The sequence below is a fragment of the Hordeum vulgare genome, chromosome 1H (assembly GCF_904849725.1).
Source record: "Hordeum vulgare subsp. vulgare chromosome 1H, MorexV3_pseudomolecules_assembly, whole genome shotgun sequence".
NCBI lineage: Eukaryota > Viridiplantae > Streptophyta > Magnoliopsida > Poales > Poaceae > Hordeum > Hordeum vulgare.
The window spans coordinates 10,350,644-10,494,822 of record NC_058518.1 but is presented as its reverse complement, the minus strand read 5'-3'; the positions used below and the strand labels follow the sequence as shown (position 1 = coordinate 10,494,822).

General features: G+C 46.2%; 10 protein-coding genes across 10 annotated transcripts; all 10 read right to left on the bottom strand.

Annotated features, from left to right (window-relative positions):
- Nucleotides 1-45,375: 45,375 nt before the first annotated feature.
- On the bottom strand, nt 45,376-46,632 carry LOC123443044 (chalcone synthase 2-like). The gene has a single exon (XM_045119313.1). The coding sequence runs from the start codon at nt 46,630-46,632 to the stop codon at nt 45,442-45,444; it is 1,191 nt and encodes a 396-aa protein (XP_044975248.1). The 3' UTR covers nt 45,376-45,441.
- A 4,577-nt stretch (nt 46,633-51,209) lies between these two features.
- Nucleotides 51,210-52,466, bottom strand: LOC123442962 (chalcone synthase 2-like). The gene has a single exon (XM_045119194.1). The coding sequence runs from the start codon at nt 52,464-52,466 to the stop codon at nt 51,276-51,278; it is 1,191 nt and encodes a 396-aa protein (XP_044975129.1). The 3' UTR covers nt 51,210-51,275.
- Nucleotides 52,467-57,041: 4,575 nt separating this feature from the next.
- Nucleotides 57,042-58,298, bottom strand: LOC123442876 (chalcone synthase 2-like). Its single transcript, XM_045119085.1, has one exon. The coding sequence runs from the start codon at nt 58,296-58,298 to the stop codon at nt 57,108-57,110; it is 1,191 nt and encodes a 396-aa protein (XP_044975020.1). The 3' UTR covers nt 57,042-57,107.
- A 4,574-nt stretch (nt 58,299-62,872) lies between these two features.
- LOC123442790 (chalcone synthase 2-like) lies at nt 62,873-64,129 on the bottom strand. Its single transcript, XM_045118967.1, has one exon. It carries the CDS (start codon nt 64,127-64,129, stop codon nt 62,939-62,941), a length of 1,191 nt encoding a protein of 396 aa, XP_044974902.1. The 3' UTR covers nt 62,873-62,938.
- A 4,581-nt stretch (nt 64,130-68,710) lies between these two features.
- LOC123442699 (chalcone synthase 2-like) lies at nt 68,711-69,960 on the bottom strand. Its single transcript, XM_045118855.1, has one exon. The coding sequence runs from the start codon at nt 69,958-69,960 to the stop codon at nt 68,770-68,772; it is 1,191 nt and encodes a 396-aa protein (XP_044974790.1). The 3' UTR covers nt 68,711-68,769.
- Nucleotides 69,961-74,507: 4,547 nt separating this feature from the next.
- On the bottom strand, nt 74,508-75,821 carry LOC123442618 (chalcone synthase 2-like). Its single transcript, XM_045118748.1, has one exon. The coding sequence runs from the start codon at nt 75,819-75,821 to the stop codon at nt 74,631-74,633; it is 1,191 nt and encodes a 396-aa protein (XP_044974683.1). The 3' UTR covers nt 74,508-74,630.
- Nucleotides 75,822-80,399: 4,578 nt separating this feature from the next.
- LOC123442530 (chalcone synthase 2-like) lies at nt 80,400-81,656 on the bottom strand. Its single transcript, XM_045118637.1, has one exon. It carries the CDS (start codon nt 81,654-81,656, stop codon nt 80,466-80,468), a length of 1,191 nt encoding a protein of 396 aa, XP_044974572.1. The 3' UTR covers nt 80,400-80,465.
- Nucleotides 81,657-86,323: 4,667 nt separating this feature from the next.
- Nucleotides 86,324-87,514, bottom strand: LOC123442440 (chalcone synthase 2-like). Its single transcript, XM_045118523.1, has one exon. The coding sequence runs from the start codon at nt 87,512-87,514 to the stop codon at nt 86,324-86,326; it is 1,191 nt and encodes a 396-aa protein (XP_044974458.1).
- Nucleotides 87,515-94,669: 7,155 nt separating this feature from the next.
- On the bottom strand, nt 94,670-100,302 carry LOC123404448 (probable inactive methyltransferase Os04g0175900). The gene is made up of 4 exons (XM_045098384.1): nt 99,875-100,302; nt 96,883-97,193; nt 95,726-95,790; nt 94,670-94,969 (listed from the first exon to the last, which is right to left on the bottom strand). The coding sequence occupies exons 1-4, from the start codon at nt 100,300-100,302 to the stop codon at nt 94,670-94,672; spliced, it is 1,104 nt and encodes a 367-aa protein (XP_044954319.1).
- Nucleotides 100,303-105,279: 4,977 nt separating this feature from the next.
- Nucleotides 105,280-106,470, bottom strand: LOC123395230 (chalcone synthase 2-like). Its single transcript, XM_045090189.1, has one exon. It carries the CDS (start codon nt 106,468-106,470, stop codon nt 105,280-105,282), a length of 1,191 nt encoding a protein of 396 aa, XP_044946124.1.
- Between the last annotated feature and the right edge of the window lie 37,709 nt (nt 106,471-144,179).

The following is a 144,179-nucleotide window of genomic DNA, read 5'->3' as shown; positions in this document are numbered from 1 at the left end:
TCCGTCCGTCTGCTTCGTCTACGTCCGCGTCGCCCTCGTCATCGCCATGTCTTCACCAAGCGAAGCTGACCGTCTCCGCGAGAAGGCCGAAGCCGATAAGAAGGCGGCAGAGGATACTGCCGCCGCCGCCGCTGCTGCTACGGCCAACTGGCCGATTGGAGGGTATGACTCGTTTATCCTCATGTTTGTATTTATCCTAGCAGTACTACTTGTTTGCATAGATGTATCCACTGTATGCGTAGTATGTGCTAGGTTAGCTCAAGATCAGTATGTCATTAGTCTAGTCAATGCCATGCTAGTTATTATTACGTGGATTAATATACTCGGAAAATTGCCTATTTACTCAACAATCCAAAAACCTAATGTCTGTAGGAATTTTTCGAGTAATGGTTTTGCTGCTGCACTGAAACCGGATAAGTTTACCGGTACTTTTTTCAAGCGTTGGCAAACGAGAACCACCTTATGGCTCACGGCTATGAACGTGTTCTGGGTAGCCGGTGTCACTCCTACAGAAACTATCACTCCTGAACAGGAGAAGATGTTTAAGGAGGCCACCGTCCTATTCCTTGGAGCAGTCATTAGCGTGATCGGAGATAAGCTGGTTGATGCATATTTACATATGCATGTTGCCAAGGACTTGTGGGAGGCGCTCGAATCTAAATTCGGGGCCACCGATGCTGGGAGTGAGATGTATGTTATGGAGCAGTTCCACGATTACAAGATGGTTGAAAACCGTTCTGTATTGGAACAAGCTCATGAGATAATATGCATAGCTAAGGAACTTGAGGTTCTTAAGTGCAATTTGCCGGGCAAGTTTGTCGTGGGCTGTATAATTGCCAAGCTCCCTAATTCCTGGAGGAACTTTGCTATTACTCTGAAACATCAGAGGCGTGAGTTCTCAGTAGAGGACATCATCGGCCATCTGAGTGTTGAGCAGAACTCGAGAGCAAAGGACTCCAATGGAAAAGCGGTGGAAAGCTCTTCTGCTGCCAATATGGTACATGAGAGGAACTTCAATTCTCATAAGCCCAAGGGAAAGAATTCTGTCCAACAGAATACCGACTTCAAGAAGAAGGGAAAGAAGCCCTTCAAGAAGAATAAGAAGGGAGATGGCTGCTATACTTGTGGTTCAGAGGAACATTGGGCGAACAAATGCCCAAACAAGTACAAGAAGCCGGCGCAGGACTCCAAGTCTGCCAACATGATTGTGGGCAACAATGAAAGTGGTGCATCTGGGTACGGTAATTTACTTACTGTATTTACAGTTTGTCAGTCCACCGATTGGTGGGTGGACACGGGTGCAAATATTCATGTGTGTGCTGACTTATCATTGTTCTCTTCTTATCAGGCCACCGGTCGCGGGTCCGTATTGATGGGGAATGGCGCGAGTGCTTCTGTTCTTGGTGTTGGCACGGTCGATCTGAATTTTACTTCGGGAAGGATCGTGCAGCTGAAGAACGTGTAGCATGTCCCCGCCATCAAGAAGAATCTCGTTAGTGGCTCCCTTCTGTGTAGAGAAGGGTTTAAGTTAGTATTCGAGTCTAATAAAGTAGTAGTTACGAAATATGGACTTTTCGTTGGAAAAGGTTATGAATGCGGAGGTCTGTTCCGCCTTTCTCTTGCAGATTTTTGTAATAAAGTCGTGAACAATATTCATTCGAGTGTTAATGAATCTGAAGTTTGGCATTCACGTCTTTGTCACATAAGTTTCGGTGTTATGTCGCGGCTAGCAAAACTGAATTTAATCCCAACTTTCACTTTAGCCAAAGGTTCTAAGTGCCATTCGTGTGTGCAAGCAAAGCAACCTCGCAAGCCTCATAAGGCTGCAGAGGAGAGACACTTGGCACCATTAGAACTCATACATTCTGATCTTTGTGAGATGAATGGTGTGTTGACTAAAGGTGAAAAGAAATACTTCATGACATTGATAGATGATTCCACTAGATTTTGCTATGTGTATCTGTTAAATACTAAAGATGAGGCTCTACACTACTTTAAAATCTATAAGGCAGAAGTTGAGAATCAACTTGAAAAGAAAATTAAACGAGTCCGGTCTGATCGTGGTGGAGAGTACTTCTCAAACGAATTTGATTCATTTTGTGCGGAACACGACATTATTCATGAGAGGACGCCTCCCTATTCACCCCGGTCAAACGGGGTTGCCGAGCGGAAAAACCGTACTCTAACTGATTTGGTTAACGCCATGTTAGATACATCGGGTTTATCCAAGGCATGGTGGGGGGAGGCTATATTGACCGCGTGTCATGTCCTGAATAAAGTTCCTACAAAAGATAATGAGGTCACTCCCTATGAGGAGTGGTCAAAGAGAAGGACGACGCTCTCGTACTTACGTACTTGGGGCTGCTTGGCGAAAGTCAATGTACCGATCCCCAAGAAGCGTAAGCTTGGACCAAAGACCGTGGATTGCGTTAATTTGGGATACGCTAAGAACAGCGTAGGCTATAGATTTCTAGTAGTGAAATCTGAGGTACCTGACGTGAAGGTCGGTACAATAATGGAGTCGAGGGATGCTACATTCTTTGAGGATATATTTCCCATGAGAGATATGCAAAGCACTTCTAGACAGGAATCTGAGATAACTCCTGAGCCTGCCATTCCTATGGAATACTATGAACAAACACATGATGAAAATCCTGAGGAGGATGACGAGGAAGCCCGTGGTAGGGGCAAGAGACAAAGGACTGCAAAGACCTTTGGTGATGATTTCTTCGCATACCTCGTGGATGATAATCCCTCTTCTATTTCAGAAGCGTATGCTTCTCCAGATGCTGATTACTGGAAAGCTGCGGTCCGTAGCGAGATGGATTCCATCATGGCTAACGGGACATGGGAAATCACTGATCGTCCCTATGGTTGCAAACCATTGGGATGCAAGTGGGTGTTCAAAAAGAAGCTTAGGCCCGATGGTACGATTGAAAAGTACAAGGCTAGGCTTGTGGCCAAGGGCTATGCCCAGAAAGAAGAGGAAGATTTCTTCGATACTTATTCACCTGTGGCTAGACTGACCACCATTCGAGTACTACTCTCATTGGCGGCCTCTCATGGTCTTCTCGTTCATCAAATGGACGTTAAGACGGCTTTCCTGAATGGAGAGCTAAATGAGGAAATCTATATGCAACAGCCAGATGGCTTTGTGATAGAAGGTCAGGAAGGAAAGGTGTGTAAGTTGCTGAAATCTTTATATGGTCTGAGACAAGCACCTAAGCAATGGCATGAGAAGTTTAATACAACTCTGACATCTGTTGGCTTTGTTGCTAATGAAGCTGACAAATGTGTATACTATCGCCATGGTGGGGGCGAAGGAGTTATATTGTGCTTGTATGTTGATGACATACTGATATTTGGAACCAACCTCAAAGTAATTGAGGAGGTTAAGTCTTTTCTGTCTCAAAACTTTGAGATGAAGGACCTTGGGGTGGCTGATGTTATCTTGAACATCAAGCTGTTGAGAGATGATGAGGGTGGGATTACACTTCTGCAATCCCACTATGTTGAGAAGATTTTGAGTCGCTTTGGATATTCAGACTGCAAAATTTCTCAAACACCATATGATCCTAGTGTGCTTATTAGAAAGTTTAAGGGCACGGCTATAGATCAATTGAGATTCTCTCAAATTATCGGTTCACTTATGTACCTAGCTAGCGCAACGAGGCCTGACATCGCGTTTGCTGTGAGCAAACTTAGCCGGTTTGTTGCAAACCCGGGCGATGTTCATTGGCGTGCTGTTGAAAGAATTATGCGCTACTTGAAAGGTACTGTCAACCACGGGCTTCACTATACGGGATTCCCATCGGTACTTGAAGGGTATAGTGATGCGAATTGGATCTCTGATGCTGATGAGATGAAGGCCACTACTGGGTATATGTTTACTCTTGGGGGTGGTGCTGTTTCCTGGAAGTCTTGCAAGCAAACGATCTTAACAAGATCGACAATGGAAGCAGAATTAACAGCATTAGACACATCTGGTGTCGAAGCAGAATTTCTTCGAGATCTTTTGATGGACTTACCTGTGGTTGAGAAGCCGGTTCCGGCTATCCTTATGAACTGCGATAATCAGACGGTTATTGTTAAAGTGAAGAGTTCAAAGGACAATATGAAGTCCAACAAACATATAAGAATGAGATTGAAGTCTGTCAGACGTTTGAGAAACTCCGGAGTGATAGCGTTGGATTATATCCAAACGGCTAAGAATCTGGCAGATCCCTTTACTAAAGGGCTATCACGTGTTGTGATAGATAGTGCATCAAGGGAGATGGGTATGAGACCCACATGAGTTGCCATGGTAGTAACCCAACCTATATGATCGGAGATCCCGTGAAGTAGGACCTGGGAAAACAAGCCAGTGGTGAACTGAGGAGAGTAACTTTACTAACCCACTCCGTTGGAGATGCAGTACTCTCGGATACTGTATGGTAGGATGACTACTGTCTTAATGTGTTCTAAAGTTTATATGTAAGCAAGATGCTGTCCTACAGAGCGATCTTTGGAGGAACACACCTATATGAGCTTGACTGCTGGTCACAGTCTATGAGATTTGGGTGATCTCTAGTAAACTCATGAATAGGCCAGGAGTGTGACTAATATGCTCCACCCGAGGGGTCACCTTCGGCAGTCTAGTACTAGTAAGACTTGTGGTGAAGCTCCTTTACGCCAAACTGACAATTCAAGGCATAGTCCATTGTTCAGTTGTAAAGGGGTGTAGCTACTTGTTCTAGGTGAAGCTCAACCTTAATAGGTCTTCACTGAAATGCTGGTATATTAAAACAGTGATTGGAACGAGGGAACATGATGTGCCCTTGAGATCTGGTGGGGGATTGTTGAAATTTGGAGGTGGGCTTTAGGCCCATTAGAGAATTTCAGAAAAATCTCCAAGGGCCCATGTAGGTGGTGGCATGAGAAGGTGGTGGGAGTTTAGTCCCACCCTGCTAGTGGAGGAGAGTTTGGACCCCTTTATAAGGGTCTCTCTTCCACATGCTATTGGAGAGTGAGAAGAGAAGGTGCCCTCGCGCACTCCTCCTCCGCCGCCCGCCTCGCCACGCCTCGACGCGGGTTGCGGGAATGAGCCGAGCTCATACCTACGCGCTTATTTTTGCCGGTCAGGAACGGAGAATACGTAACGGACAAGGCACGATCCGAGACATCGAATCGTGGCTGTTACCGACTCGTAAACGGTCGACGGGAGAGCAGGCCTCCGAAACCTCGCCACTCCGGTTCCTGTACGAGAGAGGGGCGATTAGGTTTTTGGGGAGCGATCACGCGACTGCTCGCCTCCGTCCGTCTGCTTCGTCTACGTCCGCGTCGCCCTCGTCATCGCCATGTCTTCACCAAGCGAAGCTGACCGTCTCCGCGAGAAGGCCGAAGCCGATAAGAAGGCGGCAGAGGATACTGCCGCCGCCGCCGCTGCTGCTACGGCCAACTGGCCGATTGGAGGGTATGACTCGTTTATCCTCATGTTTGTATTTATCCTAGCAGTACTACTTGTTTGCATAGATGTATCCACTGTATGCGTAGTATGTGCTAGGTTAGCTCAAGATCAGTATGTCATTAGTCTAGTCAATGCCATGCTAGTTATTATTACGTGGATTAATATACTCGGAAAATTGCCTATTTACTCAACAATCCAAAAACCTAATGTCTGTAGGAATTTTTCGAGTAATGGTTTTGCTGCTGCACTGAAACCGGATAAGTTTACCGGTACTTTTTTCAAGCGTTGGCAAACGAGAACCACCTTATGGCTCACGGCTATGAACGTGTTCTGGGTAGCCGGTGTCACTCCTACAGAAACTATCACTCCTGAACAGGAGAAGATGTTTAAGGAGGCCACCGTCCTATTCCTTGGAGCAGTCATTAGCGTGATCGGAGATAAGCTGGTTGATGCATATTTACATATGCATGTTGCCAAGGACTTGTGGGAGGCGCTCGAATCTAAATTCGGGGCCACCGATGCTGGGAGTGAGATGTATGTTATGGAGCAGTTCCACGATTACAAGATGGTTGAAAACCGTTCTGTATTGGAACAAGCTCATGAGATAATATGCATAGCTAAGGAACTTGAGGTTCTTAAGTGCAATTTGCCGGGCAAGTTTGTCGTGGGCTGTATAATTGCCAAGCTCCCTAATTCCTGGAGGAACTTTGCTATTACTCTGAAACATCAGAGGCGTGAGTTCTCAGTAGAGGACATCATCGGCCATCTGAGTGTTGAGCAGAACTCGAGAGCAAAGGACTCCAATGGAAAAGCGGTGGAAAGCTCTTCTGCTGCCAATATGGTACATGAGAGGAACTTCAATTCTCATAAGCCCAAGGGAAAGAATTCTGTCCAACAGAATACCGACTTCAAGAAGAAGGGAAAGAAGCCCTTCAAGAAGAATAAGAAGGGAGATGGCTGCTATACTTGTGGTTCAGAGGAACATTGGGCGAACAAATGCCCAAACAAGTACAAGAAGCCGGCGCAGGACTCCAAGTCTGCCAACATGATTGTGGGCAACAATGAAAGTGGTGCATCTGGGTACGGTAATTTACTTACTGTATTTACAGTTTGTCAGTCCACCGATTGGTGGGTGGACACGGGTGCAAATATTCATGTGTGTGCTGACTTATCATTGTTCTCTTCTTATCAGGCCACCGGTCGCGGGTCCGTATTGATGGGGAATGGCGCGAGTGCTTCTGTTCTTGGTGTTGGCACGGTCGATCTGAATTTTACTTCGGGAAGGATCGTGCAGCTGAAGAACGTGTAGCATGTCCCCGCCATCAAGAAGAATCTCGTTAGTGGCTCCCTTCTGTGTAGAGAAGGGTTTAAGTTAGTATTCGAGTCTAATAAAGTAGTAGTTACGAAATATGGACTTTTCGTTGGAAAAGGTTATGAATGCGGAGGTCTGTTCCGCCTTTCTCTTGCAGATTTTTGTAATAAAGTCGTGAACAATATTCATTCGAGTGTTAATGAATCTGAAGTTTGGCATTCACGTCTTTGTCACATAAGTTTCGGTGTTATGTCGCGGCTAGCAAAACTGAATTTAATCCCAACTTTCACTTTAGCCAAAGGTTCTAAGTGCCATTCGTGTGTGCAAGCAAAGCAACCTCGCAAGCCTCATAAGGCTGCAGAGGAGAGACACTTGGCACCATTAGAACTCATACATTCTGATCTTTGTGAGATGAATGGTGTGTTGACTAAAGGTGAAAAGAAATACTTCATGACATTGATAGATGATTCCACTAGATTTTGCTATGTGTATCTGTTAAATACTAAAGATGAGGCTCTACACTACTTTAAAATCTATAAGGCAGAAGTTGAGAATCAACTTGAAAAGAAAATTAAACGAGTCCGGTCTGATCGTGGTGGAGAGTACTTCTCAAACGAATTTGATTCATTTTGTGCGGAACACGACATTATTCATGAGAGGACGCCTCCCTATTCACCCCGGTCAAACGGGGTTGCCGAGCGGAAAAACCGTACTCTAACTGATTTGGTTAACGCCATGTTAGATACATCGGGTTTATCCAAGGCATGGTGGGGGGAGGCTATATTGACCGCGTGTCATGTCCTGAATAAAGTTCCTACAAAAGATAATGAGGTCACTCCCTATGAGGAGTGGTCAAAGAGAAGGACGATGCTCTCGTACTTACGTACTTGGGGCTGCTTGGCGAAAGTCAATGTACCGATCCCCAAGAAGCGTAAGCTTGGACCAAAGACCGTGGATTGCGTTAATTTGGGATACGCTAAGAACAGCGTAGGCTATAGATTTCTAGTAGTGAAATCTGAGGTACCTGACGTGAAGGTCGGTACAATAATGGAGTCGAGGGATGCTACATTCTTTGAGGATATATTTCCCATGAGAGATATGCAAAGCACTTCTAGACAGGAATCTGAGATAACTCCTGAGCCTGCCATTCCTATGGAATACTATGAACAAACACATGATGAAAATCCTGAGGAGGATGACGAGGAAGCCCGTGGTAGGGGCAAGAGACAAAGGACTGCAAAGACCTTTGGTGATGATTTCTTCGCATACCTCGTGGATGATAATCCCTCTTCTATTTCAGAAGCGTATGCTTCTCCAGATGCTGATTACTGGAAAGCTGCAGTCCGTAGCGAGATGGATTCCATCATGGCTAACGGGACATGGGAAATCACTGATCGTCCCTATGGTTGCAAACCATTGGGATGCAAGTGGGTGTTCAAAAAGAAGCTTAGGCCCGATGGTACGATTGAAAAGTACAAGGCTAGGCTTGTGGCCAAGGGCTATGCCCAGAAAGAAGAGGAAGATTTCTTCGATACTTATTCACCTGTGGCTAGACTGACCACCATTCGAGTACTACTCTCATTGGCGGCCTCTCATGGTCTTCTCGTTCATCAAATGGACGTTAAGACGGCTTTCCTGAATGGAGAGCTAAATGAGGAAATCTATATGCAACAGCCAGATGGCTTTGTGATAGAAGGTCAGGAAGGAAAGGTGTGTAAGTTGCTGAAATCTTTATATGGTCTGAGACAAGCACCTAAGCAATGGCATGAGAAGTTTAATACAACTCTGACATCTGTTGGCTTTGTTGCTAATGAAGCTGACAAATGTGTATACTATCGCCATGGTGGGGGCGAAGGAGTTATATTGTGCTTGTATGTTGATGACATACTGATATTTGGAACCAACCTCAAAGTAATTGAGGAGGTTAAGTCTTTTCTGTCTCAAAACTTTGAGATGAAGGACCTTGGGGTGGCTGATGTTATCTTGAACATCAAGCTGTTGAGAGATGATGAGGGTGGGATTACACTTCTGCAATCCCACTATGTTGAGAAGATTTTGAGTCGCTTTGGATATTCAGACTGCAAAATTTCTCAAACACCATATGATCCTAGTGTGCTTATTAGAAAGTTTAAGGGCACGGCTATAGATCAATTGAGATTCTCTCAAATTATCGGTTCACTTATGTACCTAGCTAGCGCAACGAGGCCTGACATCGCGTTTGCTGTGAGCAAACTTAGCCGGTTTGTTGCAAACCCGGGCGATGTTCATTGGCGTGCTGTTGAAAGAATTATGCGCTACTTGAAAGGTACTGTCAACCACGGGCTTCACTATACGGGATTCCCATCGGTACTTGAAGGGTATAGTGATGCGAATTGGATCTCTGATGCTGATGAGATGAAGGCCACTACTGGGTATATGTTTACTCTTGGGGGTGGTGCTGTTTCCTGGAAGTCTTGCAAGCAAACGATCTTAACAAGATCGACAATGGAAGCAGAATTAACAGCATTAGACACATCTGGTGTCGAAGCAGAATTTCTTCGAGATCTTTTGATGGACTTACCTGTGGTTGAGAAGCCGGTTCCGGCTATCCTTATGAACTGCGATAATCAGACGGTTATTGTTAAAGTGAAGAGTTCAAAGGACAATATGAAGTCCAACAAACATATAAGAATGAGATTGAAGTCTGTCAGACGTTTGAGAAACTCCGGAGTGATAGCGTTGGATTATATCCAAACGGCTAAGAATCTGGCAGATCCCTTTACTAAAGGGCTATCACGTGTTGTGATAGATAGTGCATCAAGGGAGATGGGTATGAGACCCACATGAGTTGCCATGGTAGTAACCCAACCTATATGATCGGAGATCCCGTGAAGTAGGACCTGGGAAAACAAGCCAGTGGTGAACTGAGGAGAGTAACTTTACTAACCCACTCCGTTGGAGATGCAGTACTCTCGGATACTGTATGGTAGGATGACTACTGTCTTAATGTGTTCTAAAGTTTATATGTAAGCAAGATGCTGTCCTACAGAGCGATCTTTGGAGGAACACACCTATATGAGCTTGACTGCTGGTCACAGTCTATGAGATTTGGGTGATCTCTAGTAAACTCATGAATAGGCCATGAGTGTGACTAATATGCTCCACCCGAGGGGTCACCTTCGGCAGTCTAGTACTAGTAAGACTTGTGGTGAAGCTCCTTTACGCCAAACTGACAATTCAAGGCATAGTCCATTGTTCAGTTGTAAAGGGGTGTAGCTACTTGTTCTAGGTGAAGCTCAACCTTAATAGGTCTTCACTGAAATGCTGGTATATTAAAACAGTGATTGGAACGAGGGAACATGATGTGCCCTTGAGATCTGGTGGGGGATTGTTGAAATTTGGAGGTGGGCTTTAGGCCCATTAGAGAATTTCAGAAAAATCTCCAAGGGCCCATGTAGGTGGTGGCATGAGAAGGTGGTGGGAGTTTAGTCCCACCCCGCTAGTGGAGGAGAGTTTGGACCCCTTTATAAGGGTTTCTCTTCCACATGCTATTGGAGAGTGAGAAGAGAAGGTGCCCTCGCGCACTCCTCCTCCGCCGCCCGCCTCGCCACGCCTCGTCACGACGCGCCTACCTACGCGCTTATTTTTGCCGGCCAGGAACGGAGAATACGTAACGGACAAGGCACGATCCGAGACGTTGGATCGTGGCTGTTACCGACTCGGACGTGGGCTTGGCCCACGTCTCTCCACGCAGCCGCCCTTATAAGCACGCGATCACCTACCCTAGCCGTCACGAGAATCAGATCACATCTGCCTCACGCGTTCGTTCCTTGAACTGCTGCTGCCGCCGGCGACTCCGTCCCGTTTACCGCGTACACGGTCGACGGGAGAGCAGGCCTCCGAAACCTCGCCTCTCCGGTTCCTGTACGGGAGAGGGGAGATTAGGTTTTTAGGGAGTGATCACGCGACTGCTCGCCTCCGTCCGTCTGCTTCGTCTACGTCCGCGTCGTCCTCGTCATCGCCATGTCTTCACCAAGCGAAGCTGGCCGTCTCCGCGAGAAGGCCGAAGCCGATAAGAAGGCGACAGAGGATACTGCGCCGCCGCCGCCGCTGCTACGGCCAACTGGCCGATTGGAGGGTATGACTCCTTTATCCTCATGTTCGTATTTATCCTAGCAGTACTACTTGTTTGCATAGATGTATTCACTGTATGCGTAGTATGTGATAGGTTAGCTCAAGATCAGTATGTCATTAGTCTAGTCAATGCCATGCTAATTATTATTTCGTGGATTAATATACTCAGAAAATTGCCTATTTACTCAACAGTTCTGTTCCAGGACGGGCATTGTTGTCCCCGAGATAGATCTGAAGCTCAGATTTTAGCCTTCCAGGATTGTCTCATGGATTGTGGTTTGATGGATTTGGGTTTCCGTGGGCCAAAGTTTACGTGGTGTAATTACCAAGACCCAGAGTGCCATGTGAAAGTCCGGCTTGATAGAGCCATTGCCAATTCGGATTTGTAAGGTGGCATGATGTTTGTGCTGTTGAACATGTGATCACCACCTCCTCTGATCATTATGCTATCTCGATTGAGCTTGCCGGGCAGCCCACCCAGAGGTCACAACGACCAGTGCAGCAAGGTTTTAAGTACGAGGCTATGTGGCTGCGGGCACCCGACTATCGAGAGCAGTTGGAACGTGCTTGGAATGAGGGATGTAGTGGTGATCCTTCTCTGCAGGCGACATAGGACAATCTTCAGCGTGTGGTTGGGGCCCTTAAGTCGAGGAGTCGTGACACGTTTGGTTATGTCCGATGTCAGATCAATAGACTGGAGCAACGACTAAAGTCCATCCGATCTGTGCCAGTCACAAACACATGTTTGGTTGAGGAAAGATCTATTGAGAGTCAATTATGTGAACTTTTTGAGAGAGAAAAAATCATGGCTCTTCGACGTTGGAGGGTGGACTGGTTGTGTGAGGGGGATCGCAACACCGATCAGTTCTTCCATGCTCGAGCTGCTGCCCGCAAGTCTGGTCCGTGATGATGGGTCCTTATGTGGTACTCAGAGGGATATTAAAGGTTTGGTGCAAAAGTTGTATGAGAAACTTTTCACACCCGAACCTAGTGATGCCGTTGAGTTTATTTGATTTAGATGCACAATTTAAGCTTAAATTAACCTTTTAGTCTGCACATGTGTAGGTGCCGTCCCGTTTCCGTGCCCGTCGTCCTTCCCCCTGTCGATCGCCCTGCCGATCTTGTCGCCGGCACCACCGTGGTGAGCCTCTTGTTATTAATTATCTTTTTTAGAGAAACAATTCTGACTTGTATGATTTGTATCGCTACTTGTATAATTTTCTTATTTTTATTATTGTTTAATTTTATATAGTGCCATGGTTTTGGTATCCGCCCCCGTCGGCTCTCGTCCGGTCTATGATTCAGATGTGGTATATTATCTTTTATAACTATTTGTTTCATTTAGTGTTTATGACAATTATGCCGACCAACTTGACATAGATGTCTTTATCTAGTAGGTATGTCAACCTGAAATTTCAACCGACCTTCTTGTCGAGAGGTCAAATCTAGTTAAAAAAGAAAACAATAATTTAAAAGAAAAATTGAAAAGAGTTGAAGAAGAGAAGTCCACTCTCTCTCTCTCTCTCTCGCATAAGCTCTGAGGGAGACGGGGGCAGGAGTAATATAGCTGAGTATGTTTTTTGATAAATCGTGAGCACGAGGAAAAAAATGTTGACAAAAAAGACCGTACTTTGTGCAAATTTATGGGATTAAAAACATATTTTTTGTTGAACCAAAATCTTGCTTAGTGCTGACTTGAGATGGTTTGTTGCTTCTTTGAGCCAATGCCCATCACTTTAAAAGCTAGGTAAACAGAAAATACTACGTTATACTTTTATTAAATAAAACACCATGCTTTATGTAATCTTTTTACTTCGACATATTTGGCTCGATTGGGCACGTTTATGAAATGTGTGTCCTGCCACCTAGGCTGATCGATGTAGCACCAATACCTCACACCGTCATGTTAAACCGTTCTGTAGGACATGCAGCCCGCTTATTAGCATTTTCACCATACCTTCTCTCTAGTTCTTCTCTGCTTCCTAATTTCTCTCACTCTCCCCGACCTAGTAGCATGGAGGAGCGCCGTCGCCGCCCATCGCCTTGGCACCCGAGCTCCAAAAAATGCCGTCTTAAACCCGCCCTCGCCCGGATCTGGCAAGAACTGAGCCGGTGCCGCCTTCCACACCTCATATCCGTGTTCCCCGCTCCAATCCGAGCCTAGATCCGGCAAACACCTGGATGGGCGGCGCCCTTGCCACAAGCTCCGCCCCGACCCTCTCAGCGGTGTAGTGCGCCTCAAAGTCGAGCTCTGCGGCATCGCCCCCACACAGCACGGCCACCACGACAACAAAGGGGGCTGGCTCGAGGACGATCTTCTCCGTTGCGTCGCACCCGTTATTTAGGACAGTAAAACTGAACCTAAAACGAGCCGTCTCAAGCTATCATTCTTTTGAGCCGTTTCATTTTGCGTCTGGGTGATTTCTGGTCGTCAGATCTTCCTCCATGCGCGTTCGCGGGCTGTCCTAAGTGGACGCTACTCCAGGGGCATAAACCGAGCCATGTGGTTGATTGGGCCTTCCTCATCCAGGAGCAGCAACTCCGCACCTCTGTTCACCCAACTCCATCCATTAACGCTCCATGCCTAACCTAACCGCACCGGTGACGATGGCGGATCACCATGTTCCAGACAATCTGGGTAAGTGAAGGCAAACCACCACCTTCCCGGCGATCTGGATAAGCACCATGGTACCTCCTCCGCTTCCCTTCACGATCTTGACCCACCTAGATAAGGCGAGGCGCTCCTGGCGGCGTGGGGAAATAGTTGAAGCTGGAGTCATCGATGGCGGGGCGGGGACAACGGTGCGGTAGGAAGGTTGGGGTTAATATCGTGCGAGCGCCGTCGTCGTGGCTGCAAGGAAATCGACACTGATGCAACCCACTACGACCACTGCTCCTCGGCATCATGGGAGTGCCCCTCGCGCACGTGCATGTGTGTGCTGCTTAGCCTCTCTTGCGCCTCAGCATTGAGGACAGTACTATCGTAATTGCTTCTCCTTCATGCTATTGGATTTTCCCCTTGTGCTCTAGGTTTTTTGAGTCTTGTGTTGGACGAGTCAAATCTCTTCTTTGATGTATATGTCTAAGTTCTCTTCTTCAATTCATGGCATGCATACTGCACAGACTTTATTTATCATGATTATAATAATGTCGGGGAATAAGAAATTAAAGGAGCTCGTTTGGGGAGGGCCATGGTCAGGCTAGCTGCAGCAGTGCCATGGCTTTCATTCGTGTTCATTATCTGATCTTCTTCGATGTATACGTCTAAGTTCTCTTCTTCAATTTTGGCATGCATACTGCATAAACTTTATTTATCATGATTATAATGCACTAGTGGGGACAGGGCCTATAGCCCCGCCCCGTAAGGGGCTTTAGTCCCGGTTCATCAACCGGGACTAAAGAGGCGGGACTAAAGGCCTAACCTTTAGTCCCGGCCCTGTTCCAAGCCGGGACCAAAGGTGCTCCACGTGAACGCCTCGGAGCGCCCTCAGGGGCAGGCCCTTTAGTCCCGGGTCTTAACACGGATCGGGACTAAAGAGTTTCTGCAGATTTTGTTTATTTTTGGGTTTTAGGGTTTTAAGGTTTAGGTGTTCGGGAGATTAACGTGATGCCTCGTTTGGTGTTCGGGGATTAGTTTTCATATAATTCTAAATAGAAATAATTATGCATATATATATAAGATTAACTTATCTTACAAGCGAGCATATATATACAATTATATGGAGATCTGAATTATCGGGACTAGAGCCCGTCTATTCGATTACATGGACCAACATCAGTAATGGTCCCTAGCTACACTAAATCGTCCTTTGTCATCTATAGCTTCCATCCTCAGAAAGGTCGCAAGCTCCTCTGCAACAGCAATCGCGCGTTGCTATGGTAGGGACTTCTCCCTCATGGCCGTGTACTATATAAGAAGAGGAGATGAATATGAATATCAATCATGATAACAAAGAATGACGGGTAAAAATAGAGGTGTGAATGTTCATTGCTTACGTCGTATCTGTGATCCTTGTGCTCAGAGGTAAACGTGCGAATGGTCTCGCAAACATAGTATCCGCATAGATGCGTCCCCGTGGCTGCTGGTCGCACTTTACGAGAATAGAATATATATAATCAAAATAATAATCTAGCATCATAAATGTATTGAAAATAGAAGTATATCATACTACTACTTACCTGAGCCGCTCTAAAGGTCAGCTTCTCAGGCTCGATACCGGGAGTCACACACTTGAACCGCTTCCAAACCCTACCCGACAAGGAAAATGATTTGCTAAGTTCTTCATTAATTGATATATCAGAAAATTATCGAAAGAGACTGATAGAGCGCAAGAATGATTGAAATTACCCTTGGAGCATGTCCTGCAGGCTTTGGAGCTGTTCCAAGGGTCTCGATAATGGGTCGAAGGCATCAACTCTTCCCTTATCAATTTGAATGTCCAACATAATCCAATGGAAGCTGCACATGTATATATATATGTGTGTGTGTCAGTAACTTATCAATTACACTTATAAGTGAATGGACATAACAGAGTAAAGACCCTCACCTGAAGTTGTATGGAAACAGTATGTGGTCACAGAAATTTTGATCTGTTAGAAACCTTAGAAGGTTTTCCTCCGTCTCCTTGGGTTTATCAGTTAGCGTCGCTATATGTATTTTATCTGGCTCAATGAACCCAATATTTAGGATGTTCCTATTTTTACAATCCAGAATCTTCATTCTGCATAATAGAGTACAAGTTATATGTAGACAATGAATTGAAATAACTAAACAAGTTATATGTAGACAACAAATTGAAAAACTTATAGACAATAGCAACTCATAAGCGATTTGTCGAGGGCGTCGGCATTGTACATCTGGAAGAGTTCATCAAAGTCGATATGGATTTCTTTGGGGCGGCCGTAGTACTCCCGTGGGACACTCACCACGATCATCGTTCTCCCATTCTTTGATTCACTTAAGTACCATGTATGCAAGTAACACATATTTGTTGGGAGATCATCTTTGCTGACCAAAGGCGCTCCCATGACAATCTGTGGCTTAGGGGCTACCACAGCCTTGGGTAACCTATCGTCTTGGGAAGCCAGAACGTCTTCAACCGGGATACCCCATTCATCCGCCCACTTCTTTGCTAATCCAAATCTTGCCCCTGCACCAGAGGGGGGACATTCTCAGGTAACACCCTGAAGGGTGGGATCGATTGTTTGGCCTGTTGTCCAAGCTGAGGAACGTCTGATCTTTTTTTGCTTGTAGTTGAACTTGATTTGCTCCCATTTGCACTTGCACGTGATCTGCTCTTTTTCACTTCCTTCTGCAATGTGCGTGTATAGTCATCAGGCTTATGGTGTAAGTCATACTGTGATGGAAGGTTCGTGAAGTATTTTGCAAATGCTATTTGCTTCTCGGTGTATTCCGGGCGGGGCTCGGGTTCCTTCTTTTTCATCTGCGCATCATGATGTTCCTTTGCTATCCTGGTGTTTTCCTCGGCGGTACGATCATAAGGTCTGATAGGAAGATTAGCATGAGGTACCTTTGGGAGGGGCGACAGTTTGCGCTTTGGGGAGCTCCGTCGCTTAGAAATCATTCGCGGAGCGTTCTTGCTGGCACGCTTCCGCTTAGTATCCGGAGCGGGCGGCGGCGGAGACGGACGACCCAAGTCCGACGGCGGTGATCGAGATGGACTCGTGTTGTGCTGGTCGTCGTCATGTGGAGGGCTTGGAGGTGATGGAGGTGTAGGTGACCTGCGACGACTCGGAGGTGGTGTTGTCCTTGGGGCCGAGCCTGGAAGCTTGATGTAGTTCTTGTCCCATAGGATGACTCCACCCAGTACTTCTCCGAGTGTCCTCTCATCTTCGGGTCCAGCTATTCGAGCTCCATATCATGAAACCCCGCCATGATTTCATCCACCCCGACTTTAGCAAAGCCAGCTGGAATCTCACGGCCATGCCAGCGTGCATCAGGGCCAGAAGGTAAAGCTTGTCCGACGGCCACCTTCATGGATATGTTCTTGAATTTCTGATGGAGTTCACATGATGTTGACTCCTTGATTCCATCCACGGGGTAGCCGGGACCGCCCTCTATCATTCTTCGTGCATCGTCGGGCGGGGCCTCAGATTCAGCCACGCCGCTTTTCCGCTTAGATGGGGCGCCGGTAATATCGAGTGCAGGATCTTCCTGGCGCGCTACTCCTCTAAGCTCATCAATCTGCTTCTGTTGCTCGTTAATCCTGGCAAGCAACTGGTTGAACCTGTCATTCTCCTCATCCTGTTGTCGCTTCTTTGCTCTCGCTCGGCTTCTGTAAGTGTCTTGGTCTCTGGCAAACCCAAGCCACCACGGATGACCGAAGCCTCGCGTTCGTCCTCCATGTTCGTCATTGCCGAGGACCAGTGTGAGCAAATCTTTCTCTCTATCTGCAGTGAACTGTCTTTTTCCCTCCTTAATTTCTTTCACTATCTTTTTCCAATTCTCCCTGGGTATCCTAAGTCCATCACTGCAGATGAGATCCCCTATTTCTTCGTCGTACGAACCACCATGCGCAAGGAACCAATTTCTTGCTCTCAATTCCCACTCATCACGGAGTGGTTCAGGTATGATGCCTTTAGCTAGCAGATCTTGCTCTTTCTTATCCCACTTTGGGATGGTAGTCTCATAGCCCCCTGGCCCCAGCTTGTGGTGATATTTCTTCCTGTCGGCATTTTTCTTGTTCTTTTCTGATAATGCCTGGGCATCTTCTGACTCCTTGTACTCTTGAAATGCCTTCCAGTGATTCGCCTGCTTGGCTAGATACCCCTCGAATACTGGCACTTTCTTTGTCTTCAGATAGTTTTTCCATAGCTTCTTCTTCCAGCTACGGAACAGTTCGGCCATCTTCTTTAGAGTCCACTGCTTGACTTTGGCCCTCAGTTTTTTTGCGGCGTCTTCATTCTCACATTCTGGCAGGTTGAAATGTGACATGAGATCATTCCAAAGATTATCTTTGTACCTTTCGGCGACATAGTCACTATTGGCTGCCCCTTTGCGCTTGTTCCACTCCCGAACGCTGATCCCTAACGAGAACTCCGCATTGCTTCTTGAATGTGTCAGCAGCATTCTTAGGAAGCTTGGGTTCTCCCGTAGGCAATATCACCTCAAAGGTGTAATGCGTCCGTGCATCCAACTTTCTAGTCGGGCCTCGTTTCGTAGCTTTGCTCGATGTGCAGGCCTAAGAGGGAGAAACATTCGTCAAATGAATGTATATGTATACAATATAGAGCTATCTCCAATATTTTTCACATATTACAAGTGATTGTCGAACTTCATATGTATACCTCGCCGGACTTTATTATTTCTCCACCGGCTTCTCCACCGGCTTCTCCATCAGTGGAGCTATCACCTTCTCCGTCATTGGACCTATCTCCTGCCCCATCGGCTTCATCTTCGTGTCGGTCGACCTCCATTCCATATCCGGAGGGGTTTAGATATGACGACGGAGATTCAGTTGGTTCAACGTCGGGGCCGTCTTTGATTATATCTTCGAGAAGTTCTTTCTCTTCGAGGTTCCTGATATGTGGATCCATAGTTCTGCAAAAAACGGACATTTGATTAACTAATAAACTAACAAACTATATAAGAGGGGTTGGAAACTTCGAAGTGTCGTTTTATATAGGAGGACCTTTAGTCCCGGGTCTTGGCTAGAACCTAAACTCTAAAATATGTCTAACGGATTCTCTTAACCTTTAAGGATTTAACAAAATGGCGACATTCTAGATGTGTAGAAAATTATCCTATTTTTCCTGATCTCATCTACCCTTCTATATGTCACATTGTCTAGTGTCAAAGGACTTTGTTGAACTTTGTACAAAAAAAGAATTATTCTATCAGGAACTCCGTTCCAAAACAACTTTAGTCCCGGGTCGTGGCTCCACCCGGGACTCCTAGATTTCTGCATAGTATTCAAAGTAGGAGTACTTTTCCAATTTGAGCATTCAATAAGCAAAACCAAATCGTAAAATAAAGTAGTATTCAAATTAGCATGCATTCAATTATAAGCAAAACTACATTATCTCTTTTGTCCGTACATCGTCGAATATTATCACTAATACTCCTCGAATACTATCATACATATAGCATCACTAATACAGCTAGAACCGTAGTGCCCGACGGGTATTGTCGTGGGTATAAGCCTGACAGTAGATGTGTAGGGTACGAATGAGATGGACAGAGTCCTAGCTACGACGAGGTTGTATGAGTTCAGGCCCCTCTACGGTGGAGATAATAGCCCTACGTCTCGGTGCTCTCGGAGCTTGTTACCGAGTGTAATATGGTGTACAATGTTTTTCTAACCCTCTTACCAGTGGGGGAGGGCGGCTTATATAGAGTGCGCTGCCCTCCACAACGGTTCTGATTCAAGGGTGGAGTAGTGCCGATTGAATGCGTACGTTACAGGTAATGTCTGCTCTAAATGCTAGTAAATGCACCCGGAAACGTACGACAGTTTCCCTCCAGAGAGGTTAGGGTGCACCGAGTGTATCCAGTCGGTAGGCCCGGTGTCCTCCGAATGTTAGTCTCCGACTGGATGATCCTGGGCCTGTTACCAACTGGATGATGGGGGCACCTTAATACAGTCGGGCATACTTAAGGTCCTGTCCCTTGCGTGGGGTAGTCCTTGGGTAGGACCTGTAGGACAGGCCTATGACCCTACCCTAGGACTATGACCCCATCATTAGTCCCCGAATGGATTGGGGTTGAAACGTCAAAGCAGTGCTCGAGGCTCAGATCCGACTGGACTAGGTTCGGCTTGGGCGTTGCTTGCCTCTATCCATTCTATCTCTCCTAACCAATGGTCCGAGTGGATGTGTTTTGGGAAACAGACTGTCGGGAACCGAGTGCTTTCGCGGCATCTTTTGACGCGACCGGTCAACTGACAGCGGTGGATTTTCCGGGATCTCAAATTTCGGGTTCCGCGCGCTTAGCGGGGGCGACGTCAGCGCGCTCGAGTAGCGCCTGACTCCTCGATCCTCGCGCCTTCAACTCCTCGCCGATATCGCCGCGGCTAGTTGGGCAGATAAGATTTCGGGCCCGCTCGCCAGCGACCCAGTCGGTGCTCTATTTAACTCTGGTCGACGAGACCCTTCGGTTACGCTCGCCGAATTCTCTGTTCTTGCTTGCTCCGTCTTCCTCGCCACCTCTTGCGCTCAAGCACCCTTCTCTTCCCCTCCTTCTCGAGAGCTCGCCATCGCCGCCATGACCAAGGGTCAGACCAGCAAGATGGAGGCAAGGAAGAAGAAGGGCAAGGCGGCGGCTGCTCAGCGGCGACAGCGGCCATTGCCGGCGGGATGGATCCAGGGAGACTTTCTCCCCTCCACAGTGACGGAGGGGGACCTGCTGGAGCTGGTAGAGCACGGCCAGCTCGTGCATAAGTCCTGGAGGCTGCCGGCGGACGACGAGGTCGAGCCGGCGCCACGGGAGGGGGAGCGCGTCTTGCTCCTCAGCCATATTCACCGAGGTTTCTCTCTGCCCCCGCATCCTTTCTTCAAGGGTATCATGAATCATTTTGGTGCTCAAATCCATCACTTTCCTCCGAATGCCATCGCCCACCTTTCTGCCTTCATTGTTCTGTGCGAGTGTTTTATTGGTTGTCCTCCCCATTGGGGTTTATTCAAACACATCTTCTCCGCCCGCTCCCAAACCATAAAACGTCTTAGTCAGTCGGATGACAAGATGCATCTCTTCCAGCTCTGTGGGGGTTTAGGGTTCCAAAAGAAGAGTCGGAGCAGCTACCCTGCTCTGCAGTTGAGCGAGTCGGTTAGGAACTGGCAGTCGACGTGGTTCTACTGCCAGGATATAGCCTGTCCGAATGCGTCGACTGGGCTGCCTCCATTTAGTCTAGACCGTCCTGCCCCGCCCAAGCAACTCGCCCTCTCGAAAACTGAGAAGAACGACATCCAGCCTTTGGTCGAGGCACTCGTGGATGTTGTCAGGAGGGGGGTCACCGGTATTGACCTGCTGGAAGTCTTCATCGGTCGGCGGATCCAGCCTATGCAAGCCCGCCACCACGCTATGTGGCTCTACACAGGGCCCGCGGATTCCACTCGGACCGTCGCGGTGGGCATACTCGAGGAGAAGGTGACCTCGATAGTGCTCCAAATCACGGGACCTTGCGAGAACCCCAAAGGAGCTCGCCGAGTGGCGCCTTACAACGCAGACAACCCGCCGCCGAATCAGGTGAGTAGCATTAGCCGAATGCATCGAACTGTCTTGATTTCAGTCGTTCATTTATATCCTCGTGTGATTCTTAATGTTTTCGACTGAATCTCATGCAGGAGTGGACCAACTGGTCCTCCCCCGTCTCGAACGGGGATCCGGAGGAGGAGGAGGAAGAAGGCAGCCAGGAGGGGAGCGTGGAGAGCGCTGAATACGTCTCCGACAGCGGGGAGTCGGAAGAGGAGGACATCGAGGAGGAGGAAGAAGACGAAGAGCGCGACTCGCCGCCTCCACAGCCAGAGCATCGGAGTAAGCGTCGACACGAGCCTGTCGTCCCTTCGGCTCCTCCTGCGTCGTCGAGTGCTCCACCTGCCGCTCCGGTGGTCCCGAGTGCTCGAGGCACGAAGAGGTCCAGGGACGCCCCCGCTGAGCCCGCAGGCCAGTCTTCCAGGGCGCCCAAACCGAGTGGGCCCAAACCTCGGAAGGCTCTACCGCGCATGAGGGTTGCCATCCCCGTCACATCCACATAAGTGAATCCAACTTTCGGCTTTTTATGTTACCCGAGTGAACTCCTGCTTTACAAGTCGAATGGGCTTCACTCGACAGGGTCGCCACTTCTGCAACCTCTCCGGTCCGTCAAGGGGATGACCCCATGGACACGGACAACGTCGTCTCGTCCCAGCCAGGTATGTTGTAGGAGAGTCGGGTGTTTTATTCCTGTAGACTGTACTATCCTTTTCTTTTTCTGAATCGTCGTGCCATTCGGCTTGTCAGGGGCGATTCACCTGGACGAGGACGGGCAAGGGAGAGCTGACCCGGCCGCGGAGCCTGTCGTGGAGCCTGTCGTTGAGGCTGCTCCTCCTGCCGTCGACGCTCCACCGACCGAAGTGCCTCCACCGACTGAACCGGTGCCGGTGGGTGACGAACCGACTGGGGCGAATCTTGAGATGCCTCAGGATCTTCCCACGATTCCCGGTTCATCGAATGTTGAATTCAGCATTCGGTGTGTCCTAGAGGAGCAGGTGGGAGCGGCCAAGGGGGCCATGGTCCAAGTGGAGCTGATGGCCGGAGAGGCCAAGAAGGCTTATGACTCCGTTGCGGCTTTGTACCAGCGGAGCTTGGAGCTGCGCGATGACATCCGAGTAAGTAGTCTGGTAAGTACTTACTTTTCTTCTGTAACCCACTGGGTGTTGTCTGTTGTTTGCAATGGGTTCACTCCGAGTGAACCCAGTGGGTGTAGTCCCTGAGACATCTGTCGAGTGCTTGCACCGACAGTTGTCTTTATACATTTGGTCTTTAGTTTGGTTGTGTCTGTAGACAAGATTTCCGAGTGCGAGTACCTACTGCAGTCGGAGCACTCTTGCGGTAAGAGTCTCCGAGAGTAAACTGCATGCAGGTCGAGTAGTATTGGCCTCAGAGGCGTAGGTAAAAATGTGCATCTCAATAGGGCGGGCCTGCTTGAGGAGCATGCCAGTGGGGTCACTCCTAGTGAACCCACTGGGTGTAGTCCCCGAGACCGCTGTCGACTGCTTGCGTCGGCAGGGGTCTGAAGAACTTAGTGTGTGAACTGATAAATGTGCTGACTACCCTTTGTTTCTTGGTGCAGAAAACTTGTGAAAAGGGAACTGCTTATGAAGCCCTAAGAGCGGAGAGGAACCAATATGCTGGTGAACTGGAAGCTGCAATGCTTGCCATGGCTGGTATGAAGGACGCTCTGGAAGTGCGAGAAAAGTCCTTGAAAGAGGCTCTGGAGACGAACAGGGTGTTGACGGCGGAGATGCAGAGGATGAAGAAACATAGGACCGAATTGCACAATCAGATGGGCGTCCTGAACAAAAGATGCATAGCTCAAGAGAAGTATGTCACCGACTGGGCTACGCAAATGATGACTCGTCTGGTTGGTAAGTCGTATGGTTTGGCAAGTGGCTGTATCGTATGCCATACACTTGGTTTTCATTGTCTGCTTGCTTGTTTGTGGCAGACTTTTGCGGAGACCCTGAAGCTGAAGCGGCGGCTGTGGAGCAGTCTATTAAGGACAAAGTTCCACTCGGCGAGGACGCCAATCGGGATCTGCTCTGGGCTCATATCCGCGTAGGCAAAGTGGGCCCGTTCATCAGCCGACTGAGAGAGGTCGTCGGCTGAATTAACAAGGAACTTTGGCCGGAAGACGAGTCGCGGGAGGGGATGGAGACCCTGACGGGCCGACTGGAGGAGGTTCCGAGCCGAGTGCAATCTTGGAAGAAATTGGCAGTGCGTTGTGGTGCTGATGTGGCGCTGTCCTTGGTCCGAGTCCATTGCAAGGAGGTGCGGGAAGATAAGTTGAAAGCCTTGAAGGTCGCGAACACGAAGAAGCTTCAATTCGAAGACTTCATGGAGACATTCCTGGAGACTGCCACCCGCATTGCTGATGGAATCGACCTGGATACTTTTGTGGAGCCCTCTAGTCCTGACGCGGGCCTAGCTGACGCGTGATCAAACTTTATCCTCGGTATGCCGAGTGTTTGCCTGTAAGATACTCTGGCCACTCCTGTTAGCCGTCATACTTTTAAATCGGTGCGGGTAAGCTTGATCCGCACCGAGTCAATTAGTGTTTCTAGACTGTTGGAATCGCAATGGAAACACTTAGTCTTTTGCTTGAATTCTGTTTGGAGTTCAACACTTAGTGTGTACTCGGAGAATATTAAGACTTAGGTGATTCGTGATCACAACTAAGTCCCCGAGTGCGACGTATAGTGCACACTCGGAGGAAGTTATTACTTAGGCGATTCGTGATCACAACTAAGTCCCCGAGTGCGACGTATAGTGCACACTCGGAGGAAGTTAATACTTAGGCGATGCAGGATCGCAGCTAAGTCCCCGAGTGCGACGTATGGTGCACACTCGAAGGAGATTATTACGTAGGTGATTCTTTATCACAGCTAAGTCTCCGAGTGCGACGTATAGTGCACACTCGAAGGAAGTTAATACTTAGGCGATGCAGGATCGCAGCTAAGTCCCCGAGTGTGACGTATAGTGCACACTCGAAGGAGATTATTACTTAGGTGATTCTTTATCACGGCTAAGTCTCCGAGTGCGACGTATAGTGCACACTCGAAGGAAGTTAATACTTAGGCGATTTAGGCTCGCAGCTAAGTCCCCGAGTGTGACGTATAGTGCACACTCGAAGGAGATTATTACTTAGGTGATTCTTTATCACAGCTAAGTCTCCGAGTGCGACGTATAGTGCACATTCGAAGGAAGTTAATACTTAGGCGATGCAGGATCGCAGCTAAGTCCCTGAGTGTGACGTATAGTGCACACTCGAAGGAATTTAATACTTAGGCGATGCAGGATCGTAGCTAAGTCCCCGAGTGCGACGTATAGTGCACACTCGAAGGAAGTTAATACTTAGGCGATGCAGGATCGCAGCTAAGTCCCCGAGTGTGACGTATAGTGCACACTCGAAGGAAGTTAATACTTAGGCGATGCACGATCGCAGCTAAGTCCCCGAGTGCGACGTATAGTGCACACTCGAAGGAAGTTAGTACTTAGGCGATGCGGGATCGCAGCTAAGTCCCCGAGTGTGACGTATAGTGCACACTCGAAGAAGATTATCACTTAGGCGATGCGGGATCGCAGCTAAGTCCCCGAGTGCGACGTGAAGTGCACACTCGGAGGAAGTTAGTACTTAGGCGATGCGGGATCGCAGCTAAGTCCCCGAGTGCGACGTATAGTGCACACTCGAAGGAAGTTAGTACTTAGGCGATGCGGGATCGAGCTAAGTCCCCGAGTGTGATGTATAGTGCACACTCGAAGGAAGTTAGTACTTAGGCGATGCGGGATCGCAGCTAAGTTTTTTTTTTGTGTGTGTGACCGTAGTCTGCAACCGCGGAAGAACTCTGAATCTGCAAAAGAAACTGAATCTGCTGTATATTATTTCGCCAAAACTTGTTCGTTACACTGCTTCAGTCGGCGATCACGTATAAAAACGCTTGAGGAGGTCTCCGTTCCACGCGCGTGGCTCGTCGGTCTCCTTCTGAATGTTGTAGAGTCTGTATGCCCCGTTGTTCAGCACCTTTGAAATGATGAAAGGCCCTTCCCAGGCCGGAGCCAACTTGTGTGGTCTTTGCTGATCCACTCGGAGCACCAAATCACCAGCTTGGAACGTGCGGCTCCTGACATGTCGTGCATGAAAACGTCGCAGATCTTGCTGATAAATTGTTGAGCGAGTAAGTGCCATCTCGCGCTCCTCCTCTAGAAGATCGACTCCATCTTGCCTTGCTTGTTCTGCTTCGGCTTCGGAGAAGAGTTCGACTCGCGGGGCATTGTGAAGCAGGTCACTCAGAAGGACCGCTTCTGCTCCATAGACGAGGAAGAACGGTGATCGCCCTGTTGATCTGTTCGGAGTGGTGCGGAGACCCCAAAGTACTGAAGGTAACTGGGTTACCCATGCACCAGCAGCATGTCCCGCCTCTCGCAAGAGTCGAGGCTTCAAACCTTGAAGGATAAGTCCATTCGCACGCTCAGCTTGTCCATTGGATTGCGGATGTGCTACGGAAGCAAAATCCACTCGGATACCTTGACTCGCACAGAAAACTTTGAATCTGTCCGAGTCGAAGTTTGTCCCATTGTCCGTGATTATGTTGTGAGGCACTCCAAATTTGGAAATGATGTCTCTGACAAACTTCACGGCTGTGGAGGCGTCGAGTTTCTTGATGGGCTTGGCTTCTATCCATTTTGTAAACTTGTCGACTGCCACTAACAGATGTGTGTAGCCTCCTTGGCCTGTCTTGAATGGTCCGACTGTGTCTAATCCCCAAACTGCAAATGGCCTGGGATTGTCTTTAGTGCAGATGTTGGCTTGTGGGACTTGTTGGAGTAGAACTGACAGCCTTCGCATCGATCGACCATAGCTTTGGCCATCTCGTTAGCCTGCAACCAGAAGAATCCAGCTCTGAACGCCTTGGCGACGATTGCTCTTGAAGAAGCATGATGGCCGCAGGTTCCCGAGTGGACATCCTCTAGGATCAACTGCCCTTCCTCTGGGAAAATGCAACGTTGGAGGACACCTGAAACACTCTCCTTGTACAATTGACCGTCGATGACAGTGAATGCCTTCGACCTACGAACTATTTGCCAGGCTTGGACTTCATCTTCTGGAAGTTCTTGTCTCAGGATATATGCCATAATCGGCACAGTCCAATCGGGAATGATTACCAGAATCTCTGAGACCAGATCAACCACAGCAGGCACATCGACTTCAGTCGGATCTGCTGCGCTCTTGGGCTGTACTGGTTCTTCTGTGAAGGGATCTTCTTTGACTGAAGGAAGATGGATGTGCTCGAGGCAGACATCACTCGGGACGGGTCTCCGAGTGGATCCGAGTTTCGCCAACTCGTCCGCTGCTTGGTTCTTCAGTCTTGGAACATGATGAAGTTCTAGACCTGCAAACTTCTTCTCCAGCTTCCTGACTGCATTGCAGTATGTCGTCATAGTGGGGTTCCTTACGTCCCACTCTTTCATCACTTGGTTGACCACCAAGTCTAAATCGCAGTAGACCATCAGGCGACGGACGCCGAGTGAGATGGCCATGCGCAATCCGTAGAGAAGTGCTTCGTACTTTGCCTCATTGTTAGAGGAATCAAAGTGTATCTGAAGCACATACTTGAGCTTGTCACCCTTTGGCGATATGATCACAACACCAGCGCCGGATCCATTCAACATCTTAGACCCGTCGAAGAACATTGTCCAATGAGCCGAGTAGATGTGAGTCGGTTGCTGTTGTTCTACCCATTCTGCTATAAAGTCAGCCAGGGCTTGAGATTAATAGCTTTCTTGGCCTCGAACTTGATGTCGCAGTACAGCATCTCCATCGCCCACTTCGCCACTCGGCCTGATGCGTCCCGATTGTGGAGAATTTCCGACAATGGAGCATCAGAAACGACAGATACCGAGTGGTCTTGGAAATAATGAGCCACCTTCTTTGCAGTCATATAGATCCCATAGATAAGCTTTTGATAATGGGGATACCTCTGCTTGGAAGGTGTCAGGACTTCGGAGACGTAGTACATTGGCCGCTGAACTTTGTATGCTTTGCCTTCTTCTTCTCGCTCGACTGTAAGAACAGTACTGACGACTTGATTTGTAGCCGCGATATATAGAAGAAGGGGCTCTTTACTGAGCGGAGCAGTAAGAACCGGCTGGGTGGAAAGTAGGACTTTGAGGTCGTCGAATGCGACTTGGGCTTCGTCTGTCCACTCGAAGGTATCTGATTTCTTCATGAGTCGGTACAGAGGAAGTGCCTTTTCGCCGAGTCGACTGATGAACCTGCTCAAAGCTGCTAGGCAACCTGTGAGTCGTTGAACATCGTGTATTCTGACCGGCCTCTCCATTCGGACGAGGGTCCCGATCTTTTCGGGGTTAACATCGATCCCTCGTTCGGAAACGAAGAAACCGAGTAACTTTCCGCTGGGAACACCGAATGAACATTTGGCTGTGTTTAGCTTGATATCGTACCTACGAAGGTTGGCGAATGTTTCTGCCAAGTCAGTCAGCAGGTCGGAACCTTTGCGTGACTTGACCACGATATCATCCATATATGCCTCCACATTGCGACCGATCTGGTCGAGGAGACATTTTTGGATCATGCGCATAAAGGTAGCTCCTGCATTCTTCAGACCGAAAGGCATAGTGATGTAGCAGAAGCACCCAAACAGGGTGATGAAAGCTGTTTTCAACTCATCGGGACCATACAGACGGATCTGATGATACCCCGAGTAGGCGTCAAGAAATGACAAATGCTCTCACCCCGCAGTCGAATCGACAATTTGATCTATGCGGGGAGCGGAAAATGGTCTTTCGGGCAGACCTTATTGAGGTGCTTGAAGTCAATGCACATTTGGAGTGACTTGTCCTTCTTGGGCACCATGACTACATTGACGAGCCACTCGGAGTGGTGAACCTCGCGAATGAATTTGGCAGCTAGCAGCTTAGCCACCTCTTCGCTGATTGCCTTCCTCTTGTGCGCAGCGGACCGGCGCAAGCGCTCTCGGACGGGCCGAGCAGCAGGATCCACATGCAGTCGGTGCTCAGCCAACTCCCTAGGTACACCCGGCATGTCAGATGGCTTCCATGCGAAGATGTCCCAGTTCTCACGGAGGAATTGGGTGAGCTCGGCTTCCTATTTAGGATCTAGGGTGGTGGAGATGTTCGTCGGGGCGGCAGACTCGTCCGTCGGGTGGATGCTGATCTTCTTAGTCTCTCCCGCCGACTGGAACGCGGACTCAGAAGCTGGCTTCTTTGAGCGCATTAAGTCGGCAGGGTCGACTGTCTTCTTGTACTCTTCGAGCTCGGGTACAGCCATCTGCTGGTCGGCGATCCTTGATCCCTCTTGCAGACACTCCTCGGCTCGCTGGCGATTGCCGGTGATGGTGATAACGCCTTTTGGACCGGGCATTTTCAACTTCAAGTACACATAGCACGGGCGTGCCATGAAACTCACGTATGCCGGGCGGCCCAGAATTGCATGGTAAGCGCTCTGGAAATCCACCACCTCAAACGTGAGCTTCTCCTTGCGAAAGTTCTTGTCAGAGCCAAAGATGACTTCCAATGCGATCTGGCCGAGTGATTTGGCCTTCCGTCCTGGGACGACTCCGTGGAACTGCATATTGCTCTCGCTGAGTCTGGACATCGGAATGCCCATCCCCTTGAGAGTGTCGGCGTACATAATATTCAGTCTGCTGCCGCCGTCCATGAGGACTTTGCGCAGTCAGACTCCTTCCACCACCGGGTCGACGACCAGAGCCTGCCTTCCTGGGGTGGGGACATGTGTTGGATGATCCGACTGGTCGAAGGTGATCGTAGTCTGAGACCATTTGAGAAACTTGGGGGCAGTCAGAACGGCCATGTTGACTTCTCTGTTCACCAACTTCAGTCGACTCTTGCTTTCGACGTCAGCAAAAATTATGAGGGTTGCATGGACTTGGGGGAACGGATCCTCCTTGTCCTCCTCATCTTGCTCGGGATTCTTCTAACTCGGCTGCCCTTCGCTGAACCCCTGGATCAGGAGACGACATTGCCGAGTGGTGTGCTTCGCGTATATGGGGTTGCCTTCCTCGTCCATCTTCGTGTGGATTGGACAAGGCTGGTCCAGGATGGGATTGTTGAAAGGCTTCTTCTTGGGGGTGAACTGCGCTTTCCCTTTGCCCTTGAACTTGGCGCTGGTTACAGCTACAGCTTCTGCTTGCGGTGTGGGCGGAACCTTTTGTTTCTGCTTCCGAGTGTTACCTCCGTCGGCATCGCCGACTGTCTTGTGTTTGCCGCTCCAGATGCGGTCCTCTTCTTCGCCATTTGCGTAGCGAGTTGCTATCTCCATCATCTTGCTCATGGAGATGTCGCCCGTTCGACCGAACTTCAAGTACAGTTCTCTGTACCGCACGCCTGCCTTGAAGGCGCAGACTGCTTGATGCTCGGTGACGTTCACCACCGTGTGGTAAAGAGTCGTCCATCGCTGGATGAAGTCGCGCAAGGGCTCATTCGGCTTCTGGACACAGTGCTGAAGCTCCACAAGACCTGCAGGGCGCTTGCACGTCCCTTCGAAGGTTCTGATGAACACTCGGGCTAGATCTGCCCAACTGTAAATGCTTGAGGGGGCCAACTGGTTCAGCCAAGCTCGGGCCGAGCCGTCGAGCATCAGAGGGAGGTGCTTCATAGCGACATGGTCGTCTCCTCCTCCGATCTGGACTGCCACTCGGTAGTCATCTAGCCATGTTTTGGGCTTGGACTCTCCTGAGAATTTACCGATTCCCGCAGCCAATCGGAAGTTGGGCGGGATATCAGCCGAGCGGATGGCTCGACTAAAACACTCGGGGCCGGACACGATGGCCCTGCTTCCACTCGGACGGTCCATATCGCGGCCATCGCGGTGGGCTCGACCCCTGTCGACTCTTCGCTGGGCGATTTGCCCCCTTGCGTCGGGTCTTGGGTCGTAAGTGTCGCCGACCGAATGCCGATCATCATGATGCCGGGACCCATAGGGACCACCCCGCGGAGGGGTGCGTGAGCGACGGCGATACTGATGAGAACCAGGGCTGTGAACCGATCGATGCGTGTTTGCATGGACGGAACTATTGTGGATCCGATTGTGTGACTCGGAGACTGCCAAATTTTGCTGTTGCGCCATGCGCAACAAAGCTCGGATTTGCTCGATTCCCCTTCCTGCCTCTGAATCAGTCGGCTGGAGGGAATCGGCAATCTGGGCAGCCACGGCCAGGTTGAGGAGAGGTGTGCGGAACAACTCCACGTTGCTCCGCCGAGTGTGTCGACTGGCAGAATGACGAGGCGGACGGCGCGCACCGGATGCTTCGCCAATTTCACCTCGGTCGGCTTGACGAGGATCTTCATGGGAGTTGGCCATGTGACTTCTGCTGCAGGCCCACGACCCACGTACTCGGAAGGAAGCTCAGTCGGAACCGAGCCCGAGCACTGGGAGCGTGGGGCGACCACAACAGACTCCAGAACTGCCACCTGAGAGGACGCGATCTGGCGCGCTCGGGCATGCTGCACCCAACGTTGGAGACGCGGACTGCGGGACCGCTTACTGCGGCGAGTGACGAGGGTGCAAGCCGGAAATGGAGCCGATTGTTGAAGAAGAAGAACGCCGCGAGCGCCGGCACGGAAGTGCGTGGCCCCGCGACGGGGAAGCGCCTCGACGTCGAGAGGTGCCTCCCGAAGCCACGCCGAATCGTCGACGACGAAGGAGAGAGCACCGAAGAAGATCTGGTGACCCATGCTCGAATCTCCACCGGACGACATGACGAAAGGAAGTAGTCGCAAACTCGCCGGAAGTCGCTTAGACGCCTGCCCCACGGTGGGCGCCAACTGTCGTGGGTATAAGCCTGACAGTAGATGTGTAGGGTACGAATGAGATGGACAGAGTCCTAGCTACGGCGAGGTTGTATGAGTTCAGGCCCCTCTACGGTGGAGGTAATAGCCCTACGTCTCAGTGCTCTCGGAGCTTGTTACCGAGTGTAATATTGTGTACAATATTTTTCTAACCCTCTTACCAGTGGGGGAGGGCGTCTTATATAGAGTGCGCTGCCCTCCACAACGGTTCTGATTCAAGGGTGGAGTAGTGGCGATTGAATGTGTACGTTACATGTAACGTCTGCTCTAAATGCTAGTAAATGCACCCGGAAACGTACGACAGTTTCCCTCCAGAGAGGTTAGGGCGCACCGAGTGTATCCAGTCGGTAGGCCCGGTGTCCTCCGAATGTTAGTCTCCGACTGGATGATCCTGGGCCTGTTACCGACTGGATGATGGGGGCACCTTAATACAGTCGGGCATACTTAAGGTCCTGTCCCTTGCGTGGGGTAGTCCTTGGGTAGGACCTGTAGGACAGGCCTATGACCCTACCCTAGGACTATGACCCCATCAGGTATCGTCACGGGCGGTGGACACCCAAAGAGAAGGAACCATCACAGGATCATAGCTCCAGTGATGGGGTTATAGTCCTAGGGTAGGGTCATAGGCCTGCCGTACATGTCCTACCCAAGGACTACCCCACGCAAAGGACAGGACCTTAAGTCTGCCCCGACTGAATTAAGGTATCCCCATCATCCAGTCGGTAACAGGCCCTGAATCATCCAGTCGGTAACTAGCATTCGGAGGACACCAGGCTCACCGACTGGATACACTCGGTACGTCGTAACCTCTCCGGGGGTAAACTGCCGTACGTTTTCGGGTGCATTTATTAGCATTTAAAGCATACGTTACCTGTAACGTACGCATTCAATCGCCACTACTCCACCCCTGAGTCAGAACCGTTGTGGGGGGCAGCGCACTCTATATAAGCCGCCCTCCCCCACTGATAAAAGGGTTAGCAAATCTTTGTACTCCATATCACACTTGGTAACAAGCTCCGAGAGCACTGAGACGTAGGGCTGTTACCTCCACCGCAGAGGGGCCTGAACTCATACAACCTCGCCGTAGCTAGGACTCTGCCCATCTCATTCGTACCCTACACATCTACTATCAGGCTTATACCCACGACAGTTGGCGCCCACCATGGGGCAGGCGTCTAAGCGACTTCCGGCGAGTTTGCGACTACTTCCTTTCATCATGTCGTCTGGTGGAGATTCGAGCATGGGTCACTAGATCCTCTTCGGCGCTCTCTCCTTCGTCATCGACGATTCGGCGTGGCTTCGGGAGGCACCTCTCGACGTTGAGGCGCTTCCCCGTCGCGGGGCCACGCACTTCCGTGCCGTCGCTCGCGGCGTTCTTCTTCTCCAACAATCGGCTCCATTGCCGGCTTGCACCTTCGTCACGCGCCGCAGCAAGCGATCTCGCAGTCCGTGTCTACAACATTGGGTGCAGCATGCCCGAGCGCATCAGTTCGCGTCCTGTCAAGTGGCGGTTCTGGAGTCTGTTGTGGTTGCCCCGCGTCCCCAGTGCTCGGGCTCGGTTCTGACTGAGCTCCCTTCCGAGTACGTGGGCCGCGGGCCTGCAGCAGAAGTTCACATGGCCAACACCCATGAAGATCCCCATGAGGCCGGCTGGAACGAGCGCAAAGTCGGTGAAGCATCCGGTGCACGCCGTCCGCCTCGCCGTTCTGCCAGTCGGCACACCCGGCAGAGCAACGTAGAGTTGTTCCGCACACCTCTCCTCAACTTGGCTGCATCAGCCAAGATCGCCGATTCCCTCCAGCCGACTGATTCAGAGGCAGGAAGAGGAATCGAGCAGATCCGTGCTCTGTTGCACACGGTGCAGCAGTAGAATTCGGTAGTCTCCCAGTCGCACAATCGGATCCACAATAGTTCCGTCCATGCAAACACGCATCGGTCGGTTCACAGCCCCGGCTCCTATCAGCACCACAGGGGAGGCAGTCGTTCCATGGTCCGTGAAGATCGCCGCCGTTCGCGCACCCCTCCGCGGGGTGGGCCCTATGGCTCCCGACATCATGATGATCGGCGTTCAGTCGGCGACACTTACGACCCGAGACCCGACGCAAGAGGGCGAATCGCCAAGCGAAGAGTCGACAGCGGTCGAGCCCACCGCGATGGCCACGATCTGGATCGTCCGAGTGGCAGCAGGACCATCGTGTCCGGCCCCGAGTGTTTTAGTCGAGCCATCCGCTCGGCTGACATCCCGTCCAACTTCCGATTGGCAGCGGGAATCGGTAAATTTACGGGGGAATCCAAGCCTGAAACATGGCTAGACGACTACCGAGTGGCAGTCCAGATCGGAGGAGGGGACGACCATGTCGCTATGAAGCACCTCCCTCTGATGCTCGACGGCTCGACGCGAGCTTGGCTGAACCAGTTAGCCCCCTCAAGCATTTATAGTTGGGCAGATCTGGCCCGAGTGTTCATCAGGACCTTCGAAGGGACGTGCAAACGCCCTGCAGGCCTTGTGGAGCTTCAGCACTGTGTCCAGAAGCCGAATGAGCCCTTGCGCGACTTCATCCAGCGATGGACAACTCTCTACCACACGGTGGAGAACGTCACCGAGCATCAAGCAGTCTGCGCATTCAAGGCAGGCGTACGGTACAGAGAGTTGTACCTAAAGTTCGGCCGGACAGGCGACATCTCCATGAGCAAGATGATGGAGATAGCAGCTCGTTATGCAAATGGCGAGGAAGAAGACCGCATCCGGAGCGGCAAACACAAGACAGTCGCCGACGGAGGTAACACTCGGAAGCAGAAACAGAAAGTTCCACCCACACCGCAGGCAGAAGCTGCAGCTGTGACCAGCGCCAAGTTCAAGGGCAAAGGGAAAGCGCAGTCTGCCCCCAAGAAGAAGCCATTCAACAATCCCATCCTGGATCAGCCTTGTCCAATTCACACGAAGATGGACGAAGAAGGCAATCCCATATACGCGAAGCATACCACTCGGCAGTGTCGTCTCCTGATCCAGGGGTTCAGCGAAGGACAACCGAGTGAGAAGAATCCTGAACAAGATGAGGAGGATAAGGAAGATCCGTTCCCCCAAGTCCATTCAACCCTCATGATTTTTGCTGACGTCGAAAGCAAGAGTCGACTGAAGCTAGTGAACAGAGAGGTCAACATGGCCGTTCCGACTGCTCCCAAGTTCCTTAGATGGTCTCAGACTGCGATCACCTTTGATCAGTCGGACCATCCAACGCATGTCCCCACTCCAGGAAGACAGGCTCTGGTCGTCGACCCGGTGGTGGAAGGAGTCCGACTGCGCAAAGTCCTCATGGACGGCGGTAGCGGACTGAACATCATGTACGCCGACACCCTCAAGGGAATGGGCATTCCGATGTCCAGACTCAGCGAGAGCAATATGCAGTTCCACGGAGTCGTCCCCGGGTGGAAGGCCAAGTCACTCGGCCAGATCGCGTTGGACGTCACTTTCGGCTCCGACAAAAACTTTCGCAAGGAGAAGCTCACATTCGAGGTGGTGGATTTCCAGAGCGCTTACCATGCAATTCTGGGCCGCCCGGCGTACGTGAGTTTCATGGCACGCCCGTGCTATGTGTACTTGAAGTTGAAGATGCCCGGTCCAAAAGGCGTTATCACCATCACCGGCAATCGCCAGCGAGCCGAGGAGTGTCTGCAAGAGGGATCAAGGATCGCCGACCAGCAGATGGCTGTACCCGAGCTCGAAGAGTACAAGAAGACAGTCGACCCTGCCGACTTAATGCGCTCAAAGAAGCCAGCTTCTGAGTCCGCGTTCCAGTCGGCGGGAGAGACTAAGAAGGTCAGCATCCACCCGACGGACGAGTCTGCCGCCCCGACGAACATCTCCACCACCCTCGATCCTAAATAGGAAGCCGAGCTCACCCAATTTCTCCGTGAGAACTGGGACATCTTCGCATGGAAACCTTCTGACATGCCGGGTGTACCCAGGGAGTTGGCTGAGCACCGACTGCATGTGGATCCCGTCGCTCGGCCCGTCCGAGAGCGCCTGCGTCGGTCCGCCGCGCACAAGAGGAAGGCAATCGGAGAAGAGGTGGCCAAGCTGCTGGCTGCCAACTTTATTCAAGAGGTTCACCACTCCGAGTGGCTCGCCAATGTCGTCATGATGCCCAAGAAGGACAAGTCACTCCGAATGTGCATTGACTTCAAGCACCTCAATAAGGTCTGCCCGAAAGACCATTTTCCGCTCCCCCGCATAGATCAAATTATCGATTCGACTGCGGGATGCGAGCGTTTGTCATTCCTTGATGCCTACTTGGGTTATCATCAGATCCGTCTGTATGGTCCCGATGAGTTGAAAACAGCCTTCATCACCCCGTTTGGGTGCTTCTGCTACATCACTATGCCTTTCGGTCTGAAGAATGCAGGAGCTACCTTTATGCGCATGATCCAAAAATGTCTCCTCGACCAGATCGGTCGCAATGTGGAGGCATACATGGATGATATCATAGTCAAGTCACGCAAAGGTTCCGACCTGCTGACTGACTTGGCAGAAACATTCGCCAACCTTCGTAGGTACGATATCAAGCTAAACCCAGCCAAATGTTCATTCGGTGTTCCCAGCGGAAAGTTACTCGGTTTCTTCGTTTCCGACGAGGGATCGATGTTAACCCCGAAAAGATCGGGACCATCGTCCGAATGGATAGGCCGGTCAGAATACACGATGTTCAACGGCTCACAGGTTGCCTAGCGGCTTTGAGCAGGTTCATCAGTCGACTCGGCGAAAAAGCACTTCCTCTGTACCGACTCATGAAGAAGTCAGATACCTTCGAGTGGAGAGACGAAGCCCAAGTCGCATTCGACGACCTCAAAGTCCTACTTTCCACCCAGCCGGTTCTTACTGCTCCGCTCAGTAAAGAGCCCCTTCTTCTATATATCGCGGCTACAAATCAAGTCGTCAGTACTGTTCTTACAGTCGAGCGAGAAGAAGAAGGCAAAGCATACAAAGTTCAGCGGCCAGTGTACTACGTCTCCGAAGCCTGACCCCTTCCAAGCAGAGGTATCCCCATTATCAAAAGCTTATCTATGGGATCTATATGACTTCAAAGAAGGTGGCCCATTATTTCCAAGACCACTCGGTATCTGTCGTTTCGGATGCTCCATTGTCGAAAATTCTCCACAATCGGGACGCATCGGGCCGAGTGGCGAAGTGGGCGATGGAGATGCTGTACTGCGACATCAAGTTCGAGGCCAAGAAAGCTATTAAGTCTCAAGCCCTGGCTGACTTTATAGCAGAATGGGTAGAACAACAGCAACCGACTCACATCTACTCGGCTCATTGGACAATGTTCTTCGATGGGTCTAAGATGTTGAATGGATTCGGCGCTGGTGTTGTGATCATATCGCCAAAGGGTGACAAGCTCAAGTACGTGCTTCATATACACTTTGATTCCTCTAACAACGAGGCAGAGTATGAAGCTCTTCTCTACGGATTGCGCATGGCCATCTCACTCGGCGTCCGTCGCCTGATGGTCTACGGCGATTCGGACTTGGTGGTCAACCAAGTGATGAAAGAGTGGACGTAAGGAACCCCACCATGACAACATACTGCAATGCAGTCAGGAAGCTGGAGAAGAAGTTTGAAGGTCTAGAACTTCATCATGTTCCAAGACTGAAGAACCAAGCAGCTGACGAGTTGGCAAAACTCGGATCCACTCGGAGACCAGTCCCGAGTGATGTCTGCCTTGAGCACCTCCATCTTCCTTCAGTTAAAGAAGATCCCTTCACGGAAGAACCAATACAACCCAAGAGCGCAACAGATCCGACTGAAGTCGATGTGCCTGCTGTGGTTGATCTGGTCACAGAGATTTTGGTAGTCATTCCCGATTGGACTGTGCCGATCATGGCATATATCCTGAGACAAGAACTTCCAAAAGATGAAGTCCAAGCCCGGCAAATAGTTCGCAGGTCGAAGGCATTCACCGTCATTGACGGTCAATTGTACAAGGAAAGTGTTTCAGGCGTCCTCCAACGTTGCATTTCCCCAGAGGAAGGGCAGTTGATCCTAGAGGATATCCACTCGGGAACCTGCGGCCATCACGCTTCTTCGAGAGCAATCGTCGCCAAGGCGTTCAGAGCTGGATTCTTCTGGTTGCAGGCTAACGAGATGGCCAAAGCTATGGTCGACCGATGTGAAGGCTGTCAGTTCTACTCCAACAAGTCCCACAAGCCAACATCTGCACTAAAGACAATCCCACTTGTGTGGCCATTTGCAGTTTGGGGATTAGACACAGTCGGACCATTCAAGACAGGCCAAGGAGGCTACACACATCTGTTGGTGGCAGTCGACAAGTTTACAAAATGGATAGAAGCCAAGCCCATCAAGAAACTCGACGCCTCCACAGCCGTTAAGTTTGTCAGAGACATCATCTCCAGATTCGGAGTGCCTCACAGCATAATCACGGACAATGGGACAAACTTCGACTCAGACAGATTCAAAGGTTTCTGTGCGAGTCAGGGTATCCGAGTGGATTTTGCTTCCGTAGCACATCCGCAATCCAATGGACAAGCTGAGCGTGCGAATGGACTTATCCTTCAAGGTTTGAAGCCTCGACTCTTGTGAGAGGTAGGACATGCTGCTGGTGCATGGGTCACCGAGTTACCTTCAGTACTTTGGGGCCTCCGCACCACTCCAAACCGATCAATGGGGCGATCGCCGTTCTTCCTCGTCTATGGAGCAGAAGCGGTCCTTTCGAGTGACCTGCTTCACAATGCCCCGCGAGTCGAACTCTTCTCCGAAGCCGAAGCGGAACAAGCAAGGCAAGATGGAGTCGATCTTCTGGAGGAGGAACGCGAGATGGCACTCACTCGTTCAACAATTTACCAACAAGATCTGCGACGCTTTCATGCACGTCATGTCAGGAGCCGCACGTTCCAAGCAGGCGATTTAGTGCTCCGAGTGGATCAGCAAAGACCCCACAAGTTGGCTCCGGCCTGGGAGGGGCCTTTCATCGTCTCCAAGGTGCCGAACAACGGAGCATACAGACTATACAACATTCAGAGGGAGACAGACGAGCCGCGTGCATGGAACGGAGATCTCCTCAAGCGTTTTTATACATGATCGTCGACTCAAGCAGTGTAACGAACAAGTTTTGACGAAATAATATACAGCAGATTCAGTTTTTTGCAGATTCAGAGTTCTTCCGCGGTTGCAGACTACGGTCACACACACAAAAAAAAAACTTAGCTGCGATCCTGAATCGCCTAAGTACTACCTTCCTCCGAGTGTGCACTTCCGGTCGCACTCGGCGACTTAGCTGCGATCCTGCATCGCCTAAGTACTAACTTCCTCCGAGTGTGCACTATACGTCGCACTCGGGGACTTAGCCGCGATCCTGAATCTCCTAAGTACTACCTTCCTCCGAGTGTGCACTTCACGTCGCACTCGGAGACTTAGCTGCGATCCTGCATCGCCTAAGTACTAACTTCCTCCGAGTGTGCACTTCACGTCGCACTCGAGGACTTAGCTGTGATCCTGCATCGCCTAAGTACTAACTTCCTCCGAGTGTGCACTTCACGTCGCACTCGGGGACTTAGCCGCGATCCTGAATCACCTAAGTAATAACTTCTTTCGAGTGTGCACTATACGTCGCACTCGGGGACTTAGCTGTGATCAAGAATCACCTAAGTAATAACTTCCTTCGAGTGTGCACTTCACGTCGCACTCGGAGACTTAGCTGCGATCCTGCATCGCCTAAGTACTAACTTCCTCCGAGTGTGCACTTCACGTCGCACTCGAGGACTTAGCTGCGATCCTGCATCGCCTAAGTACTAACTTCCTCCGAGTGTGCACTTCACGTCGCACTCGGGGACTTAGCCGCGATCCTGAATCGCCTAAGTAATAACTTCCTTCGAGTGTGCACTATACGTCGCACTCGGGGACTTAGCTGTGATCAAGAATCACCTAAGTAATAACTTCCTTCGAGTGTGCACTATACGTCATACTCGGGGACTTAGCTGTGATCAAGAATCACCTAAGTAATAACTTCCTTCGAGTGTGCACTATACGTCGCACTCGGGGACTTAGCTGTGATCACGAATCACCTAAGTAATAACTCCCTCCGAGTGTGCACTATATGTCGCACTCGGGGACTTAGCTGCGATCCTGAATCGCCTAAGTAATAACTTCCTCCGAGTGTGCACTATACGTCGCACTCGGGGACTTAGCTGCGATCCTGAATCGCCTAAGTACTAACTTCCTCCGAGTGTGCACTATACGTCGCACTCGGGGACTTAGCTGTGATCACGAATCACCTAAGTAATAACTCATTCGAGTGTGCACTACAAGTCCCACTCGGAGACTTAGACGTGGCCAACAATCACCTAAGTCTTAATCTTCTCCGAGTACGCACTAAGTGTTGCACTCGAAACAGCATTCAAACAAAAGACTAAAGGTTTTCATTCCGATTCCACAAGTTTAGCAACGATAACTGACTCGGTGCAGATCAAGCTTACCCGCACCGATTTAAAAGTACGATAGCCAACAGAAGTGGCCAGAGTATCTTACAGGCAAACACTCGGCATACCGAGGACAAAGTTTTATCACGCGTCAGCTGGGCCGGCGCCAGGACTGGAGGGCTCCAAAAAAGTGTCCAAGTCGATTCCATCAGCGATGCGGGTAGCAGTCTCAAGGAACGTCTCCATGAAGTCTTCGAATCAAAGCTTCTTCGTATTGGCGACCTTCAATGTCTTCAGCTTATCTTCCCACACCTCCTTGCAATGGACTCGGACCAAGGACAGCGCAACGTCAGCACCGCAACGCGCTGCCGATTTCTTCCACGATTGTACTCGGCCCGGAATCTCCTCCAGTCGCCCCAACAGAGTCTCCATCTCCTACCGCGACTCGTCTTCCGGCCAAAGCTCCTTGTCAATGCGGCCAATGACTTCTCTCAGTCGGCTGATGAAAGGACCCACTTTGCCTACATGGATATGCGCCCGGAGCAGATCCCGGTTGGCGTCCTTGCCGAGTGGCACATTGTCCTTCTTGGACCGCTCCACAGCCGCCGCTTCAGCTTCGGCGTCACCGCAAAAGTCTGCACCAAACGAGCAAACAGACAGTAAAAACCGAGTGTTCGTCACACGGTCCAACCACTCGACAAAGCATAAGACTTACCAGCCAGACGAGTCATCATCTGCGCAGCCCAGTCGGTGACATACTTCTCTTGGGCTATGCATCGCTTGTTCAGGATGCCCATCTGTTTGTGCAGCTCAGTCCTCTGTTTCCCCATCCTCTCCACCTCCGCCATCAACACCCGGTTTGCCTCCAGCGCCTCCTCCAAGGACTTCTCTCGTACTTCCAGTGCACTCTTCATGCCGGCCATGGCGAGCATCGCAGCTTCCAGCTCACCAGCATACTGGTTCCTCTCATCCCTCGGGGCCTCATAGGCCATTCCCATCTCACAAGTTTTCTGCCACCAACAAACAAAGGGTAATCAGCAAGTTTCTCAATACACAGTATAAGTTCTTCAGACCCCTGCCGACGCAAGCAGTCGACAGCGGTCTCGGGGACTACACCTAGTGGGTTCACTAAGAGTGACCCCACTGGCATGCACCTCAAGCAGGCCCGCCCTATTGAGATGCATGTTTTCACCTACGCCTCAGGGGCTAATACTACTCGACCTGCGTGAAACTTACTCTCGGAGACTCTTACCGCAAGAGCGCTCCGACTGCAATAAGTACTCGCACTCCGAAATCCTGTCTACGGACACAACCAACCTGAAGACAAAATGTATAAAGACAACTGTCGGTGCAAGCACTCGACAGAAGTCACGGGGACTACACCCACTGGGTTCACTCGGAGTGAACCCATTGCAAAAACAATACCACCCAGTGGGCTACAGGAGAAAAGTAAATACTTACTAGACTACTTACTCGGATGTCGTCGCGCAGCTCCAAGCTCCGCTGGTACAACGCTGCAACGGAGTCGTATGCCCTCTTGGCTTCTCTAGCCATGAGCTCCGCCTGCACCATGGCCCCCTTGGCCGCTCCCACCCGCTCCTCTGGAAGACGCCGGATGCTGAATTCAACATTCGACGAACCGGGAATCGTGGGAGGTCCCTGGGGCATCCCAAGATCCACCCCAGTCGGGTCCTCCCCCACCGGCACCGGTTCAGTCGGTGGAGGCGCTTCGGTTGGCGGAGCGTCGGCGACAAGGGTGGCAGCAGGAGGAGCGGCCTCCGGGACTGGCTCCAGGACAGGCTCCACGGCGGGGTCGGCTCTCCCCTGCTCGTCCTCGTCCAGGTGAATCGCCCCTGACAAGCCGAATGGCACGACGACTCAGAAAAAGAAAGAATGGTGCAGTCTATAGAAATAAAACACCCGACTCTCCTACAACATACCTGGGCGGGACGAGACAACTTGTCCGTGTCCATGTGGTCGTCCCCTTGGCGGGCCGGACAAGTTGCAGAAGTGGCGACCCTGTCGAGTGAAGTCCATTCGACTTATAAAACAGGAGTTCACTCGGACAACAGAAAGATCCGAAAGTTAGATTCACTTACGTGGAGGTGACGGGGATGGCAACCCTCATCCGCGGCAGAGCCTTCCGGGGTTTGGGCCCACTCGGCCTAGGCGCCCTGGAAGACTGGCCCGGGGGCTCAGCGGCTGCGTCCCTGGCCCTCTTGGTGCCTCGAACACTCGGGACCACCGGGGCAAGAGGCGGAGCACTCGACGATGCAGGAGGAGCTGAAGGGATGGCAGGCTCGTGCCGACGTTTGCTCCGATGCTCTGGCCGTGGAGGTGGCGAGTGTTGGGGAACGTCATAATTCCAACAGCGAGTCTGTCTCTTCGTCCTCTTCCTCGTCCTCGCTGTCCTACTCCTCCGACTCCCCGCTGTCGGAGACATACTCGGCACTCTCCACGCTCCCCTCCTGGCTGCCTTCTTCCTCCTCCTCCTTCGGATTCCCGTTCGAGACGGGTGAGAACCAGTTGGTCCACGCCTGCATGAAGTTCAGTCGAAAACATCAGAGATCACATGGAGATATAAATAAAAGACAGGAATTGATATAGTTCAATGCACTCGGCTCATGTCACTCACCTGATTCGGTGGAGGGTGATCCACGCTGAAAGGCATCACTCGGCGAGCTCCTTTGGGGTTCTCACAAGGGCCCGTGATTTGGAGCACCCACGAGGTCACCCTCTCCTCGGGTATGCCCACCACGTTGGTCCGAGTGGAATCCTCGGGCCCTGTGTAGTGCCACATAGCGTGATCGCGGGCCTGCAGCGGCTCGATCCGCCGACCCAAGAAGACTTCCAGCAGGTCTATGCCGGTGACCCCCTTCCTGACAACATCCACAAGTGCCTCGACCAAAGGCTGGATGTCGTTCTTCTCGGCTTTCGAGAGCGCGAGCTGCTTAGGTGGGGCGGGCCGGTCTAGACTAAACGGAGGCAGCCCAGTCGACGCATTCGGACAGGCTATGTCCTGGCAGTAGAACCACGTCGACTGCCAGTTCCTAACCGACTCGCTCAACTGGAGGGCAGGATAGCTGCTCCGACTCTTCTTCTGAAACCCTAAACCCCCACAGAGCTGGAGGAGATGCGTCTTGTCGTCCGACTAACTAAGGCGTTTGATGGTTTGAGAGCGGGCGGAGAAGATATGTTTGAATAAACCCCAATGGGGGGGCAACCGATAAAACACTCGCACAAAACAATGAAGGCAGAAAGGTGGGCGATGGCATTCGGAGGGAAGTGATGGAGTTGAGCACCAAAGTGGTTCATGATGCCTTTGAAGAAGGGATGCGGGGGGCAGAGAAAAACCTCTGTGAACATGGCTGAGGAGCAAGACGCGCTCCCCATCCCGTGGCACTGGCTCGACCTCGTCGTCCGCCGGCAGCCTCCAGGACTTATGCACGAGCATGCCGTGCTCCACCAGCTCCAGCAGGCCCCCCTCCGTCACCGTGGAGGGGAGAAAGTCTCCCTGGATCCACCCCGCCGGCAACGGCCGCTGCCGCCGCTGAGCAGCCGCCGCCTTGTTCTTCTTCTTCCTCGCCTCCATCTTGCTGGTCTGACCTTTGGTCATGGCGGCGACGGCGAGCTCTCGAGAAGGAGGAGAAGGAATGAGCGTATGAGCGCAGGAGGTGGCGAGGAAGACGGAGCAGGCGGAGCGAAAGATTCCGCGAGCGTAACCGAAGGGTCTCGTCGCCTAGAGTTAAATAGAGCACCGACTGGGTCGCTGGCGAGCGGGCCCGAAATCTTATCTGCCCAACCAGCCGCGGCGATATCAGTGGAGGAGTTGAAGGCGCAAGGATCGAGGAGTCAGGCGCTACTCGAGCGCGCTGACGTCGTCCCCGCTGAGCGCGCGGAACCCGAAATTTGAGATCCCGGAAAATCCGCCGCTGTCAGTTGACCGGTCGCGTCAAAAGATGCCGTGGAAGCACTCGGTTCCCGACAGTCTGTTTCGCAAGCACTTCCACTCGGAGCGTTGGTCGAGAGAGATAAAATGGATAGAGGCAAGCAACGCCCAAGCTGAACCTAGTTCAGTTGGATCTGAACCTCAAACACCGCTTCTACGTTTCAATCCCAATCCATTCGGGGACTAATGATGGGGTCATTGTCCTAGGGTAGGGTCATAGGCCTGCCGTACATGTCCTACCCAAGGACTACCCCACGCAAAGGACATGACCTTAAGTCTGCCCCGACTGAATTAAGGTATCCCCATCATCCAGTCGGTAACAGGCCCTGAATCATCCAGTCGGTAACTAGCATTCGGAGGACACCATGTTCACCGACTGGATACACTCGGTACGTCATAACCTCTCCGGGGGTAAACTGCCGTACGTTTCGGGGTGCATTTATTAGCATTTAAAGCATACGATACATGTAACGTACGCATTCAATCGCCACTACTCCACCCCTGAGTCAGAACCGTTGTGGGGGGCAGCGCACTCTATATAAGCCGCCCTCCCCCACTGATAAAAGGGTTAGCAAATCTTTGTACTCCATATCACACTCGGTAACAAGCTCCGAGAGCACTGAGACGTAGGGCTGTTACCTCCACCGCAGAGGGGCCTGAACTCATACAACCTCGCCGTAGCTAGGACTCTGCCCATCTCATTCGTACCCTACACATCTACTGTCAGACTTATACTCACGACATCCAGTGAGATCCCTGAAGAACCTGCCAGGTATGCTCGAACCTGCCCTCCAACGCAACCACGTAGCGACGGACGTGCTCATCCTCCTCGCTGACATGGTGACGTACCACCTCCGCGGTGTCCGGAAGCCTCGGCACCGTCACTTGCCCACGCGACCGCCACCAAACAAGGATCGGGTCAACAACGGGCTGGCTCCTCACCAACATACGCCCCCCCGGAAGGTAGCATCTCCCAATACTAGCTGGGCGGAGCCCAGTCCCGGACATGGCCCGTCTGATCAAGCAGGTGTCCTCCGCCGAGTCGACGACGAGGATGCGGGATAGGCATCGTAAAATAAACTAAAAAAATAAACTAGTTCTATTAATTTTCTTGCTAAAAATAAACTAATTGTATATATAGTAAAATAAACTATTAACACTTAAGCATATACAATACCAAAATTAAGCAATAATCTAAGAAATACTAATTAAGCATCTATAAACGTAGAAATGTCTTCTTCTTCTTCTTTCAAAAAAGCATGGATATTATGATGCTTTTATGTCTGTTGGTTCCGTAAAACTCTCTTTCACAAAGCAAATTTCTGTTAATGTATATGTTACAGTATACCCGTACATTTAGGTAATGTATATGTTACAGAAAACATAGAGCGCGGGTACACCACACTCGAAGGAATCTTCAAATGGTCAACCTATAGAGTGAACCAAATTTGTTGAACAAAGTTTCAACTATGAACACAAAATTCAACATACACAGCGAATGAAACTATGATCCGATCGCGTGAATGGAAGCAGAACATCGAGGTGCATATTTTTTGATGTACAACTTATAATGAATCGAAGTACAGTTATATAGAAACGATGAAGGAGATTAAAGAGGTGTTTCGAATAAAATATGGGCGAACCAGGCAAAGCCCCCAAACTTTGTTTCTACTTTGCGAGGGAAAGTGTGTCTAGACCTCTCGGCGGACCGATACATGCCTGCGTTAGATGGCACAACACGTCCGGCTCGTGCGATTTTGATATATGCGGGTGGTTTGATGATCGGTGTTGGAGATTCCTTTAAGAAGCTCAATGAGCTGGAAGAGAGGGCACATGGAAATTCCGTTGACGATGTAGACAATGCAGGGCATACACGATAACATTACCGATTGGGAAACAAAATGTCAAACATTACTAAGATAAACGAGGTACATCAAGAGCACATACAGAACAATTTTTGGAGAAAACATCAATCAATTCTTACAGTAGAAACAAAACAAAAAGTAAAAAAACAGGGATAAATGAATATGAGAACAGCCATCACGCCGTCGCTCTCGTGATTACTTATAGTATGTGTGATTTTATGTTGTTGGCGAATAAATAGAGTGTGGTTTGCTCATCGATCATGCAGTGGCTATGATCGGGGCGCTGTAGAGGACGAGAGTCTCTACGGTGAGGCCGGGGCCGAAGCCGAAGAGGACACCCCACTCTTTACCCTCTCCAGTTGTAGTGTGGCCGTCCTGGGAAGAGGTCTTACGCATTACGTCGAGGACGAAGAGGACGCACGCGCTGGACATGTTGCCGTACTCGGACAGGACCTCTCGGCTGGCGCGCATTCGCTCCTTGTCAAGGCCAACTTTCTCCTCCACCATGTCAAGGATCGCCGGCCCACCAGGATGTGCAATCCAGAAGATGGAGTTCCAGTCGTGGATGCCCAGAGGCTTGAAGGCGTCCTCGAGTGCTTGCTCGATGTTCTGAGAGATGAGCCCCGGCACGTCCTTGAGAAGGTGGATGGTGAGCCCCGCCTCTATAAGGTGGCCATTGATGGCGCCCTCCGATTCAGGCAGGATGGTCTGGCTCGCTGATACCAGCTGGAAGAGTGGCTTCTCGAAGGGCTCGTCGAGGTCGGCGCCGATGATGGCAGCGGCTGCGCCATCGCCAAAGAGCGCATGGCCGACGAGCGAATCAAGATGGGACTTGCTGGGGCCACGGAATGCCATGGCGGTGATGTCCGAGCAGACAACGAGCACACGTGCACCGCGGTTGTTCTCGGCGATGTCCTTGGCCATGCGGAGCACGGTGGCACCGCCGAAGCAGCCTTGCTGGTACATCATGAGCCGTTTTACGGTCGGGGAGAGGCCAAGCAACCTAGTGAGCTGGTAGTCGGCACCTGGCATGTCGACGCCAGAGGTGGTGCAGAAGATGACGTGGGTGATCTTGGACAGCGGCTGGCCCCACTCCTTGATGGCCCTCTCCGCCGCCTCTTTCCCGAGCTTGGGGACCTCGACGACGACAATGTCGTGGCGCGTGTTGAGCGACGGCTCCATGTGGGAGCAGATGCTGGGGTGCTTTTTCAGGATGTCCTCGGTGAGGTGCATGTGCCTCTTCCTGATGGTGGACTTCTCGCACATCCTCTCGAACTTCTCCTTGAGGTCCGAGAGGTGCTCGCTCTTGGTGACCCTGAAGTAGTAGTCCGGGTAGGTGGCCTGGTACACGCAGTTGGCCGGAACGGCCGTGCCGATTGCTAGGACGGTTGCCGGACCCACAGCCCGCTGTGCCCTTCTCACTTCCTCCAACTTCACCGCGGCCGCCATTGATCAGCACCGTACAAGGGACTAGCTAGCTTGTGTTCGGTGTAGAAGGGACTAGCACTTAGCTTAGGATTGTTGTATTTCTCAGCCCAGGCCTGGTGTATGGTGATACAACTCACTCGGAGTGCTGCCACTTTATAGAAGATGATTTCCTAACGGCCGGATTCAATCCTTATCTACCGGAGTTGAATACGCCGACGACCGAGCCTGTTTTCTTATGGGAACGCCTGCAGCATAGAGCAACTCTACCGTAATAAGCCTCTCAAGGAGCACTGTGCACACAAAAAATCACCTTAATTTAGCAGTCTCGGCAAGGTTTGGAATTTTTAAAGCAAGAGCCAAAAAACAAAAAAGCAGTCTCGGCAAACATGACACGGCAGGATATGGTAAGCAATCACTAAGATTGGTGAGTTCTTATTATCAAACTCGTCGAACCACATGAGATGCACCGGCGATGCCACATGGCATGCACGTTTGCCAAGTTCCATCCAGAAAAATGTACTACATGTGTGAGGCCGGCGATGGCATGCCTTGTTTTGCCTAGTTCCATCTGACAAAGAGTGGGCAGATCTTTCATTTTCAGATAATTCAAGAAAAATCATTTAAAGAGTTCACCTCTTACTTGTTAGCTGCATTTGTTTTTTTAGCCCTTTTACTGATTTTCGTAAAACATGTCATTCATAGGTTGCTTGGCTTCTTTGCTGCAACTGCTCTTTGTGTCAAGGGTGCAATGGTCATCTAGTATTAGAAGTATAATTGATGGGTTAATCAAAAGCCAAATAATATGCTGTAAAGAAAATACAAACCATCAATATGAAGGATCTCCTACAATTATGAAACTATGACAGCTTGATCCGCGTAACATCGTATGGTGGACCAGAAATGACATATAAGGACGTAGCAGGCAATCATTGTTAACTTGATGTTAGGCTAAGCCAGAAGAAAAGTCATATTTGTTTTACGATAAGCCTATCCAAGGGAAAAAGGAACAACAGAAAAGCTACCCTAGCAAGCTGCATGCGCCATGCCCGCCGGCATTCCATGACGCAAGTACCTGGCTGGCCGGCCTCAACATCCTCCCAGTGCCGATCAGAATTACACCGCTAAAGAGTAGTGGCGCCAGTAGCCTTCCGGCTGGCCGGCCGGCCTGCCGTCTGGTCAATCATGGCAGCTTTGACCTGAGGAGGCAGGTACTTATATGACCCATTATCTCAAACTATACAAGCCTAAATGGAAGTTCTCCTTGGATGCACGTCGTTTGTTTCGTTTTTTAAGTTCTTTTCTGCCGTCTTCCGTTAATAGTAGGACACATGGAAGCTGATGTGCGTTTAGACGCCAATACAAATTCCCCTTTCAGCCATAAAGCAACAGAGATAACGACGCATGTTATCGCTATGCTAATTGGGGAAGCAGAGTACATCGGATGAGCCAGCATACCCCCAGATATATGTCTTTCCACGTCCCAACAAAATTGATGCCAGCTTCCTCCTACAGCTAAATTGTTTTTAAACTTTGCTTATCGGACAATGAGTGTAAGATGCGACCTAACCTAACGCGTGGTTAAAGTTTCATTTTATGTTTCAAAGATTTATTAATTGCTTCCAAAACAATCTATCTACCTATCTATTACTGAAAGAATAAAAGGAATGGTGAAGATTAATTTGTTAATCTTAAGTTATGAAAATTTAGCGGTGGAGATTCAACATCTTATATACATAGGCTAGAAGTAGATGGGGAAAAAAAATCTGTGATACAAAGAGGCTATATGCAGTTAGGATCCCTATTCAGGCTTATTAGAAAAAAGAATTTCTATTCAGGTCGTATTTATTTGCCGAATTCAGTGTTTTTCTTCTGGTCTTGCAAATACTGATTGTAATGATACTTTGCCTCCTCTCTACTATTGAACGATTCATGGGAGCTGTCTGGGTAACGAAGCACTTGTTCATTGCATGCGGATCATGAATCATAGACTCCTAGCTAGACACGTACCTGCGTATACCACGTATACTACTTCATACACAAACAAAGAGAAAATGATTCCAAGAAAGAATGCAAGTTCAATAACAGATCATCATAATCCACATAAGCATTCATCACTCATATAACCAAAAGCATCACAAGTGGGAATCCAAGTCCACATCAACAGGTACATAACTATATCACTAAATCAACATCAAACTATCGAGGTGGACTACTCCGATGTGTCGTCGATGAAACCATTGATCGTGGAGGCAGAACACGTGGGGGCATCCCCCATAGTGGAGAAGCAAGCGTCGTGTGGAATGATGATCAGTGGACTCAATGGCACGTCATCACTCTCCTTAGGGGGGGGGGGGATTGCTCTCCATAGTTGGCGGATTCTTCTTGGCTAGATCCACAAAATACTTTAGTAGGATCGGCTCTGGGTTCTTCTCAAGGAATGCCGCCAAGGAGTCTTCACTACCGCGGTGCTCCTTGAACGGGGAGTCGACTGTAAGAGAAGTTGCGGCATTGGAGGAAGCCGTAACTGCGAAACTGATCGGTGCTAACACCTTTCATCATACAATGAAAATTAACATAAGAATAAAGTATCAAAGATAATTGCTAAGCAAATTTATCAAGGTGATTGTATATATGAAGGACACTCTCATGAGTATTTCGACTTATAATGATGGTCAGGCTGCGTGAGCTCATCGTGCATACTCGAGGTATCACGGGATGAACTCCCCCATATCGAGCGTCATCGTCAAAATTCTATTATTTCTTCGAGAAGATGTTATAAAACTGTCATCTCTCTGGTGGTCGTATATACGATGGACACACTCTCACGGGTGTTCCAACTTTCCGTGATGGTCGAGATGGACGAGTCCATCGTGTGTTACAAAGGTATATCACAGGACGAACTCACCCAGATTGACCATCGTTGTCAGAAGTCGATTTCTTGCCTCGACAAACAATTCTTATCGACTATTGGTGATGGTTGCTCTTCCTCTGCTCCTCCTACTTTAAAAAGATCACAGAGTGGGGACAGAGGAAGCACGACCCCCTACAACAATAGTCAGTAGCATTCCTCTTCAAACATTTCTCATCCGTCAAATATGGTGGACTCACCCAAGATGTATGCCACATTAACAAAACCTACTACATAACTAAAATTACTAGATAGAAACTAGAATTACTACAAAAAAAACAAGACATGAACTTCTACATTAGTAAAACAACATAAAATAAACTACATGCAGACTACTGGATAAAAACTACTTGCAAGGGTGTGTTTGGTTCATTTTTTTGGAGGTTTTATGAAAAACACGGGCCTGACAGAGTAGAGCCTGGTAGAGTAGATCCCAAAATACGACGTTTGTATGTTGACTGACTACTTGCATATAGGTTGCCTGCATCGTAGAAGACTCCTCTACCCAATGTTTGGTTGCATACATGCATCGTGGTTTGGAGTTAACAACTACACTCAACATAGAGGTTAAGTAGAATGTTCACTGCCACTACGACCAGAACTGAGTCTGCGCGCTCACGATCATAGCTGTCCTCACCGTCCTTCTCTTCTTCGTCCTCTTGCTGCTCAGTCCCACCATCGAGATCTGTTTCATGATCAAATATGCCCGTGGACGACTGGGCCCCGCCCCTACCTACGACGAAGTCGTTGTTGCCGCCTTTCGGGACACCCTCCTGCAACTCCTGCCCCCGCTACCGGGGCCTCTGCATGGGCGACCCTGCAACGAGAGACTGCGTGGCTTGCCTCACCACGGCCACCAAGAGGCTCACCAGCTGCGGTGCAAGCAGGCGCGCCAACGTCTGGAGCAGCGAGGGCTGCTTCCGAGCCTACAACGACAGCAACACCTCCTCTAAGCACGAGGATGCCTTTCTTGGCTTCGTCAACTTTGGCAAGGAGGTCTACACATCCGTCATCTCCGTCGACGACGGCACACCACACTCAAAGGAATCTTCAAATATTCAACCTACAGAGTGAACCAAAATTGTTGAACAAAGTTTCAACTATGAACACAAAATTCAACATACACAGCGAATGAAACTATGATCCGATCGCATGAATGGAAGCAGAACATCGAGGTGCATATTTTTTGATGTACAACTTATAATGAATCGAAGTATAGTTATATAGAAACAATGAAGGAGATTAAAGAGGTGTTTCGAATAAAATATGGACGAACCAGGCAAAGCCCCCAAACTTTGTTTCTACTTTGCGAGGGAAAGTGTGTCTGGACCGCTCGGCGGACCGATACAGGCCTGCGTTAGATGGCACAACACGTCCGGCTCGTGCGATTTTGATATATGCGGGTGGTTTGATGATCGGTGTTGGAGATTCCCTTAAGAAGCTCAATGATCTGGAAGAGAGGGCACATGGAAATTCCGTTGACGATGTAGACAATGCAGGGCATAAACGATAACATTACCGATTGGGAAACAAAATGTCAAACATTACTAAGATAAACGAGGTACATCAAGAGCACATACAGAACAATTTTTGGAGAAAACATCAATCAATTCTTACAGTAGAAACAAAACAAAAAGTAAAAAAACAGGGATAAATGAATATGAGAACAGCCATCACGCCGTCGCTCTCGTGATTACTTATAGTATGTGTGATTTTATGTTGTTGGCGAATAAATAGAGTGTGGTTTGCTCATCGATCATGCAGTGGCTATGATCGGGGCGCTGTAGAGGACGAGAGTCTCTACGGTGAGGCCGGGGCCGAAGCCGAAGAGGACACCCCACTCTTTACCCTCTCCAGTTGTAGTGTGGCCGTCCTGGGAAGAGGTCTTACGCATTACGTCGAGGACGAAGAGGACGCACGCGCTGGACATGTTGCCGTACTCGGACAGGACCTCTCGGCTGGCGCGCATTCGCTCCTTGTCAAGGCCAACTTTCTCCTCCACCATGTCAAGGATCGCCGGCCCACCAGGATGTGCAATCCAGAAGATGGAGTTCCAGTCGTGGATGCCCAGAGGCTTGAAGGCGTCCTCGAGTGCTTGCTCGATGTTCTGAGAGATGAGCCCCGGCACGTCCTTGAGAAGGTGGATGGTGAGCCCCGCCTCTGTAAGGTGGCCATTGATGGCGCCCTCCGATTCAGGCAGGATGGTCTGGCTCGCTGATACCAGCTGGAAGAGTGGCTTCTCGAAGGGCTCGTCGAGGTCGGCGCCGATGATGGCAGCGGCTGCGCCATCGCCAAAGAGCGCATGGCCGACGAGCGAATCAAGATGGGACTTGCTGGGGCCACGGAATGCCATGGCGGTGATGTCCGAGCAGACAACGAGCACACGTGCACCGCGGTTGTTCTCGGCGATGTCCTTGGCCATGCGGAGCACGGTGGCACCGCCGAAGCAGCCTTGCTGGTACATCATGAGCCGTTTTACGGTCGGGGAGAGGCCAAGCAACCTAGTGAGCTGGTAGTCGGCACCTGGCATGTCGACGCCAGAGGTGGTGCAGAAGATGACGTGGGTGATCTTGGACAGCGGCTGGCCCCACTCCTTGATGGCCCTCTCCGCCGCCTCTTTCCCGAGCTTGGGGACCTCGACGACGACAATGTCGTGGCGCGTGTTGAGCGACGGCTCCATGTGGGAGCAGATGCTGGGGTGCTTTTTCAGGATGTCCTCGGTGAGGTGCATGTGCCTCTTCCTGATGGTGGACTTCTCGCACATCCTCTCGAACTTCTCCTTGAGGTCCGAGAGGTGCTCGCTCTTGGTGACCCTGAAGTAGTAGTCCGGGTAGGTGGCCTGGTACACGCAGTTGGCCGGAACGGCCGTGCCGATTGCTAGGACGGTTGCCGGACCCACAGCCCGCTGTGCCCTTCTCACTTCCTCCAACTTCACCGCGGCCGCCATTGATCAGCACCGTACAAGGGACTAGCTAGCTTGTGTTCGGTGTAGAAGGGACTAGCACTTAGCTTAGGATTGTTGTATTTCTCAGCCCAGGCCTGGTGTATGGTGATACAACTCACTCGGAGTGCTGCCACTTTATAGAAGATGATTTCCTAACGGCCGGATTCAATCCTTATCTACCGGAGTTGAATACGCCGACGACCGAGCCTGTTTTCTTATGGGAACGCCTGCAGCATAGAGCAACTCTACCGTAATAAGCCTCTCAAGGAGCACTGTGCACACAAAAAATCACCTTAATTTAGCAGTCTCGGCAAGGTTTGGAATTTTTAAAGCAAGAGCCAAAAAACAAAAAAGCAGTCTCGGCAAACATGACACGGCAGGATATGGTAAGCAATCACTAAGATTGGTGAGTTCTTATTATCAAACTCGTCGAACCACATGAGATGCACCGGCGATGCCACATGGCATGCACGTTTGCCGAGTTCCATCCAGAAAAATGTACTACATGTGTGAGGCCGGCGATGGCATGCCTTGTTTTGCCTAGTTCCATCTGACAAAGAGTTGGCAGATCTTTCATTTTCAGATAATTCAAGAAAAATCATTTAAAGAGTTCACCTCTTACTTGTTAGCTGCATTTGTTTTTTTAGCCCTTTTACTGATTTTCGTAAAACATGTCATTCATAGGTTGCTTGGCTTCTTTGCTGCAACTGCTCTTTGTGTCAAGGGTGCAATGGTCATCTAGTATTAGAAGTATAATTGATGGGTTAATCAAAAGCCAAATAATATGCTGTAAAGAAAATACAAACCATCAATATGAAGGATCTCCTACAATTATGAAACTATGACAGCTTGATCCGCGTAACATCGTATGGTGGACCAGAAATGACATATAAAGACGTAGCAGGCAATCATTGTTAACTTGATGTTAGGCTAAGCCAGAAGAAAAGTCATATTTGTTTTACGATAAGCCTATCCAAGGGAAAAAGGAACAACAGAAAAGCTACCCTAGCAAGCTGCATGCGCCATGCCCGCCGGCATTCCATGACGCAAGTACCTGGCTGGCCGGCCTCAACATCCTCCCAGTGCCGATCAGAATTACACCGCTAAAGAGTAGTGGCGCCAGTAGCCTTCCGGCTGGCCGGCCGGCCTGCCGTCTGGTCAATCATGGCAGCTTTGACCTGAGGAGGCAGGTACTTATATGACCCATTATCTCAAACTATACAAGCCTAAATGGAAGTTCTCCTTGGATGCACGTCGTTTGTTTCGTTTTTTAAGTTCTTTTCTGCCGTCTTCCGTTAATAGTAGGACACATGGAAGCTGATGTGCGTTTAGACGCCAATACAAATTCCCCTTTCAGCCATAAAGCAACAGAGATAACGACGCATGTTATCGCTATGCTAATTGGGGAAGCAGAGTACATCGGATGAGCCAGCATACCCCCAGATATATGTCTTTCCACGTCCCAACAAAATTGATGCCAGCTTCCTCCTACAGCTAAATTGTTTTTAAACTTTGCTTATCGGACAATGAGTGTAAGATGCGACCTAACCTAACGCGTGGTTAAAGTTTCATTTTATGTTTCAAAGATTTATTAATTGCTTCCAAAACAATCTATCTACCTATCTATTACTGAAAGAATAAAAGGAATGGTGAAGATTAATTTGTTAATCTTAAGTTATGAAAATTTAGCGGTGGAGATTCAACATCTTATATACATAGGCTAGAAGTAGATGGGGAAAAAAATCTGTGATACAAAGAGGCTATATGCAGTTAGGATCCCTATTCAGGCTTATTAGAAAAAAGAATTTCTATTCAGGTCGTATTTATTTGCCGAATTCAGTGTTTTTCTTCTGGTCTTGCAAATACTGATTGTAATGATACTTTGCCTCCTCTCTACTATTGAACGATTCATGGGAGCTGTCTGGGTAACGAAGCACTTGTTCATTGCATGCGGATCATGAATCATAGACTCCTAGCTAGACACGTACCTGCGTATACCATGTATACTACTTCATACACAAACAAAGAGAAAATGATTCCAAGAAAGAATGCAAGTTCAATAACAGATCATCATAATCCACATAAGCATTCATCACTCATATAACCAAAAGCATCACAAGTGGGAATCCAAGTCCACATCAACAGGTACATAACTATATCACTAAATCAACATCAAACTATCGAGGTGGACTACTCCGATGTGTCGTCGATGAAACCATTGATCGTGGAGGCAGAACACGTGGGGGCATCCCCCATAGTGGAGAAGCAAGCGTCGTGTGGAATGATGATCAGTGGACTCAATGGCACGTCATCACTCTCCTTAGGGGGGGGGGGATTGCTCTCCATAGTTGGCGGATTCTTCTTGGCTAGATCCACAAAATACTTTAGTAGGATCGGCTCTGGGTTCTTCTCAAGGAATGCCGCCAAGGAGTCTTCACTACCGCGGTGCTCCTTGAACGGGGAGTCGACTGTAAGAGAAGTTGCGGCATTGGAGGAAGCCGTAACTGCGAAACTGATCGGTGCTAACACCTTTCATCATACAATGAAAATTAACATAAGAATAAAGTATCAAAGATAATTGCTAAGCAAATTTATCAAGGTGATTGTATATATGAAGGACACTCTCATGAGTATTTCGACTTATAATGATGGTCAGGCTGCGTGAGCTCATCGTGCATACTCGAGGTATCACGGGATGAACTCCCCCATATCGAGCGTCATCGTCAAAATTCTATTATTTCTTCGAGAAGATGTTATAAAACTGTCATCTCTCTGGTGGTCGTATATACGATGGACACACTCTCACGGGTGTTCCAACTTTCCGTGATGGTCGAGATGGACGAGTCCATCGTGTGTTACAAAGGTATATCACAGGACGAACTCACCCAGATTGACCATCGTTGTCAGAAGTCGATTTCTTGCCTCGACAAACAATTCTTATCGACTATTGGTGATGGTTGCTCTTCCTCTGCTCCTCCTACTTTAAAAAGATCACAGAGTGGGGACAGAGGAAGCACGACCCCCTACAACAATAGTCAGTAGCATTCCTCTTCAAACATTTCTCATCCGTCAAATATGGTGGACTCACCCAAGATGTATGCCACATTAACAAAACCTACTACATAACTAAAATTACTAGATAGAAACTAGAATTACTACAAAAAAAACAAGACATGAACTTCTACATTAGTAAAACAACATAAAATAAACTACATGCAGACTACTGGATAAAAACTACTTGCAAGGGTGTGTTTGGTTCATTTTTTTGGAGGTTTTATGAAAAACACGGGCCTGACAGAGTAGAGCCTGGTAGAGTAGATCCCAAAATACGACGTTTGTATGTTGACTGACTACTTGCATATAGGTTGCCTGCATCGTAGAAGACTCCTCTACCCAATGTTTGGTTGCATACATGCATCGTGGTTTGGAGTTAACAACTACACTCAACATAGAGGTTAAGTAGAATGTTCACTGCCACTACGACCAGAACTGAGTCTGCGCGCTCACGATCATAGCTGTCCTCACCGTCCTTCTCTTCTTCGTCCTCTTGCTGCTCAGTCCCACCATCGAGATCTGTTTCATGATCAAATATGCCCGTGGACGACTGGGCCCCGCCCCTACCTACGACGAAGTCGTTGTTGCCGCCTTTCGGGACACCCTCCTGCAACTCCTGCCCCCGCTACCGGGGCCTCTGCATGGGCGACCCTGCAACGAGAGACTGCGTGGCTTGCCTCACCACGGCCACCAAGAGGCTCACCAGCTGCGGTGCAAGCAGGCGCGCCAACGTCTGGAGCAGCGAGGGCTGCTTCCGAGCCTACAACGACAGCAACACCTCCTCTAAGCACGAGGATGCCTTTCTTGGCTTCGTCAACTTTGGCAAGGAGGTCTACACATCCGTCATCTCCGTCGACGACGGCACACCACACTCAAAGGAATCTTCAAATATTCAACCTACAGAGTGAACCAAAATTGTTGAACAAAGTTTCAACTATGAACACAAAATTCAACATACACAGCGAATGAAACTATGATCCGATCGCATGAATGGAAGCAGAACATCGAGGTGCATATTTTTTGATGTACAACTTATAATGAATCGAAGTATAGTTATATAGAAACAATGAAGGAGATTAAAGAGGTGTTTCGAATAAAATATGGACGAACCAGGCAAAGCCCCCAAACTTTGTTTCTACTTTGCGAGGGAAAGTGTGTCTGGACCGCTCGGCGGACCGATACAGGCCTGCGTTAGATGGCACAACACGTCCGGCTCGTGCGATTTTGATATATGCGGGTGGTTTGATGATCGGTGTTGGAGATTCCCTTAAGAAGCTCAATGATCTGGAAGAGAGGGCACATGGAAATTCCGTTGACGATGTAGACAATGCAGGGCATAAACGATAACATTACCGATTGGGAAACAAAATGTCAAACATTACTAAGATAAACGAGGTACATCAAGAGCACATACAGAACAATTTTTGGAGAAAACATCAATCAATTCTTACAGTAGAAACAAAACAAAAAGTAAAAAAACAGGGATAAATGAATATGAGAACAGCCATCACGCCGTCGCTCTCGTGATTACTTATAGTATGTGTGATTTTATGTTGTTGGCGAATAAATAGAGTGTGGTTTGCTCATCGATCATGCAGTGGCTATGATCGGGGCGCTGTAGAGGACGAGAGTCTCTACGGTGAGGCCGGGGCCGAAGCCGAAGAGGACACCCCACTCTTTACCCTCTCCAGTTGTAGTGTGGCCGTCCTGGGAAGAGGTCTTACGCATTACGTCGAGGACGAAGAGGACGCACGCGCTGGACATGTTGCCGTACTCGGACAGGACCTCTCGGCTGGCGCGCATTCGCTCCTTGTCAAGGCCAACTTTCTCCTCCACCATGTCAAGGATCGCCGGCCCACCAGGATGTGCAATCCAGAAGATGGAGTTCCAGTCGTGGATGCCCAGAGGCTTGAAGGCGTCCTCGAGTGCTTGCTCGATGTTCTGAGAGATGAGCCCCGGCACGTCCTTGAGAAGGTGGATGGTGAGCCCCGCCTCTGTAAGGTGGCCATTGATGGCGCCCTCCGATTCAGGCAGGATGGTCTGGCTCGCTGATACCAGCTGGAAGAGTGGCTTCTCGAAGGGCTCGTCGAGGTCGGCGCCGATGATGGCAGCGGCTGCGCCATCGCCAAAGAGCGCATGGCCGACGAGCGAATCAAGATGGGACTTGCTGGGGCCACGGAATGCCATGGCGGTGATGTCCGAGCAGACAACGAGCACACGTGCACCGCGGTTGTTCTCGGCGATGTCCTTGGCCATGCGGAGCACGGTGGCACCGCCGAAGCAGCCTTGCTGGTACATCATGAGCCGTTTTACGGTCGGGGAGAGGCCAAGCAACCTAGTGAGCTGGTAGTCGGCACCTGGCATGTCGACGCCAGAGGTGGTGCAGAAGATGACGTGGGTGATCTTGGACAGCGGCTGGCCCCACTCCTTGATGGCCCTCTCCGCCGCCTCTTTCCCGAGCTTGGGGACCTCGACGACGACAATGTCGTGGCGCGTGTTGAGCGACGGCTCCATGTGGGAGCAGATGCTGGGGTGCTTTTTCAGGATGTCCTCGGTGAGGTGCATGTGCCTCTTCCTGATGGTGGACTTCTCGCACATCCTCTCGAACTTCTCCTTGAGGTCCGAGAGGTGCTCGCTCTTGGTGACCCTGAAGTAGTAGTCCGGGTAGGTGGCCTGGTACACGCAGTTGGCCGGAACGGCCGTGCCGATTGCTAGGACGGTTGCCGGACCCACAGCCCGCTGTGCCCTTCTCACTTCCTCCAACTTCACCGCGGCCGCCATTGATCAGCACCGTACAAGGGACTAGCTAGCTTGTGTTCGGTGTAGAAGGGACTAGCACTTAGCTTAGGATTGTTGTATTTCTCAGCCCAGGCCTGGTGTATGGTGATACAACTCACTCGGAGTGCTGCCACTTTATAGAAGATGATTTCCTAACGGCCGGATTCAATCCTTATCTACCGGAGTTGAATACGCCGACGACCGAGCCTGTTTTCTTATGGGAACGCCTGCAGCATAGAGCAACTCTACCGTAATAAGCCTCTCAAGGAGCACTGTGCACACAAAAAATCACCTTAATTTAGCAGTCTCGGCAAGGTTTGGAATTTTTAAAGCAAGAGCCAAAAAACAAAAAAGCAGTCTCGGCAAACATGACACGGCAGGATATGGTAAGCAATCACTAAGATTGGTGAGTTCTTATTATCAAACTCGTCGAACCACATGAGATGCACCGGCGATGCCACATGGCATGCACGTTTGCCGAGTTCCATCCAGAAAAATGTACTACATGTGTGAGGCCGGCGATGGCATGCCTTGTTTTGCCTAGTTCCATCTGACAAAGAGTGGGCAGATCTTTCATTTTCAGATAATTCAAGAAAAATCATTTAAAGAGTTCACCTCTTACTTGTTAGCTGCATTTGTTTTTTTAGCCCTTTTACTGATTTTCGTAAAACATGTCATTCATAGGTTGCTTGGCTTCTTTGCTGCAACTGCTCTTTGTGTCAAGGGTGCAATGGTCATCTAGTATTAGAAGTATAATTGATGGGTTAATCAAAAGCCAAATAATATGCTGTAAAGAAAATACAAACCATCAATATGAAGGATCTCCTACAATTATGAAACTATGACAGCTTGATCCGCGTAACATCGTATGGTGGACCAGAAATGACATATAAAGACGTAGCAGGCAATCATTGTTAACTTGATGTTAGGCTAAGCCAGAAGAAAAGTCATATTTGTTTTACGATAAGCCTATCCAAGGGAAAAAGGAACAACAGAAAAGCTACCCTAGCAAGCTGCATGCGCCATGCCCGCCGGCATTCCATGACGCAAGTACCTGGCTGGCCGGCCTCAACATCCTCCCAGTGCCGATCAGAATTACACCGCTAAAGAGTAGTGGCGCCAGTAGCCTTCCGGCTGGCCGGCCGGCCTGCCGTCTGGTCAATCATGGCAGCTTTGACCTGAGGAGGCAGGTACTTATATGACCCATTATCTCAAACTATACAAGCCTAAATGGAAGTTCTCCTTGGATGCACGTCGTTTGTTTCGTTTTTTAAGTTCTTTTCTGCCGTCTTCCGTTAATAGTAGGACACATGGAAGCTGATGTGCGTTTAGACGCCAATACAAATTCCCCTTTCAGCCATAAAGCAACAGAGATAACGACGCATGTTATCGCTATGCTAATTGGGGAAGCAGAGTACATCGGATGAGCCAGCATACCCCCAGATATATGTCTTTCCACGTCCCAACAAAATTGATGCCAGCTTCCTCCTACAGCTAAATTGTTTTTAAACTTTGCTTATCGGACAATGAGTGTAAGATGCGACCTAACCTAACGCGTGGTTAAAGTTTCATTTTATGTTTCAAAGATTTATTAATTGCTTCCAAAACAATCTATCTACCTATCTATTACTGAAAGAATAAAAGGAATGGTGAAGATTAATTTGTTAATCTTAAGTTATGAAAATTTAGCGGTGGAGATTCAACATCTTATATACATAGGCTAGAAGTAGATGGGGAAAAAAATCTGTGATACAAAGAGGCTATATGCAGTTAGGATCCCTATTCAGGCTTATTAGAAAAAAGAATTTCTATTCAGGTCGTATTTATTTGCCGAATTCAGTGTTTTTCTTCTGGTCTTGCAAATACTGATTGTAATGATACTTTGCCTCCTCTCTACTATTGAACGATTCATGGGAGCTGTCTGGGTAACGAAGCACTTGTTCATTGCATGCGGATCATGAATCATAGACTCCTAGCTAGACACGTACCTGCGTATACCATGTATACTACTTCATACACAAACAAAGAGAAAATGATTCCAAGAAAGAATGCAAGTTCAATAACAGATCATCATAATCCACATAAGCATTCATCACTCATATAACCAAAAGCATCACAAGTGGGAATCCAAGTCCACATCAACAGGTACATAACTATATCACTAAATCAACATCAAACTATCGAGGTGGACTACTCCGATGTGTCGTCGATGAAACCATTGATCGTGGAGGCAGAACACGTGGGGGCATCCCCCATAGTGGAGAAGCAAGCGTCGTGTGGAATGATGATCAGTGGACTCAATGGCACGTCATCACTCTCCTTAGGGGGGGGGGATTGCTCTCCATAGTTGGCGGATTCTTCTTGGCTAGATCCACAAAATACTTTAGTAGGATCGGCTCTGGGTTCTTCTCAAGGAATGCCGCCAAGGAGTCTTCACTACCGCGGTGCTCCTTGAACGGGGAGTCGACTGTAAGAGAAGTTGCGGCATTGGAGGAAGCCGTAACTGCGAAACTGATCGGTGCTAACACCTTTCATCATACAATGAAAATTAACATAAGAATAAAGTATCAAAGATAATTGCTAAGCAAATTTATCAAGGTGATTGTATATATGAAGGACACTCTCATGAGTATTTCGACTTATAATGATGGTCAGGCTGCGTGAGCTCATCGTGCATACTCGAGGTATCACGGGATGAACTCCCCCATATCGAGCGTCATCGTCAAAATTCTATTATTTCTTCGAGAAGATGTTATAAAACTGTCATCTCTCTGGTGGTCGTATATACGATGGACACACTCTCACGGGTGTTCCAACTTTCCGTGATGGTCGAGATGGACGAGTCCATCGTGTGTTACAAAGGTATATCACAGGACGAACTCACCCAGATTGACCATCGTTGTCAGAAGTCGATTTCTTGCCTCGACAAACAATTCTTATCGACTATTGGTGATGGTTGCTCTTCCTCTGCTCCTCCTACTTTAAAAAGATCACAGAGTGGGGACAGAGGAAGCACGACCCCCTACAACAATAGTCAGTAGCATTCCTCTTCAAACATTTCTCATCCGTCAAATATGGTGGACTCACCCAAGATGTATGCCACATTAACAAAACCTACTACATAACTAAAATTACTAGATAGAAACTAGAATTACTACAAAAAAAACAAGACATGAACTTCTACATTAGTAAAACAACATAAAATAAACTACATGCAGACTACTGGATAAAAACTACTTGCAAGGGTGTGTTTGGTTCATTTTTTTGGAGGTTTTATGAAAAACACGGGCCTGACAGAGTAGAGCCTGGTAGAGTAGATCCCAAAATACGACGTTTGTATGTTGACTGACTACTTGCATATAGGTTGCCTGCATCGTAGAAGACTCCTCTACCCAATGTTTGGTTGCATACATGCATCGTGGTTTGGAGTTAACAACTACACTCAACATAGAGGTTAAGTAGAATGTTCACTGCCACTACGACCAGAACTGAGTCTGCGCGCTCACGATCATAGCTGTCCTCACCGTCCTTCTCTTCTTCGTCCTCTTGCTGCTCAGTCCCACCATCGAGATCTGTTTCATGATCAAATATGCCCGTGGACGACTGGGCCCCGCCCCTACCTACGACGAAGTCGTTGTTGCCGCCTTTCGGGACACCCTCCTGCAACTCCTGCCCCCGCTACCGGAGCCTCTGCATGGGCGACCCTGCAACGAGAGACTGCGTGGCTTGCCTCACCACGGCCACCAAGAGGCTCACCAGCTGCGGTGCAAGCAGGCGCGCCAACGTCTGGAGCAGCGAGGGCTGCTTCCGAGCCTACAACGACAGCAACACCTCCTCTAAGCACGAGGATGCCTTTCTTGGCTTCGTCAACTTTGGCAAGGAGGTCTACACATCCGTCATCTCCGTCGACGACGGCACACCACACTCAAAGGAATCTTCAAATATTCAACCTACAGAGTGAACCAAAATTGTTGAACAAAGTTTCAACTATGAACACAAAATTCAACATACACAGCGAATGAAACTATGATCCGATCGCATGAATGGAAGCAGAACATCGAGGTGCATATTTTTTGATGTACAACTTATAATGAATCGAAGTATAGTTATATAGAAACAATGAAGGAGATTAAAGAGGTGTTTCGAATAAAATATGGACGAACCAGGCAAAGCCCCCAAACTTTGTTTCTACTTTGCGAGGGAAAGTGTGTCTGGACCGCTCGGCGGACCGATACAGGCCTGCGTTAGATGGCACAACACGTCCGGCTCGTGCGATTTTGATATATGCGGGTGGTTTGATGATCGGTGTTGGAGATTCCCTTAAGAAGCTCAATGATCTGGAAGAGAGGGCACATGGAAATTCCGTTGACGATGTAGACAATGCAGGGCATAAACGATAACATTACCGATTGGGAAACAAAATGTCAAACATTACTAAGATAAACGAGGTACATCAAGAGCACATACAGAACAATTTTTGGAGAAAACATCAATCAATTCTTACAGTAGAAACAAAACAAAAAGTAAAAAAACAGGGATAAATGAATATGAGAACAGCCATCACGCCGTCGCTCTCGTGATTACTTATAGTATGTGTGATTTTATGTTGTTGGCGAATAAATAGAGTGTGGTTTGCTCATCGATCATGCAGTGGCTATGATCGGGGCGCTGTAGAGGACGAGAGTCTCTACGGTGAGGCCGGGGCCGAAGCCGAAGAGGACACCCCACTCTTTACCCTCTCCAGTTGTAGTGTGGCCGTCCTGGGAAGAGGTCTTACGCATTACGTCGAGGACGAAGAGGACGCACGCGCTGGACATGTTGCCGTACTCGGACAGGACCTCTCGGCTGGCGCGCATTCGCTCCTTGTCAAGGCCAACTTTCTCCTCCACCATGTCAAGGATCGCCGGCCCACCAGGATGTGCAATCCAGAAGATGGAGTTCCAGTCGTGGATGCCCAGAGGCTTGAAGGCGTCCTCGAGTGCTTGCTCGATGTTCTGAGAGATGAGCCCCGGCACGTCCTTGAGAAGGTGGATGGTGAGCCCCGCCTCTGTAAGGTGGCCATTGATGGCGCCCTCCGATTCAGGCAGGATGGTCTGGCTCGCTGATACCAGCTGGAAGAGTGGCTTCTCGAAGGGCTCGTCGAGGTCGGCGCCGATGATGGCAGCGGCTGCGCCATCGCCAAAGAGCGCATGGCCGACGAGCGAATCAAGATGGGACTTGCTGGGGCCACGGAATGCCATGGCGGTGATCTCCGAGCAGACAACGAGCACACGTGCACCGCGGTTGTTCTCGGCGATGTCCTTGGCCATGCGGAGCACGGTGGCACCGCCGAAGCAGCCTTGCTGGTACATCATGAGCCGTTTTACGGTCGGGGAGAGGCCAAGCAACCTAGTGAGCTGGTAGTCGGCACCTGGCATGTCGACGCCAGAGGTGGTGCAGAAGATGACGTGGGTGATCTTGGACAGCGGCTGGCCCCACTCCTTGATGGCCCTCTCCGCCGCCTCTTTCCCGAGCTTGGGGACCTCGACGACGACAATGTCGTGGCGCGTGTTGAGCGACGGCTCCATGTGGGAGCAGATGCTGGGGTGCTTTTTCAGGATGTCCTCGGTGAGGTGCATGTGCCTCTTCCTGATGGTGGACTTCTCGCACATCCTCTCGAACTTCTCCTTGAGGTCCGAGAGGTGCTCGCTCTTGGTGACCCTGAAGTAGTAGTCCGGGTAGGTGGCCTGGTACACGCAGTTGGCCGGAACGGCCGTGCCGATTGCTAGGACGGTTGCCGGACCCACAGCCCGCTGTGCCCTTCTCACTTCCTCCAACTTCACCGCGGCCGCCATTGATCAGCACCGTACAAGGGACTAGCTAGCTTGTGTTCGGTGTAGAAGGGACTAGCACTTAGCTTAGGATTGTTGTATTTCTCAGCCCAGGCCTGGTGTATGGTGATACAACTCACTCGGAGTGCTGCCACTTTATAGAAGATGATTTCCTAACGGCCGGATTCAATCCTTATCTACCGGAGTTGAATACGCCGACGACCGAGCCTGTTTTCTTATGGGAACGCCTGCAGCATAGAGCAACTCTACCGTAATAAGCCTCTCAAGGAGCACTGTGCACACAAAAAATCACCTTAATTTAGCAGTCTCGGCAAGGTTTGGAATTTTTAAAGCAAGAGCCAAAAAACAAAAAAGCAGTCTCGGCAAACATGACACGGCAGGATATGGTAAGCAATCACTAAGATTGGTGAGTTCTTATTATCAAACTCGTCGAACCACATGAGATGCACCGGCGATGCCACATGGCATGCACGTTTGCCAAGTTCCATCCAGAAAAATGTACTACATGTGTGAGGCCGGCGATGGCATGCCTTGTTTTGCCTAGTTCCATCTGACAAAGAGTGGGCAGATCTTTCATTTTCAGATAATTCAAGAAAAATCATTTAAAGAGTTCACCTCTTACTTGTTAGCTGCATTTGTTTTTTTAGCCCTTTTACTGATTTTCGTAAAACATGTCATTCATAGGTTGCTTGGCTTCTTTGCTGCAACTGCTCTTTGTGTCAAGGGTGCAATGGTCATCTAGTATTAGAAGTATAATTGATGGGTTAATCAAAAGCCAAATAATATGCTGTAAAGAAAATACAAACCATCAATATGAAGGATCTCCTACAATTATGAAACTATGACAGCTTGATCCGCGTAACATCGTATGGTGGACCAGAAATGACATATAAAGACGTAGCAGGCAATCATTGTTAACTTGATGTTAGGCTAAGCCAGAAGAAAAGTCATATTTGTTTTACGATAAGCCTATCCAAGGGAAAAAGGAACAACAGAAAAGCTACCCTAGCAAGCTGCATGCGCCATGCCCGCCGGCATTCCATGACGCAAGTACCTGGCTGGCCGGCCTCAACATCCTCCCAGTGCCGATCAGAATTACACCGCTAAAGAGTAGTGGCGCCAGTAGCCTTCCGGCTGGCCGGCCGGCCTGCCGTCTGGTCAATCATGGCAGCTTTGACCTGAGGAGGCAGGTACTTATATGACCCATTATCTCAAACTATACAAGCCTAAATGGAAGTTCTCCTTGGATGCACGTCGTTTGTTTCGTTTTTTAAGTTCTTTTCTGCCGTCTTCCGTTAATAGTAGGACACATGGAAGCTGATGTGCGTTTAGACGCCAATACAAATTCCCCTTTCAGCCATAAAGCAACAGAGATAACGACGCATGTTATCGCTATGCTAATTGGGGAAGCAGAGTACATCGGATGAGCCAGCATACCCCCAGATATATGTCTTTCCACGTCCCAACAAAATTGATGCCAGCTTCCTCCTACAGCTAAATTGTTTTTAAACTTTGCTTATCGGACAATGAGTGTAAGATGCGACCTAACCTAACGCGTGGTTAAAGTTTCATTTTATGTTTCAAAGATTTATTAATTGCTTCCAAAACAATCTATCTACCTATCTATTACTGAAAGAATAAAAGGAATGGTGAAGATTAATTTGTTAATCTTAAGTTATGAAAATTTAGCGGTGGAGATTCAACATCTTATATACATAGGCTAGAAGTAGATGGGGAAAAAAATCTGTGATACAAAGAGGCTATATGCAGTTAGGATCCCTATTCAGGCTTATTAGAAAAAAGAATTTCTATTCAGGTCGTATTTATTTGCCGAATTCAGTGTTTTTCTTCTGGTCTTGCAAATACTGATTGTAATGATACTTTGCCTCCTCTCTACTATTGAACGATTCATGGGAGCTGTCTGGGTAACGAAGCACTTGTTCATTGCATGCGGATCATGAATCATAGACTCCTAGCTAGACACGTACCTGCGTATACCATGTATACTACTTCATACACAAACAAAGAGAAAATGATTCCAAGAAAGAATGCAAGTTCAATAACAGATCATCATAATCCACATAAGCATTCATCACTCATATAACCAAAAGCATCACAAGTGGGAATCCAAGTCCACATCAACAGGTACATAACTATATCACTAAATCAACATCAAACTATCGAGGTGGACTACTCCGATGTGTCGTCGATGAAACCATTGATCGTGGAGGCAGAACACGTGGGGGCATCCCCCATAGTGGAGAAGCAAGCGTCGTGTGGAATGATGATCAGTGGACTCAATGGCACGTCATCACTCTCCTTAGGGGGGGGGGGATTGCTCTCCATAGTTGGCGGATTCTTCTTGGCTAGATCCACAAAATACTTTAGTAGGATCGGCTCTGGGTTCTTCTCAAGGAATGCCGCCAAGGAGTCTTCACTACCGCGGTGCTCCTTGAACGGGGAGTCGACTGTAAGAGAAGTTGCGGCATTGGAGGAAGCCGTAACTGCGAAACTGATCGGTGCTAACACCTTTCATCATACAATGAAAATTAACATAAGAATAAAGTATCAAAGATAATTGCTAAGCAAATTTATCAAGGTGATTGTATATATGAAGGACACTCTCATGAGTATTTCGACTTATAATGATGGTCAGGCTGCGTGAGCTCATCGTGCATACTCGAGGTATCACGGGATGAACTCCCCCATATCGACCGTCATCGTCAAAATTCTATTATTTCTTCGAGAAGATGTTATAAAACTGTCATCTCTCTGGTGGTCGTATATACGATGGACACACTCTCACGGGTGTTCCAACTTTCCGTGATGGTCGAGATGGACGAGTCCATCGTGTGTTACAAAGGTATATCACAGGACGAACTCACCCAGATTGACCATCGTTGTCAGAAGTCGATTTCTTGCCTCGACAAACAATTCTTATCGACTATTGGTGATGGTTGCTCTTCCTCTGCTCCTCCTACTTTAAAAAGATCACAGAGTGGGGACAGAGGAAGCACGACCCCCTACAACAATAGTCAGTAGCATTCCTCTTCAAACATTTCTCATCCGTCAAATATGGTGGACTCACCCAAGATGTATGCCACATTAACAAAACCTACTACATAACTAAAATTACTAGATAGAAACTAGAATTACTACAAAAAAAACAAGACATGAACTTCTACATTAGTAAAACAACATAAAATAAACTACATGCAGACTACTGGATAAAAACTACTTGCAAGGGTGTGTTTGGTTCATTTTTTTGGAGGTTTTATGAAAAACACGGGCCTGACAGAGTAGAGCCTGGTAGAGTAGATCCCAAAATACGACGTTTGTATGTTGACTGACTACTTGCATATAGGTTGCCTGCATCGTAGAAGACTCCTCTACCCAATGTTTGGTTGCATACATGCATCGTGGTTTGGAGTTAACAACTACACTCAACATAGAGGTTAAGTAGAATGTTCACTGCCACTACGACCAGAACTGAGTCTGCGCGCTCACGATCATAGCTGTCCTCACCGTCCTTCTCTTCTTCGTCCTCTTGCTGCTCAGTCCCACCATCGAGATCTGTTTCATGATCAAATATGCCCGTGGACGACTGGGCCCCGCCCCTACCTACGACGAAGTCGTTGTTGCCGCCTTTCGGGACACCCTCCTGCAACTCCTGCCCCCGCTACCGGAGCCTCTGCATGGGCGACCCTGCAACGAGAGACTGCGTGGCTTGCCTCACCACGGCCACCAAGAGGCTCACCAGCTGCGGTGCAAGCAGGCGCGCCAACGTCTGGAGCAGCGAGGGCTGCTTCCGAGCCTACAACGACAGCAACACCTCCTCTAAGCACGAGGATGCCTTTCTTGGCTTCGTCAACTTTGGCAAGGAGGTCTACACATCCGTCATCTCCGTCGACGACGGCACACCACACTCAAAGGAATCTTCAAATATTCAACCTACAGAGTGAACCAAAATTGTTGAACAAAGTTTCAACTATGAACACAAAATTCAACATACACAGCGAATGAAACTATGATCCGATCGCATGAATGGAAGCAGAACATCGAGGTGCATATTTTTTGATGTACAACTTATAATGAATCGAAGTATAGTTATATAGAAACAATGAAGGAGATTAAAGAGGTGTTTCGAATAAAATATGGACGAACCAGGCAAAGCCCCCAAACTTTGTTTCTACTTTGCGAGGGAAAGTGTGTCTGGACCGCTCGGCGGACCGATACAGGCCTGCGTTAGATGGCACAACACGTCCGGCTCGTGCGATTTTGATATATGCGGGTGGTTTGATGATCGGTGTTGGAGATTCCCTTAAGAAGCTCAATGATCTGGAAGAGAGGGCACATGAAAATTCCGTTGACGATGTAGACAATGCAGGGCATAAACGATAACATTACCGATTGGGAAACAAAATGTCAAACATTACTAAGATAAACGAGGTACATCAAGAGCACATACAGAACAATTTTTGGAGAAAACATCAATCAATTCTTACAGTAGAAACAAAACAAAAAGTAAAAAACAGGGATAAATGAATATGAGAACAGCCATCACGCCGTCGCTCTCGTGATTACTTATAGTATGTGTGATTTTATGTTGTTGGCGAATAAATAGAGTGTGGTTTGCTCATCGATCATGCAGTGGCTATGATCGGGGCGCTGTAGAGGACGAGAGTCTCTACGGTGAGGCCGGGGCCGAAGCCGAAGAGGACACCCCACTCTTTACCCTCTCCAGTTGTAGTGTGGCCGTCCTGGGAAGAGGTCTTACGCATTACGTCGAGGACGAAGAGGACGCACGCGCTGGACATGTTGCCGTACTCGGACAGGACCTCTCGGCTGGCGCGCATTCGCTCCTTGTCAAGGCCAACTTTCTCCTCCACCATGTCAAGGATCGCCGGCCCACCAGGATGTGCAATCCAGAAGATGGAGTTCCAGTCGTGGATGCCCAGAGGCTTGAAGGCGTCCTCGAGTGCTTGCTCGATGTTCTGAGAGATGAGCCCCGGCACGTCCTTGAGAAGGTGGATGGTGAGCCCCGCCTCTGTAAGGTGGCCATTGATGGCGCCCTCCGATTCAGGCAGGATGGTCTGGCTCGCTGATACCAGCTGGAAGAGTGGCTTCTCGAAGGGCTCGTCGAGGTCGGCGCCGATGATGGCAGCGGCTGCGCCATCGCCAAAGAGCGCATGGCCGACGAGCGAATCAAGATGGGACTTGCTGGGGCCACGGAATGCCATGGCGGTGATCTCCGAGCAGACAACGAGCACACGTGCACCGCGGTTGTTCTCGGCGATGTCCTTGGCCATGCGGAGCACGGTGGCACCGCCGAAGCAGCCTTGCTGGTACATCATGAGCCGTTTTACGGTCGGGGAGAGGCCAAGCAACCTAGTGAGCTGGTAGTCGGCACCTGGCATGTCGACGCCAGAGGTGGTGCAGAAGATGACGTGGGTGATCTTGGACAGCGGCTGGCCCCACTCCTTGATGGCCCTCTCCGCCGCCTCTTTCCCGAGCTTGGGGACCTCGACGACGACAATGTCGTGGCGCGTGTTGAGCGACGGCTCCATGTGGGAGCAGATGCTGGGGTGCTTTTTCAGGATGTCCTCGGTGAGGTGCATGTGCCTCTTCCTGATGGTGGACTTCTCGCACATCCTCTCGAACTTCTCCTTGAGGTCCGAGAGGTGCTCGCTCTTGGTGACCCTGAAGTAGTAGTCCGGGTAGGTGGCCTGGTACACGCAGTTGGCCGGAACGGCCGTGCCGATTGCTAGGACGGTTGCCGGACCCACAGCCCGCTGTGCCCTTCTCACTTCCTCCAACTTCACCGCGGCCGCCATTGATCAGCACCGTACAAGGGACTAGCTAGCTTGTGTTCGGTGTAGAAGGGACTAGCACTTAGCTTAGGATTGTTGTATTTCTCAGCCCAGGCCTGGTGTATGGTGATACAACTCACTCGGAGTGCTGCCACTTTATAGAAGATGATTTCCTAACGGCCGGATTCAATCCTTATCTACCGGAGTTGAATACGCCGACGACCGAGCCTGTTTTCTTATGGGAACGCCTGCAGCATAGAGCAACTCTACCGTAATAAGCCTCTCAAGGAGCACGGTGCACACAAAAAATCACCTTAATTTAGCAGTCTCGGCAAGGTTTGGAATTTTTAAAGCAAGAGCCAAAAAACAAAAAAGCAGTCTCGGCAAACATGACACGGCAGGATATGGTAAGCAATCACTAAGATTGGTGAGTTCTTATTATCAAACTCGTCGAACCACATGAGATGCACCGGCGATGCCACATGGCATGCACGTTTGCCGAGTTCCATCCAGAAAAATGTACTACATGTGTGAGGCCGGCGATGGCATGCCTTGTTTTGCCTAGTTCCATCTGACAAAGAGTGGGCAGATCTTTCATTTTCAGATAATTCAAGAAAAATCATTTAAAGAGTTCACCTCTTACTTGTTAGCTGCATTTGTTTTTTTAGCCCTTTTACTGATTTTCGTAAAACATGTCATTCATAGGTTGCTTGGCTTCTTTGCTGCAACTGCTCTTTGTGTCAAGGGTGCAATGGTCATCTAGTATTAGAAGTATAATTGATGGGTTAATCAAAAGCCAAATAATATGCTGTAAAGAAAATACAAACCATCAATATGAAGGATCTCCTACAATTATGAAACTATGACAGCTTGATCCGCGTAACATCGTATGGTGGACCAGAAATGACATATAAAGACGTAGCAGGCAATCATTGTTAACTTGATGTTAGGCTAAGCCAGAAGAAAAGTCATATTTGTTTTACGATAAGCCTATCCAAGGGAAAAAGGAACAACAGAAAAGCTACCCTAGCAAGCTGCATGCGCCATGCCCGCCGGCATTCCATGACGCAAGTACCTGGCTGGCCGGCCTCAACATCCTCCCAGTGCCGATCAGAATTACACCGCTAAAGAGTAGTGGCGCCAGTAGCCTTCCGGCTGGCCGGCCGGCCTGCCGTCTGGTCAATCATGGCAGCTTTGACCTGAGGAGGCAGGTACTTATATGACCCATTATCTCAAACTATACAAGCCTAAATGGAAGTTCTCCTTGGATGCACGTCGTTTGTTTCGTTTTTTAAGTTCTTTTCTGCCGTCTTCCGTTAATAGTAGGACACATGGAAGCTGATGTGCGTTTAGACGCCAATACAAATTCCCCTTTCAGCCATAAAGCAACAGAGATAACGACGCATGTTATCGCTATGCTAATTGGGGAAGCAGAGTACATCGGATGAGCCAGCATACCCCCAGATATATGTCTTTCCACGTCCCAACAAAATTGATGCCAGCTTCCTCCTACAGCTAAATTGTTTTTAAACTTTGCTTATCGGACAATGAGTGTAAGATGCGACCTAACCTAACGCGTGGTTAAAGTTTCATTTTATGTTTCAAAGATTTATTAATTGCTTCCAAAACAATCTATCTACCTATCTATTACTGAAAGAATAAAAGGAATGGTGAAGATTAATTTGTTAATCTTAAGTTATGAAAATTTAGCGGTGGAGATTCAACATCTTATATACATAGGCTAGAAGTAGATGGGGAAAAAAAATCTGTGATACAAAGAGGCTATATGCAGTTAGGATCCCTATTCAGGCTTATTAGAAAAAAGAATTTCTATTCAGGTCGTATTTATTTGCCGAATTCAGTGTTTTTCTTCTGGTCTTGCAAATACTGATTGTAATGATACTTTGCCTCCTCTCTACTATTGAACGATTCATGGGAGCTGTCTGGGTAACGAAGCACTTGTTCATTGCATGCGGATCATGAATCATAGACTCCTAGCTAGACACGTACCTGCGTATACCACGTATACTACTTCATACACAAACAAAGAGAAAATGATTCCAAGAAAGAATGCAAGTTCAATAACAGATCATCATAATCCACATAAGCATTCATCACTCATATAACCAAAAGCATCACAAGTGGGAATCCAAGTCCACATCAACAGGTACATAACTATATCACTAAATCAACATCAAACTATCGAGGTGGACTACTCCGATGTGTCGTCGATGAAACCATTGATCGTGGAGGCAGAACACGTGGGGGCATCCCCCATAGTGGAGAAGCAAGCGTCGTGTGGAATGATGATCAGTGGACTCAATGGCACGTCATCACTCTCCTTAGGGGGGGGGGGATTGCTCTCCATAGTTGGCGGATTCTTCTTGGCTAGATCCACAAAATACTTTAGTAGGATCGGCTCTGGGTTCTTCTCAAGGAATGCCGCCAAGGAGTCCTCACTACCGCGGTGCTCCTTGAACGGGGAGTCGACTGTAATAGAAGTTGCGGCATTGGAGGAAGCCGTAACTGCGAAACTGATCGGTGCTAACACCTTTCATCATACAATGAAAATTAACATAAGAATAAAGTATCAAAGATAATTGCTAAGCAAATTTATCAAGGTGATTGTATATATGAAGGACACTCTCCTGAGTATTTCGACTTATAATGATGGTCAGGCTGCGTGAGCTCATCGTGCATACTCGAGGTATCACGGGATGAACTCCCCCATATCGACCGTCATCGTCAAAATTCTATTATTTCTTCGAGAAGATGTTATAAAACTGTCATCTCTCTGGTGGTTGTATATACGATGGACACACTCTCACGGGTGTTCCAACTTTCCGTGATGGTTGAGATGGACGAGTCCATCGTGTGTTACAAAGGTATATCACAGGACGAACTCACCCAGATTGACCATCGTTGTCAGAAGTCGATTTCTTGCCTCGACAAACAATTCTTATCGACTATTGGTGATGGTTGCTCTTCCTCTGCTCCTCCTACTTTAAAAAGATCACAGAGTGGGGACAGAGGAAGCACGACCCCCTACAACAATAGTCAGTAGCATTCCTCTTCAAACATTTCTCATCCGTCAAATATGGTGGACTCACCCAAGATGTATGCCACATTAACAAAACCTACTACATAACTAAAATTACTAGATAGAAACTAGAATTACTACAAAAAAAACAAGACATGAACTTCTACATTAGTAAAACAACATAAAATAAACTACATGCAGACTACTGGATAAAAACTACTTGCAAGGGTGTGTTTGGTTCATTTTTTTGGAGGTTTTATGAAAAACACGGGCCTGACAGAGTAGAGCCTGGTAGAGTAGATCCCAAAATACGACGTTTGTATGTTGACTGACTACTTGCATATAGGTTGCCTGCATCGTAGAAGACTCCTCTACCCAATGTTTGGTTGCATACATGCATCGTGGTTTGGAGTTAACAACTACACTCAACATAGAGGTTAAGTAGAATGTTCACTGCCACTACGACCAGAACTGAGTCTGCGCGCTCACGATCATAGCTGTCCTCACCGTCCTTCTCTTCTTCGTCCTCTTGCTGCTCAGTCCCACCATCGAGATCTGTTTCATGATCAAATATGCCCGTGGACGACCGGGCCCCGCCCCTACCTACGACGAAGTCGTTGTTGCCGCCTTTCGGGACACCCTCCTGCAACTCCTGCCCCCGCTACCGGAGCCTCTGCATGGGCGACCCTGCAACGAGAGACTGCGTGGCTTGCCTCACCACGGCCACCAAGAGGCTCACCAGCTGCGGTGCAAGCAGGCGCGCCAACGTCTGGAGCAGCGAGGGCTGCTTCCGAGCCTACAACGACAGCAACACCTCCTCTAAGCACGAGGATGCCTTTCTTGGCTTCGTCAACTTTGGCAAGGAGGTCTACACATCCGTCATCTCCGTCGACGACGTCACACCACACTCAAAGGAATCTTCAAATATTGCACACTCAAAGGAATCTTCAAATATTCAACCTACAGAGTGAACCAAAATTGTTGAACAAAGTTTCAACTATGAACACAAAATTCAACATACACAGCGAATGAAACTATGATCCGATCGCATGAATGGAAGCAGAACATCGAGGTGCATATTTTTTGATGTACAACTTATAATGAATCGAAGTATAGTTATATAGAAACAATGAAGGAGATTAAAGAGGTGTTTCGAATAAAATATGGGCGAACCAGGGAAAGCCCCCAAACTTTGTTTCTACTTTGCGAGGGAAAGTGTGTCTGGACCGCTCGGCGGACCGATACAGGCCTGCGTTAGATGGCACAACACGTCCGACTCGTGCGATTTTGATATATGCGGGTGGTTTGATGATCGGTGTTGGAGATTCCGTTAAGAAGCTCAATGATCTGGAAGAGAGGGCACATGGAAATTCCGTTGACGATGTAGACAATGCAGGGCATACACGATAACATTACTGATTGGGAAACAAAATGTCAAACATTACTAAGATAAACGAGGTACATCAAGAGCACATACGGAACAATTTTTGGAGGAAAACATCAATCAATTCCTACAGTAGAAACAAAACAAAAAGTAAAAAAACAGGGATAAATGAATATGAGAACAGCCATCACGCCGTCGCTCTCGTGATTACTTATAGTATGTGTGATTTTATGTTGTTGGCGAATAAATAGAGTGTGGTTTGCTCATCGATCATGCAGTGGCTATGATCGGGGCGCTGTAGAGGACGAGAGTCTCTACGGTGAGGCCGGGGCCGAAGCCGAAGAGGACACCCCACTCTTTACCCTCTCCAGTTGTAGTGTGGCCGTCCTGGGAAGAGGTCTTACGCATTACGTCGAGGACGAAGAGGACGCACGCGCTGGACATGTTGCCGTACTCGGACAGGACCTCTCGGCTGGCGCGCATTCGCTCCTTGTCAAGGCCAACTTTCTCCTCCACCATGTCAAGGATCGCCGGCCCACCAGGATGTGCAATCCAGAAGATGGAGTTCCAGTCGTGGATGCCCAGAGGCTTGAAGGCGTCCTCGAGTGCTTGCTCGATGTTCTGAGAGATGAGCCCCGGCACGTCCTTGAGAAGGTGGATGGTGAGCCCCGCCTCTGTAAGGTGGCCATTGATGGCGCCCTCCGATTCAGGCAGGATGGTCTGGCTCGCTGATACCAGCTGGAAGAGTGGCTTCTCGAAGGGCTCGTCGAGGTCGGCGCCGATGATGGCAGCGGCTGCGCCATCGCCAAAGAGCGCATGGCCGACGAGCGAATCAAGATGGGACTTGCTGGGGCCACGGAATGCCATGGCGGTGATCTCCGAGCAGACAACGAGCACACGTGCACCGCGGTTGTTCTCGGCGATGTCCTTGGCCATGCGGAGCACGGTGGCACCGCCGAAGCAGCCTTGCTGGTACATCATGAGCCGTTTTACAGTCGGGGAGAGGCCAAGCAACCTAGTGAGCTGGTAGTCGGCACCTGGCATGTCGACGCCAGAGGTGGTGCAGAAGATGACGTGGGTGATCTTGGACAGCGGCTGGCCCCACTCCTTGATGGCCCTATCCGCCGCCTCTTTCCCGAGCTTGGGGACCTCGACGACGACAATGTCGTGGCGCGTGTTGAGCGACGGCTCCATGTGGGAGCAGATGCTGGGGTGCTTTTTCAGGATGTCCTCGGTGAGGTGCATGTGCCTCTTCCTGATGGTGGACTTCTCGCACATCCTCTCGAACTTCTCCTTGAGGTCCGAGAGGTGCTCGCTCTTGGTGACCCTGAAGTAGTAGTCCGGGTAGGTGGCCTGGTACACGCAGTTGGCCGGAACGGCCGTGCCGATTGCTAGGACGGTTGCCGGACCCACAGCCCGCTGTGCCCTTCTCACTTCCTCCAACTTCACCGCGGCCGCCATTGATCAGCACCGTACAAGGGACTAGCTAGCTTGTGTTCGGTGTAGAAGGGACTAGCACTTAGCTTAGGATTGTTGTATTTCTCAGCCCAGGCCTGGTGTATGGTGATACAACTCACTCGGAGTGCTGCCACTTTATAGAAGATGATTTCCTAACGGCCGGATTCAATCCTTATCTACCGGAGTTGAATACGCCGACGACCGAGCCTGTTTTCTTATGGGAACGCCTGCAGCATAGAGCAACTCTACCGTAATAAGCCTCTCAAGGAGCACGGTGCACACAAAAAATCACCTTAATTTAGCAGTCTCGGCAAGGTTTGGAATTTTTAAAGCAAGAGCCAAAAAACAAAAAAGCAGTCTCGGCAAACATGACACGGCAGGATATGGTAAGCAATCACTAAGATTGGTGAGTTCTTATTATCAAACTCGTCGAACCACATGAGATGCACCGGCGATGCCACATGGCATGCACGTTTGCCGAGTTCCATCCAGAAAAATGTACTACATGTGTGAGGCCGGCGATGGCATGCCTTGTTTTGCCTAGTTCCATCTGACAAAGAGTGGGCAGATCTTTCATTTTCAGATAATTCAAGAAAAATCATTTAAAGAGTTCACCTCTTACTTGTTAGCTGCATTTGTTTTTTTAGCCCTTTTACTGATTTTCGTAAAACATGTCATTCATAGGTTGCTTGGCTTCTTTGCTGCAACTGCTCTTTGTGTCAAGGGTGCAATGGTCATCTAGTATTAGAAGTATAATTGATGGGTTAATCAAAAGCCAAATAATATGCTGTAAAGAAAATACAAACCATCAATATGAAGGATCTCCTACAATTATGAAACTATGACAGCTTGATCCGCGTAACATCGTATGGTGGACCAGAAATGACATATAAAGACGTAGCAGGCAATCATTGTTAACTTGATGTTAGGCTAAGCCAGAAGAAAAGTCATATTTGTTTTACGATAAGCCTATCCAAGGGAAAAAGGAACAACAGAAAAGCTACCCTAGCAAGCTGCATGCGCCATGCCCGCCGGCATTCCATGACGCAAGTACCTGGCTGGCCGGCCTCAACATCCTCCCAGTGCCGATCAGAATTACACCGCTAAAGAGTAGTGGCGCCAGTAGCCTTCCGGCTGGCCGGCCGGCCTGCCGTCTGGTCAATCATGGCAGCTTTGACCTGAGGAGGCAGGTACTTATATGACCCATTATCTCAAACTATACAAGCCTAAATGGAAGTTCTCCTTGGATGCACGTCGTTTGTTTCGTTTTTTAAGTTCTTTTCTGCCGTCTTCCGTTAATAGTAGGACACATGGAAGCTGATGTGCGTTTAGACGCCAATACAAATTCCCCTTTCAGCCATAAAGCAACAGAGATAACGACGCATGTTATCGCTATGCTAATTGGGGAAGCAGAGTACATCGGATGAGCCAGCATACCCCCAGATATATGTCTTTCCACGTCCCAACAAAATTGATGCCAGCTTCCTCCTACAGCTAAATTGTTTTTAAACTTTGCTTATCGGACAATGAGTGTAAGATGCGACCTAACCTAACGCGTGGTTAAAGTTTCATTTTATGTTTCAAAGATTTATTAATTGCTTCCAAAACAATCTATCTACCTATCTATTACTGAAAGAATAAAAGGAATGGTGAAGATTAATTTGTTAATCTTAAGTTATGAAAATTTAGCGGTGGAGATTCAACATCTTATATACATAGGCTAGAAGTAGATGGGGAAAAAAAATCTGTGATACAAAGAGGCTATATGCAGTTAGGATCCCTATTCAGGCTTATTAGAAAAAAGAATTTCTATTCAGGTCGTATTTATTTGCCGAATTCAGTGTTTTTCTTCTGGTCTTGCAAATACTGATTGTAATGATACTTTGCCTCCTCTCTACTATTGAACGATTCATGGGAGCTGTCTGGGTAACGAAGCACTTGTTCATTGCATGCGGATCATGAATCATAGACTCCTAGCTAGACACGTACCTGCGTATACCACGTATACTACTTCATACACAAACAAAGAGAAAATGATTCCAAGAAAGAATGCAAGTTCAATAACAGATCATCATAATCCACATAAGCATTCATCACTCATATAACCAAAAGCATCACAAGTGGGAATCCAAGTCCACATCAACAGGTACATAACTATATCACTAAATCAACATCAAACTATCGAGGTGGACTACTCCGATGTGTCGTCGATGAAACCATTGATCGTGGAGGCAGAACACGTGGGGGCATCCCCCATAGTGGAGAAGCAAGCGTCGTGTGGAATGATGATCAGTGGACTCAATGGCACGTCATCACTCTCCTTAGGGGGGGGGGGGGATTGCTCTCCATAGTTGGCGGATTCTTCTTGGCTAGATCCACAAAATACTTTAGTAGGATCTGCTCTGGGTTCTTCTCAAGGAATGCCGCCAAGGAGTCCTCACTACCGCGGTGCTCCTTGAACGGGGAGTCGACTGTAATAGAAGTTGCGGCATTGGAGGAAGCCGTAACTGCGAAACTGATCGGTGCTAACACCTTTCATCATACAATGAAAATTAACATAAGAATAAAGTATCAAAGATAATTGCTAAGCAAATTTATCAAGGTGATTGTATATATGAAGGACACTCTCCTGAGTATTTCGACTTATAATGATGGTCAGGCTGCGTGAGCTCATCGTGCATACTCGAGGTATCACGGGATGAACTCCCCCATATCGACCGTCATCGTCAAAATTCTATTATTTCTTCGAGAAGATGTTATAAAACTGTCATCTCTCTGGTGGTTGTATATACGATGGACACACTCTCACGGGTGTTCCAACTTTCCGTGATGGTTGAGATGGACGAGTCCATCGTGTGTTACAAAGGTATATCACAGGACGAACTCACCCAGATTGACCATCGTTGTCAGAAGTCGATTTCTTGCCTCGACAAACAATTCTTATCGACTATTGGTGATGGTTGCTCTTCCTCTGCTCCTCCTACTTTAAAAAGATCACAGAGTGGGGACAGAGGAAGCACGACCCCCTACAACAATAGTCAGTAGCATTCCTCTTCAAACATTTCTCATCCGTCAAATATGGTGGACTCACCCAAGATGTATGCCACATTAACAAAACCTACTACATAACTAAAATTACTAGATAGAAACTAGAATTACTACAAAAAAAACAAGACATGAACTTCTACATTAGTAAAACAACATAAAATAAACTACATGCAGACTACTGGATAAAAACTACTTGCAAGGGTGTGTTTGGTTCATTTTTTTGGAGGTTTTATGAAAAACACGGGCCTGACAGAGTAGAGCCTGGTAGAGTAGATCCCAAAATACGACGTTTGTATGTTGACTGACTACTTGCATATAGGTTGCCTGCATCGTAGAAGACTCCTCTACCCAATGTTTGGTTGCATACATGCATCGTGGTTTGGAGTTAACAACTACACTCAACATAGAGGTTAAGTAGAATGTTCACTGCCACTACGACCAGAACTGAGTCTGCGCGCTCACGATCATAGCTGTCCTCACCGTCCTTCTCTTCTTCGTCCTCTTGCTGCTCAGTCCCACCATCGAGATCTGTTTCATGATCAAATATGCCCGTGGACGACTGGGCCCCGCCCCTACCTACGACGAAGTCGTTGTTGCCGCCTTTCGGGACACCCTCCTGCAACTCCTGCCCCCGCTACCGGAGCCTCTGCATGGGCGACCCTGCAACGAGAGACTGCGTGGCTTGCCTCACCACGGCCACCAAGAGGCTCACCAGCTGCGGTGCAAGCAGGCGCGCCAACGTCTGGAGCAGCGAGGGCTGCTTCCGAGCCTACAACGACAGCAACACCTCCTCTAAGCACGAGGATGCCTTTCTTGGCTTCGTCAACTTTGGCAAGGAGGTCTACACATCCGTCATCTCCGTCGACGACGGCACACCACACTCAAAGGAATCTTCAAATATTCAACCTACAGAGTGAACCAAAATTGTTGAACAAAGTTTCAACTATGAACACAAAATTCAACATACACAGCGAATGAAACTATGATCCGATCGCATGAATGGAAGCAGAACATCGAGGTGCATATTTTTTGATGTACAACTTATAATGAATCGAAGTATAGTTATATAGAAACAATGAAGGAGATTAAAGAGGTGTTTCGAATAAAATATGGACGAACCAGGCAAAGCCCCCAAACTTTGTTTCTACTTTGCGAGGGAAAGTGTGTCTGGACCGCTCGGCGGACCGATACAGGCCTGCGTTAGATGGCACAACACGTCCGGCTCATGCGATTTTGATATATGCGGGTGGTTTGATGATCGGTGTTGGAGATTCCCTTAAGAAGCTCAATGATCTGGAAGAGAGGGCACATGGAAATTCCGTTGACGATGTAGACAATGCAGGGCATAAACGATAACATTACCGATTGGGAAACAAAATGTCAAACATTACTAAGATAAACGAGGTACATCAAGAGCACATACAGAACAATTTTTGGAGAAAACATCAATCAATTCTTACAGTAGAAACAAAACAAAAAGTAAAAAAACAGGGATAAATGAATATGAGAACAGCCATCACGCCGTCGCTCTCGTGATTACTTATAGTATGTGTGATTTTATGTTGTTGGCGAATAAATAGAGTGTGGTTTGCTCATCGATCATGCAGTGGCTATGATCGGGGCGCTGTAGAGGACGAGAGTCTCTACGGTGAGGCCGGGGCCGAAGCCGAAGAGGACACCCCACTCTTTACCCTCTCCAGTTGTAGTGTGGCCGTCCTGGGAAGAGGTCTTACGCATTACGTCGAGGACGAAGAGGACGCACGCGCTGGACATGTTGCCGTACTCGGACAGGACCTCTCGGCTGGCGCGCATTCGCTCCTTGTCAAGGCCAACTTTCTCCTCCACCATGTCAAGGATCGCCGGCCCACCAGGATGTGCAATCCAGAAGATGGAGTTCCAGTCGTGGATGCCCAGAGGCTTGAAGGCGTCCTCGAGTGCTTGCTCGATGTTCTGAGAGATGAGCCCCGGCACGTCCTTGAGAAGGTGGATGGTGAGCCCCGCCTCTGTAAGGTGGCCATTGATGGCGCCCTCCGATTCAGGCAGGATGGTCTGGCTCGCTGATACCAGCTGGAAGAGTGGCTTCTCGAAGGGCTCGTCGAGGTCGGCGCCGATGATGGCAGCGGCTGCGCCATCGCCAAAGAGCGCATGGCCGACGAGCGAATCAAGATGGGACTTGCTGGGGCCACGGAATGCCATGGCGGTGATCTCCGAGCAGACAACGAGCACACGTGCACCGCGGTTGTTCTCGGCGATGTCCTTGGCCATGCGGAGCACGGTGGCACCGCCGAAGCAGCCTTGCTGGTACATCATGAGCCGTTTTACGGTCGGGGAGAGGCCAAGCAACCTAGTGAGCTGGTAGTCGGCACCTGGCATGTCGACGCCAGAGGTGGTGCAGAAGATGACGTGGGTGATCTTGGACAGCGGCTGGCCCCACTCCTTGATGGCCCTCTCCGCCGCCTCTTTCCCGAGCTTGGGGACCTCGACGACGACAATGTCGTGGCGCGTGTTGAGCGACGGCTCCATGTGGGAGCAGATGCTGGGGTGCTTTTTCAGGATGTCCTCGGTGAGGTGCATGTGCCTCTTCCTGATGGTGGACTTCTCGCACATCCTCTCGAACTTCTCCTTGAGGTCCGAGAGGTGCTCGCTCTTGGTGACCCTGAAGTAGTAGTCCGGGTAGGTGGCCTGGTACACGCAGTTGGCCGGAACGGCCGTGCCGATTGCTAGGACGGTTGCCGGACCCACAGCCCGCTGTGCCCTTCTCACTTCCTCCAACTTCACCGCGGCCGCCATTGATCAGCACCGTACAAGGGACTAGCTAGCTTGTGTTCGGTGTAGAAGGGACTAGCACTTAGCTTAGGATTGTTGTATTTCTCAGCCCAGGCCTGGTGTATGGTGATACAACTCACTCGGAGTGCTGCCACTTTATAGAAGATGATTTCCTAACGGCCGGATTCAATCCTTATCTACCGGAGTTGAATACGCCGACGACCGAGCCTGTTTTCTTATGGGAACGCCTGCAGCATAGAGCAACTCTACCGTAATAAGCCTCTCAAGGAGCACTGTGCACACAAAAAATCACCTTAATTTAGCAGTCTCGGCAAGGTTTGGAATTTTTAAAGCAAGAGCCAAAAAACAAAAAAGCAGTCTCGGCAAACATGACACGGCAGGATATGGTAAGCAATCACTAAGATTGGTGAGTTCTTATTATCAAACTCGTCGAACCACATGAGATGCACCGGCGATGCCACATGGCATGCACGTTTGCCGAGTTCCATCCAGAAAAATGTACTACATGTGTGAGGCCGGCGATGGCATGCCTTGTTTTGCCTAGTTCCATCTGACAAAGAGTGGGCAGATCTTTCATTTTCAGATAATTCAAGAAAAATCATTTAAAGAGTTCACCTCTTACTTGTTAGCTGCATTTGTTTTTTTAGCCCTTTTACTGATTTTCGTAAAACATGTCATTCATAGGTTGCTTGGCTTCTTTGCTGCAACTGCTCTTTGTGTCAAGGGTGCAATGGTCATCTAGTATTAGAAGTATAATTGATGGGTTAATCAAAAGCCAAATAATATGCTGTAAAGAAAATACAAACCATCAATATGAAGGATCTCCTACAATTATGAAACTATGACAGCTTGATCCGCGTAACATCGTATGGTGGACCAGAAATGACATATAAAGACGTAGCAGGCAATCATTGTTAACTTGATGTTAGGCTAAGCCAGAAGAAAAGTCATATTTGTTTTACGATAAGCCTATCCAAGGGAAAAAGGAACAACAGAAAAGCTACCCTAGCAAGCTGCATGCGCCATGCCCGCCGGCATTCCATGACGCAAGTACCTGGCTGGCCGGCCTCAACATCCTCCCAGTGCCGATCAGAATTACACCGCTAAAGAGTAGTGGCGCCAGTAGCCTTCCGGCTGGCCGGCCGGCCTGCCGTCTGGTCAATCATGGCAGCTTTGACCTGAGGAGGCAGGTACTTATATGACCCATTATCTCAAACTATACAAGCCTAAATGGAAGTTCTCCTTGGATGCACGTCGTTTGTTTCGTTTTTTAAGTTCTTTTCTGCCGTCTTCCGTTAATAGTAGGACACATGGAAGCTGATGTGCGTTTAGACGCCAATACAAATTCCCCTTTCAGCCATAAAGCAACAGAGATAACGACGCATGTTATCGCTATGCTAATTGGGGAAGCAGAGTACATCGGATGAGCCAGCATACCCCCAGATATATGTCTTTCCACGTCCCAACAAAATTGATGCCAGCTTCCTCCTACAGCTAAATTGTTTTTAAACTTTGCTTATCGGACAATGAGTGTAAGATGCGACCTAACCTAACGCGTGGTTAAAGTTTCATTTTATGTTTCAAAGATTTATTAATTGCTTCCAAAACAATCTATCTACCTATCTATTACTGAAAGAATAAAAGGAATGGTGAAGATTAATTTGTTAATCTTAAGTTATGAAAATTTAGCGGTGGAGATTCAACATCTTATATACATAGGCTAGAAGTAGATGGGGAAAAAAAATCTGTGATACAAAGAGGCTATATGCAGTTAGGATCCCTATTCAGGCTTATTAGAAAAAAGAATTTCTATTCAGGTCGTATTTATTTGCCGAATTCAGTGTTTTTCTTCTGGTCTTGCAAATACTGATTGTAATGATACTTTGCCTCCTCTCTACTATTGAACGATTCATGGGAGCTGTCTGGGTAACGAAGCACTTGTTCATTGCATGCGGATCATGAATCATAGACTCCTAGCTAGACACGTACCTGCGTATACCACGTATACTACTTCATACACAAACAAAGAGAAAATGATTCCAAGAAAGAATGCAAGTTCAATAACAGATCATCATAATCCACATAAGCATTCATCACTCATATAACCAAAAGCATCACAAGTGGGAATCCAAGTCCACATCAACAGGTACATAACTATATCACTAAATCAACATCAAACTATCGAGGTGGACTACTCCGATGTGTCGTCGATGAAACCATTGATCGTGGAGGCAGAACACGTGGGGGCATCCCCCATAGTGGAGAAGCAAGCGTCGTGTGGAATGATGATCAGTGGACTCAATGGCACGTCATCACTCTCCTTAGGGGGGGGGATTGCTCTCCATAGTTGGCGGATTCTTCTTGGCTAGATCCACAAAATACTTTAGTAGGATCGGCTCTGGGTTCTTCTCAAGGAATGCCGCCAAGGAGTCCTCACTACCGCGGTGCTCCTTGAACGGGGAGTCGACTGTAATAGAAGTTGCGGCATTGGAGGAAGCCGTAACTGCGAAACTGATCGGTGCTAACACCTTTCATCATACAATGAAAATTAACATAAGAATAAAGTATCAAAGATAATTGCTAAGCAAATTTATCAAGGTGATTGTATATATGAAGGACACTCTCCTGAGTATTTCGACTTATAATGATGGTCAGGCTGCGTGAGCTCATCGTGCATACTCGAGGTATCACGGGATGAACTCCCCCATATCGACCGTCATCGTCAAAATTCTATTATTTCTTCGAGAAGATGTTATAAAACTGTCATCTCTCTGGTGGTCGTATATACGATGGACACACTCTCACGGGTGTTCCAACTTTCCGTGATGGTTGAGATGGACGAGTCCATCGTGTGTTACAAAGGTATATCACAGGACGAACTCACCCAGATTGACCATCGTTGTCAGAAGTCGATTTCTTGCCTCGACAAACAATTCTTATCGACTATTGGTGATGGTTGCTCTTCCTCTGCTCCTCCTACTTTAAAAAGATCACAGAGTGGGGACAGAGGAAGCACGACCCCCTACAACAATAGTCAGTAGCATTCCTCTTCAAACATTTCTCATCCGTCAAATATGGTGGACTCACCCAAGATGTATGCCACATTAACAAAACCTACTACATAACTAAAATTACTAGATAGAAACTAGAATTACTACAAAAAAAACAAGACATGAACTTCTACATTAGTAAAACAACATAAAATAAACTACATGCAGACTACTAGATAAAAACTACTTGCAAGGGTGTGTTTGGTTCATTTTCTTGGAGGTTTTATGAAAAACACGGGCCTGACAGAGTAGAGCCTGGTAGAGTAGATCCCAAAATAAGACGTTTGTATGTTGACTGACTACTTGCATATAGGTTGCCTGCATCGTAGAAGACTCCTCTACCCAATGTTTGGTTGCATACATGCATCGTGGTTTGGAGTTAACAACTACACTCAACATAGAGGTTAAGTAGAATGTTCACTGCCACTACGACCAGAACTGAGTCTGCGCGCTCACGATCATAGCTGTCCTCACCGTCCTTCTCTTCTTCGTCCTCTTGCTGCTCAGTCCCACCATCGAGATCTGTTTCATGATCAAATATGCCCGTGGACGACCGGGCCCCGCCCCTACCTACGACGAAGTCGTTGTTGCCGCCTTTCGGGACACCCTCCTGCAACTCCTGCCCCCGCTACCGGAGCCTCTGCATGGGCGACCCTGCAACGAGAGACTGCGTGGCTTGCCTCACCACGGCCACCAAGAGGCTCACCAGCTGCGGTGCAAGCAGGCGCGCCAACGTCTGGAGCAGCGAGGGCTGCTTCCGAGCCTACAACGACAGCAACACCTCCTCTAAGCACGAGGATGCCTTTCTTGGCTTCGTCAACTTTGGCAAGGAGGTCTACACATCCGTCATCTCCGTCGACGACGTCACACCACACTCAAAGGAATCTTCAAATATTGCACACTCAAAGGAATCTTCAAATATTCAACCTACAGAGTGAACCAAAATTGTTGAACAAAGTTTCAACTATGAACACAAAATTCAACATACACAGCGAATGAAACTATGATCCGATCGCATGAATGGAAGCAGAACATCGAGGTGCATATTTTTTGATGTACAACTTATAATGAATCGAAGTATAGTTATATAGAAACAATGAAGGAGATTAAAGAGGTGTTTCGAATAAAATATGGGCGAACCAGGCAAAGCCCCCAAACTTTGTTTCTACTTTGCGAGGGAAAGTGTGTCTGGACCGCTCGGCGGACCGATACAGGCCTGCGTTAGATGGCACAACACGTCCGGCTCGTGCGATTTTGATATATGCGGGTGGTTTGATGATCGGTGTTGGAGATTCCCTTAAGAAGCTCAATGATCTGGAAGAGAGGGCACATGGAAATTCCGTTGACGATGTAGACAATGCAGGGCATAAACGATAACATTACCGATTGGGAAACAAAATGTCAAACATTACTAAGATAAACGAGGTACATCAAGAGCACATACGGAACAATTTTTGGAGAAAACATCAATCAATTCTTACAGTAGAAACAAAACAAAAAGTAAAAAAACAGGGATAAATGAATATGAGAACAGCCATCACGCCGTCGCTCTCGTGATTACTTATAGTATGTGTGATTTTATGTTGTTGGCGAATAAATAGAGTGTGGTTTGCTCATCGATCATGCAGTGGCTATGATCGGGGCGCTGTAGAGGACGAGAGTCTCTACGGTGAGGCCGGGGCCGAAGCCGAAGAGGACACCCCACTCTTTATCCTCTCCAGTTGTAGTGTGGCCGTCCTGGGAAGAGGTCTTACGCATTACGTCGAGGACGAAGAGGACGCACGCGCTGGACATGTTGCCGTACTCGGACAGGACCTCTCGGCTGGCGCGCATTCGCTCCTTGTCAAGGCCAACTTTCTCCTCCACCATGTCAAGGATCGCCGGCCCACCAGGATGTGCAATCCAGAAGATGGAGTTCCAGTCGTGGATGCCCAGAGGCTTGAAGGCGTCCTCGAGTGCTTGCTCGATGTTCTGAGAGATGAGCCCCGGCACGTCCTTGAGAAGGTGGATGGTGAGCCCCGCCTCTGTAAGGTGGCCATTGATGGCGCCCTCCGATTCAGGCAGGATGGTCTGGCTCGCTGATACCAGCTGGAAGAGTGGCTTCTCGAAGGGCTCGTCGAGGTCGGCGCCGATGATGGCAGCGGCTGCGCCATCGCCAAAGAGCGCATGGCCGACGAGCGAATCAAGATGGGACTTGCTGGGGCCACGGAATGCCATGGCGGTGATCTCCGAGCAGACAACGAGCACACGTGCACCGCGGTTGTTCTCGGCGATGTCCTTGGCCATGCGGAGCACGGTGGCACCGCCGAAGCAGCCTTGCTGGTACATCATGAGCCGTTTTACGGTCGGGGAGAGGCCAAGCAACCTAGTGAGCTGGTAGTCGGCACCTGGCATGTCGACGCCAGAGGTGGTGCAGAAGATGACGTGGGTGATCTTGGACAGCGGCTGGCCCCACTCCTTGATGGCCCTCTCCGCCGCCTCTTTCCCGAGCTTGGGGACCTCGACGACGACAATGTCGTGGCGCGTGTTGAGCGACGGCTCCATGTGGGAGCAGATGCTGGGGTGCTTTTTCAGGATGTCCTCGGTGAGGTGCATGTGCCTCTTCCTGATGGTGGACTTCTCGCACATCCTCTCGAACTTCTCCTTGAGGTCCGAGAGGTGCTCGCTCTTGGTGACCCTGAAGTAGTAGTCCGGGTAGGTGGCCTGGTACACGCAGTTGGCCGGAACGGCCGTGCCGATTGCTAGGACGGTTGCCGGACCCACAGCCCGCTGTGCCCTTCTCACTTCCTCCAACTTCACCGCGGCCGCCATTGATCAGCACCGTACAAGGGACTAGCTAGCTTGTGTTCGGTGTAGAAGGGACTAGCACTTAGCTTAGGATTGTTGTATTTCTCAGCCCAGGCCTGGTGTATGGTGATACAACTCACTCGGAGTGCTGCCACTTTATAGAAGATGATTTCCTAACGGCCGGATTCAATCCTTATCTACCGGAGTTGAATACGCCGACGACCGAGCCTGTTTTCTTATGGGAACGCCTGCAGCATAGAGCAACTCTACCGTAATAAGCCTCTCAAGGAGCACTGTGCACACAAAAAATCACCTTAATTTAGCAGTCTCGGCAAGGTTTGGAATTTTTAAAGCAAGAGCCAAAAAACAAAAAAGCAGTCTCGGCAAACATGACACGGCAGGATATGGTAAGCAATCACTAAGATTGGTGAGTTCTTATTATCAAACTCGTCGAACCACATGAGATGCACCGGCGATGCCACATGGCATGCACGTTTGCCGAGTTCCATCCAGAAAAATGTACTACATGTGTGAGGCCGGCGATGGCATGCCTTGTTTTGCCTAGTTCCATCTGACAAAGAGTGGGCAGATCTTTCATTTTCAGATAATTCAAGAAAAATCATTTAAAGAGTTCACCTCTTACTTGTTAGCTGCATTTGTTTTTTTAGCCCTTTTACTGATTTTCGTAAAACATGTCATTCATAGGTTGCTTGGCTTCTTTGCTGCAACTGCTCTTTGTGTCAAGGGTGCAATGGTCATCTAGTATTAGAAGTATAATTGATGGGTTAATCAAAAGCCAAATAATATGCTGTAAAGAAAATACAAACCATCAATATGAAGGATCTCCTACAATTATGAAACTATGACAGCTTGATCCGCGTAACATCGTATGGTGGACCAGAAATGACATATAAAGACGTAGCAGGCAATCATTGTTAACTTGATGTTAGGCTAAGCCAGAAGAAAAGTCATATTTGTTTTACGATAAGCCTATCCAAGGGAAAAAGGAACAACAGAAAAGCTACCCTAGCAAGCTGCATGCGCCATGCCCGCCGGCATTCCATGACGCAAGTACCTGGCTGGCCGGCCTCAACATCCTCCCAGTGCCGATCAGAATTACACCGCTAAAGAGTAGTGGCGCCAGTAGCCTTCCGGCTGGCCGGCCGGCCTGCCGTCTGGTCAATCATGGCAGCTTTGACCTGAGGAGGCAGGTACTTATATGACCCATTATCTCAAACTATACAAGCCTAAATGGAAGTTCTCCTTGGATGCACGTCGTTTGTTTCGTTTTTTAAGTTCTTTTCTGCCGTCTTCCGTTAATAGTAGGACACATGGAAGCTGATGTGCGTTTAGACGCCAATACAAATTCCCCTTTCAGCCATAAAGCAACAGAGATAACGACGCATGTTATCGCTATGCTAATTGGGGAAGCAGAGTACATCGGATGAGCCAGCATACCCCCAGATATATGTCTTTCCACGTCCCAACAAAATTGATGCCAGCTTCCTCCTACAGCTAAATTGTTTTTAAACTTTGCTTATCGGACAATGAGTGTAAGATGCGACCTAACCTAACGCGTGGTTAAAGTTTCATTTTATGTTTCAAAGATTTATTAATTGCTTCCAAAACAATCTATCTACCTATCTATTACTGAAAGAATAAAAGGAATGGTGAAGATTAATTTGTTAATCTTAAGTTATGAAAATTTAGCGGTGGAGATTCAACATCTTATATACATAGGCTAGAAGTAGATGGGGAAAAAAATCTGTGATACAAAGAGGCTATATGCAGTTAGGATCCCTATTCAGGCTTATTAGAAAAAAGAATTTCTATTCAGGTCGTATTTATTTGCCGAATTCAGTGTTTTTCTTCTGGTCTTGCAAATACTGATTGTAATGATACTTTGCCTCCTCTCTACTATTGAACGATTCATGGGAGCTGTCTGGGTAACGAAGCACTTGTTCATTGCATGCGGATCATGAATCATAGACTCCTAGCTAGACACGTACCTGCGTATACCACGTATACTACTTCATACACAAACAAAGAGAAAATGATTCCAAGAAAGAATGCAAGTTCAATAACAGATCATCATAATCCACATAAGCATTCATCACTCATATAACCAAAAGCATCACAAGTGGGAATCCAAGTCCACATCAACAGGTACATAACTATATCACTAAATCAACATCAAACTATCGAGGTGGACTACTCCGATGTGTCGTCGATGAAACCATTGATCGTGGAGGCAGAACACGTGGGGGCATCCCCCATAGTGGAGAAGCAAGCGTCGTGTGGAATGATGATCAGTGGACTCAATGGCACGTCATCACTCTCCTTAGGGGGGGGGGGATTGCTCTCCATAGTTGGCGGATTCTTCTTGGCTAGATCCACAAAATACTTTAGTAGGATCTGCTCTGGGTTCTTCTCAAGGAATGCCGCCAAGGAGTCCTCACTACCGCGGTGCTCCTTGAACGGGGAGTCGACTGTAATAGAAGTTGCGGCATTGGAGGAAGCCGTAACTGCGAAACTGATCGGTGCTAACACCTTTCATCATACAATGAAAATTAACATAAGAATAAAGTATCAAAGATAATTGCTAAGCAAATTTATCAAGGTGATTGTATATATGAAGGACACTCTCCTGAGTATTTCGACTTATAATGATGGTCAGGCTGCGTGAGCTCATCGTGCATACTCGAGGTATCACGGGATGAACTCCCCCATATCTTCCATGGTGGCTCTTAGTCATTAGACCGACCGCGTAGCTCCCGAACCCTGGAAGGGCTCCCTTTGAGAACTCAACTCCACCGTGCGCAGGCCCACTACTAGGAAAAACCTTATAGGTAGGAGCCTATTAGTAGCGCTGGAAAGTAGAAAGCGCTGCTGCTACTTAGCATTAGCGCTGGAAATAGAACACGCTATTGCTAATGTCCTTAGCAGTAGCGATGCCCTTATATTATGCGCTACTGATAAATAGGGACCAACGAGGCCACCCACAGTAGCTATAGTAGCAGCGCCACTCCTAATCTAGCGCTACTGCTAAGGTCCATAGCAGTAGCGCTGCATTGCATCCAGCACTACTGCTAAAAGGGGCCCAACGAGGTAACCGACAGTAGCTGTAGTAGCAGAGCCGGCATTGTAAAAGCGCTACTGCTAAGTACAATATAAGTAGCGCTCCTCCGGAACCTGCGCTACTGCTATATTGAGTTAACACCCCACACCGTGCTAAAAAATTCCTAACTCTCCCCCACTCCCCCACCCCCTCTCTCCTCGATCTCGAGCCATCGCCGCCTCCCTCGCCGTCGTCGTCATCGTCGTCGCCGCCGCTTCCCTCGCCGTCGTCGTCATCGTCGTCGCTGCCGCCTCCCTCGCGGTCGCCACTGCCCCCTCCCCTCTCGCTCTGGTAAGCCCCCTTCCCCTCCCGCTCCGGTAAGCCCCCTCCCCATCCCACTCCGGTAAGCCCCCCACCCCCCTCCCGCTCTAGGCACCCCAAGGCTGCTGCCATTTTGATTTTAGGGCCATCGGTTCAAGATGTCATCTTGAGATACATGTTAATAAGAAAATCAAGATATGTTTGTTGAAGATCTTTTGATGGACTATCTAGAAAGAAGGAAAGAAAATCCTATGGTTCACACTTGAATATTATGTAAAGAATGTGAAATAAATCATTCTTGTTTGTAAATTTCGTGTAAGTAGGCACATTAGGTTTGAATTAGACAACCAATCATTTCAAACAACTTATTTAAACTTTGGAGAGGAAAAATGGCACATAGAAATAGTCACACAAAGATGATGAATGAGCCAACTAACCAACTAATTAACTAATTTGTTAATTAATCAATTAATGAAGACTACAAATATCATGCTTTTGTTGGTGTTAAGGCATAAAACAATAGTGAGTTTCTCACTTTTGCTTGCTAAGTCGTGCTAAGTTTTGCCAGAATGTCCGAGTGGCCTATGTTTTGCCGGAATGTTGATTCATTTCTATTCCAGCAAATTTTAGGCGCTCCATATGTCCACTATTTAGCACAGGTCATGTCGAAAATTTCCGTGAATTTTGACATGACTAGTGCTAGAAACTAGGACATATAGAGTGCTTGGGAATTGCCGGAAAGGGTAATGAATCAACATTCCGACCAAATATAGGTCCCTTTTTATTATTCATACTTTTATATATAGATGTTCAATTCTTTTGATATAGTGTCACGGTTGTTGTTTACACATTTACAAGCATGTTCCATGGATTATAAGTTAAATTACCACATTAAAACAGAAAATGTCCGACGATGAATATTGGGAGTGTGAATATTGCGGCGACTGTTGGGGTATGTGCGACACGCCTCACCTGCGAGACAATAGGTTCTTCAGCATGAAGCTTGACGAGAATGGAGATATGTTCCTCCCTTGCCATGCAAGAAGATATGTGTTGGAGGGGCTCGGTTTCGAAGATATAGTTGGACTAGGTCTAATGAGAGACAAGTTATTCTGGTTTATATTAACTTGACATGATCGGTTAGGATGCATGCATATGATGAGTATTATGATGTTTTTCTATTTTACTTTATGTGTATCATATGATAACTTGGTATATGATTAAGATGATGATGAGTTGTTAGATGAGTAAGTAAGATGATGATGAGTTATATGACATGATACTTTATGTGTATGATGTGATGCAAATTATGCATGTTTGTTATGATATGATGAAACCACTGTATGGAGCATGCACAAATACGTAGGGGACATAAATACGATGCGAATTAAATATTAAAAGCACTAATATTAGCAGTAGCGTTGGAATATTAAGAGTAGCGTTGGCTTAGCAGTAGCGCTTTATTTACTCCAGCGCTACTGCTAACGAAGATACCAGCAGCGCGTTTGATAAAGCGCTACTGCTAACAATTAGCTGTAGCGCGTTAGCAGTTGCGCTGGCCCCAACGCTACTAGTAATGGTAAAACGAGCACTACTGTTAGCCTTTCTCCTACTAGTGCCCACGGTAGGCGCCAACTGTCATGGTTTTGTCACATCAGATGTCCTCCTGGAAGGACTTAGTTATGGGGTCATCGTAACCATGTGGCGACTCAAAGGGGTTAATGGGGAACGAGAGACAATTTTACCCAGGTTCGGCACCTATGATAGAGGTAAAAGCCAACGTCCTTCTCTATGTATATTGATTTGGAAATTGATTACAAGGATGCGGATTCTCCTGACCTAGCTCTCGATTGGTGTTAACTTAAGTCTATCAGCCCTAGAGACTCGCCTTTATATACAGGTCGAGGCCCCTAGGGTTACAAAAGTCCGGGTCACGTATCGCAAGGAAACCTCTCAAGACCCTTCTTCTATATGGGCCACAAGTCCCCATCTTCGTGTCTTGGGCTGCAGCCGGCTCTTCTGGCTCCGCCTTGCGTCTTCTGCTTCTTTAAATCATGGCCCGTCTTGAACATGATTGTCGAGCCGCCATCATCTTGACCCGACCTTTTGGGTCGCGTCTCATGGCGGGATAATATCCGATCCCCAACACACACCTCCCACCATCCTCTTCAACTAGTTTATTTTCTCCTGACCTCTCACCACCCCCTTACATTGGATTTTCCCCCTCCCACTTTATCTTTGGTAACCAAGTAATTCATGTATGGTAACCAATCTTTTCTTTGGTAATACAAACACGATAAATAAAAATACAATACTTAACATATGGTAATTAATATCTTCTTTGATAACGCAAGAGTAATTTTGGACGATACTCAATATCCTTTCTTCTGTCAATCAATCTTTTATATTAGACTTGGTAATCAATCTCCTTTCCGTTTTGGGAAGTACATAGATCGTTCGTTCACTAGTTCCTCCCACCGATCAAAGGGATCCCACTACTACCCTTTTTTCCCTAACAACAAAGTCACCTCCCGTTTCCGGTTTTCACTATGAGTTTTTTGTATCACGGTCTCCTCATTAGTCCCCAATGCCCAAACAAACATCCTTGGGCGCAGCCCCACAACACATGCCCCTCGCCCTGCCCATCCGTCAATCTGGGGGGGAGGGGTCATCAAAGTTAAAAGTAGTGTTGGTTAAGATAAACTATTTTGGTTCAACCCATCATCGCACGCCTGCTCCCCTATCATACTAGCACCAATCTTCTCGCCCCTAATCATGTCATCCGCCATGACGCGTTCCACGTCACCGATCTCCAGGTTTCAATGAGGCAATAATTTGAAGCCTTGGGGCTACAGATTGAGGCCTTCTCGCGGCACAGTTATATGCTTCCCGTGGGCTCTAGCGGTGGTAGGTTGTGGTGGTTGTGGCGAGGGTGCGCTCGACGAAGTATGTGCTGTCCTAATCCTTTCCTTCGAAGTCATCCTGCTATCCCATTCGTGGATCCCCCCAACCTTTTCCTCCTCTCCCATCAAGCTTCGTCGCGCTGTTTCCTATCCCTCATTTTTGCTTTCCTGTATTGTTGAATTGGTTATGAATTTGTGCTATATATTTGATGTGTATGGATTTGCATGAATTTGAGGGTTTTGTTATTAGGAGTATGATTGTCTAGCGGGACTTTTGAGGGGTTTTCCTGCGTTGTCTGAGGTCACCCTTAATGGCCAATCAACAAGACGTTGTGCTATTTGCCGGTGAAAAAAAGTAGTCTAATATGACTTTCCTATTTGCTGGTGTGTTTTTGTATGCTTGCATTTGTGTTGACTGTGTGCGTCCTATCTATGTAGAGGATGGATGTTTGTTGTGTTTGTACCCACTTTGATGATTCATCTTGAGCTTAATATCGAAAAACAATAAATTACCAATTGTGTTGATCTATTGAAAAAGTTTTACTATACGAAAATTTGTGCAATTATTATGTAACTGGAAAAGCTACTGGGCCAAAGTGAGACATTGCGAACAACAACTACAACGTGCTATTATGTACTTCGCCATGGTAACATATTAGCAATACAAAAATACACCTGGAATACCTTGATAACAAGTTTTTAACATTGTTATTAAAATATAAGTGATACAAACAATTATACTAGCTTCATCATTATAATAAATGATACTTAAAGATACATGCATTGTTTTGTTTCAAAAGTCCATCATTATTGGAATAAATAATGCAAACAGTAATACATGCCAACCTCACACACATTAACAATAGCATCCATCTTAGCCGTAGAATGTCATGGTTACTATTTGGTAAATTCGAGAACCCAAAAGTTTCCAAAAATGTAAGTTGCCTGGAACGTGCCGTTGAAACCCGATTCCCTAGCCAGCTTCAAAAACTCTTGCTCAGTTCTCTCCTTCCCCCCCTCGGAGTTATTTAACATCATCACATCAAGAATGTAGAGATTTTGTGCTGCCCTTGTCACCTCTGGAGTAGCCGGCAAGACGAAATCAACAACGATCAGCCGCCCCTTGTCTGACAAAGCTTGATGGCAATTTTTCAGAACCTTTATGCAGTCATCGTCATCCAACGTATGGAGTACCGTCTGTATGTACATTCAAGAAATATTCAGTATCTAGAATATGTTATGTAATATCACACATACTTTGCTCAAAGTGTAGTTTTAAGTATGCTATGTGTTCTTAAATATTTAGGGTATTTATTTAGTACAACAGAATGTTCTGATTTTGTCACGACGAAAACATTGTACATTCACTGTTGAACACGAATGTTGAATTTCATTTTGGCATGTTTCATTGGTTGAGTTATGATTTGTTTTACTTTGTTGCAATGTTGCATTGTTGCATTGGTGATTAATTTGTGCTCTATGATCGATGTGCATGGATTTCCATGGAATAGAAGTTTTTGATATGAGGAGTATAGTTCGCCGGCAAGAGTTTTGAGGGGTTGTCTGCCACTGTCCGACATCGCAGCATGGGCATTTAGGAGGGGGGGGGGGGGTCCTAGTCTAGCTCTAGACAATCATAGGAAGAGAAAGCATGGGGTTCGATTACTTCTGCACAAGGGAGCCACCTTGATTTCTTGGACCCTACATAAATACTTTTATTACTTAACAATTAGTTTATACAATTACAAGTCGAACGCATTGTTTGTGACTACTAGATATTATTTTGAAAAAATATTATATGGACATTGTTTCTATATTTTGGTTGAAAAATAAGTTATATATGAAATAATGAGTGTGTTGCACATATCTACAAGGTTTTGAGTAAGACTTATACACCATACGGAATACAAAATGATAGAGGACGGAACTAGATATAGTAGTCCCTATATATACCTTTAAGAAAATCGCATCTCCTGTGGGAACATTATCAAACATATTTCCAGCTATATGTTCAACACCTGCATTGAATTGACATTATTAGCTAAGTTCTCAATTATCTCACTGGAAAAAATAGATAAAATAATTCAACAATAGGAAAATGATACAAATATGATCTAAATGTCCAGACGCAACATATCCGCACCAAAAAATAAAATATGGTTGCGATATCAAAATAGCGAACAACAAATCAGTTGAGTAATGGGTGTTTCGTTTGGCAGGACAAAAACATTTTTTTTACCTGATCTCTTACGAACCGATGAAAAAACGATGGGCATCGATGCTTTTTCTAGGATAACTAATCCCATGGAACTGAGGAAACTCATGGTAGTCCTCTTGAGTTGAAAGTTCTGCGGGTACGTGCGCACAACATTTACACACGTGTGTTGATCATTTGATCTAGAGGCTTTACTACTTACGATTCAATTATTGGCCATTTATATATCCGCTAACGTCTAAAACTACAACCCCTCCAATTAAGATATGCATTCTCGTCATGGAAAAATATAATATGCTATGACAAAATAGCGCAGCACTTAAAATCCGTTATTGGGAAACTCGCCCTATGATGAACGATTATACATAACTTTATTTAGCAAGACATTGCTAGGGGCCATATAACTTAATATTGATAATGCTATAATGGCTATTTAAATTGGTGATTCTCAGGCGTTCCATTTATTAGGCCACCCTGGACTTGGATGATGCTGCCTGGCCAACATACTCCAGGCCAGGAGGCAACCCAAACAGTCTGATAGGCCTGGATTAATCATAACAAATATAATTTCTTTAGAATATTACAAGGAATTTTTATTCAATTAATTGAAAAAATAAAAAAAGTGGTACAATGTTAAAGTCTTAATTGAGCAATTTAGGAATACAATAGGATAATCCATTTCAGGGAAATCCATCTGGTTAGGAGAGAGAAACAGAGAGAAAAAGTATGATAGAAAATGAAACATTGAAAAGTAGAGAGAGAGTGCTGCACGCAAAAATGCTTCCCAGGAGTGGCATGGAACGGTTAAGAGAGAAAAATAGACGAGTGAGAGTGAGAGTGAGAGATAGATCACGCAATGGTTAGAAAAGCGTGGAGAGAGAGGGAAGCAACGCACCAGGAATAGACGGCGCCAGGGAGATGACATGAGGCAGGTCAAAGTTGATGCCCCTGATATGCTTGTACCTAGAGGTGATCATCTCCATGGTAGAACCCGTGCCGCCGCCAACATCGACGAGCACGGCCACATCGTCGAACCCGTGGAAGCGCTCCAGCAGCTTGCTAGTCACCATCACCGAGATCTGCACCATGGCCTTGTCGACCACCCCAATTAGTCGAGGGTTGCTTCCTAAGTGCTCGACCATCGAAACCCCGTGCGTCCTCTTGAATGCCGTTTGTCCGCCTCCCGCTGCGGCCCCCATTTGTTGCCTTTGAAATGCATGGCGATGTTAGATTCTCTAAACCATAATTGTAAGAGAAAAATATGTTTTTTGTCTCTCAAGTTCCCAAAAAGTATAGACAATGTCCCTCAAGGTTCTTTTCTAAATACTAACAAACATGTCGTGCATTGCAACAGAAAAAACAGTCCTCACACGGCATGGCTGAAGACCTCACTCTCATGCCCCTAACATATTAAACTTGACTAATACCTTGTCCTGAGATCCATATCCTCCATTTCAATATAGCACCAGACCCGTCTTTTCGTTTGACCTCTTTGACGTCCTTGTAGCTGGAGGTCGCAGTATTAGTTGTAACTAACAAAGGTTGGACATGTCCAATAGCTAGATCATTGTGCCTTTTTTGTGTCCATCGAAATTACGAGCGTCGAACAAAGATTTTTTTTTTCACCCGACTAATATGATATGAAAAACCACTGCAGATAATACACATATGTGTTATCATGTAAATTGAGTAATTTATGTCTTATCATGTAAATTGAGTAATTTATGTCAGATATGCGATGGAATCTTAGTCGAGCTTTTCATGCATTTTTGACGTGTGGCGGCCGAGCGAGGCTGGTCGTACGTAATGACATGACGATGAAAAGGATTTCATGTCCCTAGTTTAACATATTGAACTAAAACAATCCGTGAACATCTTTAAAAAATTCACCTAGTTTTATTAATATGTATAGATTATATTTTTAGCTAAAGTACCAATCAATTTTAGAAAGTTCTTTCTGTTTCAAAAAATGTTTGCCTTTTCAAATTCAAAGCTCAAAACATATTTGTGTTTTTCAAAAAAGTTTGCAAATTTATTTATTTATTACTACAATACTTCCTAGTTCTCAAAATTTCTTCGTGTTTAAAAAATATTCAGGTTTGAATAAAATAAAAAAGCGAAATATTGTTCTTTTAAAAATTGTTGAGTTTAAGTATTTTATTCACAACTTTGCGAAAAAATTGCGTTCTAGAATAGATTAGCTTTTGCATTTTAGCCTGGGTATGTGGCGCGACTATTAATACAATTTAAGTCTTTACGCTGCTTCTGAAACAATAGATTTTGTTTGGTCTAGTGGTTAGTAGTCCGACCGTTTTGTGGAGGCTATGATTCCTTCGCAGAAACTAATCAGGAGAAGAAGAAACACTTGTGCCGATGGACGAAACATTATCTGGATCCCACTATGAACCAAAAAAGTGGAGAAACAGTCCTCCCTTTAATGTTAGGCATAGATATAGACTAGCAAACATGCCCATACGTTGCAACGGAACAAAAAAAGTCGCCCTTCACATACACACTCAACAACATATACAATCCATAGAAATCTTTCACAATGCCACACAACAAACAACATGAGAAATCTCGCAAAAGAAAACAACATGATAAGTGGTGTTGCACAAATAAATAAAAATGGGATGATTTTTGAGTGTACTCAAGGTGTTCCCAAAAACCTTTATGGGCACAATTTGAAAAAGTATGGAAATTAATGTTAAGCCACTTGTTTACATAAACCCCGTATCAACAACTTATTGTACATCATCGTATATGAGTTGGTTATTTTGCATTGTGCTAAATAGATAGCATATGGTAGCCAGTAGGAATCAATATCCCATGTCGTGTCAATAATATCTCCTATGAAAGCATCAAACTATGATAGCTACTGAATACAAATGGGGGGAAACATATATAATATGCATTTCAGAAATACCCTGTATAAAATATGTATTAATTAAGGTTGTACCCTAAACATAATTCTAGAAATGTTAAACATGCAAGATAATAGCATATTTGGAATCTACATATTAGATTTGAATACTCGATTTAAATGGGGTAGGATACATATATTATATGTATTTTCAAACTACACAATATAAAAAAGGTATTAATTGAGGTTGCATCTAAACATAATTTTAGAAATGATTACTATGCAAGATAATAGCATATTTGCAATCTAAGTATATTTTTGAGGAATTTCTATATATAACATGTTAGTTTTGTAGTTATTGTTTGAAAGATATGAATATTTTGCAAAAAGAATTGAATCTATTCGAAAAAAGTGAGATATTAAATATAGTTTGTGGGCCAAAATTGCAACATTATCCAGCCCTATTCAGAAAGAAAAGAGAGAGAACTAAAATTGAGAGAAGCATCGATTGAAGCGTGCCTGCAACCAACGGAGTACCTACATCTGTGTTTGAACCGGGGGGGGGGGGGGGGTCGCCCTATATGAACAACGGACGCGGTGAAGGCAGAGGAACAAACCATTTTCCCAACTTGTGGTAATTTTATGTCGGACGACCAGAAACAATATTTGCATTATTATTATTACGTAAAGATTTGTCTTTCTTTTTGCTAGAGCCCCTCAGAAGCTATTTGACAACAAAATTTTACACACATCTAGCGCACCCAAGTATCTTGCTTGTCACAAAATTTCAGAATTTCCTTTAATTTGCTTGCTATTTTTTTTAATTTACTGTTCATCGGTCAAACCTGATCAACATGCTCGAAATCTGGTTTTGGACCAAACTTATCCAATTTTAAGACTTGAAGTACCAAAAATCTACCAAAAAAAATCTTAAGGTACCAAGTCTATATTTTTAAATAACTTAAGGGACCAAAAACAAATTTTTCTCTAATTTGTAATGGCAGTCATTCTTATCATAGCTTACCAGGCCATCAAGAAGTCCTGGTCCGTAGTGAACATGGCGTAGGGCGCGAGCGACGAGCCACCGTTGTTGCTGCTGAGCCACCGACACACCGGCGCAGGAGTGTACCGTCGGATCGCCTCGCCGCGTGGACCTGCCTCCGTCACGAACTTGACGACGTCGAAGGAGGCAAGAAGGCGCATGATGCGGTCCACCGAGGCCACCACACCGGCCTTGTCCATCGCAGGGAGTCGTGCGGCTAATTCATCGGACGTAATTGCAGCGCTGCCGGTGTTGCTGAGCGCGTCGAAGATGCCCAACTCGATTGCTGCTTTCAGGGTCATGGAGACGGCGAAGCTGGTGATGAGTCCCCACGCATGCAACCATGTCCCTTCGTCGTCCTCACCAGCGGCCGGATCAATCCTACTCCCGTTCACATTATGGTTGTCCATTGGTACTTGGGTGGTTGGGTCGTTCGTTTGTGTCTATAGCTTGTATATATATATACTTCCTTGGTGGTGCCTAGAAGAAGGTAAGTATATATAGTGAGAGTTTACATCTAGTTCTAACGTATTATAGAAAGTATATTTACTAATCTATAATATTATGCATTACGAAGGTAATATCGTTTGTTAATATGATATGCATGATACTAACTTATTATAGCACGTACCAACCACTGCGGACTGCAGACGGCCAAGTTGTAATCTTTAAACCAGATTCCTTTGTCTTTCTTTCGAGAACAACAAGAGCTATGGGTTACGGCCGGCCGTGTTATGTTCAGCCTTTTTTATACTGCCGGCAACAACGCTTGTCACTACCTGTGCCATTTGCGCCGGCATCACTATGACACCTGCTTGCCTTGATGGATGCATTTCTGCCATTTGGTACGTCCAACACTTGTGAGCGGCTAATCGTGCGTGGATCTTTTTTACTTTTCTATTAATTCTTTTGAGTGGGTGCGTTGGTGTTATTGGACATCGCCAACGCGTAGGGCTATGTTGTTGTGAGTTGTGACAGCAAAGGTTCAACAGCATATGAATTATAACGGGGAGCAGGGGCAATGTAAAATGGTATGGGGTCGGAAGCACAGATTGAACTCGTTTTCTTGATGAGACGGCAGAGGTTAGATAGTAGTAGTTGTTTGTCGTAGCGCTTGGAAGCATCTGGCCGGCCGCGAGATACTTTTTCAAAATAAATACAACAAAACAAATATAAATGTCTACTCCTCATGTTTATAGAAATCTTCAAGTTGCATAGAGTGTCCTATAAAAATAATACTTTTCCTCCACCACGGAGTTCCGTGGCAAAATTTCCAATTCCAAAGTGTATAAGATTTAGCAACAATGGCAAAACACACAATATATAGAATTTCCTTTGAAACATCAAGTGAGAGCAAATTTCCTCCATTTTCCACGGAGTGGTTCCATCTTCCTCCATAAATAAGTGATTGCCATAATAGACATTTTTTCAATTCCGACAAATGAAGAGCAATTTTCCTTGTCTTTGGAGTGACTCTTATCTTCCTCCACAAACAAGTGATACTCAATAATAATGCTTGTCTTATGTGGTTCCACTCCCAAACATAGGAAGCTTGAAACGTTCCTTTCATATGAAAGTTAAAACATGATCAAGCTTTCACTTCCATCAATGTGATTTTATCATTGCAAACAACAAAAAAATATTAACGTATACAATAATAAAGCAAATATTTTATACTTACATTTGTAGATGACCTCCTTGCTTCAATTAGAAAACCAAATAACCTTTCTTTGTGATGAATAATTAAATTTGAATTTTTTTCTCTTGATTAAACTAGGAAGTGATGGATTCACTCATCTCTCTTTTGTTTTTTTAGACAATCCTCAATTGTGGCCTTTCTCGCGTGGCTAGCAATTCGGTTGGGATGTGGCCCGGCTAACCAGCCGCAGACTTCGTTTTTTCCTCTGGAGCAGCCGCTCTATATATAGAATATTTGGCCCATGAAAAATAAACGTGGTGAAGGACAAAACGAAGAGTCGATTTGTCGGCCGAGATATACAATATCACCCGAACGGACGGCCAGAAATGCTCAGGTCGTGAAAGGGCTGAGATTTCGTTCATTTTTACTGTCCTAAATAAGATATAATATAGATAACCATCTTAGTCTAATTTTTCTGTTGGCAGACATGTCAGAATCATTTGTTTTGGCGGGTATACTTTTATAACCATCTTATATTTTATTTTACATTGTATACTCGTATCTACAAATCGGATGCACCATATAAGGCTCCACATTAATCCTGAAGGTTAGAATGTTTCAACCATAAGATTAACAGATGATGCACAAATAACCATCGGACGATTCCTACTCGGCCTCTTCCACTCGCATCAGAGAAGGAATTGTTTCAAATCAATCTTATCTCCTGCTGTGTATAATTAAAAACTACGTTTAATCGTTTTCCATCTCCATTCGTATATTAAAAAAAGTAGTAAAATAGAGGCGTACGAAATACATCTAATCCTCCCCTCTGGCCACTAACTGATTCGCCGGCACAAGCTGCCGGGGAAGTCTCATCTAGTCCTCTTGAGGCTTCACACGTGCAGCTTCATCGGCCTATCTTTGTGAGGTATGCCATCTCGGCCGGCCCTTTGCACGGATCTCTCGATGTATACACCTGCAGTAATCGGATGTGTTCAGACGGCCATGAATTTTTTTTAAATGGTGAATGCAGAAGCATTTAATCGATAAGGCAAACTGCTTTACGAGGTTCATGCCAAGACATGCTTGACAATACTGGCCAGCAGCGGGCCAGCAGCTCGAATGTCTTCTTTAATTTGGTCTACCTGCACAGGCCGGCTGCATCGTGCCTCCAATTGCAGGCGAAGGTAATGTATCAATCAGGTTTGGTATAATTCACGTATGAGATAGATTTTGGTAGTTCATATATGCATCTATTTTCTGATGCATATATGTACCAAATATGTGTAGATTTGTGCGCATGAGTTGAATTTTCTTATACTTTGATGCAAGGTGTGATAACTAACATATACGTACATATTTTAGTCATAACTAGGAGAAATAAATATTATAAGTCTTCTATGTGATGTTATAAAAAATACACATCCATATTTTTTGTCTTAATTAAAAAATTATATCATGAATAGAAAAAATTAAAATCAGGTCGTCTTTCTGAAATAGTTTAACAAAAACCTGTAAAAAATAATAGTGTATTTTCATGTAATATAAATGGGTCCAATATCGTATCTTTCCAGACAGAATCACAAAAGTGCATGGATTCACTACTTATTACCAAGGGAAAATGAATGCCCACATGTAATTCCTATAGAACACTTTGGATGAATATGTTACGTAAATATGATCTAAAAATGACATGCTCTAAAAGATTTTAGAGGCGACATGCTCAACACCTTTAAACCCATAACAGTAAACTCCATCATTATTTATGGTGAAAGAAGGATAACAAATGATACATTCACCCAATTTCGGATTTGCAAAACAATAGCCACCAATACACTGCAATCTTCATAAATATAGAACATCGTTACATTTCTTATAAACACAAAGTTCCTGGGGTGTAGCACAACAAAAATATCACTAACATAGTTGTTCCTCAATTGATGGTTAAAACAGAGTATACATACGAACAGTACAATCACAAAAGGATGGAGCTGTTTAACTTGATCCTTTTTACCTATAATATAAAACTAGAAAATATATACGATTACCCAGATAAAAATAATGTCTTAAATGTTACTATATTTAAATACCAAAAACATTAGCCCCTGCATGAATTTAATGCATTCTATTGTAGATGGCATAGGCATCCTAAACATATGGATTATGGGCAAAAAATTAGTAGATGGTTAGGGCATCTCCCACCCTGGCCCTCAAATCTGCACCGGCATCCGTCTCCGGACACGGTTGCGAGAGGCAGCCATCCAACTCTGCACGCTTACATATCAAGCCGGGTTTCAACTAATCATATGAAATTCATACAAACACGACGGATTTCAGCAAAGTTTAGACAGGAAATAGTACATATCATCCATACATACCATGTGAATAAGTCTTGTACAATAATAGTTCAAACTCAACAAAATTAAATGAATGGTCAAAAAGTTTTTCATGAACGGACCATCTCGTCCCACACATACTGCTCTTTAGTTTCATCCAGTAATGTATGTGGGTTAATGGATGTTCCTATGTCTTGTGGTACATCACGACAGCGCATGCAGGATGCGCAATGTACTGATTAACATTGAATGAATGAATGAATGACTCCATCAACAAGTTGAACAAGAAGAAGCAAAAATTATTATCTCCTTGGTGCCCCACGAAATTGCTACCTTGCCTCCAGCATATCAACCGCATCACAAAACTTGATGATAGTGGTCTGGATGACGTACCATCGATGCAATAACGAACTAACATTGCGACCGTGAATGATGTGCATGTCATAGACATTATTTGCTTTCACGCATGAAATGAATCATGCACACGCTGCAAGAATAGTATCATCTTCTCTTGCCTACGAAATTCATAAATACAGCCAACCACGCATTGCACAAAAATTCATCCTCCATGCTTGAGTACCCCCAACATCCTTCATATTCTAGAAAACGACATTGCATTCACAAAAAGCTCAATGTCATTTGAAGGAACACCTAATTGACGTGGTTTCCGCCATGGACAACGTCGACAGTGCGGGCAGAGTGTACCTGCCTACGGATGGGCCTGGGTGGACAACACCGTTGTAAAAGGACAGCAGGCGCGTCAGCAATGCCAGTGTGTCGGCTAGAGAGGTACAGTGGCGATGTAAGAGGAGGACGATACTGGTGCAAAGCAATAGGGGAAGGCGCGGATTAGAAGAAAATGAGATCAGGAGGGAGGATTTAGTGGGTTGGTGGTGTAGGAGTCCTGCGTGGCTGTTGTCCGGACTCCTGCAAAGCAACCTAACTTTGTTTCTACTTTGCGAGAGAAAGTGTGTCTGGACCGCTCGGCGGACCGATACAGGCCTACGTTAGATGGCACAACACGTCTGGCTCGTGCGATTTTGACATATGCGGGTGGTTTGATGATCGGTGTTGGAGATTCCCTTAAGAACCTCAATAATCAGGAAGAGAGGGAACATGGAAATTCAGATGACGATGTAGACAATTCAGGGCATACACAATAACGTTACTGACTGGGAAACAAAATGTTGAACATTACTAAGATAAACGAGGTACATCAAGAGCACATACAAAACAGTTTTTGGAGGAGAACGCCAATCAATTCTTACATCAGAAACAAAACAAAAAGTAAAAAACAGGGATAAATGAATCTCGGAACAGCCATCACACGTTCGCTCTCGCTCTTGTGTTTACTTATAGTATGGGTGATTTTATGTTTTTGGCGAATAAATAGAGTGTGGTTTGCTCATTGATCATGCAGTGGCTACGATCGGGGCGCTATAGAGGACGAGAGTCTCTACGGTGAGGCCGGGGCCGAAGCCGAAGAGGACACCCCACTCCTTACCCTCTCCAGTGGTAGCGTGGCCGTCGTGGGAAGAGGACTTACGCATCACGTCGAGGACGAAGAGGACGCACGCGCTGGACATGTTGCCGTACTCCGACAGGACCTCTCGGCTGGCGCGCATTCGCTCCATGTCAAGGCCAACTTTCTCCTCCACCATGTCAAGGATCGCCGGCCCACCAGGGTGTGCAATCCAGAAGATGGAGTTCCAGTCATGGATGCCCAGAGGCTTGAAGGCGTCCTCGAGTGCTTGCTCGATGTTCTGAGAGATGAGCCCCGGCACGTCCTTGAGAAGGTGGATGGTGAGCCCCGCCTCTGTAAGGTGGCCGTTGATTGCGCCCTCCGATTCAGGCAGGATGGTCTGGCTCGCTGATACCAGCTGGAAGAGTGGCTTCTCCAAGGGCTCGTCGGGGTCGGCGCCGATGATGGCAGCGGCTGCGCCATCGCCAAAGAGCGCATGGCCGACGAGCGAATCGAGATGGGACTTGCTGGGGCCACGGAATGCCATGGCGGTGATCTCCGAGCAGACAATGAGCACACGTGCACCGCGGTTGTTCTCGGCGATGTCCTTGGCCATGCGGAGCACGGTGGCACCGCCGAAGCAGCCTTGCTGGTACATCATGAGCCGTTTAACAGTCGGGGAGAGGCCAAGCAACCTGGTGAGCTGGTAGTCGGCACCTGGCATGTCGACGCCAGAGGTGGTGCAAAATATGACGTGGGTGATCTTGGACAGCGGCTGGCCCCACTCCTTGATGGCCCTCTCCGCCGCCTCTTTCCCGAGCTTGGGAACCTCGACGACGACAATTTCATGGCGCGTGTCGAGCGATGGCTCCATGTGGGAGCAGAGGCTGGGGTGCTTTTTCAGGATGTCCTCGGTGAGGTGCATGTGCCTCTTCCTGATGGTCGACTTCTCGCACATCCTCTCAAACTTCTCCTTGAGGTCCGCGAGGTGGTCGCTCTTGGTGACCCTGAAGTAGTAGTCCGGGTAGGTGGCCTGGTACACGCAGTTGGCCGGAACGGCCGTGCCGATTGCCAGCACGGTCGCCAGACCCACAGCCCGCTGTGCCCTTCTCACTTCCTCCAACTTCACCGCCCCCGCCATTGATCTCAACACCGTACTAGGGACTACCTAGCTTGTGTTCGGTGTAGAAGGAACAGAGAGGGATGATTGGCGTTGGATGTTGTACGGATTTGCCAGCAAGGGTTTGGAAGGTGCACTTAACGTAAGGTGGCCTGGTGAATGGTGATACAACTCACTCGGATTGCTCCCACTTTATAGAAGACTAGCAAAAGGGTCCATGCGTTGCAACGGGAGAAAGAAATACCACACGGCACACGCTCTTAATTTATAAAAAATGTCTATAATTTAAGAATTTATAGTTACGATACAAATAAAGATGGTCTTATCCTACAAAAATACAGTTCAAAATTTCACAGGTCTTCTATTTTAACACGGCTTGTATGTAGATTTAATACTTACAAAGAATCAGTCAAATGACCTTCAATTTCAACTCTAATCCTGATTTTGTTGACGTGTTCATTCCCAACCCGGATGAGTACCGGTATGAAAGAAAGACGAATAATGACTTATTTATTAAGATTGCACCCTAGATAGTATTTTTATTAAATGTTTAACAGATAAAATAATATCATATTTAAATTTTACATATTTTTCTAATCAAATTCCATGTATAATATGTTAAATTTGAAGTTACGGTTTAAGAGATATGAGTATTTAAAAAAATATTTAATATATACTACGAGTTTAATGTCATAAACAGTAAGGGCTTTTTTGTAAAATCACCTCGGTGGGTTTTCCGACGGAAGCGATAGCCTCTTTATTATTAGGTAAAGATAATTTCCCAACGGCCGGATTCAATCTTTTTCTACCGGAGTTAAATACGCCGACGACAAATCACCTTCATTTAGCAGTCTCGGCAAGGTTTCGAATTTTAAAAGAAGGAGCCAAAAAACTAAAAAGCAGTCTTGGCAAACAGGACACGGGTGGATAATGCGTCAGCAATCATTAAGATTGGTGGGTTCTTATTATCAAATTCGGCTAACCAAAATGCAACTAAGTGCGTAGAATGAAGAACTCGTCAAACGCTGGGTGGTAGACGAGATGCATGGGCGATGCCACATGGCATGCACGTTTGCGCAGTTCCATCTAGGAAAACATACCACATGGCATGCCATGTTTTGCCTAGTTCCATCTGACAAAGAGTCGGCAGATCTTTCATTTTCAGAAAATTCAAGAACAATCCTTTAAATAGTTCACTTCTTACTTGTTAGCTGCATTTGTTTTTTGTTTTTTTTGCCCTTTTACTGATTTTCGTAAAACATGTCATTCATAGGTTGGCTTCTTTGCTGCAACTGCTCTTTGTGTGAAGGGTGCAATGGTCATCTAGTATTAGGAGTATGAGCTAATTGATGGGTTAATCAAAAGCCAAAAAATGTGCTGTAAAGAAAATACAAACCATCAATATGAAGGATCTCCTACAATTATGACAGCTTGATCCGCGTAACATCGTATGGTGGACCAGAAATGACATATAGATACCTAACAGACAATCATTATTAACTTGATGTTAGCCTAAGCCAGAAGAAATGTCATATTTGTTTTATGATAAGCCCTACCCAATCTCTACTGCCAAGGGAAAAAGGAACAAAAGAAAAGCTACCCTAGCAAGCTGCATGCGCCATGCCCGCCGGCATTCCATGAGGCAAGTACCTGGCTGGCCGGCCACAACATCCTTCGAGTGCCGTTGGAAATGTGACCGGTAAAGAGGAAGTAAGCAGTAGTGGCGCCAGTAGCCGTCCGGCTGGCCGGCTGCCTGCCGTCTGGTCAATCATGCCAGCTTCGACCTGAGGAGGCAGGTACTTACATACATGACCCATTATCTCAAATTATCCAAGCCTGAACGGAAGTTCTCCTTGGATGCACGTCCTTTGTTTTCGTTTATAAGTTCTTTTTTGCCGTCTTCCGTTAATAGTAGGACACATGGAAGCTGATGTGCGTTTAGACGCCAATACAAATTTCTCTTTCAGCCATAAAGCAACAGCGATAACGACCCAAGGCATCGCCATGCTACTTGGGGAAGGAGGGTACATTGGATGAGCCAGCATACCCCCGGACAAACTAGCTGAAAATTAATGCCAGCTTCCTATTGCAGCTAAATTGTTTTTAAACTTTTCTTATCGGACAATGAGTGTTAGATGCGACCTAAGGCGTGATTAAAGTTTCATTTTATGTTTCAAAGATTTACTAATTTCTTTCAAAACAGTCTATCTATCTATCTATCTATTACTGACAGAAGAAAATGAATGGTGGAGATTTGTTAAACTTTAAGTTATGTAAATTTAATGGTGGAGATTCATCATCTTATATACGTAGGCTAGAAGTAGATGGATGTGTTGCTTGCAGCGTACTACAAAGTGTTTGACGATTCGTGTTCCTTGGGATTATTTAGTCATAGTGCACATCCAGGGTTTACATGTCCATACTAGGTATAATGTCGCATGTTATGACTTTCCTTCAGCACGAATGTGAAAAACTTTTTCCAAACTAGTGAACTTTAAAATTCCCAAAATTTGTTCAAATTCATGAACACATTTCAAATCCATGATTTCCTATGTCAAATTCATGAACTTTTTTCGCATTCATTAACGTTTTTCAAATCCATGATTTCTTATGTCAAATTCGTGAACTTTTTCACATTCTTGAACTCTTGTTTCGAATCTATGATATGAGGGCATCTTACAAATTCATGATAATTTTTCAAGACGCGCGAACTTGTATTTCAATCATGAAACTTTTATTGTAGTCCAAGAACATTTTCAAATCCATGAATGTTTAAATCCATGAATGTTTAATAATCCGTAAACTTTTGTTCAACATCCATGACTTTATCAAATTCGTGAACTTTTGCCTTATCCATACTATTTTTTTGAATAAATTAACTTTATTCAAATCATAATTTTTAGAAAATTCATGAATTTTTATGTCGAGACCCCGATCCTAAGCCATAAGAATCCTGCATGTAGCATATCACATCAGTTTGCGGTCTCACGCAGGGTTATCCCCATGGCTGCCACCTTACCTTGGCGAGGATCGTTTGTATCTTCTGACTCGCGTATGTGAATATGTTGCTAGCATTCAAATGTCAAAGAATCCGAGTCGACGTAACTAGTTATAAACCTAAGGGGCACATCCGTACAGGGACAGACATACATAGCCGAGCAATGCAGGTGTCGATCATCAGCATGTGTAGACGAGTCGTAGCAACCTACATGAACTCCATTACACCGCATGACATTTACTCGAAGGGAGAGACACAGCAGCAAAGAAGGATACATGCTGGTTAACCAATGTGTATGGAGCAGTAGCAAGCTACCAAGGCTGACTGGAAGAACAAAGCGGCATTTCCCTATAAAGAGTACTACTAATGGCACACAACTAGATGTCGAACCCCATAACATCACACATACGCATGACATGCCCAATATGCATAGATACAACAATGGAATCACAACACAACCATACAACATCACAACATTTATTTAGAAGGCTCACAAGAGCCTTGCATAATATGTTCATACACGTAGAGGTCTCATCACCCAGCACACAAGTCATACAAGCAAGTTTTACAAACCGAGCAGAAGCACAAGGTTGTTTGAGTACACACAAGGAAAGCATAAAAGAGGCGCACAACCTGACTATGTACAATCCTCCCAAGGGTTCGGACTCGTAGCTGGGACAACAACTACTCTGTTTCATCAACGTCTAGATAAAACCCACACCATGGGTCGTGGATGTCGTCTTCAATAATTATTAAGGAAACATGAGTAAGAAAGTACTCGGCAAAACTTTAAATCCGATCTAACTACTCATGCACATGTATCAAGAAGGGAGGTTGTTGGGTTCATGCAGCAAGGCAGATTTGACTCTTGGCTAACCTCTACTATGAATATGAGTACTTCTAAACAAGTTTTAGAAATCGTACACGAGTCCACTATCACGACAACTATACACTACCATGGATCCTTTCTCGTCTTCCTACAAGAATGCCATCCATGATACTCACACTTGTCTTGATACTTCTATGAGTAACCACTAAAGTTATGTATGAACAACATATGTTTCCAAGTAGTCCATATCCGAGGACGCGGCTATTCGAATAGATCATAACCATGCAGGGATGTGCTTCTTCACACACGCGTGATACGTCTCCGTCGTATCTACTTTTCCAAACTCTTTTGCCCTTGTTTTGGTCTCTAATTTGCATGATTTGAATGGAACTAACCCGGAGTAACGCTGTTTTCAGCAGAATTGCCATGGTGTTGTTTTTGCGCAGAAATAAAAGTTATCGGAATGACCTAGAAATTTACGAGGATCTCTTATGGACTATATAAAAAATACTGGCGCAAGAATCACCTGGAGGTACGGAGCCAGGAGCTCACAAGCCCACCAGGCCCGCGCCCCCCCTGGCCGGGCCTAGCAGGCTTGTGAGCCCCTCGGGGCTCCGTCGCCTCCAACTCCAGCTCTATTTAGTCTCTTTCGATCGAAAAAAAATCAAGTAGGAGAGTTCATCACGTTTTACGATACAGAGCCGCCGCCACCACCTGTTCTTGCTCTGGAGGGCAGATCTAGAGTCCGTTCTGGGCTCCGGAGAGGGGGAATCGACGCCTTCGTCATCACCAACTATCCTTCATCGCCAATTCCATGATGCTCTTCACCGTTCGTGAGTAATCTCATCGTAGGCTTGCTGGACGGTGATGGGTTGGATGAGATCTATCATGTAATCGAGTTAGTTTTGATGGGGATTGATCCCTAGTATCCACTATGTTCTGAGATTGATGTTGCTTCCATGCTTAATGCTTGTCACCAGGGCCCGAGTGTCATAATTTCAGATCTGAACCTGTTATGTTTTCATCAATATATGTGTGTTCTCGATCCTATCTTGCAAGTTGTAGTCACCTACTATGTGTTATGACCCGGCAACCCCGGAGTGACAATAGCCGGAACCACTCCCAGAGATGACCATAGTATGAGGAGTTCATGTATTCACTATGTGTTAATGCTTTGTTCCGGTTCTCTATTAAAAGGAGAACCTAATATCCCTTAGTTTCCATTAGGACCCCGCTGCCGGGCGAATAGCTCTCATGCGACGTCGTTGAGTTGAATTATCTCTCATGCGATGTCGTTGGTTGTAATGGCTCTCATGCGACATCTCCTAGCGGAGAAATAGCTCAAGCAACACAACCCGTTTACGGGGCTAGCTGGTTGTTAGTTAGGCTGATATTTCATTAGGAATGTGCTCTGACTGGTGGGGTCCACCTAGAGCACGTCGTCAAGAGTCAACCGTCCACTACGTGACCGGTGACTGTGTGACCATACTCGACTCGACCGTGCAGGACTGGGCGAGCAGCGCCGCCGTGTGCATCTTCTCCAGCAGAGGCAGCGGTTTCTTTTCTGCAGTGGTGGAGCGCCTTTCTCGGCAGCAGCAGAGCTATTGCGAGTGAGTATTTTCGAAACCCTAGTCCCATTCCCAGAATTTTGGATAGATCTGTGGCCTCATGCTCTGTTTCTTGGCGATTTAGAATCTCGATTGGATAGGAGCGCGGGGGCTGAATTAGATGGAGCGAGGAGACAGTGCTTCAAATCGGTAATGCCGCCCCTCCCTCTTTTCTCTTTTAGCTATTATCAAACTCGATTTGGTAGTGACTGTAGCTTACACTGCCGCTGCCCGCCATTGACAAAACAGGGGAGGTTCTGGTTCTGCCACCACATTCGCAATTATAGTCGAATTTTTTCCATGTAAAGCCAAGCTCAGTGATGGCAGTGTCCAAGACATTTATAGAGATACCACCGTGAGGTTGGATGTCGAACTTTCAGATGTTGATCCCCAGGAATTAGAGAGCATGAAGGAGAAGGCCGTGGGCAATTTGGTGGAGAGAATTGGGGAGAGTATTGTTTGGGGTCCAGAACAAAAGGTATCTCGGCAACGTTTCGACAACTATTATGGTGAATATGTTAGAATTGAAGATGGAGAATCCATGGTTGCTGAAATTGAGCAGCAAGAAGGGTGGGCATGCAAACAAGTAACATTTTATGCCGAGCTAATTGATCTGCAAACTAATTCCAAAGTTGGTTATGTGCCATCAAAGATGGTTGCACAGCTGGAAGATGATGTGTGGGTTTCACAAAAGAATATGTTGGCATTGTTGACTGAACTGACTGTAGTAGATGAAGATACAGGTATTGATGCAGATGGAGAGGAGGGAACCCATGGTGCTAGGAAGATTGTTGTTGACTGGAATGTAGTAGAGTTGATTGAAAAAACAAATTTGGTCATTACACCAATATCTGACATTGATATGGCCAAAATATTTGGCATTCAAGTTGATGACAAAGATAAGGAGAAGGATGACAGTTCTTTGCCTGCTGATGGTAACACAGGACCTAGAAATGCAAATGAGGATGAAGTAGAGCTGATGAGAATGGCTGCAGATGATGTGGATGATACAAATGATAATGAGCTGGTTTGTTTGTATGACAAAGAGAACCCAGTTATTGAGGTGGGAAAGTTGTGGCCAAGCATGGTTGAGTTTAGGATGTCTTTCAGGACCTTTGCAGTGAAAATAGAGTTCGAGGACAAGACTATGTGGACTGATCGAAAGAAATTTTATGCTCGGTGCAAAGGTTATGCTGGTGGTGGCAATGCTTGCAAATGGTACATATCTGCCAGACTACAACCTGATGGAAGTACAGTAAGGGTAAATCAAATACCACACCAGCATACATGTATGACCACTTCACAGAGAGTTTCAAAGATGACATCACAGCTTTGGATTATAGAGAAGATTACTCCTATTTTAGCCAAGACTCCAAATAGTATTGCAAAGAGGCTTAAAGTTGACTTGGAGAAGTTGTACCCCATCCAACTGCAATATACCACAGTGTGGAAAGCAAAACAAAGGGCCATGAAATCATTGTATGGTGACTAGGCAAATACATTTAGGATGTTGTATAGTTTTAAAGAAGAGGTGGAGAAGAGGTCACCTCGAAGTGTGGTGGAGATAGATACAGAGGTAACAGAGGATGGCAAGGTTTTTTTCAGCAAGTTTTTTATGTGTTTGAAGCCTTGCGTATATGGATTCAAAGCAGGTTGTCGTCCATATTTGAGCATAGACTCATCTTTTTTGACTGCATGCAATGCTCTGATGGACACAACTGGATGTTCCCAGTTGCAATAGGAATGTTTCAATCAGAGACAGAGGCATCATGGATATGGTTCATGACGCAACTGAAAAGATACATAAGGCCAGTTTCTCCTTTGGCCATCCACACAGATGCATGTAAAGGGTTGGAAAATGCAGTAAAAAAAGTTTTCCCCCATGCTGAGCAGAGGGAGTGATTTGGACATATGTGGATGAATCTGATAAAAAAATTCAGAGGAGATGAATTTGGGCGCATGTGGCCGGCAGCAAGATCGTACAGCACACAGACACATTCCTATCACCTTGGTAAGATATTGGCATCATGTAGTGATAATGAATTTGCTTCATGGTTGAACAACCACCATTCTCTGTTGTGGTACAGATCAGGTTTTAATACTGCCATAAAATGTGATCATATCAATAACAACTTGGCAGAAAGTTTTAACAACAAAGTGAAGGATTTGAAAGACTTGCCTGTGCATGACATGGTGGACCAAATAAGGATCATGATCATGCGTTTGTCGGAGTTGAGAGGAAAAATTGCTAATATTTTGGAAGGGGACAAGCTTCCAGCAGTGGTACAACAGGTGGTCAACAGGAGTAGAAATCTTTCACATCTATCTGTTGAGAAATCTTCCTTGTGGGGTGCTCAAGTTAGAGATACAAAGAGTGGCAAGAGGCATGTGGTAAATACTGAGTTGCATGAGTGCACTTGCCAAGAGTGGCAACACACTGGAAAACATTGTGAGCATGCAATACTTTTTTTGGCATCTAAACCCAGGTTAAATATGCACCCATATTTGCATGAGTATTATTCAGTACAAAATTCAAAGCTGCATATGCAAGTCCAATTCCTGCACTGACTGACGAATCTTAGTGGCCTGAGGTGGAAATAGAATTTACCTTGTGTCCCCCTGTCGCTAGAAGAAAGGCTGGGAGGCCAAAACAGAGCAGATTCAAAGCTTGGTTTGAGAAAGGTGGTTGTAGTAGGAAGGGGAAAAAGGAAAAGGAAAAGAATGAAAAGCCCAAAAGGGCCCAACAAGGTAACAAAAATAGGTGCAAGTTGTGTGAGGTACTTGGGCACATAATTGGTTGATCCAAATGCATCTACACTCCTCAGAGGCCAAAGTATGTTTATGTTATTGTTTTTGCAAGTTTGTGATTTTGCTACTTGTTCTAGTATCTAACCAAGTGAAATGCTTTATGTTTTTGTAGGAAGCGTGCATAAAAAGCCCCACCTCTTGTTGTTGAACAATGCTGACCAGTGAAAAAAGCAAGACTCAATGGCTTTAGAAGGAAGAGAACTATTACTGCTGAAATTGTTACTGCTGAACATGAGCTAACTGAAACTGTTACTGCTGAACAAGAGCAAACTAAAACTGTTACTGCTGAACATGAGCTAACTGAAACTGTTACTGAATCTTTTTTGCACGCGCTAGGACAATCTGAATCTGTTGCAGATGAAGCAACTATTGTGCTGCCATGCCTGGAGGTTGTGCTGCCAAGTGTTGAACATGAGAAAACTGAAACTGTTACTGAATCTGCTTTGACAGCTGTGTTGCCATGTTTGGAGGTTGTGCTGCCAAGTGTTGAGTTGCAAAGTGAAGAAGTTGAACAATGTGTGCCATCTACTCAATCTGCAAAAGTGCAAACTGAAGAAGTGGGACAAGGTTAGGTGCAAAAGTTGAGGGGGCCTAGTGGAGTTGTTGGCAAGAATACCAAGAGCATCAGCATCAACAAACTGTGGAAAAAAGGAGAAGAAATCGAGTGGTAGAAAGAAGCAAAAGAAATAGAGTCGAAATCATTCAAATGTGATGTTGTTTGATTTGAAAACTTAAATTTGTTGTCATTTGATGTGAAAACTTATGTTCTTTGATGTAAAACTTATGTTCTATGATGTTGATTTGACTTGAAAATAAAATTCAAATTTGAACCGACATTCAAATTTGAACCTATCTCCAATATTTTTGGAGTTCATTTGTTTGTTCTGTGATGTTGCACTGTTTTAATACTACTATGCACTTTAGTTCATAAATCCAACCCTTTTTGTGAAGTCCAACTCATAGTCACTAAAAATGTTGTCCAAACAGGCTCCAAAGTAAGGGAAAACGACTCCATTTCTAAGCAAGTTTTTTTTCAAGCTTCTCAAAATCACCCAAAAAGATTTTCTTAGCTTATATTATACCTATATAGGATCAATACGAAGTCTCACCTTTTTTTGAATAAGTATTCATATTATTAATTTCTTTTTGAAAAAACACCCTTTAATACAAAGTCAGCAACAAAACAAGTTTTAAAATTTAAAATGCAAAACTAACTTCAGATCCTGCTTAGTCACTCCAAAATGAAGCTAAGGTGAGGTTTGTTGATTTTTTGAATTTTCAAAACCTCAAACCCTCTTCTCACTCTTTTGAACTCTAGGCAACTTCAGTCGAGATAGTCCAATTTGTAAAGGTTTTTTCATCCAAAGATCATTACATCAAATTTATCATTTTATATCATAACTATGTAACATAAAAAGACTATATGCGCTGGTTTTTCATTTTTTAGATTTTTTTGAATTAGTTATACACATTTGAATGTTCGGTCAAACCTTTCCAAACCCCGTTGACTTCCTCCAAAACCCATCTAACCCTAACACCTTCTCAAAATCACCCAAAAAGATTTTCTTAGCTTATATTGTACCTATATAGGATCAATACGAAGTCTCACCTTTTTTTGAATAAGTATTCATATTATTAATTTATTTTTGGAAAAACACCCTTTAATACAAAGTCAGCAACAAAACAAGTTAAAAAATTTAAAATGAAAAAATAACTTCAGATCCTGCTTAGTCACTCCAAAATGGAGCTAAAAGGTGAGGTTTTTTGATTTTTTGAATTTTCAAAACCTGAAACCCTCTTCTCACTCTTTTGAACTCTATGCAACCTTAGTGGAGATAGTCCAATTTGTGAAAGTTTTTTCATGCAAAGATCATTACATCAAGTTCCTCATTTTATATCATAACTATGTAACATAACAAGACTATATCCGCTGGTATTTCATTTTTTAGATTTTGTGAATTAGTTACACACATTTGAAGGTTCGGTCAAACTTTTCAAAACCCCCGTTGACTGCCTCCAAAACCCATCTAACCCTAACGCCAAACGTCCACCGTCGATCTAACCCTAACACCAAATTGCGGCCGTCGGATAGGCACTACAGGAAATATGTCAACTAACGACCTTTTGTCAGTGACGCTGAAAGGAATGGTCATAAATCTATGACCATTTGACATCATTTGGTCGTAAGCTGTCTGGAGGGGTCCTAGCCCCAAAAACCAACGACCATTTTCATCAGAAAGGTCATCACTTGCTTACTGGAAAAGGTCATAAAACGGACAGCACCTGGCACTGCCTTATTTGTAGGTGATAATGACCAATATGAATGGTCGTTACTAGGCTGGTGACCAGCGGTGGTGGTGCTGACGCCACGGCCATCTCACCCATCGGCTGTTGTTGCTGTTGCTGTTGCTATCTACATCAGAGAGCTGAACTGAGGTCTTGCATGTTGCTAACCAGTCGACCATAACATCCTGCCATAACATCAGTGAAGCAAAATAGAAGGAGCCATAACATCCTGCCGATAACATCAGTGCGCAAAAGTACAATAGTTCACAACGACATCGATAAACCGAGGATCATGGACGGTGACTAATTGGGACCTAGAGCCTTCAGGAGGGCTGCATGCTCTGCCCTGGTCTTGATGTCTTGATCAGCACTCTGCGATAAACCGCATGCATGCGACATAAGGTGTTCATAAATCCCATCCCTGGGCTTTGGCTTTGTGGTGCAGTATGGGCATCTGAACATTCCCCTCCTGAAGTAGGCCGCCTTCCCCTTCTCCCTGATCTTCTAGGCTTCCTTCTCAATGAAGGACTCTTTGTTGTCGTCCTCCACGTCATCTCCAGAGTTATACTACACACACAAAATAATTGCGCACACATTATGCATTCATATAGGCATTATGGAGCCAGAACACACACTTCTTATTCAGAATGATGCAATGAACGAACATCAGATAATTCTATTTACCAAATTTTAATGAACAAACAAAGAAAAAAGTCATGTACAGTAATCTAATTAAACAAACAACATTAAAACACTCTCTACATCGATTTCATTAAAAAGCCTACCAACATGCATTCATATAGTGCTTACGCTGAACTAAAATAGTTGGGATTACCTCATACGGTTTGTCCTCGTCGTAGTCAGAGTCATACCGGCTCTTGAACCCAGTATTGGCGAGCTTTCTCTTCATGCCTACAGCTTCCTTTTCCTACAATATAAGTAATTCGATTAGTACAAACTATGTAACACAGTATTCAAAAGGTCAAGCATTCAACAATGTGCTTCTAATTACATTCATAGTGCTGCTGCATCAGCCACCCTACTCTCTCTGCACTGGGTCTGTCCTTTGTGCATTTCACTTATACAATCTTTCGATCCTTCATACAAATATTTAAATGTCCTTTCAAAAAATCAAACTGTACTCTGTAACTATATGTTATGTATATACTTCTTTTGTCAGAACATGTGCTGGATGTCACAATGAAATTAGCCATGGACTTTTTCTTAGTTGCATGGGAGCTGTTTGGCATCTAGAGTGCTTTTGCTGCCATGCTTGTAATCAGCCAATATATGACTATGAGGTAGCTCTTTGTTGTTTTGTGTACTAATTAAGCAATTGCATTGGTATTGACTTTACCAACAAAAACATGCAGTTCTCCATGTCAGGAAACCATCCATACCATAAAACTTGTTACAAGGAGCGCTTTCACCCAAAATGTGATGTCTGCAAGCAATTTGTAAGTATCACTTCATTATCTTTTCTTATCTGTTTGCATAAGACGATTCTCTTTGCTCTGCATTTTATATAGCAGAACATTGCACTATTGGGTTGCTCAGCCCCTGCCGTGCCCCGGTGAAGGGATAACCACAAAAATCTATCAACATATCCGGCACATAATAAAATCTAAGCACATGCAGCAATCAAGATCCCAATTCGAAACCTAACTCTTATTAAATCCTTACTAATAATCCCAATAAAATGCAAGAGAGGGGGCAGACCTAGGCGAAATTTAGGAATGGGTTTTCGTATATATCAAGCACATGACTTAGGTGAAATCTTTACTAATAAGAGAAAGATTCCGTTGATCCAAGCCAACAAAATGCAAAAGTTCGCCAACACATGCAAAAGCAGAGTGTGTTCTGCTCTCTGAATATATGCTAAATCTCCTGCTTATCAACGATAACTATGAAAGCAGGGGAACGGGAAGCATTACTACATCCACATGCACAAATCAAGATTGTAATTAAAGAAATCCAAGTCTCAATAAATTTATGTAGCATTCAAGCACGAATCAACTATAAAAACCCCAGAAAACCCTATCTAAAAAACCCACCTCATCGTCGGGAGCACCGCTCGAGGTCGTGTCCTCCTGCTTCGGTACCTCCTTAAGATCCGCAACGGCGACAGTGGTTGTGGTCGTGTCCTCCTGCTTCGGCACATGCACCTCCTCAAGTTCCGCAGCGGCGGCGACAGCGGTTGCGGTCGTGTCCTCCTGCTGCTTGGGCACCTCAAGCAGATCTGCAACGGCGATGGCGCGACGAGCGCCCTCCATTGGAGACGAGGCGACGAGGGAGACGGTGCGACGAGGGAGACGAGGGAGACGAAGTGGGAGACGAGGTGACGAAGTGGGAGACGAGGCGACGAGGGAGACAAGGGAGACGAAGTGGCAGTTCCCTCTTTATACGATGTGACAATTCCTGCAACGTCCCGTCCGCCATGTGCCGTCCGGGACATATTACAAAAAAAACAAATGGCATAGACACCTTCAAAAAAAACAAATGGCCCGCTCGAACCTGGTCGGCACGAACCGGTTCGGTCGGTCTTTGTGTCTCGCTCGAACCTGGTCGACCGAGCCAGTCTACTCTGCTCGCGCTCTGCCCCCTCGTCGCCGAAGCTCATCGGCCGCCACCACCTCCGCCGCGCCATGGTTTACGAGGATGAGAGTAGCAACGACCTATCGAGCCTGGACGTCAGCTCTTCCTCGGACAGCATGATGTACCGGGTAATTTGTAGAGCTAGGGTTAGGTTTAGGGTTTCAATTTCTTCACATTGGGGATTTATCTCTGTTTCTTGGTTCTTCTTTAGATTCCTGCTAGCATCGACGACAAAGACTACATGGGCATCGAGAATTCTGTCCTTGATGTCTCCTTGGAGCATGAGCTGCCGCCTGAGCGTCGCGTAGCATTCGAAGGATTTGAGACAGGGAGAAGATTTTTATTGTGTGCTCAGCCGGTTAGTTCTATCTTCTTTAGTGTTAGACATGCATGAAGTTGCTTCTGTTTTTTCTATCTGGCTCAAAAGATTCAGACCGTCTGTGTTTACTACATCATTGTCATTGTTTGTTTAGCTCAAATATTCAGACTGTCATTGTTTATTACAGCACTATCATTGCTTGGTTAGCTAAAAGATTCTGGCTTGTTACAGCACTGTCATTGCTTGTTTATCACAACACTGTCATTGCATGTTTATTATAGAATTCTGGCTTGTTATTTTCTGGTTATTTTGTATTGCTGAAGTACTGGTTATTTTGTATTCCAGCCACCTCAAAACTATGGTTTTGTTGGTTGGGTAGACCAAGAGTGGCCTCCCACAATGCTGGGATGATAATTTGGAGAATTCACTGAAAATTCACCACCTCACAGAGGAGAAAAGAAAACTTGATGCAAACTATGACAAACTAGTAGAAGATGTGAATCAACTGCTCAACCTTGCAGAACTCAAGGCAGGGTCATTAGGACCCAGAAGGCAAATCATTTGAAGGAGAAGGACAAACTTAATGATGAAACTTTGGTGCTCAACCTTCACATTGATGGTCTGAAGAAAGGAATTGAGAATCTGATTAAACGCAGGGATGAGCTGAAGATCCAGATTGCTGATCAGTTGAAGGCATTGGAGAGGAACCAAGAGAAGTTGAAGATGATCAGGGACATTTTGGATGGATGAGCTCATCAGATGAAGATGAGGTCCACTATGCTATGGTTGATGTGTTGTTGTGTTGTTGTGTTGCTCTTTTGTACCAATGTTGTAATGCAAGATGATCAGAATCTCTATATTATGTATGATTAAGTGACTCCACTATGTTATGTTTGTAACTGTACTATGCTATTGTTGGTGTGTTGCTCTTTTGTAGCAATGTTGTAATGCAAGATGAGAAGAATCTCTTAATTATGTATGATTAAGTGACTTTATCTTTGTTCAACCCAAGTATGTTGATAGATTGGTTGATCTTACTTGTTGTATCTTATTTGTTCATAGATTGGTTTAAGTGACTTCTTATTTGTTGCAAATTTCTTTCAAGCCACACAAATGAGCTATCATGTGTGAAGATTCATGGCTTTCAAGCCACATGATCAATCTCATGGCCATATTCATGGCATAGTTTGTTGAAATGGTCTCATATTTTGCATAATGGTGCATGTTGGAATGACAAACAATGTTGATTAAAGAAGTTTTCATCTTCCTTGTATGAAAAAATCATTTTTCATTTTTCAAAAGCCCGAAATGAGTTTTTTTGTGAAGGACCTACCATATATTTGTTTCAAAATTGGTCCAAATAATTTTTCTAACATACTAGGCCATATTTAATGGACAATTGACAAAATGGTTGGGTGTCAAAAGCTTTTATCCATCTCTCGTGAAAAAGACAAATCTATGTCGAATCAGTTGGAAGCGGGTCAAATTTGAACTGCGGCTGCCTTATGCTCTTTATTTTTTGCAAAAATAATTTCTAGGTACACAAGTATCTATTTAATCATAGAAACACCAAAAGGTTTCCAAGATTCAACCACTAGGTAGGAACGGTCATGCCCGCCGGTTCGACCGCATTTTGAAACGGCCATGAAAAATTCAAAAAAATCAAAAAAAATGGGAAACCTTTGCATTATGTCATCACATGTGATAAAGTTACCATGTAAAATAATAAACTTGTAATACGACAATTATTTTTAAAAAGTGCTCACACAAATGAGCTATCATGTGTGAAGATTCATGGCTTTCAAGCCACATGATCAATCTCATGGCCATATTCATGGCATAGTTTGTTGAGATGATCTCATATTTTGCATAATGGTGCATGTTGGAGTGACAAAGAATGTTGATTAAGGAAGTTTTCATCTCCCTTGTATGAAAAATTCATTTTTCATTTTTCAAATGGCCGAAATGAGTTTTTTTGTGAAGGACCTACCATATATTTGTTTCAAAATTGGTCCAAGTCATTTTTCTAACATACTAGGCCATATATAATGTACAATTGACAAAATGGTTGGGTGTCAAAAGCTTTTATCCATCTCTCGTGAAAAAGACAAATCTATGTCGAATCAGTTGGAATCGGGTCAAATTTGAACTATGGCTGCCTTATAGTTTGCTCTTTATTTTTCCAAAAACCATTTTTAGGTACACAATTATCTATTTAATCATATAAACACCAAAACGTTTTCAAGATTCAACGACTAGGTAGGAATGGTCATGCCCGCCGTTTCGACCGCATTCTGAAACGGCCATGAAAAATTCAAAACAAATCAAAAAATGGGAAACCTTTGCATTATGTCATCATATGTGATAAAGTTACCATGTAAAATAATAAACTTGTAATACGACGATTATTTTTAAAAAGTGTTCACACAAATGAGCTATCATGTGTGAAGATTCATGGCTTTCAAGCCACATGATCAATCTCATGGCTATATTCATGGCATAGTTTGTTGAAATGGTCTCATATTTTGCATAATGGTGCATGTTGGAGTGACAAACAATGTTGATTAAGGAAGTTTTCATCTTCCTTGTATGAAAAATTCATTTTTCATTTTTCAAGTGCCCGAAATGAGTTTTTTTGTGATGGACCTATCATATATTTGTTTCAAAATTGGTCCAAATCTTTTTTATAACATACTAGGCCATATTTAATGTACAATTAACAAAATGGTTGGGTGTCAAAATCTTTTATCCATCTCTCGTGAAAAAGACAAATCTATGTCGAAACAGTTGGAAGCGGGTCAGATTTGAACTACGGCTGTCTTATAGTTTGCTCTTTATTTTTTCCAAAAATGATTTCTTGGTACACAATTATCTATTTAATCGTAGAAACACCAAAAGGTTTCCAAAATTCAACCACTAGGTAGGAACGGTCTTGCCCGCCGTTTCGACCGCATTTTGAAACGGCCATGAAAAAATCTAAAACAATCAAAAAAATGGGAAACCTTTGCATTATGTCATCATATGTGATAAAGTTACCATGTAAAATAATAAACTTGTAATACGATAATTATTTTTAAAAAATGTTCACACAAATGAGCTATCATGTGTGAAGATTCATGGCTTTCAAGCCACATGATCAATCTCATGGCCATATTCATGGCATAGTTATTTGAAATGGTCTCATATTTTGCACAATGGTGCATGTTGGAGTTGCAAACAATGTTGATTAAGTAAGTTTTCATCTTCCTTTTATGAAAAATTCATTTTTCATTTTTCAAGTGCCCGAAATGAGTTTTTTGAAGGACCTACCATATATTTGTTTCAAAATTTGTCAAAATTATTTTTCTAACATACTAGGCAATATTTAATGTACAATTGACAAAATGGTTGGGTGTCAAAACCTTTTCTCCATCTCTCGTGAAAAAGACAAATCTATGTCGAACTAGCTGGAAGCGGGTCAAATTTGAACTACGGCTGCCTTATAGTTTGCTTTTTCTTTTTTCCAAAAATTATTTCTAGGTACACAAGTATCTAATTAATCGTAGAAACACCAAAAGGTTTCCAAAATTCAGCCACTAGGTAGGAACGGTCATGCCCGCAGTTTTGACCGCATTTTGAAACGGCCATGAAAAAAATCAAAAACAATCAAAAAAATGGAAAACCTTTGCATTATGTCATCATATGTGATAAAGTTACCATGTAAAATAATAAACTTGTAATACAATAATTATTTTTAAAAAAAGTTCGCACAAATGAGTTATCATGTGTGAAGATTCATGCCTTTCAAGCCACATGATCAATCTCATGGCCATATTCATGGCATAGTTTGTTGAAATGGTCTCATATTTTGCACAATGGTGCAAGTTGGAGTTGCAAACAATGTTGATTAAGTAAGTTTTCATCTTCCTTTTATGAAAAATTCATTTTTAATTTTTCAAGTGCCCGAAATGAGTTTTTTGAAGGACCTACCATATATTTGTTTCAAAATTTGTCAAAATCATTTTTCTAACATACTAGGCAATATTTAATGTACAATTGACAAAATGGTTGGGTGTCAAAACCTTTTCTCCATCTCTCGTGAAAAAGACAAATCTATGTCGAATCAGCTGGAAGCGGGTCAAATTTGAACTGCGGCTGCCTTATAGTTTGCTTTTTCTTTTTTCCAAAAATTATTTCTAGGTACACAAGTATCTAATTAATCGTAGAAACACCAAAAGGTTTCCAAAATTCAGCCACTAGGTAGGAACGGTCATGCCCTCAGTTTTGACCGCATTTTGAAACGGCCATGAAAAAAATAAAAAAAAATAAAAAAAATGGAAAACCTTTGCATTATGTCATCATATGTGATAGAGTTACCATGTAAAATAATAAACTTGTAATACAATAATTATTTTTAAAAAAAGTTCGCACAAATGAGTTATCATGTGTGAAGATTCATGGCTTTCAAGCCACATGATCAATATCATGGCCATATTCATGGCATAGTTTGTTGAAATGGTCTCATATTTTGCATAATGGTGGATGTTGGAGTGACAAACAATGTTGATTAAGGAAGTTTTCATCTTATTGTATGAAAAATTTATTTTTCATTTTTCAAGTGCCCGAAATGAGTTATTTTGTGAAGGATCTACCATATATTTGTTTCAAAATTGGTCCAAATCACTTTTCTAACATACTAGGCCATATTTAATGTACAATTGACAAAATTCTTGGGTGTCAAAATATTTTAGCCATGTTTCGTGAAAAAGACAAATCTATGTCGAATCAGCTAGAAGCGGGTCAAATTTGAACTACGGCTGCCTTATAGTTTGCTCTTTATTTTTTCCAAAAATCATTTCTAGGTACACAAGTATCTATTTAATCATAGAAATACCAAAATGTTTCCAAGATTCAACCAATAGGTAGGAACGGTCATGCCCGCCATTTCGACCGCATTTTGAAACGGTCATGAAAAATTCAAAAGAAATCAAAAAAATGGAAAACCTTTGCATTATGTCATCATATGTGATAAAGTTACCATATAAATTATAAACTTGTAATACGACAATTATTTTTAAAAAGTGTTCACACAAATGAGCTATCATGTTTGAAGATTCATGGCTTTCAAGCCACATGATCAATCTCATGGCCATATTCACGGCATAGTTTGTTGAAATGGTCTCATATTTTACGTAATGGTGCATGTTGCAGTGACAACAAATGTTGATTAAGGAAGTTTTCATCTTCCTTGTATGAAAAATTCATTTTTCATTTTTCAAGTGCCTGAAATGAGTTTTTTTGTGAAGGACCTACCATATATTTGTTTCAAAATTGGTCCAAATCATTTTTCTAATATACTAGGCCATATTTAATGTACAATTGACAACATGGTTGGGTGTCAAAAGCTTTTATCCATCTCTCGTGAAAAAGACAAATCTATGTCGAATCAGTTGTAAGCGGGTCAAATTTGAACTGCGGCTGTCCTATAGTTTGCTCTTTATTTTTTCCAAAAATCATTTCTAGGTACACAAGTATCTATTGAATCATAGAAACCCCAAAAGGTTTTCAAGATTTAACCACTAGGTAGGAATGGTCATGCCTGCCGTTTCGACCGCATTATGAAACGGCCATGAAAATTTCAAAAAAAATGAGAAACCTTCGTGTCGCATCATCACATGTGACCTGCCAACTAGAAAAGATATATAAATTTGAGTATCGATGTCTTCTTGAACTATTCGGCATGATTTTAACCATTATTTCTACAATGTTTATAAAAAAGAAAAAGAAAAAGTCTGCCTCCAAACCCCAAAAAACTAGTGAAAATTTTCCCTCCCACCTCACCAAAATTTCCCTCCACTCCCTCTCCCACTACCACATGGGACCCACCAGTCCCTCTCCCACTCCCCTCTCCATTCCACTCCCCACTACCCACGCGGGATCCATTCCACTCCCCACTCCGCCGCCCCTCCCCTGCTCCGCGCCGCCGCGCCGCCCCTCCGCCCCACCCGTGCTCCGCGCCGCCCCTCCGCCCCTCTCCCCTCTCCTCGACGACGACTACATCGACGACGTTGACGGCTACATCTACATCGACGACAACTACATCGACGACGTCAACAGCTACATCTAAATCGACGATGATGGCTACATCTACATCGACATCGACGGTTACGACTACGTCAACGACGACAGCGGGTACATCTACATAATCAAGAGTCGACGACGATAGGTACCTCTCCCCTCGACCCATCTCCCGTTGATAGATCCCGTCATGTGTTCGTCTAGTAGATCTTCTAGGGTTTGATAGATCCCCCTCATGTGTTCTTCTAGGGTTCTTGGGGCTGGATCAATTGGGATGGTTCGGTACATTCATGGGGTTAGGGTTAGGGTTCATGGTGTTAGGGTTAGATTCATGGGGTTAGGGTTGTAGTTGTCATGGGGCTGGATCAATGGGGCTGGATCATGGGGTCCTGCATTTGTGTTGGGTAACAAATGGGGGTACATCCCCCACGTGGTCGATCTAGGGTTACGATTCAGTCAATCTAGGAGCTCCTAGAGGTTCTTGTTCATGTTCATGGGATTTATTCCAAGTGGTTCGTTCTATCCCCCTCTGGTAGTCTGCTTCATGGGGTTAGGGTTCATGTTCATGTTGCTTCACTACTATGGCTTGCTTGCTTGGTATCATACATGGTTAATTAGAGTTTCCATCAGCAATACACTACTGAAATTCAGAAATTTGCCGTCTGCCAAGGCAGACGGCAAAGGGGGCAACCACACACGGCAAAGGCTTTGCCGTCTGCCCCCTCATGGCAAAGTAGACGGCAAAAAAAAATCCGGTGAAGAGGCTCTTTGCCGTCTGCTTTCACAAAGCGGACGGCAAAGAATCTTTGCCATGAGGGGGCAGACGGCAAAGTAAATGGGACGGCATATATTGCAACGTCCCCGTTAAGTGTTAACGGCAGGCCTCCTCTCTTTGCCGTCTGCCTTCCCCCCTTTGCCATGTGTTGGCAGACGGCAAAGAGGGGAGAGAGAGGGGGCAGATACCCTCTTTGCCGTCTGCCTTCCCCCCTTTTCCATGTGTTGGCAGACGGCAAAGAGGGGAGAGAGAGGGGCAGATTCCCCCTTTGCCATGTGCCTTCCCCCCTTTGCCATGTGTTGGCAGACGGCAAAGAGGGGAGAGAGAGGGGGCAGATTCCCCCTTTGCCATGTGCCTTCCCCCCTTTGCCATGTGTTGGCAGACGGCAAAGAGGGGAACCAGCCCCTTATTTATTTATTTTTTGTTATATCCAGCATTTTTAACAATAATCAGGATATATATATATATTTGACATAAATAAATTTATTTCCGTACTCATAACCATATTAAAATAACTCTCATCGATAGTGCATACATATTATGCAAGTTACATCCGTACCAAACCATATATTACACCAGTTTCATCCACGTGCATACAGAGTTTCATATATTTCATATACTACAATAGTTTCAATACAACGCATGGTACAAGAAATCATCTTCAAGCATTCCATCAACCAAGCTTCCCGTGAAGTGAAGGTAATCTGCAAAATGACAAATAAGAAAGTTAGAAAAATAATACTGGATGAAGTAGTGTATATATAGGTAATTTCGGAAAGAAATTAGCTAAGTATAGACCATTTAGGAGCTAAGTAAGCTAATTATGTCATTTAGGTGGAACCCTAGCTAACTATAGGAGAAGAGAAAGAGAAGAAGAAGTAAAAGGAGGAGGAGGAGGAGGAGGAGGAGGAGGAGGAGGAGGAGGAGAAGGAGAAGGAAGAGGGGAAGAAGAAGGAAGAGGAGAAGAAGAAGAAAAGAAGAAGGAGAAGGAGAAGAAGAAGGAGAAGGAGAAGGAGGAAGAAGGAGGAAGAAGAAGGAGAAGGAGGAGCTCCTTCTCCTTCTTCTCCTCCTTCTCCTCCTTCTTCTTCTCCTCCTCCCTCTCCTCCTTCTTCTTCTCCTCTTCTTCTTCTTCTTCCTTCCTTTCATTTTTCCTCTTTTTCTCTTCTTGTCCCCTTCTTCGGGCTAAATTGGCTAAGAATGCCTTTTTGGAGCTAATTATGTCATTTCGAGGATAATTAGCTAAGTATAGGTCATTTTTTATTAAATAGGTCATTTAGGAGCTAAATAAGCTAATTATGTCATTTCGTAGGATAATTAGCCAATTTAGCCTTTTTTGGATGAGTCTAAGCTACGTAGAAGAAGAGATAGAGAAGAAGAAGTAAAAGAAGGAGGAGGAGGAGGAGGAGGAGGAAAAGGAGAAGGAAGAGGAGAAGAAGAAGGAAGAGGAGAAGAAGAAGAAAAAAAGAAGGAGAAGAAAAGAAGAAGGAGAAGGAGAAGAAGAAGGAGAAGGAGAAGGAGGAAGAAGGAGGAAGAAGAAGGAGAAGGAGGAGCTCCTTCTCCTTCTTCTCCTCCTTCTCCTCCTTCTTCTTCTCCTCCTCCCTCTCCTCCTTCTTCTTCTCCTCTTCTTCTTCTTCTTCCTTCCTTTCATTTTTCCTCTTTTTCTCTTCTTGTCCCCTTCTTCGGGCTAAATTGGCTAAGAATGCCTTTTTGGAGCTAATTATGTCATTTCGAGGATAATTAGCTAAGTATAGGTCATTTTTTATTAAATAGGTCATTTAGGAGCTAACTAAGCTAATCATGTCATTTCGTAGGATAATTAGCCAATTTAGCCTTTTTTGGATGAGTCTAAGCTACGTAGAAGAAGAGATAGAGAAGAAGAAGTAAAAGAAGGAGGAGGAGGAGGAGGAGGAGGAAAAGGAGAAGGAAGAGGAGAAGAAGAAGGAAGAGGAGAAGAAGAAGAAAAAAAGAAGGAGAAGGAGAAGAAGAAGGAGAAGGAGAAGAAGAAGGAGAAGGAGAAGGAGGAAGAAGAAGGAGAAGGAGGAGCTCCTTCTCCTTCTTCTCCTCCTTCTCCTTCTTCTTCTCCTCCTCCCTCTCCTCCTTTTTCTTCTCCTCTTCTTCTTCTTCTTCCTTCCTTTCATTTTTCCTCTTTTTCTCTTCTTGTCCCCTTCTTCGGGCTAAATTGGCTAAGAATGCCTTTTTGAAGCTAATTATGTCATTTCGAGGATAATTAGCTAAGTATAGGTCATTTTTTATTAAATAGGCCATTTTGGAGCTAACTAAGCTAATTATGTCATTTCGTAGGATAATTAGCCAATTTAGCCTTTCTTGGATGAGTCTAAGCTACGTAGAAGAAGAGATAGAGAAGAAGAAGTAAAAGAAGGAGGAGGAGGAGGAGGAGGAGGAGAAGGAGAAGGAAGAGGAGAAGAAGAAGAAGAAAAGAAGAAGGAGAAGGAGAAGAAGAAGGAGAAGGAGAAGGAGGAAGAAGGAGGAAGAAGAAGGAGAAGGAGAGGGAGGAGGAGAAGGAGGAAGAAGAAGGAGAAGGAAGAAGTAAAAGAAGGAGGAGGAGGAGGAGGAGGATAAGGAGAAGGAAGAGGAGAAGAAGAAGAAAAGAAGAAGGAGAAGGAGAAGGAAGAGGAGAAGGAGAAGGAATAGGAGAAGAAGAAGAAAAGAAGAAGGAGAAGGAGAAGGAGGAAGAAGGAGGAAGAAGAAGGAGAAGGAAGAAGTAAAAGAAGGAGGAGGAGGAGGAGGAGAAGGAGGAGGAGGAGGAGAAGGAAGTCTAGCAATTTTTGAGCTAACTAAGCTAATTATGTCATTAGATGGAAGTCTAACTATTTTGGAGCTAACTAAGCTAATTATGTCATTAGATGGAAGTCTAGCTATTTTTGAGCTAACTAAGCTAATTATGTCATTAGATGGAAGTCTAGCTATTTTGGAGCTAACTAAGCTAATTATGTCATTAGATGGAAGTCTAGCTATTTTTTATTAAAACACTAGAAATAACATACCTAAGTTAGGGTGAAGCACGGTGGCTCTGGCTTGTTTCACCTGGAGAAGGCTGCCCTGGAGAAGGCTCGACTGTAGAAGGGTCGTGCGATGCGTTTCGGGAGATATTCTGCACCAAACATCGTTTGCAATGTATAGTTAGCATAAGGACACTCTTAAGATCACTGCACTGAAATGAAACTCACCGTCCCCGCCACGTTAATGACTGGCATCGGCGGAGGGACTTGGCCGTTCTTCTCGCACATAGACTGTACATTTGGTTTTGACAAGTCAAACTTTTTATTTATTAATGAAACGGACATTCAAATGCAAGATTTTATATAACATGAAGAAGAAACTTACCACGAAGAGCTCGTATATGGCCCTGTTAGACGCATCATTCCGTGCCCTCTCCGCCTCCATCAATGCAGTCGTCCTCTCCTCCAGCTCCCTAATTTCCTTATCCTTATAAGCTATAGCTGCCTGCATTGCCTCTCTCTCTTTCTGAATAGCAGCCTGCAACACAACTCATTATTAGCAATGTAATCATATTGGTTCGAACGCACAACATAATGCGGAAAGATAGTTGAGTCCATTAAACTAACCTCGATGGCGAGCTCGATTGGCCGTGGACGACGTGTTATCTCCGGACAAGAGCTCGTTTGGCGTGCCTTTATCTGCCGGATAATGTTGGACAATTCGAAAGGATGACGGTTATAAATATGCAAAGAAATGCATATTTATAGATGTCGCCCTTTCGAATGGGAGACGCATACTGGTCACGCATACTCATGATTGAAGAAACCTATAGCTAGCAAGTTTCATCGGCACGAAGACCGGGACAGAGCAAATTAAGGGGGTAGGAGGAGAAGTCATTTGTGCTCACCAACAAACGCAAGGGCGGAGCTCGTCCAACGCACGTGGAGGTCGTCGAACAACTGCACATTGAAATTCACCCGATCAACACAAATATGATGTTTTTATAATTAACATAACTATATGACCTAACTCATAACTATGTGGGTCAGTGTCATCGGGGGTCGAAGGTCACTGGCGTCGGGGATTGGGGTCTTTTCGGTCAACAAGAGGCCGAAGAGGTGTCGGGGCTCGGGGGTTGGGGGTCAGTGGCGTCGGGGGTCGGGGTAGGGGGTCGGGGGTCGAGGGTGAGTGTTGTCGGGGGTCGGGGGTCGGGGGTCGAGGGTCAGTGGCGTCGGGGGTCGGGGGTCAGTGACGTCGGGGGTCGGGGTAGGGGGTCGGGGGTCGAGGTTACCTATAAAACTTTCCAGGTTACCTATACTACTTTTCAGGTTACCTATAAAACTTTCCAGGTTACCTATAAAACTTTCCAGGTTACCTATAACTACTTTCCAGGTTACCTATAAAAGTTTTTTTGGTGGGTTAGTTTGCATCTAAACCAAACTAGCCCATGTGTTTGGATACTTTGGGAGCTAGTTCAGCTCCAACTAGCTAAAACTAGTTTTTAAAGAATTGATTGTCTTTTTGTATTATTTAGATTGGACATGTAAAATCATATGCACTCACTAGAAATAAATAGCTAATGTTACATCACGTAGTCCATGTGAGTGTCCAAAACAACACTTATTTAGGCAGTATTATATTTAAAAAACTATTATTTATAATAATATGTTTATTTCCTTCATAGTAATTTTGGTCTACTCAATTTAGTAACTCATTCTAGAAAAAACTGAACAAACATATATACTATCATGCTTGATACTTAAATTGGGGCAGTATTTCTTTCTCTTTTCTGTCTTTAACTGTATATTACATGTACATTTATATTTATTTTTTATATATACTAGCCGTGTCCCCGATGGGCTGTTTTTGGAAAAAGCCGTATCCCGTGTCCCCGTATGCGTGTCGCCGTGTCCGTGTCGCCATGTCGGTGCTTTTTAGCCTAAAACAGCACAAGGTTGTGGACGAGAAACGCCGCCTTTGCATCTACAAAGTGTACAACACATGTGTTGAAGGAACTACTTCAACGCATTGCCCTAGATATCATTCTAAAAGGCAAAGATAACACATATGGCAGCAGGAATTCAATCCAAAACTCCTGGAACACAAGATTTAGTCCAAGATCTAAGATAAGAACACCAAGTTCTGTTCAGAATAGTGGGTACAGAGTCTCCACTACAAAATTAGAGGGCTTTGTGAAACCTTCACATCTCAACTTAGCTAAAAGACCTAGAAAACATTACTTAAATAAAGGTTAAGAAAACAAATTAACATACTCCTATGACTTAAGGGCCAGCTTTCCAGAATGGAAAACAAGTATATATAAGTCAAAATGGATTTGCCTATTGATATTTTTTCTTTATTGTCCCTCTTCAATCTATTTCGTTTGACCATGTGTATCGACGACATTACAGGTAGCTCACGCAGGTCCAAACCATCGAGCGCACGGCAGGAGTGATCCATGACACGGCAGGGGACATTGGGGTTATTTTTATCTTGGGCAGTTGGGCCCGATAAATCATGTTAAAATCCCCTGCTACCTGCAAGCTGCCTCCTTGCAGTGCAGTAAATTGTGCCTTCTATCATTTGATTACTTCTACATTCATCCAGTGTTCCTTTTGTGTGTTACTCTGGTTCAAAGAGCATTAAAATTTTCCTTTAGGATACAATTGCAGTTGAGTTGCACAGGAAAGTTTCTCTAACTCGGAAGTAAAACTAATAGTTCTTGCTTCCAAATTAAATCAGAATAACAATGTTTCCTGGAGATTTAGTGCAGTTATTCTTCTAGCAAAGTGCATCTGGCACAAGATTTGGAGAACAGCAACACTTCTGAAATATGAAACACGATCTGGATTTGGTCCAGTTACTATTCTAGCAAAGTGTCTTGTTTGAAACTTATCACAAGATTGCAAAAGTAAGAATCTAATAAAGAACTACTGAGATGATAAGCCAAAACTTACTTGGGCGCAGACGGGACGGGGCAAGGACGACGCAAGCTCAGCCGGGACGGGGCAAGGACGGGCGGGGCGGCGGCGCGCAGGCGGGGTGGCGGCGGCGGCGCGCAGGCTCGGGGCGGCGGCGGCGGACGGACGGGGCGGGGCGCAGACGGGGCGGGGCGCAGACGGACGGGGCGGGGCGCAGACGGGGCGGAGCGCAGACGGGCGGGGCGGCGGTGGCGCGCAGACTCGGGGGTGGCGGCGCACAGACTCGGGGGCGCGGCGCGCAGACGGGGCGGGGCGGCGGTGGCGCGCAGCCGGGACGGGGCAAGGACGACGCGCAGGCTCGACGCGCGCAGCCGGGACGGGGCAAGGACGGCGCGCAGGCTCGGGGCGGCGGCGCGCAGGCTCGGGGCGGCGGAGCGCAGGCTCGGGGCGGCGGCGCGCAGGCTCGGGGCGGCGGCGGCGCGCAGACGGGGCGGGGCGGCGGCGGCGGCGGCCGACGGGACGCGAGCTGGTACGGGACGCGAGCTGGTACGACGGGACGCGAGGTAACGTTGAAAGACTGCCTTTGCCGTCTGCCTTAGTTTGATTTGGGGTAACGTTGAGAGAGAGAGAGCGTTTGTACTGTCGATGCAAAAAAAAAAACTGGGTACTAGCCTTTGCCGTCTGCCTTAATTTTCTTTGCCATCTGTGGGCACACGGCAAAGAGCTGGCACCTCTTTGCCGTCTGCCTTTGGGATATTTGCCATACGTTAGCAGACGGTAAACAAAAGGCACATGGCAAATCATCTCTATGCCATCAGTCTTTTCTTTACCGTCTGGCAGTTGTAAGCTGATGGCAAAGAAATTCTTTGCCAACCGTCAGCACACGGCAAAGATTAGGCACATGGCAAATTTTCTGTTTCCAGTAGTGATACTTGCTTGTACCAGTAGCACTTGGAGAAGAAGCTACTAGGGTTGGTATGAACAGTACTTGCTTGCTTGCTCCTCTTTAATTTTCTTCCTTGCTTGCTTGTTTCTATCAGTAGCACTATGCTTGTTTCTATCAGTAGAACTTCTTTTGCTTGCTTGCTTGTATTAGTAGCACTTATGCACTTTGCTTGCTTGCTTGCTTGTATTAGTAGCACTTATGCACTTTGCTTGCTTGCTTGCACACTGCTTGCTTCTTTATTCACCAAATGTTGGGCAACCAGTTGCTATGAATGCATATGTTTGCCTCCATTAGGGATACAGTTGAGTAATTACTTTTCTTATAGATGATTGCAGGTACATGGATAAAATTGCAAGTTAAAACATAAAAGTAATTGTTGTAAATAGTTAATGCATTGCTTCACATATATAGTTTTCTTCAACTACCACTTTAGTACATTACTACCTCCTGTTTCACATGTTTTAATACTGATGCATTGCTACACTTGTATGTGCATGCTAGTCCAAGTGCTTCAATTTAGTTGCTTGCTTCAACTATCAGTTTAGTACTGATGCATTAACTGTATGTGCATTGCTACACATGTATGTGCATGCTGGTCCAAGTGTTTTACATGTATTAGTACTGATGCATTAACTACATCACTATATTGTTGATCCAACAAGTTTGCTAGCTTCACATGTATTACATGTATGTGCATGCTCGTCTAAATGCTTTCCTTTATTGATATAAGTGCATCATTTTACTTTATACCTGTTGTATTTGATTGTTGTTTATTCTATTTTGCAAGCACCACCTCAAGATCATCCATGTCAAGGATGACAAGGTCAAACCCGAGGCCAACTAGTGGTATGCAAGTTGCTCCTTGTGGTTATACTGTCAGATTTATAAAATGTGTCTTAATATGCTAAGTGAAATGTAATATGCTAAGTAAAATATCTTGGAGGCTAGTGATGTAAAATACTGTCAGTTTTTATTATGCAAATGTATTGCTGTAATCTGAATTAGCTAGCTTAGCTGTGCCTGTGTGCTGTTACTCTTCCTTAGCTGAATAAGTAGGATTAAATGATAATAAAATATAATAAGATATGTTTGGCTGTCTGTCCATGCATTCCAGCAATTAACCTAATAATTATGTTTACTTTGCCTTGCAAAGATGAGCATCCTCTCACCGAGTACGAGAAGGTTAGGGCTAGAAATATGATGAGGAACAATCGGATATTCCAGTCCCTTGGCATTGATGCAATAGCGTCAATGATTAGGAAAACAAATGATGTACAAGAAGGTACAACTAATGGGGTTCAAGAAGGTAGTGGAGTTATTAGTGATGACCCAGAGTACAATCCTAAGGAGGATGAAGTTGTAGTGCACAAGACAGTTAGGGTGCAAACTCTATCTTGCTTGGAGGGATCGGGTTCTTGTATGCTCTGTGTTTCCTTGTGCTCACATATTTATCTTGTGATCTAATTTTTTCCTGTGCTATTTATACAAGGCACTGAAGACAGCCAGCAAGAAGAGGAAGAGCACAGAAGCATCTGCTACAATGCCTCCAGGAAGGGTGATGGCCCCACCTCCAGGACAAACAAAGAGGATCGTGGAACCTGATGAACCTGATAGAGTCACAAGGCAGAAAGCAACTATGGCGGCTGCGACGGACTATCAGGAAAGTCCGCTGGGCATGGACTTTGAGAGCTCATTGGAAATGCGTGATGAGTTTTTGTGAAGCTGTGCACCTATGAAGTTGTCAATTATTTAAGTGATTGGTCATTCTGGTGATGAAACAATGTCTTGCTCTATTTGAACCTCATGAAGTATTTTGTGAAGTTGTCAATTATTGAAGTTTTGTTTGGACCATTTTGTTTGGGCACAAAAGTTAGTTTGGACAGCAAAAAGGCCGAGGCCCAAACAAGAAATAGACTAAGAAGTCTTGGGCCTAAAAAAGAGTAGGCCCAGGCCCAAATTAGAATATTTCTAAAAAGGCTTGGGCCTAAAAAAAGAGTAGGCCAAGGCCCAAACAAGAACTGGACTAAAAAGAGTAGGCCAAGGCCCAAAAGAAAAGTGGACTAATAAAAAACCTACTCGGTAAAAGATTCTATCCCAGAAAATAAAAGGCCAAATTATTGGGCCCGGCCCATGTAGACGACCGGAATGGACCGGGCTGAATCTTATTTACGACCTTTTCATTTGGTTATAATTCTGCCACGTCAGCCTGCCACGGTGGCTCTGACGTGGTGAGGGCAGATTGCTAGTGACCAAATCATTTGGTCATTAAACCTACGACCTTCTGTTTGGTCATAAAATCCTACGAATGATGCAGAAAAAAGGTCATTATAGTTCATTAAAGACCCTCAGCTTTAGACCTTCTGTTTTTGGTCATAAAAAGGTCACAAATGGAAATCAATGACCATTCAGTGACCAATATTGAAGGTCGTTAGTTGACATATTTCTTGTAGTGAGGCCGCGGTTGTGGGGGAGTATCTCAGTGACCGGGGGCCCGAGCGGATAACGTTGAGCGGGGGAGCATCTCAATGACCGTTGGGCCAAGCGGATCGGTCCGGCAGAGCCTGGCGTGCGTCGCAGCTAGATGGGCCATCCTGCATGCCATGCAACGGCGTCGCAGCCTAGCTATTCTGCCAAATGAACACAACCTAGCCGCCATGCAGCGACGCATTAAAACAGGCGGCAGGGGCGCAGCGGTACGTGGCATCTAAGCTATTTTTAACAATTGCATGCACGAACCTCACAACACGGGACGGACGCGTCGGTGACATAGTTTCTCACGCGGATTAAAAACGAAGCATCTCGCCTATGCCGCCCGTGCCTCTTTGGATGCTCTGCCGTTTTTTTGCACGCCCATTAATTATGCCACCACGCGGAGGAGAGTAACCGATCAATCGTGTACATTGACTATGGCTGCAACGCGGCTATAAAATGGCACCATATCCTCATCCCTCTCACACTCATCTCTCAAGCCTCCTCCTCTTCGTCTTCTTTCCGAGCGAAATCCATCACTCGAGCCAACATGCAGTTCAACGGCCCGACCTACCGTCGCCCTCGCACCGTGCTGGAGAGGCAGATCCCGCCCGGAGAAGTCGTCGAGAATAGCCTGAGGATTTGGGCCATCTCAAGGTGGAGGGGTGATACGTCTTCGTCGTATCTACTTTTCCGAACTCTTTTGCCCCTGTTTTGGACTCTAATTTGCATGGAACTAACCAGGACTGACGCTGTATTCAGCAGAATTGCCATGGTGTTGTTTTTGTGCAGAAATGAAAGTTCTCGGAGTGTCCTAAAAATTTACGGAGATTTTTTCTGGAATAAAAGAAAAATACCTGCACAAAGATCCACTAGAGGGGGCGTGCCAGCGGGCCACAAGCCTACAGGCGGCGGCCACCCCCTATGGCCGCGCCGTGAGGGCTTGTGGGGCCCACATGGCACCACCGCCCCCAAACTCAGCTCTATATCTTCCGTTTCGCCTGGAAAAAAATCAAAGAGAAGGTTTCATCGCGTTTTGCGATACGGAGGCGCCGCCACATCCTATTTTTCATCTCGAGGGCAGATCTAGAGGGGAAATCGTCGCCATCGTCATCATCAACCTTTCTCCATCGACAATTCCATGATGCTCTTCATCGTTCGTGAGTAATCTCATCGTAGGCTTGCTGGACGGTGATGAGTTGGATGAGATCTATCATGTAATCGAGTTAGTTCTTGACGGGGATTGATCCCTAGTATCCACTATGTTCTAGATTGATGTTGCTACTACTTGGCTATGCTTAATGCTTGTCACTAGGGCCCGAGTGCCATGATTTCAGATCTGAACCTATTATGTTGTCGCCAATATATGTGTGTTTTAGATCCTATCTTGCAAGTTGTAGTCACCTACTATGTGTTATGACCCGGCAACCCTGGAGTGACAATAGCCGGAACCACTCCCGGAGATGACCATAGTATGAGGAGTTCATGTATTCACCGCATGTTAATGCGTTGGTCTGGTTCTTTATTAAAAGGAGAACCTTAATATCCCGTAGTTTCCATTAGGACCCCGCTGCCACGGGAGGGATGGACAATAAATGTCATGCAAGTTCTTTTTCCTAAGCACGTATGACTACATACGGAATACATGCCTACATTAGGTTGACGAACGGGAGCTAGTTACATAACTCTCTGTGTTATAGCTGTTACATAATGAATCACATCAGTCATACTCATCCATCACCGATCCACTGCCTACGAGTCTTTTACTACGGGTTCTCGCTACGTTACTTTGTCTAGGCTTGTCCCTTGCTACAAAAGGGATTGGGCCACTTTGCTTCTACTGTTGCTACTATTGTTACTTGTTACTTTGTTGTTGTTGCTACTGCTGTTACTTGTTACTTTGCTGCTGCTGCTACTGCTGTTCCTTGCTACTTTGCTGTTACTTGTTGCAAGACTTTTTCTGGAGCCGTAGCCGGGGAAGCATTCTTCTCAAGAATAATCCCCCGTCAACGTGCTTTTTACTGGCGCCATTGATACAACAGTTAGGAATAGTCTCCCTTGTCAACAGATCGTTTCTGGCACCGTTGCTATCATACTACTTTGCTACTGATACTTTGCTTGGAGACACTAATCTTTCAGGTGTGGTTGAATCTCACACATTCAGCTGCTAATACTTGAGAATATTCTTTCGCTTCCCATCTTGGCGAATCAACAAATTTGGGTCGAATACTCTACCCTCAAAAACTGCTGCGATCCCATATGCTTGTGGGTCATCAAGGCTTTTTATGGCGCCGTTGCCGGGGAGGCACAACTATATTCTCTGAGTCACTTGGGATTGACGTCTGCTGATCAATATGAGGAATCCGAAAGATCCAAGAACTAAAATCCTGCCTTCCACTACAAGAAGATGTAAGGAACTGCCATCTAGCTCTGCACTTGATTCACCTTCAGTTTTGAGTAAGTTTGCGACTTCGCCTCCTGCTAGAAATTTTGATATGTCACCTGTGCTTGTTGATGCTACTTCTGCTGCTCATGATGCTTATGATGCTATGCTTGATACTATGCCTGATGATGCTATGCTTGATACTATGCCTGATGATGCTATGCTTCATACTATGCCTGATGATGCTATGCTTGATACTATGCGTGCTATGCCTGATACTGCTTTGCCACTTGGTGCATTCCATGATGCACATATTGCTAGAGCTGCTGCTAGATGTGATGATACTTCTGAAACTGCTGATACTATTGAAGTAGAACCTGTTACTATGCCTGCTATGCCTGATACGCGCTATGTTATGGAGGGAGAGATAGCTGAGGATTTTCTTGCGTGTAAGGATAGCTGTGATGTTGAGAAACTTCTGTGCAAGTGGAAAGAAAAATCTCTGAACGCTAGGATGAAATACGACCCGAAGTTTGCTACTTCGCCTATCTTTGTGACCGATAAGGATTATGAATTCTCTGTCGACCCTAAGTTAATCACTCTGGTCGAATCTGACCCTTTTCACGGTTATGAGTCAGAAACGGTCGTAGCCCATCTTACCAAACTGCACGATATAGCCACCCTATTCACTAGGGAGGAAAAGATCCGCCACTACTACATGCTCAAGCTGTTTCCTTTCTCGCTAAAGCATGATGCTAAGACCTGGTTCACTTCTCTTGCTCCTGGTTGTGTGCGTAGCCCCCAGGATATGGTCTACTACTTCTCCAAAAAATATTTCCTTGCCCATAAGAAGCAACCTACCTTGCAGGAAATATACAACTTTGCTCAAGGTGAAGAAGAGAGTCTCCCACAAGCTTGGGGGAGGATCATCCAGCTACTGAATGCTTTGCCCGATCACCCTCTTGAGAAGAATGAATTACTTGATATCTTCTATAATGGACTTACCGATGCTTCCAAAGACCACTTAGATAGTTGTGCCGGTTGTGTTTTTAGGGAACGAACTGTAGAACAAGCTGAGATTTTACTGAATAACATCTTGTACAATGAGAATGCTTGGACTATTCCCGAACCACCTCCTAAGCCAACTCCGAAGAAAAGAGGTATTCTATTCCTCAGTCCTGAAGATATGCAAGAAGACAAGAAATCTATGCGAGAGAAAGGCATTAAATCTAAAGATGTCAAAAATCTACCACCTGTCGAAGAGATCCATGGTCTCGATAACCCGATACAGGTAGTAGAAGTAAATTCTCTGCATAGGTTTGATGAGAGTGATATTCCTTTCGATAAACCTGCTAGCCTATGCCTCGATGAATTTGATAACTTTGTTGCCAAACAACAGAGTTTCAACGATTATGTTAGCAGATAATTGGAAAAGAATGCTCGTATGCTTAGTCATTTAAGTGCTTGTGTGGACAGAAATGTCAATGATCTTAAGCTTCTGAGTAAACATGCCTCTATGGTTACTACTCAAGTAGAACAAGTACTTAAAGCTTAGAATGACTTGATCAATGAGTTGAATGACAATTCTGTGAGAGTCGTTACTAGAGGCGGTAGAATGACCCAGGAACCTTTGTATCCTGAGGGTCACACGAAGAGAGTAGAACAAGATTCTCAAGGAGTTAGCACTAATGCACCTAGTCATCCTAGAAAGAAGAAGAAAGATGATAAGAACTTTCACGCTAGCAACCGTGTTGCTACTACACCTGAGAGTCCAAACGATGTCTCCGTCTCTGATGCTGAAACACAAACTGGTGATGAACATGAGCCTCATGATAATATCAATAGTGATGTTCATGTTGATGCTCAACCTAGCAACTATAAGGATGTGGAGATTGAACCTGTCGATCTTGATAACCCACAGCCTAAGAATAAGAGATACGATAAGAATGACTTCGCTGCTAGGAAGCATGTAAAGAAAGGGAGCCATGGGTTCAGAAACCCATGCTCTTTCCTCCCAAACCATCCAAGAAAAAGGATGATGAGGATTTTGAGCGATTCGTTGAGATGATCAGACCTGTCTTTCTGCAAATGCGTTTGACAGATATGCTCAAAATGTCTCCGTATGCCAAGTACATGAAAGATATTGTGACTAATAAGAGGAGGATATCTAATCTTGAGATCTCCTCCATGCTTGCCAATTGTCCTTCAAGGGTGGAACTCCTAAGAAAATAGGTGATCCCGGTGTGCCCACTATACCTTGCTCCATTAAAGGTAACTACGTTAGAACTGCTTTATGCGACCTTGGAGTCGGTGTTAGTTTTATGCCTCTCTCTCTTTATCGTAGACTTGAACTGGATAAGTTGACACCCACTGAAATCTCTCTACAAATAGCCGACAAATCAACTGCTTTCCCTATCGGCATTTGCGAGAGGATGTGCGTGTTGTGGTTGCTAACACCACTATCTTAACAGACTTTGTTATCTTGGATATTCTCGAGGACGATGCCATGGCTGTCATCCTCGGAAGACCCTTTTTAAACACTGCATGGGCTGTTATAGATTGCAACAAAGGCAATGTCACTTTCCATGTCAACGGTAATGAGCATACGGTGCACTTTCCAAAGAAACAATATCGAGTACACTACATCAATGCTATCGAAAAAACATCATCGATTCTTATTGGGAGCTTTGAATGCCCTATTCCTCGTGTCAAGATGAAGTATGATTTGCTTGTTGGGGAAATACACATCCCCATTGAGGTGACCTAGTGACTATTCGAAAATTCTTTGTTCTCTTTTGGTATTTGAAAAGTTTTTTCGAGGGGATTTGATCAACCCCATTGACGGATTTCTTTCGATGACCATGAGATGGGTGAATCAAGGAGTCACAAACCTCTATTCCAAGCTTTCACTTTAGGTTGCTTAGAAGAAAAATGAAAGCTTTAGTTTAGTTTTCCCTGTTTTCTGTCTTGGCGCCCGGTAGAAAAATACCCCGAAAATAAAAGTTCTCCGAACGCTGTGAAAATCTAGTATGATTTTTTCTGGCATATTTGAAAAATAGTGGGACAAAGAGTCTGTCTGGGGGCCACACCAGTGGGACACAAGCCCTAGGGGCGCGGGCACCCCCTGGTCGCGCCACCCAGGCTTGTGGGGCCCACAGGCACCCCCTCCACTCATTCTTGTTCTCATCCGCTTCTCATCTTGCTGGGATTTTCGATCTCTTTGCTCAAATCACTGTTCTATAAACTGTTTTGGGGAAATTACTCCTTGGTAAGTAACTCATCCATTGGTCCAATTAGTTTTTGCTCTAGTGCCTTATGCTCCGCGTATTTTTGCTGCCTTGGTAACCATGTTCTTGAGCTTTGCATGCTGATTCTAGCTGGTCTCGAGTAGTTTTGATGCGTAATATGGTCTCTAGGCACTTGTGGGAGTAGTTGCTACAAGTTTAGTTGAACCTTGTTCACCTTTCCTTTGGGTCACTGAAAATTTCAGAAAAGGAAGATGTTTAGGAGAAACTATCATGGTGGTTCCTGAAGCAAGAGAGGTCCCCGTCTTGCGATTCGGGAGCCTGATCCTTACCAACCTAGGGACGCGCAGGTACAACCATGTGAATGGCCTTCTAATGAATTTATGATTGAGGCAGGTTTCAAAGATGAGTTTGATCCATTTGTTCGCAACGTCGGACTCGAAGAATTCATCTCCGATAAATGTGAATAGTATGTTGCTCTCACTGCCTCTTTTGTTCGTAGATTCAAATTTTCAGCTGGCCGTGAGCCGTCGGTACTGTTTGATCTCTATGATAAATCGTATACCATGGATTTAGAGGATTTCAGTAGAATTTGCAAAATACCTATTTGGGGTAACCTCAATGATCCTCCTAAATCTTCGGTTAGGGATTTTTGCACTCGTATTACGGTTGGAGAAACTAGAGACATTACACAAGCTACCATGGGGAGTATTCATTTTCCTGCCTGGCATTACTTTGCCCTCTTCATAGACAAATGCATTAATGGCAAGATTGAGCATTGTCATCTCTGCGCACCCGACCTTAGTATCCTTAAGAGCGCAGTGACATGTGACAAAAGCTTCAACATGCGAGCTATTATAGCAAGGAGGCTGAATAAGAATGCTATTGAAGGGGATTTCTTTGGTGGGATCTATGCCACTCGCATGGCAAATTTTCTTGGAGTACCCATCCGCGAAGGAGATCCCCCGGTCCATACAGCTTTCCTTGACCGCGTCGCCATGACACGCTACCAGTTTCTTGAGAGGGATGATGAATCCCTCCTATACCGATTGATATTTAACCGACAGCGTGTTTTCCATATTACCCTTCCTTCTCCTGCTTTCTTTGACTTTCAGGTAAAAAAGAGATATTACATAATCAGAGGAGAGGCTGAGGAGTATGAGAAGGAGGCAAAGGTTGCTCGTCTCCGTGAGACAGCTATTCAGGCAGTGGCTGCATCGCTCCCGTATAACCCCGGTTATGATTTTGGGTTTCGCCAGGACCATCCTTGGGATTAGACCAAGTTAGGCCAAAAGCCTAAGCTTGGGGGAGTACGTGTTCTCACCGACTTTACATTCTTCCTTATGCTTTCACTTTGTTAGCCGGTGTTCACACTTTGTCACTGTATCATCCATGTCACTTTATTTTCTTTTTCTCGTTTTCTTTTCGTGTGTTTGTCTAGTTTGAGAAAAAACCAAAAAGATTTCCTTTTCTTCTTTTGCTTGTTGGGAGCTTTCCTATGTAAGTAGTTTTCTTTTTCTTTGGGTCAAGGTAGAAGACCATGGTTACAATGTTTAGTGGCTCTCACATGCATACCTGTTTAGCTTTCAAAGAGCCATATTACTTTGTCTTCTCCTTTGTGTTTGCCTGCAGATTCCAGCTTTTAGTCCAATACACGAGCACGCTTATTATTGTTCACATCGTTCGGTCGTGCAAGTGAAAGGCAATAATGACGATATATGATGAAGTGACTGAGCCTGGAAAAGCTGGTATGAACTCGATCTATTTTGTTTTTGTAAATATAACTAGCTCATCATGCCTAATTCAGCTTTGTTGTGAGAGAAACATGTTTGCAATGACAACTTAGAGATCATAGTTGCTTATGCCATGCTTACTTAGCTAGGAGCTTATAATGGTTTGTCTTGGTTGCCCACATGAATGTTGAGATGACTATGATGTAGTATGATAGGATGGTATCCTCCTTTGAATGTTTCAAGTAGCTTGACTTGGCGCATGTTCACGCATGTAGTTGAAACAAAATCAACATAGCCTCTATGATGTTCATGTTCATGGTGATTTATGTCATATTCATGCTTGCACTCAATGTTAGTTAATCTCAATGCATTTTGATGACTGTTGTCGCTCTCTAGTTGGTCGTTTCCCAGTCTTTTGCTAGCCTTCACTTGTACTAAGCGAGAATACTGCTTGTGCATCCACTCCCATAAACCCAAAGTTGTGCCATATGAGTCCACCATACCTACCTATGTGCGGTATCTGATACGTCTCCATCGTATCTACTTTTCCAAAATCTTTTGCCCTTGTTTTGGACTCTAATTTGCATGATTTGAATGGAACTAACATGGACTGACGCTGTTTTCAGCAGAATCGCCATGGTGTTGTTTTTGTGCAGAAATGAAAGTTCTCGGAGCGTCCTGAAAATTTACAGAGAATATTTCTGGTAAAATATGAAAAATACATGCGCAAAGATCCACCGGAGGGGATGGGCCAGTGGGCCACAAGCCCTGTAGCCGCCCCCTAGTGGCGGCTACCAA

Excerpts from the sequence above, each read along its gene's own strand:
- LOC123443044 (XM_045119313.1), bottom strand. The coding sequence starts at position 46,632 with ATGGCGGCCGCGGTGAAGTTGGAGGAAGTGAGAAGGGCACAGCGGGCT.
- LOC123442962 (XM_045119194.1), bottom strand. The coding sequence starts at position 52,466 with ATGGCGGCCGCGGTGAAGTTGGAGGAAGTGAGAAGGGCACAGCGGGCT.
- LOC123442876 (XM_045119085.1), bottom strand. The coding sequence starts at position 58,298 with ATGGCGGCCGCGGTGAAGTTGGAGGAAGTGAGAAGGGCACAGCGGGCT.
- LOC123442790 (XM_045118967.1), bottom strand. The coding sequence starts at position 64,129 with ATGGCGGCCGCGGTGAAGTTGGAGGAAGTGAGAAGGGCACAGCGGGCT.
- LOC123442699 (XM_045118855.1), bottom strand. The coding sequence starts at position 69,960 with ATGGCGGCCGCGGTGAAGTTGGAGGAAGTGAGAAGGGCACAGCGGGCT.
- LOC123442618 (XM_045118748.1), bottom strand. The coding sequence starts at position 75,821 with ATGGCGGCCGCGGTGAAGTTGGAGGAAGTGAGAAGGGCACAGCGGGCT.
- LOC123442530 (XM_045118637.1), bottom strand. The coding sequence starts at position 81,656 with ATGGCGGCCGCGGTGAAGTTGGAGGAAGTGAGAAGGGCACAGCGGGCT.
- LOC123442440 (XM_045118523.1), bottom strand. The coding sequence starts at position 87,514 with ATGGCGGCCGCGGTGAAGTTGGAGGAAGTGAGAAGGGCACAGCGGGCT.
- LOC123404448 (XM_045098384.1), bottom strand. The coding sequence starts at position 100,302 with ATGGACAACCATAATGTGAACGGGAGTAGGATTGATCCGGCCGCTGGT. Across the intron at positions 95,791-96,882 it reads CCTGGCGCCGTCTATTCCTG|GTGTTGAACATATAGCTGGA; the intron begins GTGCGTTGCTTC and ends AATTCAATGCAG. Across the intron at positions 94,970-95,725 it reads GAGATGCGATTTTCTTAAAG|ACGGTACTCCATACGTTGGA; the intron begins GTATATATAGGG and ends ATGTACATACAG.
- LOC123395230 (XM_045090189.1), bottom strand. The coding sequence starts at position 106,470 with ATGGCGGGGGCGGTGAAGTTGGAGGAAGTGAGAAGGGCACAGCGGGCT.